Source organism: Stenella coeruleoalba (genome assembly GCF_951394435.1).
Source record: "Stenella coeruleoalba genome assembly, chromosome: 20".
NCBI lineage: Eukaryota > Metazoa > Chordata > Mammalia > Artiodactyla > Delphinidae > Stenella > Stenella coeruleoalba.
Window position 1 is genome coordinate 43,767,790 of NC_137166.1, and position 125,857 is coordinate 43,893,646.

Genomic DNA, 125,857 nt, shown 5'->3' on the forward strand with positions numbered 1-125,857 from the left:
CCCAACGATATCAGTATATATACATTAAATGCAAATGGTTTAAAGCCAGTATTAAGACATTGTCCAACTGGAATTTCTTAAAAACCCCAACTATATGTTGTCCGTCATAACGTGGCCTTAATATACATATATAATACACATATATATTGTGGGTTTGGCTCCAGACCACCACAGTAAAGCAAATATCACAATAAAGCGAGTCACATGCATTTTGTGGTTTCCCAGTATGTCATGTTTATACTATAAAAGTTATGTTTATACTATACTGTAGTCTACAGTAAGTGTGCAATAGCATTGTCTAAAAAAGCAATGTACATACCTTAATTTTAAAATACTTTATTGCTAAAAAATGCTAACCATCATCCTAGCCTTCAGTGAGTCAAAAATCTTTTTGCTGGTGGAGGGTTTTGCTTCCAACTCACTACATACTCAGGAAAAAGAGGTAGGCTTGCATCCTTGGTTGTGAATGCAGTTCTTTTGGTAGTCGTCATCGTTAGCATATATTTTTACTCATCTACAAACACAGATTTATACAAATGAAATAATTTCTAGGTTCTCATAACTCTGAATATAGATCCTGTAATCTTATTTGTTGTAGGTATTTTATTCTAATATGTTCATCCTGCCTACACACTAGAAAAAAAAACTCTAAACATAAATAATAACTATTAGTTAAGGCTATATTTCTCAAAGTTCTGTCCAGTCAGACATGGCATTTTATCTTTTATCGTACGTCCCTTTCAAGTCTAAATTTTTTTCATGTCTGATTTGCTTCATCACCCACTGTTCTTTTTCTGCTCTGAAATCATCTGCAAGACCTGGAATGACAAGCATGTTTCCATTTACAATCCACTGGCAGTTGGTGCCCCTTTCTATAGGCCAGATGGCCTGTTGTATGTACATTTTTAATGTAAGATACTTGAACTATCAATTATTTTCCTACTTACTTAGATACAGTTTACAGTTCTACTGAATTGGGGGGAAAAACAGTTTATTTAAATTTCTACTGAATTTTATTACAATAACTTCATGTATGGTTATGAATATTGGTTATGAATAATCCCCCTCAAGAAGGGCCTTTAGTAACACTGTTCAAATTGCTGTTGAGCTTACTATTTTCACAGAAAAGATGCTATAGATGGTATTATCTTAGATTTCCAACTCTCACACATCAAAATCTCCAGTGATTTTTCATTTGGGATTTTCGAGACCCACATTTCCTGTGAGATAAATCAAGGTATAAAAGGCTTACTTTACATAGGCTTATTATATTATACATAGGCTTACTTATATATATTTTTCATAATTCTATTAAAGGGAATAGACTCCTATACTCCCAAATTTTATTCATCTATGTTCCTTCTTAACCTTTCTTTAGTATAAATTCTTTGATGGTGAAAGACATAAGCTATTGCTAAAAGTACCCCTATAATCACGACAACTGTAGGATGCCCTCCAATATGAATTCTCTGATTTTGTGTAAGGTTTAAGCCACAGCTAAGGTCTTTCTACATTTATTACATTCATATATTCATGACTAACAGCCTTCTCACAATTATAACATTATAAGGATTTCTTTTTAGTAGGAATTCTCCAGTTGAATGACATTTCTCCACTTGAATTACAGAGCTGTTACTCTCCAAATTGAATCATCTCACATTGAGAAAGGTCTGAGAGATGTTTGGCAGTATCTAACATAACTGAAAAAACTTTACGTACACCCTGGGACTGAGTAATCCCAGTCTTCATATAAAATCAACAGAAATACACACACACACATATACAAGAATATTTATAGTAGTATTTTTATTACAACACAAAATTATAAAAAATACAAATATCCATCAAGAGGATAAATAGCAGTATATTCTTAAAATGGAAGAGTATACAGAATGAAAATACACTACTGCCACATGCAATAATGTATGAATCTTTAATATGTTGAGTGAAACAAGACAAAAAAATTGTAATGTATAATAAAATATAAAGTTTAAAGACATGCAAAAACTATTTCATGTTAAAAGCCAGGGAAGTGGTAATCTTTGGGGAAGTAACAACTAACTTTTATTCCGCAGAGTGCAATGAGAAATATACTTCATAATTTCTTCCTCTTATGGAGACTGATACTTAAAACCACTTTGTATCTTGCTTCTGCATGTATTATATAAGAATTAAAAAAAATAAACTGAGTCAGCAGGAGAACTTGAAAACGTAAAAAATTAGCTTCATTGCTGATAAGAGTTCAATATCAATGATCATATCCATTTCATATGCTAGTAAACAGTAGATAAATAGTTATGTGGTATAGTACATTAAGTTAATTATTATTACATTTGTGATTAAAATTACCTTATTCACATGTTAAGCATGCTTTTTTAAAAAACTAAAGTTTTACAATAACTTAGAAAGGCTTCACAAAGAAATCACATCATTTATTACTGCATTACCATGTTTTCTCCCTTGTGAGTTCTTTGATGGACAATAAGGTTTCTCTTATAACTGAAGGACTTACCACACTCATTACAAATATAAGGCTTCTCCCCTGTATGAGTTCTCTGATGTACAATGAGATTTGTCTTCTGGCGGAAGCACTTCCCACATTCATTACACTTGTATGGTTTCTCTCCTGTATGAGTTCTTTGATGATGAATGAGATATGACTTCCTGCTAAAGGCTTTCCCACACTGAGGGCATTCATAGGATTTCTGCCCTGTATGTATTTTCTGATGTACAGTGAGGGTTGCTTTCTGGCGAAAAGACTTCCCACACTCATTACAAATATAGGGCTTCTCTCCTGTATGAATTCTCTGATGTAGATTGAGATTTGTCTTCTGACTGAAGGATTTCCCACATTCATTACATTCATATGGTTTCTCTCCTGTGTGAGTTCTGTGATGATCAATGAGGTACGACTTCATTCTAAAAGCCTTCCCACAGTGAGGACATTCATAGGATTTTTCCCCTGTATGTGTTCTCTGATGTGCCACAAGGGTTGTCTTCTGGCGGAAGGATTTTCCACACTCATTACAAATATAAGGTTTCTCTTCATTATGAGTCTTCTCATGAAGAGCGAGGGTTGTCTTCTGAGAGAAGGATTTCCCACATTCATTACAAATATAGGGCTTTTCCCCTGTATGAGTTCTCTGATGTACAGTAAGATTTGCCTTCTGGTGAAAGGACTTCCCACATTCTTTACAAATATAGGGTTTCTCTCCTGTATGAATTCTCTGATGTAGGGAGAGTGTTGTCTTCTGGCGGAAAGACTTCCCACAGTCATTACACTCATATGGTTTCTCTCCTGTGTGAGTTCTCTGATGACGAATGAGGTGTGACTTCAATCTGAAGGCATTCCTACATTGTGGACATTCATATGATTTCTCCCCTGTATGTGTTCTCTGATGATCAGTGAGGGCTGTCTTTAGGCGGAAGGACTTACCACATTCATTACAAACAAAGGGTTTCTCTCCAGTGTGAGTTCTCTGATGATCAATGAGATATGATTTCCTTCTAAATGAATTTCCACATTGATGACATTGGTAGGGTTTTTCCTCTGTGTGAATTCCCTGATGCAGAATCAATACTGATTTCCTGCAGAAGGACTTCCCACATTCAGTGCATATATGCTTTTTTTCAATATTGGTTGTTCTTCTCCTTTTATTATATTCAGATGGTTTTTCCCTTCTGTAAGCTCTATTATGTGTAATTAGGCCTCCTTTTTTAAGGAAGGATTTCTCACAGTCATTATATCCAAATGACTGTGCTGAAGTTTCTATCTCATGATACTGCATAATCATTTCATTATGACTGACAGTCCTACCACAGTGATTATGGGATTTGCCTCCAGAGTGAGCTGTCTCTGGCTTAGTATTGAGGAGTGATTTCCCATATCCATTATGCTCACTAAGTCTCTTTCTTGTAGGACTTAGATTACTGATGATTAATTCTGAAACATTTTTAAAAATCTTTCCATGAGTGTCATATTCAGGAGGTAGGTTTTTTGAATTAATAGGGTTTTTGCTTAAAGTAAATGTCTTTTCATATGCACTACTGTTCTCCTTAATCAGTTTTTTGTGGTTGATTAATACAACTGATCTAGAAAATTTATCTTGTTGTTCCTTGAATTTCACTAAAAAGTCTTCAGCTTTCCACTTTTCTTCTAGGAAAGAATATAATTAATAACAACTTGTGAATCTTCACATATTTGCTATTGAAAGGAATTGTAATAGGGTCTAGTACATGAGGCCAAAAAAGACCAAGGACAAATTATTCCTTGCCTGGGAAAAGACATGGAACCTAAATTAAAAACTCTGCCTCAGTGTGGAAAAAGATGAAAAATAAGTAATGAACACTAGTAACATTTGCATTTTGCACCAGAACTTCATACAGAAAGTGAAACAAACACACGAAGCAGTAAGGAGAAGAGACAAAAGAATAGTGGAAGAGGAATTCATGCTTGGATAGGTGGATTCAGAGGCAATGAAGTGAACCTTTCAAGAGCATTAAGATTTAGGTAGGATGAACAAGAAAAATTAGCAGAAAAGTTTGTTCAGGGAAAATTTTAGAGGAAGGCATTTGGAGGACACAGATCAGAGCCTATACTTTTATTTCTTTATGCCGCACCACGTGGCATGTGGGATCTTAGTTCCCTGACCAGGGACTGAACCCATGCCCCCTGCAGCGGAAGTGTGGATTCCTAACCACTGGATCACCAGGGAATCCCCCTGAGCCTATACTTTTAAATATTCATCCCTAGACTGTAAGGTAAAATACTTCCAGTTGTTCCACCACCCTCTTTCCACACACCCACCAATGAATCTTTCTAAGCATCAACTATTTTCCTAGTGTTTATAATCCTCTATATAGCTGGGGATCATTTTTTCTTGTGAGGGAAATACTAGGAAAACACTTCCAACAGGAACTTTAAAACAGACTAGGGGTATGTTCACTAGTGTATTCAAGTTGCTGTTGTTATTATTTTCTTTCAGAATTGTTCAATAACAAAACTCTCATGATCATTAATTATAACTATTCTTCTTTTTAAGTGCTAACTTAGAGGTTTAAAGAAAGATTCAAGTCTTTCCCCAATACGGTAACATTCTTAACTCCAGTTTTCCATATGGGGGACCAGAAAGATTGTTCACTCTGGTTCTAAATCACTCATTAATCTTAACCTTTATTTCTCTTATAAATTTAGAACTATATTTGACTCTTTTGCTTTGCAATCATCCACATCTAGTGAAACAATGTTAAATCTAGGTTCAAAAATCTATTTCTTCCTTGAGTCCATTACCCACAATACTAACACACAAGGAATTTCTCCTGTAAACAAAACTTTACATTACCTAGACTTACTTTTTATATTCAAACAAGTTTTCAGGGTTGTCCACATATCTGGATAATTTCACCCGTAACAATCAAAGCCTAATATTTACTGCCCTATAAATATCTCCCTTATCCCTAATCACATGCTTTTGCTCATGTTCTTTTAATCAGTTGACTTGCCTTCCAGTCTTATTTCTAATCATATTTAGATAATCTTCAAGAAAATGTTACTACTCCATGATATCAAAACCCTTCACATATATCCCACCACCACTTTATTCATTACTTCTTTATAACTTGAAAATAATTATGGTCTAGAAAAAAAATTTTAACAAATCTTTTTACAAGCTTACACTGTGTCATAAATATTTCATGAAAAATGCAGACTTTGACAGTAATCCTTTCTCATAAAGGAATACTTTATTGGTTATCGCCTTTGTACTCTTCTGAGTTTACATTAACACTGCATATCATAGATAGGTAGTGTTTGTTAGAATCCAACCATTTGAATCAGAATGTACAGAACCATGGCCTGGGCAAGTACTTCTGAAAGGACTTATCAGTACATACTTTATGAATGGAGGAAAAAGAGATCTCCCCTGTACAGCTCCATAAACAGAAAATGAAGCAACTACTGACTACTTAAAATGTTGTATACTATGGCAAAGAAGATACAGAGGATATTATCTTTGAAAGAAAGAATCCTTAAGCATAAACAATGTACAATCAAGTATCAAATTATATAACATCCAAGAGCTGTGTGTGTTACAGTTAGTAAGCAGCATGGAAATTCAGGAAAAGGAAAGGTGGATATGTTGGGGAGTAGTCAAGGAATAGAAAGGAGAAAAAATCTCAAGACTTCAAAGATATACACTATACAGAAGGGTGAACACAATGAAAAGTACAGACATCATGACAGACCCTACATGTATAGAGAACATTTAGGAGACTAGATAAAGTGGAAATTAGCAAGCATTTTCCACAGAAGAGAGAAATAAAGTTGAAAAGACCAGATAAGGGCTTATTATAGTAGTCCTTGTATGAAGGAGAATTTCAATTTCCTATAATAATAAGTAGTGGGGAACAAGTGATGATATAGCTTGTCAGGAAAGTTAACAATATAAATTGAAAAAATTAGGACAAAAATTATAGCAAAAACAAATTGTAATTACCATATGCAAGACATTAAATAAGGTAGTCGTCATTTTGTATGATGTGAGTAAAAAATGAAAATATGGGAGGATGTAAATATATTTCATGGGCTGATAAACACAAATTGTGAAGAGATCCACAAGAGATTATGACAGAGACAATCAAGCTGGTATCAAGGCAGTAATAAAATAATTTGGAAAGAGTTAAATGGGAATGAATTTAAGAGCTAGGAAAGTTGGTGATTTTCATTTTCAACTTATTGTCACAAAAGGGGTGAGGCATCATAGTGCAGAACTTGTGAAGGACTGGAGTGAAGGTGGGAGGACTGTGCCGAGTATGTTTGTATTAGAGGTTCTCCACATAAAACAAGGAGCTTAAGTTCTGAGAGTGGATGAGACTAATATAATTGAAAGGTAGATCTCTTGAGGACAAATTAGAGAAATAAGACTGAGAGTCCAAAGAAAAAATATACCTTAAAAAAAAAAGTTCTGTGACTATTATGTATGAGGCACTGTTCCAGTCAATATGGCCAGAGTGGTAAAAAAAAACAGAGTAAGTTGGAAATAAATGATCACTTAGAGAATCAGGATAAGAATGATTCAGTGTTTTACCCAAACCAAGGGATGATTTCAGGAAAGATGATCAGCCATATAACAACGAACCATGAAAGTTTAATGGAAGAAAATGGTAACCATGGAATTATCAGTCTGGGCCAAGGTGAGTGAGCTTTAAAATTAATAGCTAGACTCTTGGTGAGAATGGGAACTTAGAGTTAGCATAGCAAACAAATCTGAAATACTATAAAAGAAAGGAAAAGAAAAAGCAACTAAGAAGAGAAATATTAGCCAAGAATTTTTTCTTTCTTAAAGATAGATTTAAAAATGCCTAAAAGAAATCTATTCAATGGCTAAAAGATAAGGGACCGAGAAAGCTAAAAAAGGATACAAATCAAGAAAAAAGATCTATAAGAAGGAAGGAAAAAGATCTAAAAGAAGGAAGGCTTAATTTTGATTAAGAGTGGCAACTATCTTTGATAACACCAAGCAAACTAAGGAAGTCTATTATATAGGGAGAGTGACATTTGAAAGTGATTTAATTTTTTTGCAGGCACAATAGTCATTTCAATGGTTAGGAACCTTTAAAAAGACACTACCAAAATATTTCAAAAGTGTCACCCAACACAAGACCACTTTAAATTTATTTTCCACAGATTTCATCTGCCTGCAAGTCAGAAACTCACCTAAACAGGTATGACCTGTAAATGATGTCCATGGCTCTTCTCCTCGTTCCAACTTGAGGATCACGTCAGGCTTGGTCATGTGACACCCTGATTAAGGGAAGATTTGGATTAAGTTGCTTAGGCGTTAATACCTTTGAAAAATCAATAAGGTGAATTTTCAGTACTGCAAATTAAGATACTCCTTTGTATAACAGTAAATTTAACACCTTGCACTATGCAAGTGAAGACACAATAATCCTTTCTGTCAACCAAAAAGAATGCATCACCTCTTATCCCTGAAATCAAGATCACACATATTTTAGGCATCTTGAAAGGAAATGCATGCTACTGAAAGTTTCAAAGAGAGTTTTTCTTACCCACAGAAACGAGGTGGCAATAGTTTTCCAACATCACATCCATGTATAGCATCTTCTGAGCAGGATCCAGGTGCTGCCACTCCTCCTGACTAAAGTCCACAGTCACATCTTTGAATGACACTGATCCCTGTAATGGTTTGGGACTGTGATCAGAACAAATTGACGAGAAATTGGAGACTAGTTTTGATCTTGTTCCTTTGTGGCATTCTTATGAAAACTTGTAAAGAATGCCTACCATTTTCCTTGTTTTGTGATTTAAATAGTAAGGGAAACAAAAATCAAGGTAGAAGTACTTGCCACCAAATTTATTTAATAACTCATTCTAAAAATGTTTATTGTGAAGTCACTTTGTAACCCCAAATTGGACTCGTTTACTAGGGTGCCAAGATATACAAAATGCTGTCCCTGTTCACAAGAAGTTACAACCTCAAAGCATGTAACACATACCTTCAAGAAAGTATGTATCAACACAAATCTACAAGAAGGTGTCATGGGTACTGTAACAGAAGTATGTACAAGATAACAATGTATTACAAGGGCAGAACAATTTTTCAGGCTTCACTGAGGAGGTAAATTTTTTCCTCTTCAAGATTAATGTGTTATGCAGGAAGAATATAGTTTTAAAATGCATGGGAGTGACTTTGGGCATCCAGTAATAATAGAGTGAATTGGTCAAGCAAAAATTGGAGGAGCGTTTATCCTTAAAAGGCATCAATGAGTAAGAATTGTTAGGTTTGTGGCTTTTTTTTTTTCTTTCTGCGTTACGTGGGCCTCTCACTGTTGTGGCCTCTCCTGTTGCAGAGCACAGGCTCCGGACGCGCAGGCTCAGTGGCCATGGCTCACGGGCCCAGCCACTCCGCGGCATGTGGGATCTTCCCGAATTGGGGCACGAACCCGTGTCCTCTGCATCAGCAGGTGGACTCTCAACCACTGCGCCACCAGGGAAGCCCGGTTTGTGGCTTTTTTGCATGAAGGTACCCCAAAGTCCATAGCTCTTCAGGTAAAGAGCTTCCTCAAAGGTGACAGGGGACAGAATTGAGGGCTGGCAGATGAGCTGGAGATTTAGTGATAAATTCTGGAAGTGAGAGAACTACAGGAAAAATGAGACCCCAAATCTGAGTATAAACTCTGCCATAACTCCAGGTTGATAGTTAAACTAAGCAATTGTTAGAGAGATAACAGGAGGCTTAGCAAAGAGCAAACAGAAAGACACCAGCAAAGAGTTTTGAAAAACAGAAGTGTACCTAGTGAGATTTGGAGATTTCTGCATTTTTGATTAACAGCATTCCACAACCTGCTCATAGCTTAAGCAGAAGAAAACTGAAGCCTTAATGGACTGAGGTGTCAGAAGCTGGAGTTAACAAAAAGCAGCAGGAAGTATAAGGGGTGAAACACTGAAAGAAAGAGAATGTAGAAAGTCAGGTCCCAAATTTAAGTATAAATATATACCAAATTCTTTGAGAGCTAAAGTACATGAACACAGTGGGAATCTACCTCCCATCATGGGACTAGGGTAAAAAGCAGCAGGTGGGAGCTTAAGGGACCTAGCTATCAGCTGCTTCATACTTGGGGTGGAGGTGGAGGGGCAGGGAGGGCAGAGTTTGAAGTTTGATTCCAAGCAAGTTAATCGTCTGCTAGAACAACAACAAAAAACAATAATCCTCAGAAAAACAGACATACAGAATTCAGATTACTATAATATATTACTCATGACGTTCTGGTTTCTAGCAAAAATTAGACATGTAAACAAAACAAAACAGAAAAAGAAGAGAGGGAATATGACCCATATTCAGAAAAAGTTCATGGAAACTAATTCCTAGTGGACCCAGGTATTGGATTTTGCCCCAAAGGCTTCAAAACAGCTGTTCTAAATGTATCTAAAGAAGTAATGAAAAACCTGGCATGGAATCTTGAAACATAAACTGCTAAAAAAGCACGAAGTGAAAATTCTAGAGTACAGTAACTGAAATGAAAATTTCACTATGTAGGTAGCAGACTAGAAATAGAAAAAGGAGCAATCAGTAACCTTGTAAATACAGGCATACCTTAGAGATATTGCAGATTCAGTTCTAGACCACTGTAATAAAACGATTATTGCAATAAAGTGAGTCACACGAATTTTTTGGTTACCCAGTGCATATAAAAGTTACATTTACATTCCACTGTAGTCTATTAAATGCAATGACATTATGTCTAAAAAACAATGAACATTCCTTAATTAAAAAATACTTTATGGCTAAAATGTGCTAATCATCACCAGAGCTTTTAGTGAGTTGTAATCTTTTTGCAATACTAACATCAAAGATCACTGATCACAGACGATAACAAATATAACGAAAAAGTTTGAAATACTGAAAAATAGCCAATGTGACAGAAATGAAGTGAGCAAATGCTGTTGGAAAAATGGCACCAATAGACTTGCGTTAAACTCAGCATTGCTACAAACCTTCAATTTGTAAAAGATGAAATATCTGCTAAGTGAAATAAAAGCATAATAAAATTAGGTATGCCTATATATAACTAGATCAACAGAAATTAATCAATCTGAATAGAAAAGGAAAGAAAAAGAAAAAATGAATAGACACACAGAGAGCAGTGGGTCAATTTCAAAGTAATCCAACAGAGGTGTAATTGGAGTCCCAGAAAAATAGGGGGAAAAAAAAGGGTCTGAATAATTTTTAAGGAAATAATGGCTTAACACATTCAAAGTAAGCAAAACTTAACTTACATATTGAAAAAGCTTAATGAACCCCAAAAGGATAAAAACAAAAGAAAACCACACTCAGTAAATCCTAATCAAACTGCTAAAAGCCAAAGAGAACATCAACCAAGAATCCTGTACTGAGCAAAATTACCTATTGAAAATAAAGTCAACATAAAGCTACTTTCAGAAGAAATCTGAGAGAATTCATCACTAGCAAAACTGTACTATCAAAAATGGTAAAGAAAGGTTTTCAGGCTGAAGGTAAAAATGACATCAGATGGTAAACAAGGTCTTTAGGAAAGAATGAAGAGGTTGAGAAAAATTGTATATAGAAGACTATAAATATTCATTTCCTTCCTTATTTAAAAAACATGAGTGTTTCAAGCAGGGGTTGGTGAACACTTTCTGCTGTTTTAGTATGAACGCAACCATGGACAGTATATAAAATGAATGAGCAAAGTTGTGTTTCAATAAAACTTCATGTATGGACACTGAGATTTAAATTTCATAAGTTATGTAGGTGAGAAATATATTGATTATGTAGGTCAGAAATATTTTGATTTTGCACTTTTTCAAACATTTAAAGTATAACTATTTTAAACTCACAATCTGTACAAAAACACATAGCAGACTGTTTTTAGCCTCTGGGCTGTAGACCCTTGGTTTAAAGTAGGCATTCTAACACCATTTATTACAAATATAAGTATCACACACACGGTGAACAAAAAAACAAACCATGGGGAAGACAATAAATGAAAATACAATGTTGCAAGTTGACATATTTTACCTTAAGTAATTCAGTACTATCTCTAAGTAAAACATGATTAAGTTAAAGATACACACTGTAATCCCTAAAGCAACAACAAAAAGAATAATGCAAACTGATATAACTACAAACTCAAAAGAGAAATAAAAATTAATCATGAAAATGTACTGCTTGACACAAAATAAAACAGGATATAGGAACAGATGCACAAAAACAGGTTAGGAGTAATCTTTTTTTTTTTTTTTTTTTGGTATGCGGGCCTCTCACTGTTGTGGCCTCTCCCATTGTGGAGCACAGCCTCCGGACGCACAGGCTCAGTGGCCATGGCTCACGGGCCCAGCTGCTCCATGGCATGTGGGATCTTCCCGGACCGGGACACGAACCCATGTCCCCTGCATCGGCAGGCGGACTCTCAACCACTGCGCCACCAGGGAAGCCCAGGAGTAATTTTAAATGCATATTATTAAATGTAAGAAGCCCAATCTGAAAAGGCTACATAATATATGATTTTAACTATATAACATTCTGGAAAAGGCAAAACTATGGAGATAGATCAGTGGTGGGACTTCCCTGGTGGTGCAGTGGTTAAGAATCCACCTGCCAATGCAGGGGACATGGGTTCGAGCCCTGGTCTAAGAAGATCGCACATGCCGTGCAGCAACTAAGCCCGTGCACCACAACTACTGAGCCTGCACACCACAACTACTGAGCCCGTGCACCACAACTACTGAAGCCCATGCACCTAGAGCCTGTGCTCTGCAACAAGAGAAGCCACCGCAATGAGAAACCCATGCACCGCAACAAAGAGTTGCCCCTGCTTGCTGTAACTAGAGAAAGCCTGAGCTCAGCAACGAAGACCCAATGCAGCCAAAAATTAAAATAAAATAAAAAAAAAATTTAAAAAAATCAGTGATTGCCATTGTCACGTATTATAGAGGAGAGGGAGAGATGAATAGGCAGAGCACAGAGGATTTTTAGAGCAGTGAAATTAGTCTGTATAATACTATAATGGTAGATACATGTCACTATATATTTGTCAAAATCCATAGAATATATAACACCAAGAATGAACCCTAATGTAAACTATGGACTTTGGATGATAATGATGTATCATTGTAGGTTCATTGATTTTAACAACATACCACTCTGGTGTAAGATATTGATAGTAGGGAAAGCTATGCATGTGTCAGGGGGTAAGGGCATAAATGGAAACTCTCTGTACTTTCTGCTTAATTTTGTCTGAACCTAAAACTGCACTAAAATATAAAGTATGGTTAAAAGATTAAAATAAAACAGGTTAGGTAATCAGAAAACAAAGAGTGAAATGGCAGCCCTAACTCCAACAAGACTAAACACTCCAACAAAAAGACTGAGATTATTAAAATGTGTAAAAAACCAAGACTCAAAATATATTCTGTCTTCAAGAGACATACTTTAAATACCATAGACACAAATAGGTTTAAAATAAACGGACAGGAAAAAAACATAAAAACATTAAACATGGGAAAGCTGATGGGGCTATAGTAAAAGAAGCTGAGGAGTATTACCACTACAGACAAAAAAGAACATTTCCTGATAATAAAAGAGTAAATACATGAGAAAAATATAGCAACTACAAATGTATATGTACTTAAATAACAGTTTCAAAACATGAGGCAAAAATTGACAAAAGTAAAATGAGATTTTAAAAAGTCTAAAATCATGGTTGGTGTTAATGTTTGTCAGTAACTGAGAGAACTAGACAAAAGGGGGAAAACCTGTAGAGATTTAGAATCTCTAAAGAATACTGACACCTAACGCATTTGATATTTATAGACCACCACTTTCAATAATTTCACAACACATTTTATTCAAGAGTAAATGGACTATGCACCAAGATAGAACACAAACAAGTCTCAACAGATTTAAGACAAATCATACAAAGTATGTTTTCTGACCACACATGAACTAAATTAGATATCAATAAAAATGGCATATCTAGAAAAGCCCCAAATGTTTGGAAATTAAACAATACACTTCCAAGTAACCAATTTAGGGTCAAAGAAAATTTAAAAATTGTTTTTCATAAAATATATTAAACTAAATACAAATAGATCAAATTTTGAAGATGTAATTAGAATAGGCTAAAAGAGAAAGTTATAAGTTTAAATGCTTGTATTAGAAAACAAGAAAGATTTAATATCAATAATTTAAACTTTTATCTTAAGAAGCTTTAAAAAAGAATAAGTTAAACTAACCCCAAAGCAAGTAAAGGAAATAGTTAGGAAAAAAGGAAAAATCAGTAAAATAGAAAATAAATAAGCAATAGGGGAAAATCAATGAAACCTAAAGCCAAATCCTTGAAAATATCAATAAACTGTAAAACCTCTAGTTAGATGGATTAAGAAATAAAGAGGGATGTTACACATGGCCATTATCAGATCCTACAGATATTAAATGGATAAGAGAATTATAAACAAATTAAAGGCAATAAATTAGACAATGTAGATGAAATGGACAAATATTTTAACTTAAAAAACATGTTACCAAAAGAAAAAAAATCTGAAAACCCTTAACTATTAAAGATACTGAGGGACTTCCCTGGTGGTCCAGTGAAGTCCACTTCCAATGCAGGGGGCATGAGTTTGATCCCTGATTGGGGAACTAAGATCCCACATGCTGCGGGGCAACGAAGCCTGTGTGTGCCACAACTATTGAGCTTGCGCACCTCAATGAGAGAGCCTGCGTGCTGCAAACTACAGAGCCTACATACTCTGGAGCCTGTGCACCACAACTAGAGAGCCCACACACCCTGGAGCCCATGCACCACAACAAAGAGCCCACATGCCACAACAACAACAAGAAAAGATCCCGCATGCCTCAAAGATCCCGCGTGCCACAACTAAGACCCAATGCAGCCAAAAAACAAACAAACAAAAGAAAAACAGGGACAACAATCAAAAAACAAATGGGAAAACAAAAAAATAGCAAGATGGTATATTTAAACAACTTATTGATAACTCATTAAATGAAAATGGACTAAAAACTCTAATTAAAAGGTACAGTATCAGGAGTTACCTGGTTAGGATCCTGGGCTTTCACTGCCATGGCCTGAGTTCAATCCCTGGTCGGGGAACTGAGATCCCACAAGCCATGCGGCACAGCCCCGCCCCCCCCACCCCAGAAAAGGGAGAGTATCAGACTGGAGACAAAAGTAATACCAAAATATATACTCTCTGTAACAGACTCATTATAAATATTAAAACATAGGTAGGTTAAAGTATAAAGAATGGAGAACAGGTATACTATGTAAATACTAATTGAAAGAGATCAGCCAATATGGCAGAATAGAAAGACCCTGATTGAGCTCACTTCCTCTCACAAGCACACCAAAATTACAACTATTTACAGAACAATGATCAGTGAAAATGACTGGCACCTACAAGAAAAGATCTACAGATAAAGAAGGTATGACAAGATGTGTAGGAGGTTGTGATGTAGTCAAGTTCCAGCCCCCCAGATAGGCAACCCATGAATGGGAGACTTATTATAATTGCAGAAGCTCTCCCCAAGGAGTGAGGGATCTGAGCCCCATTATCAGACTCCCCCACCCCAGTGGTCTTGTGCCAGGAAGACAAGCTCCTAGAACATTTGGGTTTGAAGGCCAGTGGGGCTCACTTTCAGGAGAACCAGAGGGCTAGGGGAAATAGAGACTCCACTCTTAAAGGCACAGACAAAAATCTCACATGCTCCAGGAACCAGGGCAGAAGTGGTAATTTGAAAGGAGCCTGGGTCAGACCTATCTTCTCATCTTGGAGAGTCTCCCAAAAATGCCAGAGGCAGTTACAGCTCACTCTAGGGACAAGACACTGGTGGCAGCCATTTTGAGGAGCTTGTTCTACAATGTAGACACTGTGCTAGCAACCTCCATTTTGGATTCCTCCCTCTAGCTTATCAGCCTCAGGACCCATCCTCCACCCAACAGCCCAAAGGTCCTAGTACATAGACGCCTTAAGACAAGCAACTAACTTGGTAGGGACAAAGCCCCACCCACTAGCAGACAGGCTGCCTCAAGACCTCCTAACCCCACAGTCGACCCTGAACATGGTCCTGCCCACCAGAGGTCCCAAGACCTGGCTCCACACACCAGTGTGTAGGCACTAGAATCAGGGCCCCCAGGGCCCTGCAACCAGACCCTGCTCCACTCACCAGTGGGCAGGAACCAGCCCCAGAATCCATGGTTCCACACACCAGCGAGCCTGTTCTAGAGTTGGGACCAGTCTCAACCACCAGCAGGTGGACACCAGTCAGACAACCACAGCCTGTAGCCTGTAGACTCAGCCCATCCACCAGCAGGCCAGCACCTACCCTGGGACTGGATGGGCTCTGACCCCACCCATTAGCAGGCCAACTCAAACTTTGGAACATGCCTCATGCTGCAGTGTCAGAAAATGGCCCCTCTCACCAGTGGTCAGACACCAGTTCTGGGACCCCTGGGCTCAGCTGCCAGACCCCAGGACCTGGCTTCACCCACCAATAGTGGACACCAGCCCCAGGGTCTCCTGGATTCTGCCCACCAGTGAGCTAGCACTAGCCCTGGGCTCGTCTGGGGTTTCCCAGACAGCTGCCTTAAGACCTGCCCAACCAACCAGCGGCCAGCAGTCTCTGCACAAGGCAAAGCCTAGCAACCAACCAAACCGGAGGCCAACCAAGTCTACAAGACCGCCCACAGTTGTCAACCTGTCATGATAGAAGGACCCATGCAACCCAATAGGGGGCACCCTAGAGCACACAGCTCTGGTGATAAGATGGGAGTGCACTGCTGGGACACAAAGGACATCTACAAAAGGCCACTTCTCCAAGGTTGGGAAAAGGTAACCAAACTACCAGATACACAGAAATAAAAACAGCAAGTTGGGTAAAATGAGGTGAGAGAGGAACATGTTCCAAATGAAGGAACAAGATAAAACCCCAGAAGAAGAATTAAGTGAAGGGGAGTCAGGCAATTTACCTGAGAAAGAGTTCAAAATACTGATCATAAAGATGATCAAGAACTTGGGAGAAGAATGGATGCATAAAGCGAGAAGTTAGAAGTCTTTAACAAAGTGCTAGAAAATATAAAGAACAACCCAACAGAGATGATGAATACGATAAATGAAATCTAAAATACAGTAGAACGAATCAACAGTAAACTAAATGATACAGAGGAACAGATCAGTGAGCTATAAGCAGAGTAGTGGCAATCAGTGCCACTGAACAGAAAAAAGAAAAAAGAATGAAAAGAAATGAGGAAAGTTTAAGAGGCCCCTGAGACAACATCAGGACACTAATATTCACATTACAGGCATCCCAGAAGGAGAATAGAGAAAGGAACTAACAACATATTTGAAGATATAATAGCTGAAAATTACCCTAACTTGGGAAAGGAAATAGACATCCAAATCAAGGAAGCACAGAGATTCCCAAACAGGATCAACCAAAAGAGGAACACACCAAGACATACTGTAATGAAAATGGCAAAAATTAAAGATAAAGAGAGAATATTAAAAGCAGCAAGGGAAAAGCAACAAGTTACACACAAGGGAACTCCCATAAGGCTATCAGCTGACTTTTCAGCAGAAACTCTACAGGCCAGAAGGGAGTGGCACGATATATTTAAACTGATGAAAAGGAAAAAGCTAGAAAAAAACCCAAGAATACTCTACCTGGCAAGGCTCTTGTTCAAATTTAGTGAAAAGAGCAAAAGTTTTACAGACAAAGAAAAGATAAAAGAGTTCAGTACCACCAAAACAGCTTTACAAGAAATTTTAAAGGGACTTCTCTAAGCAAAAAAGAAAAGACCACAACTAGAAACGTGAAAATTACGAAAGGAAAACTCTCATACAGTAAAGGTATTAAATCATCCATGCACAAAGCTAATAGATTAAAACAAAAGTAGTAAAATCATCTATATCCACAATAAACAGTTAAGGGATATCCAAAACAAAAAAAAATGTAAAAGATAATGTCAAAACCAGTAATTGTGAGGGGAGAAGAGAACAAATGCAAGGTTGTTAAAATGCATTTGAAATTAAGAGATCAGCAACTTAAAACAATCAATATACATATATACATATACATATACACACACATGTACATATATTGCTATACAGAAACCTCATGGTAACCACGAACAAAAATCCATAATAGATACACACACAAAAAAGAGGAAGGAATCCAAACATAACATTAAAGATAGTCACCAAGTCACAAGAGAAGATAACAAAAGAAGAAGGAACAAAAAAGAAGTACAGGGCTTCCCTGGTGGTGCAGTGGTTGAGAGTCCGCCTGCCGATGCAGGGGACATGGGTTCATGCCCCAGTCTGGGAAGATCCCACATGCTGTGGAGCAGCTGGGCCCATGAGCCATGGCCACTGAGCCTGCGTGTCCGGAGCCTGTGCTCCACAATGGGAGAGGCCACAACAGTGAGAGGCCCGCGTACCACACACACACAAAAAAAGAACTACAAAAGCAACCCCAAAACAATTAACAAAATGGCAATGAGAACATATATTGAATATATCAATAATTAGTTCAAATTTAAATGGATTAAATACTCCAATCAAAAGATAGAGTGGCTGAATGGATACAAAACAAGACCTGTGTATATGCTGCCTACAAGAGACTCACTTCAGATATAAAGACACAGACTGAACATGAGATGGAAAAAGGCATTCATGGAAATGGAAATCAAAAGAAAGCTGAGGTGGCAATACTTATATCAGACAAAATAGACTTTTAAACAACGGGTGTTATAAGAGACAAAACATAATAATCAAGGGATCAATCCAAGAAGATGTAATAATTGTAAAAATACATGCACCCAAATAGGAAGACCTAAATATATAAACCAAATATTAAGATATAAAGGGAGACACTGACAGTAACAAAATAATAGTAGGGTACTTTAACATACATCAATGTGTCTATACAAAGAAAGAAAATCAATATGAAAACAAGGGCTTTAAATGACACATTAGTCCACATGGACTTAATAGATATACACAGAACATTCCATCCAAAAGCAGCAGAATACACATTCTTTTCAAATGCACGTGGAACATTTCTCCAGGGTAGACCACATCATAGGACAGAAAACAAGTTATGGTAACTTTAAGAAAACTGAAATCATGTCAAGCATCTTTTCTGACCACAATGCTATGAGATTAGGAATCAACTACAAGGAAAAAAACTGCAAAAAACACAAAAACGTGGAGACTAAATAATATACTACTAAACAACCAATGGATTAGTGAAAAAAATCAAAGAGGAAATAAAAAAAATAACTGGAGACAAATTAAAACACAATGATCCAAAGTCTATGGGACACAGCAAAACAGTTCTAAGTGGGAAGTATATAGCAATACAGGCTTATCTCAGGAAACAAGAAAAATCTCAAATAAAAAACCTAAACTTACACCTAAAGGAACTAAAAAAGAACAAACAAAACCCAAAGTTAGTAGAAGGAAAAAAACCATAAAGATCAGAGCAGAAATAAATGAAATAGACACTAAAAACAAACAAAGAAAAACAATAGAAAAGATCAATGAAACTAAGATCTGGTTCTTTGAAAAGATAAACAAAATTGATAAACCTTTAGACAGACTCATCAAGAAAAAAGAGGGGGTCTAAATCAATAAAACCAGAAATGAAAAAGAAGTTACAATTGACATCACAGAAATACAAAGAATCATAAGAGAATACTACAAAAAACTCTATGCCAATAAAATGGACAACCTAAAAGAAATGGAAAAATTCTTAGAAATGCACAATCTCCCAAGACTGAACCAGGAAATATAAAATATGAACAGACCAATTACCAGTAATGAAACTGAATCAATAATAAGAAAATTCCCAACAAACAAAATTCCAAGACTAGATGGCTTCACAACTGAATTCTAATGAACATTTAAAGAAAAGTTAACACATATCCTCCACAAACTATTCAAAAAATTGCAAAGGAATGAACACTTCCAAATTGATTCTATAAGGCAGTGTCACCCCGATACCAAAACTATACAAAGACATCACAAAAAAAATTACAAGCCAATAACACTGATGAACACAGATACAAAGATCCTCAACAAAATAATAGCAAACTGAATTCAACAATACATTAAAAGCATCATACACCATAATCAAGTAGGATTTAACTCAGGGATGCCAGGATGGTTCAATATTCGTAAATCAATCAATGTGATATACTACATTAACAAACTGAAGAATAAAAACCATATGATCATTTCAATAGATGCAAAAAAAGCTTTTGACAAAATTCAATATCCATTTATGATAAAAAAACTCTCAAGAAAGTGGATATAAAGGGAACATGCCTCAACATAATAAAGTCATATATGATAAGCCCACAGCAAACATCATTCGCAATGGTGAAAAGTTGAAAGCATTTCCTCTAAGATCAGAAACAAGAAAAGGGTGTCCACTCTCTCCACTTTTATTCAACATAGTATTGAAAGTCCTAGTCACAGCAATCAGACAAAAAAAGAAATAAAAGAAATCCAAATTGGAAAGGAAGAAGTAAAACTGTCACTGCTGATGACATGATAACTATACATAGAAAATCCTGAAGACGCTACCAAAAAACTACTAGAATTAATCAATGAATTTGGTAAAGTTGCAGGATATAAAATTAATATACAGAAATCTGTTCCATTTTTATAGACTAACAATGAACTACCAGAAAGAGAAATTAAGGAAACAATTCCACTTACAATCACATCAAAAAGAATGAAATACCTAGGAATAAACTTACCTGAGGTAAAAGACCTGTATTTGAAAAAGTATTAAGACACTGATGAAAGAAATCGAAGATAACAGAAACAGGTTGAAAGGCGTACCAGGTTCATGGACTGGGAGAATTAATATTGTTAAAATGACCATACTACCCAAGGCAATCTACATATTCAATGCAATCCCCTATCAAAATATCAATGGTGGGACTTCTCTGGTGGTCCAGTGGTTAAGACTCTGTGCTTCCAATGCAGGGGGGTGCAGGTTTGATCCCTGGTCAGGGAAATAAGATCCCACATGCTGTGTGGTGCAGCCAAAAGAAAACAAAAAAAATACCAATGACATTTTTCACAGAACTAGAATAAATAATTTAAAAACTGTATGGAAACACAAATACCTCGAATAGCCAAAAGAATCTTGAGAAAGAAGAACAGATCTGGAGATATCACACTCCCTGACCTCAGACTATACTAAAAACACAGTAAGCAAAACAGTATGCTACAGGCATAAGAACAGACACACAGATCAATGGAACAGAATAGAGAGCCTAGAAATAAACCCATGCACTTATGGTCAATTAATCTATGACAAAGGAGGCAAGAATATACAATGGAGAAAAGACAGTCTCTTCAATAAGGGTTGCTGGGACAATTGGATGTGTAAAAGAATAAAATTAGAATATTTTCTAATACCATATATAAAAATAAACTCAAAATAGATTAAAGACCTACATGTAAGACTAAAACCATAAAACTCCTGGAAGAAAACATAGGCAGAAAAACACTCTGACATAATTTGTAGAAATATTAGTTTGGATCTGTCTTCTAAGTCAAAGGAAACAAAAGTAAAAATAAACAAATAGGACGTAATTAAACTTTAAAAGCTTTTGCACAGCAAAGGAAACCATCAACAAAATGAAAAGGCAACCTATAGAATGGGAGAAAATATTTGCAAATGATATGACCAATAAGGGGTTAATATCCAAAATATAAGCAGCTCATACAACTCAATATCAAAAAAACCCAAAAACAAAACCAATTAAACAATGGGCATTAGATTAAATGGACATTTTTCCAAAGAAAACACAGAAATGGCCAACAGGCACATGAAAAGATACTCACCATCACTAACATCAGAGAAATGCAAATCAAAACCACAATAAGGTATCACCTCACATCTGTAAGAATGGCTATCATCAAAATGACCACAGACAACAAATGTTGACAAGGATGTGGAGAAAAGGGAACCCTTATACACTGTTGGTGGGAATGTAAATTGGTGCAGCCACTAGGAAAAACAAAAACTAAAACTATCAATAGAACTACCACATGACCCAGCAATTCCACTCCTCAGTATGTATCTGAAAAAAATAAAAATGGTAATTTGAAAAGATACATGCACCCCAATGTTCACAGCAACATTACTTACAATAACCAAGATATGGAAGCAACCTAGGTGCCCATCAGCAGATGAATGGATAAGGAAGATGTGGTGTGTACACACACACACACACACACACACACACAGACACACACACACACAGAAAGAGGAATATTACTCAGCCATAAAAAATAATGAAAATTTTCCATTTGCAACAATATGGATGGACTTGGAGAGTATTATGTTCAGTGAAGCAAGTCAGACTGAGAAAGACAAACACTGTACATTATCATGTATACGTGGAATCTAAAAAATAAAATGAATGTATACAACAAAACAGAAACAAGACTCACAGACATAGAAAACAAACTAGTGGATACCAGTGGGGAGATGGAAGGAGGGAGGAACAAGCTAGGGGTAGGGGATTAAGAGGTACAAACTACTAGGTATAAAATAAATAAGCTATAAGGATATATTGTATAGCACACAGAATATAGCCAATACTTGTAATAACTATAAATGGAGTTTAACCTTTTAAAACTGTGAATCACCACGTTGTACACCTGAAATGTATGTAATGTTGTAAAATCAACTACACTGCAACTAAAAAAAACCAAGAAAGAAACGGAGGGAGATGCTCTAGATTAAAAGACATTTAAGACATTTTTTGGAAATTAATTAATTAAAATGAATTCATTTTATATTAATTAAAATTAAAAATTAAAAATAAGGACTTCTCTGGTGGCACAGTGGTTTAGAATCCATCTGCCTGCCAATGCAGGGGACACAGGTTCAATCCCTGGTCTGGGAAGATCCCACGTCATGGAGCAACTAAGCCCGTGTGCCACAACTATTGAGCCTGAGCTCTAGAGCCTGTGTGCTGCAACTAGTGAGCCCATGTTCTGCAACTACTGAAGCATGCACACTTAAAGTCTGTGCTCTGCAACAAGCAAAGCCACTTCAATAAGAAGCCCACACACTGCAATGAAGAGTAGCCCCTGCTGGCCGCGACTAGAGAAAGCCCACACGCAGCAACAAAGACCCAACACAGCGAACAAAAAAATAAAAATAAACACTAATCATAAGAACGCCAGAATGGTTACAATAGTATCAAACAAAATAGATTTCAGAACAAAGAATATTATCAGGGATTACGCAAGGTATTTTATTTTATTTATATTTACTTATTTATTTTTGTCCGCACTGTGCAGGGTGTGGGAATCTTAGTTCCCCAATCAGGGATCAAACCCATGTCTCCTGCACTGGAAGCGTGGAGTCTTAGCCACCGGACCATCAAGGAAGTCCCAAGTAAGGTATTTTATAATGATAGAGGGGGTCAATTCATGAGAAGATATAACAATCCTAAATATGAATACACCTAAAAACAGAACCTCAAAATATATTAAGTAAAAACTGATAGAACTGAAAAGGAAAAATAGACAAATCCACAATTATAATGTAAGATTTTGACTTTCTTCTCTGTCACTGCTATAACAAATAGACTGAAAGATCAATAAGGATACAGAAGACTTTACCATCCTAATCAACCAATTTGACCTGATTATTTAGAGAATACTCTATCCAATAACACTAGAATATACATCCTCTACAAGTGCACACAGAACATCCATCAGATGGTACAAAAAAAGTCTCCATAAATTTAAGAAGAATGAAATCATATACAGCATGTTCCCTGATTGTAACAAAATTAAACTAGAAATCAATGACAGAAAGCTATCTGGAAAATCCCCAAATATTTGAAAATTAAACACACTTCCTCTAAACAACAAATGGGTCAAAAAGGAAATCGTGAGAGAAATTAGAAAATATTTTCAACTGAATGAAAATGAAAATACAACATGTCTAAATTTGTTAGAGGGAAATTTATAGCACTAAATGTTCTACCGGAAAAAATAAGTCTCATATCAATGATATAAGCTCCCATATACAAAATAAGAAGAGTTAATTAAACCCAAAGTAATGAAAAGGAAAGTAAATAAAAATGTAAGAGGAGAAATGAAGAAACAGGAAACAGAAAAATAATGGAGGAAATCAATGAAACCAAAAGTTGGTACTTTGAAAAATCAGAGAAATTGATAAACCTCTAGCCAACTGACCAAGGAAAAAGATGAGTCACAAATTACCAATAACAGGAATGAATCAATGGCATTGCTACAAACTGTACAAACACCAAGAGGATAAAAAGAGTAGATTTTTGAACAACTTTGTGACAATAAATTTTATAACTTGGATGAAATGGACAATTCCTTGAAAGACACAAATTATAAAAGCTCACTGAAGAGAAAAAAAATTGATAACATGAATAGCCATAATTGTATTAAGGAAATTGAAATGCTAGTTAAACACCTTCCCACAAAGAAATCTCCAGGCTCAGATGGCTTCACTGGTGAATTCTAACAAACATTGAAGGAAGAAATAATAGCAGCTCTACAAAAATTCTTTCCGAAAATAAGATATTACTTCCCAACTCATTCTGTAAGACAGCATTACCTTGATACCGAAACTAGACAAAGATATTGCAAGAAAAACTTGTAAATTCATCAAGCAATATATGAAAAAAGAATCTATCATGACCAAGTGGGGTTTATCCTAGGGATAAGCTGGTTTAGCGCTTCAAAATCAATCAATATAACTCACCATGTTAATTTAAAAAGGGTAAAAACCATATAATGCAGGAAAACCAACAGACACAAAAAGTCTTTTGACAAAATTCAACAGCCATTTGTGATAAGAATGATCCGCAAACTAGAACTTCTTCAACCTGATAAATCTGATAAAGAGCATCTAAGTAAAAATTGTCACTAATGTTACACTTTGTCAAAGACTAAATGCTTTTCCCCTCAATCAGGAATAAAGCATAAATGTTTGTTCTCACCGCTTATATTCAACATTGCACTGAAGGTTCTAGACAATGTAGTAAATAAAGCAAGACAGAAATAAAAGGAATACATATTGGAAAGCAAGAAGGAAAACAGTAACTATTCACATATGACATGATTATCTATGTAGAAAATCCTAAAGAATCTACCAAAAAATTACTAGAATAAGTTGAGAATGCAGGTTAATATAAAAAAATCAATTGCATTTTCATATACTAGCAATGAACAATGGGAATTTGAAATAAAAATGAATAGTATTTACAATAGCATAAAACCTAGGTATTAATATAACAAACATTTGCAAGATTGGTACACTGATAACAAAAAAACATTACTCAGAGAATTTAAAGATCTAAATAAAAGGAGATGTGCCTCATATTCATGAATTAGAAAACTATATTATCATTATTGATTACTATTCTTGAATTAAACTATTAATGCATATTTTAATATTTTCCTCTCCCCTAATAGATTGTCTTAAACATTCTTCAAATGTGCTTCGGGTCTAATTCTATGAAAACTGTAAGATAAGAGTTAATTGTTTAATGTCATTGGTACAGAGTTTCTGTTTGGGATGTGAAAAAGTTCTGGAAATAGATACTGGTGATGGCTATACAACATTGTGAATGTACTTAATGGAACTACATTATATACTTAATGATGGTTAAAATGATAAAATTTTATGTCATGTATATTTTAGCTCTCACAATTTTTTTTTTTTTTCAGTATGCGGGCCTCTCACTGCTGTGGCCTCTCCTGTTGTGGAGCATAGGCTCCGGACGCGCAGGCTCAGTGGCCATGGCTCACGGACTCAGCTGCTCTGTGGCATGTGGGATCTTCCCAGACTGGGGCACGAACCCGTGTCCCCTGCATTGGCAGGCGGACTCTCAACCACTGCGCCACCAGGGAAGCCCTATTTCATGTATATTTTAAAACACACACACACACACACACACACACACACACAGAGTTAAACAGAAAAGTGTAAGCAACACAAACATCCATAAGGGAGCACTGGGGTGAGCACTTGGAGGATGGGAAAAGGAGCAAAGGTGTTAAATGGGAAGATAAGTTACCAGTATGAGAGAGACACCCATGATGATATCAGTGGAGATAAAGGGAACTGAAATATAAGGAATAAGATTCACCACTAAATGGTCGTGCAGTGGAAAAGAGATACTTAACTCAAGTTAGCTGTGTTAGCAGGTGGGTAGGGGCTGGGCCCATAAGCAGGTTGAGGGGAAGATAAAGAAGACAAAAATGGTAGGAGATAATGAGGTAAATCTTGGGCATGTGCCTGAAGTATCTGTGGAAGACACAGGAGGTGGTATCTAGTTGGAGGTTGGATACAGTTTTGACACCCACAACAGAGATTTAGCATTAAAATTATTTGAGCATCATTAGAATAACAGTGGTAGATTGTGAATAAGAACAGGAGACTATACAGTGAAGAGAACCAATACAGAATCTGGAGAACACCAGTATTTAAGAGGTCCAATATATACAGTGGAATATTACTCAGCCATAAAAAAGAACAAAATAATGCCATTTGCAGCAACATGGATGAACCTAAAGATTGTCACAATGAGAGAAGTCAGACACAGAAAGACAAGTATCATATGATATCGCTTACATGTGGAACCTAAAAAAAAGGGTACAAATGAACTTATTTACAAAACAGAAGTAGAGTCACAGATACAGAAAATAAACTTATGGTTACCAGGGGATAAAGCGGGGAGGGATAAATTGGGAGATTAGGACTGACATATACACACTACTATACATAAAATAACTAATAAGAACCTACTGGGGCTTCCCTGGTGGCGCACTGGTTGAGAGTCCGCCTGCCAATGCGGGGGACACAGGTTCGTGCCCCGGTCCAGAAGGATCCCACATGCCGCGGAGCGGCTGGGCCTGTGAGCCATGGTTGCTGAGCCTGCGCGTCCGGAGCCTGTGCTCCGCAATGGGAGAGGCCACAACAGTGAGAGGCCCGCGTACCGCAAAAAAAAAAAAAAAAAAAAAAAAAAGAACCTACTGTATAGAACAGGGAACTCTACTCAGTACTCTGTAATGGCCTATATGGGAAAAGAATCTAAAAAAAGAGTGGACATATATATGTATATGTATAACTGATTCACTTTGCTGTACACCTGAAACTAACACAACATTGTAAATCAACTATACTCCAATAAAAATTAAAAAAAAAAAAAGAGGTCCAGGCATAAAGATGAATTTTCTGAAAGAAAGAACCAGAATAATGTCTTTGAAATCAAGAGCAGACTATTTCATGAGTTACACTTTTAGTTCAGTATGGTGATCTAAGTATATTCATTTACTTCCTTGCATGTGAACATAAAATTAGAAGAAACTGAAAAATAGGAATAAATCTATAACACATACCACAGATTTTTAGGAATTATTAGCAGCTATGAGCAGAACTCAAGGATCCGGGAGGAGAAATACAGGATTCTTGGTTTTTGCATAATCTGCCAACGCATAGCTCTAGTCTCAAAGCCTCAAGACAGGACTTCTTGCCACTTAACTAATAGCAATCTATCAATTCCATTTCCATCTTGACTGTTTTTATCTTTTTTTTTTTTTTTTTTTTTGCGGTACGCGGGCCTCCCACCGCCATGACCCCTCCCGTTGCAGAGCACAGGCTCCGGACGCGCAGGCCCAGTGGCCATGGCCCACGGTCCCAGCCATTCCGAGCCATGTGGGATCCTCCCGGACCAGGGCACGAACCCGCGTCCCCTGCATCGGCAGGCGGACCCCCAACGACTGCACCACCAGGGAAGCCCCTGTTTTTATCTTTGCAAGACAGGTTCATGAAGTAATATATTCTCATTTAATTTGAGGAAATGCATTTTTGTTCTAGCACTGCTTCTGGAAGAACACTGAGAAAAGATGTTGAATGATTATACCCACTTAATGTGTGAACACTGCTTAAAATTAGAAGGAGCACTCGTGGAAGGTAAAGGCTTATCTGACCAATATGGGAACAAGTGGGGACTGCTTTCATGAAGGGGAAGATAAACAGGAGGATTTTAGTACAAGAAAGAGAAATGCTCAAATATTCTTAAAAACAACAACAAAAAACTATTTCAGAAAGGAGAAAGGAACCATCATCTCACCTGAGCCATGGTTCTGAGATCTGCAAGAGATGACCAGTCTTCCTTTGGGCTCCTCTTTAGAAAAGGGGCGCTTCCTAAGAAGGCAAAAGCAAGATGAAAAGAAGCCACATGCCACTACACATGCTTTTAAGCTCTCTTATGACTTACGACTCAAGATTGACTCCATTTCCCTTGCTTTGGTGCTTGTTCACTCTATATATTCCACACCAATATGGGGGGAGAATAAGCTAGACAAAAATTTTATCCCCAAAGCCAGAGATACAGGCTCCTGGGGTAATGGGTTAGATTTTGGGCAAGCCCTCACCTATCTAGAACTATCTTTTCTCTCCTAACCTGCCTATTATTATTAACTACTTCCAAGCTGTTCTCCATTAAGGCTCTACCATTTACATCATGACCAGCAATACGTGAAAATTCCTGTCACCCCATACCCTCATGAGTACCATGGATACAAACTTCCTGATGCTTACCAAGGTATACACTGTGATTCTAGTTCTTATTTTTCTTATTATGAGAGAAGATAAGCTTCTATTCACAATGTTTAAAAAGCACCTTAATTTTTGTTTGTTTTTTAAATAAAAGCCAGGCCATGCCAGGCAGCAAATTCCCCACGGCAGCCACCACCGCCATCCATCTTTAGTTTCTTGTCTGTGAAAGGTCTCAATTTTTTCACTTTTCTATTAACTTATTTTTATTTTCTGGATTGATATTAGATCTTTTTTAAAGGAAGGAAATTAATTCTATAATTACTTAAAATATTTTTTATAGTTTTTCTTTATCATACACTTTATTTCCTTTATATATTTGAGTGTATCTGGACTTTGTATTTAGTTCCACTGATCTGTTCATTTAATTGCCAGGATTACTCTGCAGTTATTACAGTTTTAAAACATATTTTAGGGGCTTCCCTGGTGGCGCAGTGGTTGAGAATCCGCCTGCCAATGCAGGGGACACGGGTTCATGCCCTGGTCTGGGAAGATCCCACATGCTGTGGAGTGGCTGGGCCCGTGAACCATGGCCGCTGAGCCTACACGTTTGGAGCCTGTGCTCCGCAACAGGACAGGCCAAAACAGTGAGAGGTCTGCGTACCGCAAACAAACAAACATGTTTTAGTATCAGGTGGGCTTACTTCCCCCTTCATTATTTTTCTTTAACAATTTTTGTCTTGTTCATTTTCTCCTAAGAACTTCAGAAAGTTTAAAAATTTTACTGAAATTTTAATGAAACTCCATGAAATGTTAGGGAGTTTTGACAATTTATCATGTGTCCCTGGTCCTTTTATTTAAGTCTTTAATTTTTGAGTCCCATCAAAAATTTTTTTATACATCACGCTGTCTTTTGTATCTTATATTTTGATGGCCACTGGCAACTTTCCATAGTTTTTCCATACACATATGCACAGACACATATATGAAACCTGTTGATTTGTTAATGTCTTTTCTAGCAAACCTCTGAGTTTTCTAACTGTTGTCATTGTTTTGAACAGGATGGTAACTTAGAAATTTTTCTGCCTCAGACTCAGCAGATGTCCCAAAGATAGGCAAAACAATCTTTCAATTGTCCCTCATTCTAAGATAAAGTCTTGTAAAGTAGCTGACTGTAACGTTTTGCTACCATTAATTTACCTCCTACTTCGAGAGGCTGAGAAAAGGGAATGTCTCTTTAAGAGAGCAAATTATTTTTAGAACATAGTTTTCTAGGGGGAAGAAAAGTAGGTGCTTCTCACTCCCTTATAATAAACAAGGGGCTCCTCAGACCCTGATGCCACTATAAATCAAAGTGGTGAGAGAATTTGGGGGGGAAACGTACATGTTTCCAGGATTTGGGCGGTGGTGGTGGGGAGCAGGGTGGTGGTGACTAAAGTGGCTAATTATCACCTGAGCTCCAGATGGAACCCACGGATGGAGCATGCCTAGGTTGGTTTGGATCCTGTCCAAGAGGACTGATGGGAGAGAACAAGACCTACCAGAGTAGGTGGGCCACTGCATGCCAAGAGGAGGCATCTAGAGAAGTGGCCATGCCCATGAAAAGGGAACTGTATTTGGAAGTTCCCAGTAGTGGGGTCTCTCAGAAGGTAAATATGACTTACACTAAATTATAACGGTACCAGTCATGTTAGCCTCTTCTTGTCCCTGACTTTTCTTTTCCAGCTCCCAATCCATTCCAGCTGCAGACTATCAATCTTAGAGGGAGTAAAGAGGGGACAAAATAGAGGTTGAGGAATTAGAGAAGAAACTGATCATGTTTTCTTTAGCGCAGCAGACTTCCAACAGGAGGGAGAGTTTTTGCTTTTAAAATAAGTTAGTGTGGGAGGGAGGGAGACGCAAGAGGGAAGAGATATGGGAACATATGCGTATGAATAACTGATTCACTTTGTTATAAAGCAGAAGCTAACACATCATTGTAAAGCAACTATACTCCAATAAAGATGTAAAAAAAACCAAAAAACAAAACAAGTTAGTGGGACTTCCGTGGTGGCACAGTGGTTAAGAATCCACCTGCCAATGCAGGGGACACAGGTTTGAGCCCTGGTCCAGGAAGATCCCACATGCCGCAGAGCTACTAAGCTCTAGCGCCACGACTGAGCCGGCGTGCCACAGCTACTGATGCCCGTGTGCCTAGAGCCCGTGCTCTGCAACAGAGAAGCCACAACAATGAGAAGCCCGCGCACCGCAACGAAGAGTAGCCCCCGCTCGCCGCAACTAGAGAAAGCCCACACACAGCGACGAAGACCCAATGCAGCCAAAAATAAATAAATAAATGTATTTTAAAAAAAAATTTTAGAAGTATTGATTTCTACAGTGAATACTTTATTCAGCTAAATGAGACTGATCTTGTGTTTAAATGTTCAAACAGATTTTTTATCTTCATAATGACTGAAGAAATTATTGAAACTTTACTGTCCAGGAATTCACCCAAATAGAAATTCTGAGTAGCAGTTATGGGAGAAAGTTTTTTGTGTTCTCCTAATGATGTTCTACTTATGTCAACATACTGGTCATTAGTCAATATGGGGTTTCACAATATACAATTGTTCCATCTGAAAATTATTTTAATTTTACCTCCTCCTCTCCATTTTTAAAATCTCCATTTTTTTTCTACTTGTCTAATTGCCAGAGTCAAATTCTACAGGCATATAAAATGGACAATATTCAGACAATATAAACAATACATAGTACTTAACTAGTCTTGCATCTACTTTCTCAAATGCTCAATCTCAAATGCTCCATCTCAGTCACACAACGAGCCTGACACATTCCTAGTCACCGTGAATTGTGCAATTACTTGTGTGCACAAATACTTCAAAATTTGACATATTCACAGTTATATCATCCACTACACAATCCCAATCCCATAGACACAATTCATGCATAATCTCTCAGAGCCCATTACATAATTCTACACAAAGCTGCAAAATTTTACTCACAAACCCCTTACTGTTGCCTCTCCAAAGTCGCATACAGTCTCAAACACAAATCTACTCGCACCTAATTTAAAAATTAGACACACGCAGAGACCCTCTCACTTTCATAAACAATAGGTTCCATAACGTTACACAGAGTAACACACGTTCCACACACACACACACACATACACACACACACACAAGACCAGGCACAAAAAGCTACACAAACAGAACGCCTGTGTGTGCCAGGCCGAGCTCACACCCGCCTCGGCGTTCCCAGCCCTGGCTCCCAGTTCCTTCCCCTGCCTAGGTTCTTTTTTCCCCCCTCGCTTTCCTCCCCGGCCTTTTCTCAGCCCAGGTTCTGTCTTCTTTCCTCGCTTTTCCCAGTCCTGGTTCCCACCTCCCTGCTCGGCAATCCCCACCGGGTACCACAATCACCAGCCTGCCCAGCGCCAGCAGGACCCACCAGGCTCACCTTCGCCTACTGGCCAGCCATCTGCGCTTGCGCACTCCAGCGCGGGCTCTACCTCCCAAGAGGCTCCGCGGCTCCTTCTTTGCCGCTGCGTCTCAGGCGCGCCTTCTCGACATCCGGGTTTTTGCGGCCTTGAACTACATTTCCCACAGCCCCTGGGCTGCTTTTGAAAAGAACTTTGATGTTTGGTTCATCTCTGATTCCCTTCTGAGGTCCTCTCAGTCGTCGCGCTCCGAGTGGTAACCTGAGTCTGGGCACGGCGGGCACTCACGGTGAGGAAGCCCCCACCCTCTGGCTCACACAGGGCGTGTGGAGCCTGGAGCTCAGGTCTGTGTAGGCGTGTATAAGAGTGTGTGAGCGTTTGTGGCAGTAACGAGGCGGGGTGTGTGTGCGGTGATGAGGCCGTGTCTGGTGCAAGATGCGGGACCCTTTGGGTGACCGTGATCGGCTGTGATGTTGAGGTAGGTGACACTGTGGGGCTTGACACCGCCCTTCAGAAGACGATGCTGTTGTTACCTAGTATGGTGGAAGAGGCTTTTAATTTTGTGACCGGGTGGGAGTTTGGTTGTGTCACGGGGTAGAGCTTCATTTCTGCAGTTCTGGTTTAACGTCGGGACTGAGGCGATCTGTTGAAGATCTCCCTGAGAGTGTATCTGTGCCTGTCAAGACGACGATGCCTGTATTAACCAGAGTTGCACTGAAGCACGGCCTGAGCTGCTTTTGTCAGCACCTCCACCTCCAGTGCCCAGGCTCCAGTGCTTAACGCAAAAGTGGATATCAGTGGAGTGAGTGTTGCCTGCCTAGGGGCCAATTTTAGGTTCTATTGTTTCTTAGTATCTGTATCCTTTTATCACTGCTTTCTCTTTTCTCCCACTTTATAGCCAGGACACCAGCTGCAGAGAAATAGTCACAAAAAGGGGAGTCAGATATTTGAGTGGTGGGGTAAAAGTTATATACAAGCAAGAAAGCACAAACCTGTTTTTGGAATGAGTTTTGGGGCTGGGAGTGTCCCTTAGGCAGAGTCCTAGGAAGACCTGTAGAGAGCCTAGGAGTAGGATTCCTTCCTCAGAGGATCTCTTTTGGGAGCTGAGGTCAAGTTCCATGTTTCAGAACCACATCATTTCCAAAGCTGTCTCCCCAGGAAACTTGCTGTGAACTTAGAGAAAGTTTCAGCTCTGGTTATCAGTGACCCTGGCCTTTCCCTTTGATACTAAAGAAAGGTTAGTAGTACTCCCATCTCCCCTTTACTTCCATCTGAGTATGTGTGTGGTAGATGACTGAGCTTGGGTGGTGTTGAAGAATTTCTTCCAGTTTAGCCAGTTCATGCTCTAAGAAAGGTCTGGTGTCTCATGAGTCCTTACTCCCCTTCTGTTCACCCTTCCCCTGCAGTGCAGCTCTCTGAAAGAAAAGCCCTGGGGAAAGGAAAACGTTACAGAGCATATCTGAAAACCAAGCTCAAGGTCAGGGATTTTGTTGTTGTTATTCTCTTTTAGTTTTTCAGAAAAGGGAAGTATTTGCTCTCCTTCTCCTGAAATGGTTAGGTTACAATTAGGCAGGGCCTTGTGATGTACTTTGACTAATAAAATGTGGTGGAAGTGAGACTTTCAAGATAAAGCCTTAGGAGGTCTTGCAGCTTTTGCTCTTTCCCTCTTCCTGCCTTGAGACCACCAGGTACTAAAGGCTAAGACTAGCTTGCTTGAAGACAAAAGATCACTTGGAGACAGAGGCCAAGCTAACAACAACAACTGCCAGATGTTTCATTGAGACCATTTGGTCCATCCAGCCCCCACCAAGCCACCAGCTGGCTGCTGTCACATGAGTGAGATCAGCAGAAGCACCACTCAGCCAAGCCAAGCCCGAATTGCCAACCCCCGGAATGATGAGCTAATTAATGGTTTTGTTTTAAGCCACAAACTTTTGGGGGTGGTTACATAGCAATAGATAACTGAAACTGCTGTTTAAACTTCTAGACATTTTCTATCACCCTATACTGATACAATTGTATTGGTCAACCTGCTTTGTTAAGTGATTTCTCTACTGATGTTATACCTTGAAAATATTCCATATCCTAAATTTTCTACAACTTTGCATTTGTGTATCTAAATGTTCTATTACATGGTTATTTTATAATTTATTTAACCAATAACTTTCCCGAGCAACTCCTTCTTCTTCCTGTCCAACTCCCACATCTTCACCAACTTTACATTCCCTTCCAGGACCTTAAGGGGAACATGGGTTCCTGTCATTTCAGGGGTATGTAGACTCAAGAATGTGGCATTGACTTCTGTTGAGTGTGTATAGGTGACTCACCGCACTCAGAAGAATTTGTTCAATATAGGTGTGATATAGGACCAATGTACATTTATTTAACTAATAAACAGGGTCTCCCTGATTACAATATCTCTTTTCCATTTTCCAATTCAGAATCTGCATTCTGGAGTCATCTTAACTTTCATCAGTATGACTCATTGGGGAATGTGACTCTTTAGGTTGCTTAGCTATTTGAAGGATTGGTATGATTCCTGGAGATGGAAATGGGCATCTCTGCTGTGTTGTTTCAAAAGTGTCATCCTCCTAATACTTCAGGTTACTTTTTCAACTTCCTTTTCTGCCTGATGATAAACGGAATGGTCTGAATTAACCACATCAGGCCTAAATCCCATTTCTTCTCCTATGTGCAGGTTTTATTATTAATTAATTAATTTATTTCCAAGGCAAATGTGGTTTCCTTGTTAGTTTCTAAGGCTAGTGGAGAGGTCGGCCAGCAAATCTGAGCCTAGTTGAGGGGCAACCAGTAAGAGGAATTCATTGTGTATAAAATCTTGGGAGTCAAGATTTAGGACCTTTAAGGTAGTATTTGAGTCACTCATTTGAAAGGCTTCATGTCTATGAAGAAAGTTCAGGCCTCTTAAGACAGAATTCAAACAACTACAACAATACACTCCATGTATTATATTCATATCTCCTATCATTTCTTTTGTTCTCAAAGAGGGAAGGATTAGCTCTATTATTTTTTTCTGATTATAAAATTAGATTCTTAATTCAGAAATTTGAAGAATACAGAAAAGCTTAAAGTAAAGCTCATCTAGAAACAGCTTATTTGTTCCAAATCATCTCACCTATTCCTCTGTGAATTAACACATGGATATAGCCATATAGGATTTTGAAATTCAAAACAGAATTATACTGTAATACTGTTTTGTCATCTATCTTCTTCATCTAATCTAATATAGTGAACAGCTTTTCATGTCATCAAATGACAAACTGTGTCATAATTTTTTGAGTATGCTGTTTGGATATACTATAACTTTTTAAACTGTTTCCCTATTGTAGGATATTTAAGTTCTTTCCAGCTTTTCCTCATTATTATACAGTGTTTTACTGCACACTCCTTTTTGTGCACATGTGTAATTATATCTTTTTGACAGTCTCAGAAATATTGACAATGAGGCTTTCGTAGTTAAAACCTGCTTATATATCTTTATTAATTGCCCTGCTTAAACTTTCACCAATATACAACACAGTATGAGAGTGTCTAGTCTACTAATATAGGGCATCGTCAGTCTTTTAAATCTACCAATCTAGTGGAAATTGTTTAAATAAATTATGCATGCTCAGATTTCACTCAATGTAATAAAATCTGGGCTTCTGGATAAAAGTCAGAATTGAAAGAGAACTGGTTTTGTAGTTAAAGAAATGTGGATTCAAAACATAGATCTGCCATTTATTGAACATGAATTTTTTTTTTAATTTAAAAAATGGTTAAATTTTTGGTTGTTTCAAGTCTTAGTTGTGGTCCGCGGGATCTTTTGTTGTGGTTCGTGGGCTCTTCGTTGCAGCGTGCAGTCTTCTCTCTAGTTGTGGCGCTCTGTAGTTGTGGTGCGCAGGCGCTCTAGTTGTGGTGCGTGGGCTCCAGAGCGTGTGGGCTCAGTAGTAGTGTGCGGGGTCTCTAGTTGTGGCAGGCGGGCTTAGTAGTTGTGGCACACAGGCTTAGTTGCCCCACCGCATGTGGGATTGACCAGGGATCCCCAACCAGGGATCGAACCTGCGTACCCTGCATTGGAAGGAGGATTCTTAACCACTGGACCACCAGGGTAGTCCCAGGAATGATTTCTTTTCCTCTCTTTTTAATAAGACTTTTGCACAATATAGAGCCCAGACCTTAAAATCCTAGCCTGGTGATTTATTTTATAAGCCCATACAACCACCATTTGATAAAGATAAAGAAACTTTTCAACATCCCAGAAGGCTCCCTTCATGTCTCTTCCCAATCAGTATACCTCAAAGTTAACATTATTTTGATGTCTATCACAGTAGATTCGTTTTGTCTGGTTTTTTTTTTTTTGCGGTATGTGGGCCTCTCACTGTTGTGGCCTCTCCCGTTGTGGAGCACAGGCTCCGGACGCGCTGGCTCAGCGGCCATGGCTCACGGGCCCAGCCGCTCCGCTGCATGTGGGATCCTCCTGGACCGGGGCACGAACCGGTGTCCCCTGCATTGGCAGGCGGACTCTCAACCACTGTGCCACCAGGGAAGCCCTGTTTTGTCTGGTTTTTGAACTTTGTATAAGTGGAATCATACAGTAGGTTCTTTTGTGTCTGGCCTCTTTTACTCAATATAGTGTCTATAATAGCATGACTCTACATATGTGATAAAATTGCATAGAACCAAATATACACAGAAACACAGATACAAACAAGTGCATGTAAAACTGGCAAAATGTGAAGAAGTACTGTATATTATATCAATATAAATATCCTGGTCATGATTTTTTTTTTTTTTTACAAGAAGTTTACATTGAGGGAAACTGGGTGAAGTTTATGTGGGATCTCTCTATATTATTTCTTACAACTACATATAAATCTACAATGATCTCAAAATAAAAGTTAAAATATAAGCACATAGCTGGGACAAGCAGTTTGCCATTTGGAAAAAAAATTATATCCATACCTCACATCCTGTCACAAGAATAAACTCTAAATAGATCAGGGAGGTAAACATAAAAATATGAAACAATATAGGTCCTAGAAGAAAGCATCGATGAATTCCAGTTTAACCTCCGGGTAAGGAAGAACTTTCTCATTATGACTCAGAAAATAAATGCAGTAAAAGAAAATATTGAGGGGCTTCCCTGGTGGTGCAGTGGTTGAGAGTCCGCCTGCCGATGCAGGGGACACGGGTTCGTGCCCCAGTCCGGGAAGATCCCACATGCCGTGGAGCGGCTGGGCCCGTGAGCCATGGCCACTGAGCCTGCATGCCCGGAGCCTGTGCTCCGCAACGGGAGAGGCCACAACAGTGAGAAGCCCGCATACCGCAAAAAAAAAAAAAAAGAAAATATTGAAAATTTTGAAATATTCAAAGATTTGACTATAATTAAAAACACATAAAATCAAAAGACAAATTACAAATAAATATCTTTATCACAGATAAAGGGCTAATACTCCTGTATTAGTTTAATAGGACTGCCATAAACAGAATACAACAGGCTGGGTGGCTTAAACAACGGAAATTAATTTTCTCACAGTTCTGGAGAATGGAGGGCCAAGATCAACAAGTTGGCAGCTCTGCTTTCTCCTGAGGTATCTTCTTGGGTTGCAGATGGCTACCTTCTCACTGTGTCCTCATATGGCCTTTTCTCCTACACACCCATCCATGGTACGTCTCTCCATATGTCCTAATCTCCTCTTATAAGGACACTAGTTAGATTGGATTAGGGCCTATCCTATCAGCCTCATTTTAACTTAATTACCTCCTTAAAGGCCCCATCTTCAAATACAGTCACTTTCTAAAGTACTGGGAATTAGGAATTCAACATTTGATTCAGCTTAAAGTTCTGATTCTTCACATCAGCTGAACTTTTACCTGCAATGGCATCTCTCTTTCTGGAGCTGGTTTACTCACTGCTTTCTCTACCATTCAGGGCTATCTCCTTTTTTCCAATGAGGAAATCACATCTGGCTTAGCGATATAAAGTGCTATTTATAGAAAAAGGTGTGGGACTTGGGTCTGTGGTGGTGATGTCAATCAAGGAAGAGGAAGAGAAAGGCCAGAGGAAGATAAGATCACCTTAGGTGTCAAGAAAATGAAGCCTCAGTAAAAACAAAACGCAGTTATTTCTTTCCAGTTATACAAACGTCAGATCAGTTCTTCAAAGGCTCTCCAGAGATTTCCTCCAAAAGGAAAATACTTCCAGCAGGCAGATTATAAACAATCAGGGGAAATACTCTAAACTGGCAAAACCAGACTCCAACATCACATCCTTGTGGTTACATCCCTCCGAGCAGAGTTCAGGCACTTACTTTCCACCTGGGAGAACTTGATGGACATCTTCAGAAGCAACAGTCCTGCAAATGACAAAAACACTCCAAATCTAAAAAGCCTAGTCCCACATGACCCTGGGAAAAAAGGGAGGTTGGATCAGACACAAGAGCTAGGCAGCATATACAAGGAATTTCTCTCCCATGGTTCAGCTTTCTGAGTCCAGCAAGGATATACTAGTTTAATAAATTCCAGAACTTCCTCACAATGAGATAACTTACAGAAATTTAAACTTAAGTATAATTTCTTTATAAGAACAATGTATTGATTTTAGAATATATGCTTTAAGGAATTTTGTTAAAAGGAACTTCTTCAAAAATAGGTGAAAAAAACTCACTGTTGTAAGTCTTTAGGTTAGATTTACAGCTCAGTGTATTCTAAACACAGTCGGATATGAATGATTTATGTTTCCTTCCAACAAACGTGGTTTCTAAGCATGCCTGTGGGTGTTCTGCCTAGAGGAGGAGAGCTAAGAGGCTCACAGCTTGGTCTTGCTGCTTTGTTTTTTGTTTTCTTGATGGGGGATTTATTTCACTTCTGAAATATTAGCCATAATTCCCTATATCCTGTGAGAAAATCACCTTGCTCCATTAGTTTCCTTTTGGACCCAATATCAAGAGATTCAAAACTATAAGCTTGACTAGAAAAAATTCATTTATACCCAGAATTCCTGTGAATTCACAATAATTAGGACATGGAATCAGGATACAGAGCAGAAGATATAGAGTTGGAAAATGGTAGAATCTAGTAGTTAAACAGTTAAAAGCTGAGGACTTTGGAATTTAAATTCTGCTTCTATCTCTCCGGAACTCTGACATTTCACAAGTTATTTCAGCTCTTGGTGCCTCACTTGAAAAATCGGTTTACTGGGAATGATAAGGATACCTCCCTCACAGGGTTCTCATGAGGATTAAATGAGACAATATATGTAAAATACTTAGACTAGTGTATTAGTTAGTGTTCTCCAGAGAAACCGAACCAATAAGATGTGTGTGTATGTGTGTGTGTGGGGGATTAAGAGAGATTTTAAGGAATTGGCTCATAAGGTTGTGAGAGAGAGAGATTTTAAGCAATCAGCTCATGAGATTGTGGAGGCTTGTTAAATCCAAAATCGGCAGGCCAGGCCAGCAGGTTGAACACCCAGGGAACAACTGCAGTTCAAATCTGAAAGCTCTCTGCTGGCAGAGTTCCTTCTTGCTTTGGGAGAGGTCAGTCTTTGTTCTGTTGAGACCTTTAACTAATTCGATGAGGCCCACCCACATTATGGAGGGTAATCTGCTCGACTCAAAGTTCACTGATTTAAATGTTAATCTCATCTAAAAAACATCTTCACAGAAATATCCAGAATGATGTTTGACCGAATATCTGGGCATTGTGCGCAGCCAAACTGATACATAAAATTAGCCATCATAAATCTACCCTGTGACAACCTGGCACGTATATGCATCTCCTTAAGCCATACCTTAATCTCCGAATAAAGACAATAACAAGGTCATACTTCCACCTAATATCATAGAAATATCTTGCAGATAACCAAAAAACACATTAATCCTCTGCCCAGAAGAGGTTGCAAAGTCCTTGGTTGATATTTACTCTTCTCTTTGATATCTCATAACTTAAATATTATGATGTAAAGTTAATAATACTTAAATACAATGATAAAAGGTCAGTACATCTTATGTTACAATGATAAAGGGATAAAAAAGGGAAGAAAAAGATATCTACTATACACACATACACAAATACAACAAAATAAGGAAGAAATGCTGATGAGAACTACAGTCCTCATTTCTGAAAGTGATCACACAGTTATAGTTGGCATTTTTATAACTACCTTCTTCCCTTACCCATTCCATATTCCCTTTGCCCTCAGCAAGCACCTCGGCCTGTCATGGTTCTTTACCTGGTGGAGTGACCCAAATATTCATTCTTGAAGAATGTGGCCCGTCAGTCGTCCTGCCTGAGTAGTGTTGTAGCTTTCCATTCACTTTAATCACAGGCCTGTTAATACTAAGAGATACTGGAAAGGCTCCCCTGTACTTGAGACATACTTTTCCTTACCTCCCTTGTGGAGTAGCAATCCAACTTCCTCTTGGTAGGCAAGATCAACCACCCCAGTCAACACAGTAACTCCCTTATTTGCCTGTTGATTCAGAGGGTTAAGGAGCCCAAAATGGCTGGGTAGCAGTCTTTAACTTCCAGTTCAATGGAATCATTGTGTCTCCTGGTGGAAGCATCCCTCCATTTGGAACTAAGACCTCTGGGCAGCAGAACAGAAGTTGTGGGGACAGAAAGCAAAAATTTTACTATTGGGTTACTAGGGATAATAGTGAGTGGTATCACTCCCATTACTTGATTCCTGGCCTTGTGAATACTGGCCATGGGAGAAACAGCACCAAATATTGGACACTGATCCAGAGCAAATACAGCCTTCAGGAGAACCTTGCCTCAGCCCTGCAAGATACTGCCACCAAGCTGGCATTGTAACTGAGTCTTCAAAACATCATTCCATTGTTCTTTCAAGCCAGCTGCTTCAAGATGGTGGGGAACATGGTAAGACCAGTGAATTCCATGGGAATGGTACCATTGCTGCACTTATTTGTTGTGACATGAGTTTCTTGACCAGAAGCAATGCTGTGTGGAATGCCATGACAGTGGATAAGGCATTCTGCAAGTCCACAGATGGTAGTTTTGGCAGAAGCATTATGTGCAATAAAGGCAAGTCTGTATCCAGAGTGTCTCTTCCAGTAAGAACAAAATGCTGCCCCTTCCACGATGGAAGCAGTCTAGTGTAATCAACCTGCCACCAGGGAATGGTGCCATATTGGGGACTCAGTGTTGGTTTCTTCTGCTGATTGGTCATTTGGCAGTGGCTATAGCCAGGTCAGCCTTGGTGAATGGAAGACCAGGTTGCTGTACCCATGCCTAACCTCCATCACTGCCACCATGGCCACTTTGTTCATGAGCCCATTGGGTGATGACAAGGATGACTGAGGAAAGAAACTGGTATCCACAAAATGGGTCATTCTATCCACTTCATTGAAATCCTCCTCTGCTGAGGTTACTCTCTGGTGAGCATTCACATGGGACACAAATATCTTCATTTTTACCCATTCAGAGAGGTCCATACCTCTTTCCCAGACTTCCTTGTCACCAATTTTCCAATCATGTTCCTTCCAAGTCCCTGACCATCCAGCCAAATCATTGGCCACAGCCCATGAATCCATATATAATTGTACACCCGGCCATTTCTTCTTCCAAGAAAAATAAGTAACCAGGTGCACTGCTTGAAATTCTGCCCAGTAGGAGGATTACATGTGCTGTCAGGGTGTGCTTGGCCTGATCAACATACCACTTTCATTTCATGATGGATTGCTGCTGTGCACACCCAACTTAATGCCTTGGTGGGTCAGATTACAACCAGTTCATGATCGGCAGCTCAGATCGCGTGTTAACTTGGTGGCCCATGGTTAAGTGTTCAGTCGCTACTAAGGCCCAGTAACAGGCCAAAAGCTGTTTCGCCAAAGGAGAGTAGTTAATTGCAGAGGATGGCAGGGCTTTGATTCAAAACCCTAAGGCCCTATGCTGTGATTCACCTATAGGGTCCTGCCAAAGACCCCAGACAGCATCCCTATCTGCTACTGATACCTCAAGCACCATTGGGTCTGCTGGGGTATATGGCCCAAATGGCAAAGCAACTTGCACAGTAGTCTGGACCTGTTGCAGAGTCACAGAGCCTTCTCTTGTTCTGGGACCTACTCAAAACTAGCAACTTTTCAGGTCACTCAGTAAAGGGATGGAAGTAACACATCCAAATGAGGAATATGTTGCCTCCAAAATCCAGAGGCTTCCTAGGCTTTGCGCCTCTTTTTTTGGTTATGGGAGGGGCCAGATAAGGATAAGAACAACTTATCCTTCTTCACCTTAGAAGGGGTATCTGACATGCCCCACACCACTGGGTCCCTAGGAATTTCACTGAGGTAGAAGGCCCCTGAGTTTTTGTTGGATTTATTTTCTACCCTCTGACACACAAATAAATGTCTTACCAGTAAGTCTGGAGTAGTTGCCACTTCTTGCTACTAGGTCCAATCAGCATATTGCCGTCAATGAAATGGACCAGCGTGACATCTTGTGGAAGGGAAAGGTAATCGAGATCCCTATGAACTAAATTACGACATAGGGTTGGAGAGTTGATATAGCCCTGAGGTAGAACACTGAAGATGTAATGCTGGCCTTGCCTGCTGAAAGCAAACTGCTTCTGGTTGTCTTTATTAACAGGGATGGAGAGGAAAAAAATTTGCCAGATCAATGGTTGCATACCAGGTACCAGGGAATGTGCTAATTCCCTCAAGGAATGAAACCGCATTTGGTACAGCGGCTACAATTGGATTCACTACCTGGTTTAGCTTATGATAATCCATTGTCATTCTCCAGTATCCATCTGTCTTCTGCATAGGCCAAATAAGCAAGTTTAATGTGGATGTGGTGGGAATCACCACCCTTGCATCTTTCAAGCCCTTAATAGTGGCACTAATCTCTGCAATGCAGTGTTTCTTTTGGTTTACTATTTTTCTAGGTAGAGGCAATTCTAGTGTCGTCCATTTGTCCTTTCCCACCATAATAGCCCTCACTCAACAGGGCAGAAAGCCAGTGAGGGGATTCTTACAGTTCCTGAGTATGTCTATCTCAATTATCCATTCCAGAACTTGGGGGAAAAACCACAGGATGGGTTCAGGGTCCACTGTGAGATGGACTTGAGCTAAAACTTCATTGATCACCTGATTTCCATAAACGCCTACTCTGACTGGTGGACAACAATGATGTTTTGGGTCTCCTGAAATTAGTGTCAATTCAGAGCCATCGTCCAGTAATCCCTGAAAGGTCTGATTATTTCCTTTTCCTCAACATACAGTTATCCTGGTAAAGCCTGTAGGTTCTTTTGGGAAAGCTTAGGGGAAAAATTAACAGTATACATTTTTGGCAATGGAGCAGCGTCTCTCATTAAAGGGGTTCTAAGTTTGCACACTGGGTCAAGTCTGGGAATTGAGCGGCCATGACTCTCTGTTTTTATTATTCAAGTTAAGCTTTTGTTCTCTTGACTTAGAACTCTTCCACTTATACAGATCAAGTTAAGAATTTAGTAGACTTCCCATCTATTTCACTTCCACCAAAGAATATCAACCATACTCCCAGTAACCACATAACAGAAATTAAAAAACAAACCAACTAAAAAACCTTTCATGGTCATTTTGTATTCTTCATCACAATAAATTATTTTATATTTTTAAAGTCATGTTTTAACTCTTCTTAGATTTAAAAGAATTTCCATTGGAAATTTAAATTTTCAAGTAACTCTGATGCTTCAGGAAGCTTAGCCATTATTATCTTTTTAGAGATATGTGAGGTTCAGAGTAGGTATCACCTCTGCTCAATCTCACACACATAATATTGCAGTCTCTCACAGTTTCTAAATTCAGATCACAACCACACACTGTCTTCCATCCAGATCTTAACTTGCATAAATTGCATTCTAACACACACAAAAACACCTCTACCAAATCTCTTGCATGACCTCCCACTCAATCATACTCAAAACATCAAAGTCACAACGTTATAATCACCAGCCCTTTTACTGCCATATGCAGAGACTTGGGTACAGTCACAAACCACTTTCACATACTTTATATATTTCACTCAACACCCCTCCCAGTGATAGGCTCAAGTGCAAACCATCTAAGGTACAGTCACAAACCACATGTTCTCACAGATACTATATCTCCTCACACTTAAGAGATGGAGCTTCTGGCCTCAGCAAGATTAAAAAGCTTTACCATAGATGTGTCCCTTATCGCAGATAATCGTACTAGTTTCCACCCCTCTGGATTAATTCCAGCCTGTCACACACACTTAGACACACAATGTCACCTCACACCCCCCCCCCCCCCCACCCACGAACGGCCCAGGACCAGCTCGCCTGCCCCAAGGATCTGTGATTCATCCACTGGGTCCCTCCTAGTTACAACAGACCAGCTTCCTCCCTTCGCTGGTGAAATTAACCCGCGGACACTCGCCACACCTAAACCCTCCCAGTAGTCATAGGTGGACCCAGCTCAGACAGCCTTCCACAGAACGTTGTGAGGTCACTGCCAGCATAGCCAGCCACGCCACCCGCAAGCATGCGTAATCAATCACACGGTCTCAAAGCACCACTCACAGGTAAGTCACATCACATTATGCCACCTCACAATCACTGCACGTGGCCGAGCTCACTGCTTGAACCTACACGAATATGTAGCACATCCACTTTCACATACAGATTTCCTCACGCATGACACCCTCACAGTCGGTGTCACATAATCATCTGCCTCTCGATGAGACGCACCCCCGCATACGTAACGGACTCACAGAATACATCTCGCATCGCAACCGCGGAGAGAACCATCCAGAGGTTGGATCTCTCCGCACCAGACAACAGTTCTCTTAAGCCCGCGAACGTGCACATTGGGAGGGTCGGGACAGCCACCGTGTCAGGTTTGAAATCCGTCCTCAGAGAAATCTGAGGTTCCGAATTCAGACCCCCAAACCCAGGTGTGAGCCACGCAAACTGGGTGGTTGTGTCGTCACTCCAAGCCCGAGTGAAACAGCGCAGGTGCGGCCGGAAGTCGGGCGGAAGACCTACCTCTTTAGCCTCCCGGGCTCCTTCCTCTAGGACTAAGTTTCCCAGAGGACGCGGCTTTCCAAAGCTACTTCCGGTCAGAACGTCGGTTGAATGGTCGGCCGCAGAGGCAGTTGAGGGCTTCCCTTTACGGGTAGAGTAGGCAGGGCTCGGCGTGCGGCTTCGCCGGGAAGTCCAATCAGAACTTGGACCAGAGCTCCTCCTGAGGATGCTGAAGGTGAGGAATCCTGTAGCCCCAGGACCGGGCAAGAGGAGTGTCTGGAGTGTTAGGCCTCTTAGTGCGGGAGCAGACCTAGGGAGAGTAGGTTAGTCTGTGCGTGCGTGACGGAAATCAGTCTCATGACTAAGGGTATTTGGCTGTTTGTTGTGACAGCAACTGGATTCGTGCTTTTGTGACCGTTGTAATTTTGTGCATTGGCCATGTGTGTAAATGGAGTTTGTATGTGTTTATGATCATGATTGCGGGTGACTATTTGTGTAAGCCCCATTTACTTATATAAAGAAAAGCACATTTACACAAACATTTAAACCCAGGCTCACCGTAATCAGGTAGTTAGGAAGACATTCCAGTAGGCACCTATAGATTCATACACACGTCATAAAGCCAAAGCCACATAATCCCACCATCCCCCCCGTGTTTATCATCATCATACAACCTCAAAGTGACTTATATAGTAAAAAAAAAAAAAAAGAAAAAGAAAGGAAACAACAACAAACAACTAACCGTATGCCCACTTAGTCGGTGTCCTCCACAGTTATCTGAAGAGCTCACACACATCACCAAGAATCAGAGAAACATAGTCTTCATGGTCACAGACAACATCTACTCCACACCACACTCAAGGTCACACAAAATTTGAGCTTCCAGAAAAACCTAGTATCTCATAATTTTTCTCTACCTCACTACTTCTGCCATTCCCCTTAGAAACACCTCTAATTGGAGGAAAGAATGGCACTGTTGCACATCCAAAAACAGTGTCTAAGATGATTAGGTGCTGCATCTTACCTGAAATTTTCACATTAACCTTCAAAATTCCTTTGTTATGTTACTTCATTTAAAGTAAAAGTTATCTATAACTCTTCAACCACTCTGAACATTTTATTGCAAATGTTTTCACCCTCTGTGTACATACATATATGCTTATGTTCATGAGTATTTTTTCCCCAAAGATTAGAACACAATACACATTGTTTTGTATTTCCTTATTAAAAGATATTTAGGTCTTTTTTGCCTGTATTTAGGGATGAATTTCAGAAGATTTTCCAGGATGTGGTTTTTTAAATTCTCACCGGTACTTCAGACTCAAGTATTTATTTTGCTCCGGACATCTTTGTTCTATTTCTTCTTTTCAGTGTTGCTTTAGTGTCTATTTTTGAAGTTCCTGTTACACAAGAATGTTAGATATAACCAAAGATCTGTTACATCTTTTGAGTCATTTTCTCTTTCCCTGACCTTTTCATAAGGTCCATTTCCTTTTCTTTTTCCTCTTAATTCAGTGAGAATCTGGTCAGGGTAGGTCTGAGCAGGCCAGTTGGCTTGATTTTATCATAGTGTTGGGACACTGATTTGCCTCTCTAGATCACTCCTGCTAAAGAGCCTGGGCCCAGTCTTTCTTGAATCCATAGCTGGATTCCCTCCTTGCTTTGAGTAAGGTTGGGATTGGTTCATCTTTTCTCTGATCTTTTATGTATGTGTGTATGGGGTCTGGGAGTAAGAGATGTGAAGTGGGGGAAATGTCATTCTAAGTTAGCACATTGGGAGCTCAGAGGCAAGATCATCTCATGTTTGTTTTTGTTTATTTTTAAACCCCTCTCATTCAGCAACACTTTCTTTGGACTGTGAATTTCTTCTAAAGTGGAACTAAGAAGACAACTAATAAATACATTGAATTCTAAAAAAAAAGCCATGGCCCATGTAAGTTGTTGTTTTCTTGTTCCTCATTGAAGTAGTCCTCTTTTTTTCCTATAGGTCATGTGAATATTTGCATTCTGCATCCTGATATTGTTACCTAACTGAATATCACACAGTAACTTGCCAGTGAGTGAGTAAGTGATTGTGCCAAAAATATAGGATCTTCCTTTTTTGCTCATCTCTCTAACCAGTTTATATACTCATTCAGTAAATCATTACTTATTTCCCATATGCTGAGTCTTCTGCCAGAATAAGGAAAGAACAGAAATAGTATCCTTTTGAGGGAAATATTGATGTTCTTCTTGTCAGAACTTTGGTTTGATGAACTGATTTAACAAATATTTATTGAATATCTACTATGTGATAGGCATTCTTTTAGAGAACTAGGAATAAATCAGTGGGGGGTAAAAATCAGACACATACAAATCATTCCTTGTGGAACTTGACTTGTAATGAAAGAGACAGAAAGTAAATAATCAGCTTATATAGTACAAGACTTAAGACACACATATATATGTGCATATGTATGTATGTATATACATTATATATATATATATATATATGGTCAACTCTCCATATCTGTGGGTCCCACATCTATGGATTCAACCAACTGTAGATTGAAAATCTTCAGGAAAAAAAATTCCAGAAAGTTCCATAAAGCAAAACTTGAATTTGCTTCATGCAAGCAACTATTTACATAGCATTTCCATTATATTAGGTATTATAAGTAATCTAGAGATGAGTTAAAGCATGTGGGAGGATGTGTGTAGGTTATACGCAAATACTATGCCATTTTACATGGGACTTGAGCATCTGCAGCTTTTGGTATCTGCGGGGGTCCTGGAACTAATCCCCTGTGGATACCAAGGGATGACTGTGTATATGTAGTGAACAAAATAATTGTATGGTAAAACTAAGACGAAAGAGCAAATATATGTCTTATCAATCAGTGACTGTATATGAGTTCTCTTTGTTTGTTTGTTTTGTTTTAATTTTAATTTTTGGGTGCGTTGGGTCTTTGTTGCTGCACTCAGGCTTTCTCTAGTTGCAGCAAGTGGCGCTAGTCTCCATTGCAGTGCACGGGCTTCTCACTGCAGTGGCTTCTCTTGTTGTGGAACATGGGCTCTAGGCACGTGGGCTTCAGTAGTTGTGGCACGTGAGCTCAGCAGTTGTGGCTCATGGGCTCTAGAGTGCAGGCTCAGTAGTTGTGGCTCATGGGCTTAGTTGCTCCATGGCATGTGGGATCTTCCCAGACCAGGGCTCAAACCCATGTCCCCTTCATTGGCAGGCGGATTCTTAACCACTGCACCACCAGGGAAGTCCCTGGATATGAGTTTTAACATACCTATTAAGAGAAAAAGTCTTTCAGATTGAGTCACAAAGAAAAATTCAACTCTCTGCATCAGATGCTTAAGTGATTCAGTGATTCAGAAGGTTTAATAAAAGGATGGACAAATTATACCAGGCAAATGAAAACTAAAGGAAAACATACTAAACTTTAGGCCACATCACACAATTAAACATGGCAAAGAGGGACTTCCCTGGTGGTCCAGTGGTTAAGAATCCGTCTTCCAATGCAGGGGATGCGCGTTCCATCCCTGGTTGGGGAACTAAGATCCCACATGCTGTGGGGCAACTAAGCCCATGCCACAACTAGAGAGCTCGTGTGCTGCAACTACAGAGCCCATGCTCTCTGCAGCCTGCACACCACAACTACAGAGCCCATGCACTCTGGAGCCCATCCGCTGCAAGGAAAGATCCCACGTGCTGCAACTAAGACCTGACACAGTTGAAAATAAATAAATAAATATATTTTTTTAAAAAACATGGCAAAGAAGGACACTACATAATTCTAAAGTGTAAATTTCAAAGTGAAGCTAAAATACTTATGAATTACCTACATATAAAATATTACAGCAGCAACTTTCCTAAAACAAATAGAAAAGCAGATAGAAGAAGAAATAGATACTTGCCAGCAGTAGGGGATATTAGTTAACCGTCTTAGTCAAAGTCAAGACAAGTGGACAAAATTTAGTTAAGGATATTGAAGTACTAAATCACATACTCCATCAAATCTATCTTATTGATATACATGAAATGCTAATAGTAGTGAATATGCATTTTTTAGGTATCCATGGACCATTCAGAAGAAAATGACAAAATATTAGGCTGTAGTAAAGCCCAAAAAGTACAAATGGTAGACAGTATTCTCTGAACACAGTGAAATACAACTAGAATTTAATTACAGAATCAGAAAAATTGTTATTCTTACCAGAAGTTTATAAAATCTGTCTTAGTAACTGCTGAATCAAAGAAGAAATATAATCTAAAAAGTGAAAAATTTCTCATGTCAGTGATAGCACTACATATTGGAACCCATGGAATTTAGTTAAAGCAGGACTCTAAGGGAAAAGTCATAGATTTAAATGCTTCTAACAAAAAATAATGAAAATTTGTAAGTTAAAAATAAGTAGAAAGAAATCTGGAAGGGATTTACAAAGATAAAAATTACATGTGTTACAAAACAGGAAAAAATTATAACTAATAAGATAAATCAATAAGTTAAATCACTAACCTTTGAATCATGAATGAAAAAGGAGAAAGCACAAATATACAAAATGAAAAGGGGAAAATCCACAGAAACAAAGGAAATTCAATAGACTCTTGAAAAAAATACTGTATTTGATTCTTTGCAAATCCATTTTATTTATTCACATATACACCATTTTCAATTGCTCTCTCTTCTTGAGATCTGAATTTCTGTTTGATATCATTTCTTTTTGGCCTGAAGACATTTCCTTAGCATTTCCTGTAGTTTGTATCTTCTAGTGACAAATCCTCTCAGCTTTCTTTATGTGAAAATGTCTTTATTCCTCCTTTATTTATAAGATAAGTCAGGACTTGCATCCTCCTCCTCTATTTTCTGGAAGAGTTTTTTTTATAGAATTAGTATTATTTATTCCTTAATTGTCTGATAGAGCTCACCAGCAAAAAGCATCTGTGGTAGGCAGAATAATGAGCCCCCCTCAAAAAGAAACTGTCTACGTGCTAATCCTAGAACCTGTGAATAGGTTACCTTACGTGGCAAAAGAGACTTTGCAAATATGATTAAATTAATGCTTTAAAAAATAAATTTATTTATTTATCTATTTATTTTTGGCTGTGTTGGGTCTTCGTTGCTGCATGCAGGCTTTCTCTAGTTGCAGCAAGTGAGCGGTGGCTGCTCTTCGTTGCGGTGCACGGGCTGCTCACTGCGGTGGCTTCTCTTGTTGCAGAGCACAGGCTCTAGGTACACAGGCTTCAGTAGTTGTGGCATGTGGGCTCAGTAGTTGTGGCTTGCGGGCTCTAGAGCACAGGTTCAGTAGTTGTGGCACACGGGCTTAGCTGTTCTGCGGCATGTGGGATCTTCCTGGACCAGGGATTGAACCTGTGTCCAGCATTGAATCCGGCAGGTGGATTCTTAACCACTGTGCCACCAGGGAAGTCCCCCAAATTAATGCTTTTGAGATGGGGAGATTATCTTGGGTTATCTGAAGATAACCCAAAGAGGATGTGCGTATGGAATATGCATACTTCGGTTAAAAAAATGCAACATTACTGGCTTTGAAGATGCAGGAAGTGGGCCATGAGCCAAGGAACATAAGTAACCTCTAGAAGCTAGAAAAGGTGAGGAAATGGACTCTTTCCTACAGCTACCAGAAAGGTGCACAGCCCTGCCAACACCTTGATTTAGTCTAGTAAAACCCTTGTTGGACTTCTAACCAACAGATCATAAATTTGTTGTTTTAAGCTACTGCATTTGTGGTGATACGTGCAGCATCAGTAGAAAACTAATACACCATCTGAGTTTAGAGTTTTCTTCATGGGGAGACTTTAATTTCTTTAATAGATAAAGGGCTTTGGTTTTTTTTTTTTTTTCTTGAATTAGTTTAGTAATTTGTGCCTTTCAGGGAATTAGTTTATTTCAACTTAGATGTCAAATTTATTGGCAGAAAGTTGTTCATAATATTCCCTTATTATCATTTTAATGCCTGTCAGATCTACAGTAATGCACACTTTTAAATTCCTGATATTGATAATTTATGTCTTCTTTTCTTGATCAGTATACTAGCAGCCTGTCAATTTTATTGGTCTTTTCGAAGAACCAGCTTTTAGTTTTACTGGTTTTTCTCTCTAGTTTGCCCTTGCTGTTTCACTGATTACTGATCTTATTTATTCTTTCCTTTGTTCTGTATATTTTAGATTTAATTTTCTCTTATTTTTCTAGCTTAAAATTCCCTTTCTTCTTTCACCCATGGGTTATTTAGAAGAGTGCTCTTTAACTTCCAAATATTTGGGAGCTTTTCCAGATCTTTCTGATAGTTCATTTTTAATTTAATTCTGTGATGGTCGAGGAACATACTCTGTAATTTCTATCCTTTTAAATTTATTGAGATTTGTCTTATGGTCCAAAATGTGGACAATTTGGTGAATGCTCAATGTGCAATTAAAAAAAAAGGGCATTATACTGTTGGGTAGAGTGTTTATCAGTTAGGTCAAATGTTTGTAGTGGTGATCAACATTTCTATATCTTTACTAATTTTTTTTTGTCACTTGGTCTATCAATTACTGAGAGAGGACAGTTGAAAGTTCCAGATACAATGGTAGATCTGTTACAGTTCTGTCAGTTTTTGCTTTATGGTATTGAAGCTGTGTTATTAGGTGCATACATATTTAGGATTGCTATATCCTCTTGACAAATTGACCCCTTGATCATGAAATGTTCCTTTTGGTAATATTCTTTGTCTTGAATTCTGTTCTCTTTATTAACATAACTGATTCAGCTTTCTTTTACCGTTTTCTTCATGGCATATCTTTTTTCCATCCTTTTATTTTTTTTAATTTTAATTTTAATTTTTTGCGGTACGCGGGCCTCTCACTGCTGTGGCCTCTTCCGTTGCAGAGCACAGGCTCTGGACGCGCAGCCCCAGTGCCCATGGCTCATGGGCCCAGCCGCTCCATGGCATGTGGGGTCCTCCCGGACCGGGGCACGAACCCGTGTCCCCTGCATCGGCAGGCGGACTCTCAACCACTGTGCCACCAGGGAAGCCCCATCCTTTTATTTTAACCTATTTTAAGTGTATCTCATATAACAGCATATACTTTGGTTCTACTTTTTTACCCAGTCTGACAGTCGCTGCCTTCAAGTGTCTACACAGGGTTTAGCAAGCTATGGCATGCTGGCTAAATCCAGCCCACAACCTGTTTTCCTCTGGCCCTCAACCTAAGAATGGTTTTGCATTTCAGAAGGGTTATAAATAAGTAAAGAAAAAAGAATATGTTATAGGGACTATATGTGATCCACAGAGCCTAAAATATTTACTACCTGACCCTATTCAGAAAAGTTTTGCTGACTTCTAGATAGACCATGTAAATTAAATGTAATGATTATGTTTTAATCTATCATCTTATCATCTATCCTTTCTTCCTTTTTTTTTTTTCCTATTTTCCTGCCTTCTCTTGGACTGATCCTGTATTTTTTTGTATTCCATTTATCTCCATTATAGGATTATTAGCTGTACCATTTTTGTTTTGTTTTGTTTATTGTTTTGGGGGTTGTTCTAAGATTTCCAATGTGATTTTAAAAACAAAAAAATCTTACTAGATCTTCCAATAATTTTATACAACTTCATACATAACTCAAAAATCTTAAAACTGGATATTTCCATTTCCCCTTCCCATCATTTTTACTACTGCTATCATATATTTTATTTCTAAATACTTTTAAACTACACATGCTTTTTTTCTTTTTTTCTTTCTTGCTTTTTTTTGTGGGGGTGTGGTGTGCCACTCAGCTTATAGGATCTCAGTTCCCTGACCAGGAATTGAACCTGGGCCATGGCAGTGAAAGCCCAGAATCCTAACCACTAGGCAACCAGGGAATTCCCAGTTTTTTTTTTCTTTAAATGGTCAATTATCTTTTAAAGAAATTATGAGATGAAAACAATATCTTTCTTATTTACCTCCGAATTTATCATTTCTGGCACTCTTCATTTCTCTGTGGATAGAAGGTTTTACTTAGTATAAATTTTTTCCACCTTGAAAAACTTCCTTTAACATTTTTTGTAGCAACGTTTGTTACTCTCAAAAAAACAAACCGGGCTTCCCTGGTGGCGCAGTGGTTGAGCGTCTGCCTGCCGATGCAAGGGACACGGGTTCGTGCCCCCGTCCGGGAAGATCCCACATACTGCGGAGCAGCTAGGCCTGTGAGCCATGGCTGCTGAGCCTGCGCGTCCGGAGCCTGTGCTCCTCAACGGGAGAGGCCACAACAGTGAAAGGCCCGCATACTGCAAAAACAACAACAACAACAAAACCCAACAGCAGCAAAAATAAAACTCCAAGCTTTATTTCACCTTCATTTTGAGGGATTTTAATTGGAAATAGAATTATAGCCTGACAGCTTTCTTTCAGCATTTTTTCTTCCAGTTTTATTGAGATATAATTTATATACAGCACTGTTTAAGGTGTACAACATAATGATTTGACATACATACATCATGAAATGATTATCACAATAGTTAGTAAAATCCTTCATCTCATGTAGATACAAAAATAAAGAAATAGAAAAAAATTCTTTTTCTTGTGGGAACTCTTAGGATTCACTCTCAACAACTTTCATAAATAACGTTCAGCAGTGCTAATTATATTTATCATGTTGTACATTACATCCCTAGTACTTATTTATCTTATAACTGGAAGTTTGTATCTTTTAACCACCTTTATCCAATCCCCCTCCCCACCCCCTGCCTCTGTTAACTGCAAATCTGATCTCTTTCTCTATGAATTTGTTTGTTTTTGAAGTATAACTGACCTAACATCACTGTTAGCTTCTGTTACACAATATAGTGACTTCATATTTTTATACATTTCAAAATGATCACCATGATAAGTCTAGTTATGGTATGTCACCATAGAAGAATATTACAGAGTTATCTACTATATTCCCCACACTGTACATAGCAGTCTTTCTTTCTTCCTCCATTTCTCTCTCTCTTTCTCTCATTATTTTAGGTTACTCATCTCTCAAGTTCAAATGCATTTTAACAACTCTGCATATTTTGCACCCTCCCCAACTTTTCCTGTTTTTATCATATTTTACATCTTTTTGTTTTGCATATATATCCCTTAACTACTTAATGCAGATATAGATTATTTTCCTACTTTTGTCTTTTAACCTTCCTACTAGCTTCATGGCTAATTTACTACCTTTACTGTATATTTGCCTTTACAGATGAGATTTTTCCTTCTGTAATTTTCATGTTTCTAGTTGTGGCCTTTTCTTTTTCACTTGGAGAAACATTTCTTGTAAAGCTGGTTTGGTGGTGCCGAACTCTTTTAGCTTTTGTTTGTAAAGCTTTTAATCTCTCCATCAAACTGAATGAAAGCCTTGCCAGGTAGAGTACTCTTGGTTAAGATTTTTCCTTTCATCACTTTAAATATATCATGCCACTCCCTTCTGGACTGCAGAGTTTCTGCTGAAAAGTCAGCTGATAGCCTTATGGGAGTTCCCTTGTATGTAACTTATTGCTTATCACTGTTTATCCAATCTTCTCCTGAATTCTTTGAACATCTTTACAATCGTTACCTTGAACTCTCTATAGGGTAGATTGCCTATCTCCACTTCACTTAGTTCCTCTTCTGGGGTTTTATCTTATTCCTTCATTTGGAAGATGTTTCTCTGTCACCTCATTTTGCCCAGTTGGCTGTTTTTATTTCTGTGTTTCTGATAGATTGGTTACCTTTCCCAACCTTGGAGAAGTGGCCTTTTGTAGGAGACGTCCTCTGTGTCCCAGCAGCACTCTCCCCTCTGCACACTAGAGCTATATAGTCTAGGGGTGCCCCATATTTGGGCTGCGTGGGTCCTTCTGTTGTGGTGGGCTGACTACTGTGGGCAGTCTGGTTGGTGTGGCTGGCTCCTGGTCCAGTTGTCTGCCAGGCCCTGTCTTATGCAGAGGCTGATGGGCACTGGTTGGCAGAGCTGGATCACGAGACTGCTGGCAGTGGGGTCCACTGGTGGGTGGAGCCAGGTTCTGGAGTGGGTGGTTGTGGGGCTGAGGGTCCCATATCTGGTGTCGGCATGCTGGTGGATGGGACCAGTTCCTGACATGGTTTGCTGCAGGGCTGAACGCTGCTACTGGCCTGCTAGTGAGTGGGCATATCAAGGTTATGAAAGGGAGATGTGCTCTGTCCATCTTTGGAAAATATAGTCTGCACTGGGTGTTTACTAAAGAATTTGCATTAAAAGTAAAAATGCTTAGTCATAATGAGGAAGAAAAATCATCAGGTCCTTTTTCTGAAGTTGGAGACTTTCATAAGATATTTTGGAAAAATTTACAACTATTTAACTTAGTTGGGAACCTCTATTTATTTTCTAAATTTCTAGATGAGTGATTAACAGAAGTTTTCCACCCTATGCTAGAGGATGTGTGTGCAGAAATTGAATTGTTTAAGAGTATGTGGGCACTCTGCTTTAGTCTCACTAAATTTATTTTTGACCCATACAAGCTTCCAGCCTTAGCCTATATACTCACTGTACCATCCCTTTCCTGCAGTGCCTTCTTTTAGCAGTGCTTCTTCCTTTTGAAAAATGTTTCTTATAATTTCAAAAACAGTACTGTGATTTGTCATTTTAGGGGTTGGTGATGTTCAAAGATGTGGCTATAGATGTCTCTCAGGAGGAATGGGAATGCCTGAACCCTGCACAGCGGAATTTGTACAAAGATGTGATGTTGGAGAACTATAGCAACTTGGTTTCACTGGGTAAAGTTATCTGCCTCTAATAATTCAGAATCTGTTTCTTGGAATTTCTGCTTTCTCCACTATGAATTTTAGGGCTACCTTTCAAATAACTAGATGGATTTTCTCTTTGTGTAGAAATGAGCACAGCCCAGTGGAGTTGCACCTTCATTTTCTCTATCCTCACATCTTACTCTGGTCCTTTCTTATAATTGACTTTCTTCCTTGAAAATTAAGGAGCAGAATTGAAATTCTGTACCATTAAAGCATAGCATAGTCAAAGAAACCAGGCTTTGTCTTTTGTTTCACTCGCACTGTGCTAAATGTGCAGATGCACTAGTGTAGATAAAACTAAGCACATGGGTCCTGGGTGCAAAGCTCTTTAGCCTTCCCAATTAGTGTAGTAATGGACTGAGACATTTACAGCTCAAATGAACACCGTTCTATTTACTGCAACAAATGTAAACAATTTGCATTTGGAAGTTACATTCTAAGAACTTTACCTTTAACATGGAAAAGTATCTGAGAATAAGTATTTCAGGAAATTCCTTTTTTTCTCAAAGGAAAATAAGGAGTGAAAGCTTATATAACTTAAATAGCATTTTACCATCTATTTGTTTGTTTTGTTTCTTATGATCCTGAGTTTACCTGTATATGAGAATTTCACTTTTCTTTCTTCTCTAGACCTTATCGAGTACCATCTTATCCTATAGGTTTTTTAAAATAAATTCTGAAACACAGTATTTGAATACATTCATTTCCACCTCATCTCCATTTCTTTTCTTATAACCAGGACTTTCTATTTCTAAGCCAGCTGTGATCTCCTCATTGGAGCAAGGGAAGGAGCCCTGGATGGTTATGAGGGAAGTGATAGGAGAACAGTTCCCAGGTGAGTGAGCTATAATCAGGAAGCAGAAAGTTGTTGTGAGGAGTAGGCCAACTGGTAAGAATGTTGGTTATATTAAGGTTATAAGGTTAATGTAAGGTTGTATTAGACTGAATAATTAGGGAAAATCTGAATTCAAAACTTATTGCAGTGTTACAGTAATCAAACAATGTGGTACTGGCATAAAGACAGACATATAGATGAGTGGAATAGAATAGAGAGTCTAGAAATAAACTCTCAGATATATGACAAAATGATTTTAGATAAGAGTGCCAAGACCATTCTATGGGGGAAAGGACTGTACTCTTAACAAATGGTGTTGGGGAAACTGGATACCCACATGCAAAGGAATAAAATTCCTTATGCCATATACAAAAATTAACTCAAAGTGGATCAAAGAACTAAATCTAAGACCCAAAACTATAAGATGCCTAGAAGAAAATATAGGGGAAAAACTTCATGACATTGGATTTGGCAGTAATTTCTGGGCTATGATACCAAGGCACAGCAAAAATAGACAAATAGGAGTACATCAAACTTTAAAAACTTCCGTTCATCAAAAGATGCAATCAGGGCTTCCCTGGTGGCGCAGTGGTTGAGAGTCCACCTGCAGGGGACACGGGTTCGTGCCCCAGTCTGGGAAGATCCCACATGCTGCGGAGCGGCTGGGCTCCTGAGCCATGGCCGCTGAGCCTGCGCGTCCGGAGCCTGTGCTCTGCAGCCGGAGAGGCCACAACAGTGAGAGGCCCGAGTACCGCAAAAAAAAAAAAAAAAAAAGATGCAGTCAACAGAGTGTTAATTTTTTTTTTTTTTTTTTTTTTTTTGCGGTACGCAGGCTTCTCACTACCTCCTGTTGAGGAGCACGGGCTCTGGACGCACAGGCTCAGCGGCCATGGCTCACGGGCCCAGCCGCTCTGCGGCGTGTGGGATCTTCCCGGACCGGGGCACGAACCTGTGTCCCCTGCATTGGCAGGCAGGCTCTCAACCACTGTGCCACCAGGGAAGCCCAGAGTATTAATTTTTAAAAAAAATTCATACAAGTTGCTTTGCTAGGTGATGAGAATACATTTTTTAAATGTTATAAAGACATTTTTAATCTAGTAGTGGATCGAGAACATATGAATATATTTTCTAATAAAATATTTAGGAAAAATTAATTGATTAGAAATTGTGAAAATTAAAGCAAATGACTACATTGAGGAGATGGAGATGGTAGAGGGATGATTAGAAAGGAAGGAGTAGGACCCTAGGAAAGTATAGGGTCCTGAAGGCTAAGAGCAGGTTCATTCCACAAGTTAGAGCAGGGATCCCCAACCCCTGGGCTGCGGGGGTTGAGCTCTGTTGATTGCATCTTTTGATGGACCGGTACTGGTCCACGGCCTGTTAGGAACCAGGCTGCACAGCAGGAGGTGAGCAGCGGGAGAGTGAGCAAAGCTTCATCTGCCGCTCCCCATTGCTTGCATTACTGCCTGAACCATCCCCCACCACCCCCGGGGAAAAATTGTCTTCCACAAAATCAGTCTCTGGTGCCAAGAAGTTTGGGGACCGCTGAATTAGAGGTCTTTGATGATGTCTGTAACTCATAGTACTCCAGAGCTATGAAAAGAGTATATTTCTGTTGTTTTAAGCTACCTAGTTTGTGGTACACTGTTACATTGACTCTAAGAAACTAATACAGAGGTGAAACATGGAAAAATGATATATACTTTCCTAAATGTTTTGCTTTCATGTAAGATGTTATTCTTTTTACTAATTTTTGATACCTGGCCAGGCCTTTCCTTTTGCATGTATGGTGTGGTGATTTCTTTTTAAAAGTCTTTTACCTTGAAATAGTTATAGATTCACAGGAGGTTGCAAAGAAATGTCCAGGGAAGTTCCATGTACCCTTCCTCCAGCCTCTCCCAGTGTTAACATCTTACACAACTATAGTACAATATCATACTGAAAAATTGACATTGGTATAATCCATAGAAGTTACTCAGATTTCACTACTTATATACACACTTATTTGTATGTGTGTTTCTGTGCGTATGTACAGCTCTGTGTAGTTTTATCACATATAGCCTTGTATCACCATTCCAACAATCGAAATAGATAGTACCATCACCACAAGACTCCCTCCTATTATCTCTTTATAGCTACACCCATCCCTTTCTCCCTTATTCCTAAATCTTGGTAACCATTAATCTATTCTACATCTATATAACTATGTTATTTCATGAAATTACATAAATGGAATCCTGAAGTATGTATCCTTTTGAGATTGGTTTTTTTCTTATATATATATATACATACATATATATATGTATAACATGAATGTAAGGAATATATATATATACACACATATGTGTGTATATATATATATGTGTGTGTGTGTGTGTGTGTGTTCCTTACATTCATGTAGAAGTTTGTACTTGAAAATAAGTCTGGGATAAAGCTCAAGTATGCAATTGCTGGATGTAAGGTAAGCTCATTTTTAGTTTTGAAAGGAACTGCCAAACACTAGCAGTGTATGAATGATGCATTTCACTGAATCCTAGTTAGCACTGGTGTTATCAGTTTTTCATTTTAACCATTCTGATAGGTGGGTAATGATATTTCATTATAGTTTTTATTTGAATTTCCTTAATAGAAAATCATGTTTATTTGCCATCTGTGTATCCTCTTCAGTGAATGTCTGTTCATGTCTTTTGCCCATTTTATGATTTGATTGTTTGGGTTTTTTTGCTGTTGAGTTTTCAAAGTTCTTTATGTATTCTTTTGGGTTGGCCAAACAGTTCGGTTTTTTCTGTAAGATGGTTCTAGTGCACTTAGTTGTCTTTAACTTCATTCAAAACAGTTTTGTTAGATTGTATTGTGATACCTGTCATATCAGAGTACATTTTTTAAAAAAATCAAAATTGGTGAATTTTTGTGTAGCTATTTTGATACTGAAGATGGAAGAAAAGAAGCAACATTTTTGGCATATTATGCCTTATTATTTCCAGAAAAGTAAAAACACAGCTGAAATGCAAAAATAGGTTTGTGCAGTGTATAGAGAAGGTGCTGTGACTGATCAAACATGACAAAAGTGGTTTGCGAAGTTTCGTGCTGGAGATTTCACACTGGATGATGCTCCACAGTCGGGTAGATCAGTTAAAATTGATAGCAATCAAATCGAGACATTAATTGAGAACAATCAATGTTACACCACATGGGAGATAGCCGACATATTCAAAATATCCAAATCAAGCGTTGCAAATCATTTGCACCAGCTTGGTATGTTAATCATTTTGATATTTGGGTTCCACATAGCGAAAAAAACCTTCTTGACCGTATTTCCGCATGCGATTCTCTACTTAAACGTAATGAAAACGTTCTGTTTTTAAAACAAATTGTGTCGGGCAATGGAAAATATATACTGTACAATAATGTGGAATGGAAGAGATCATGAGGCAAGCAGAGTGAACCACCAAAGGCCGGTCTTTATCCAAAAAGGTGATGTTGTGTATATGGTGGGATTGGAAGGGAGTCCTCTATTATGAGCTCCTTCCGGAAAACCAAACGATTAATTCCAACAAGTGCTGCTCCCAATTAGACCAACTGAAAGCATCACTCAATGAAAACCATCTGGAATTAGTCAACAGAAAACGTATAATCTTTCATCAGGATAACGCAAGACTACATGTTTCTTTTCTTTTTTTTTTTTTTGCGGTACGCGGGCCTCTCACTGCTGTGGCCTCTCCCGTTGCGGAGCACAGGCTCCAGACGCGCAGGCTCAGTGGCCATGGCTCACGGGCCCAGACGCTCCGCGGCATGTGGGATCTTCCCGGACCGGGGCATGAACCCGTGTCCCCTGCATCGGCAGGCGGACTCTCAACCACTGCGCCATCAGGGAAGCCCTGCACGTTTCTTTGATGACCAGACAAAAACTGTTACAGCTTGGCTGGGAAGTTCTGATTCATCCACCGTATTCACCAGACATTGCACCTTCGGATTTCCATTGATTTCAGTCTTTACAAAATTCCCTTAATGGAAAAAATTTCAATGCCTGGAAGACTGTAAAAGGTACTTGGAACAGTTCTTTGCTCAAAAAGATAAAAAGTTTTGGGAAGATGGAATTAGGAAGTTGCTTGAAAATGGCAGAAGGTAGTGGAACAAAACGGTGAATACGTTGTTCAATAAAGTTCTTGATGAAAATGAAAACTGTGTCTTTTATTTTTACTTAAAAACCTAAGGAACTTTTTGGCCAACCCAATAGATAGGCCTTTGTTGGATATGTGACTTAAAGAAATAATTTCTCCAAGTCTATAATTTGTGTTTTAATCCTTTTAACATTGTCTTTTGCAGAGAAAAGTTTAATTTTGATGAAGTCTAGCCTTTATTCATCTTTTAAATCTTATGAATTGTTAGGGGGTTTTGTTGTTGTTTTTTTGTTTGGTTTTGTTTTTTGGTGTTAAGTCTAAGAACACCACCTAGTCCTAGGTCCTAAAGGTTTTCTATGTTTTTTTCTAGAACTTTTATAGTTTTACATTTTCCATTTAAATCTGTAATCCGTTTTGAGTACCTTTTTGTAGAAGATGTGAGACTTCAGGTCAAGGTTTAACTTTTTACCTATGGATGTCTAGTTCTCCATCACCATTTTTTTCAACAAGTTATCCGTCCTCCATTGAGTTGCTTTTTCACCGTTATCAGAAATTAGTTGAGCACATTTGTGTGGCTCCATTTCTGAGATCTATGTTCTGTACCATTGATCTTTGTAACTACTCCTCTGCTAGTACCATACTTTTGATTACAGCAGTTATATAGTAAGCCTTAATATTGGAAAGAGTGATTCTTCCCACTATACTATTTTTCAAAAAAAAATTTTGGCTATCCTTGGGGCCTTTTTCTTTGCATATAAATTTTAGAATAAGCTTGTATCTATGTACAAAAAAACTTGCTGAGATTTAAATAGGAATTATGTTAAACCTATAGATGAAATTAGAGAATTAACATCTTTACTCTGTTGAGTCTTCCAATCCATGAACACACCATTTCTCCAAGATTTTTTCCTTTGATTTCTTTTATTAGCATTTTATAATTTTCATCATATATTTTCTGTACATGTTTTGTTAATTTTTTACCTAAGTATTTCTTTATTTTAATCTTGGAGCATTTGTAAGTGGTATTGCATTTTTATTTTGGTTTCTATTTGGTCATTGTCAGTGTACAGAAATTCGGCCAATTTTGTATGTTAATCTTGTATTCTATGACATTACTCAATGCACTTATTAGTACTAGTTAGTACTAATACTAACTAGTACTAATTTTTCCTTGTAGATTCATTCTTGTAGACAATCATATAATCTGCAGAGTCTTTTTTTTTTTCCTTTTCCAACCTATGCCCTTTCTTTTTCTTGCCTTTTTGTTAGCTAGAAATATGTTCTGTGTTGGATAAGAGTGGTAATAGTGGACATTCTTGCCTCTTTTCTTAATTTTAGAGGGAAAGCATTCAGGGGTAAGGTCTTTTGCCATTAAGTATGATGTTAGCAGTAGATTTTTTGTATATGATGTTTATGAGGTTGAGGAAGGTCCCCTCTCTTTTTAATGCCCTGAGTTTTTTTTTTAATGAATGTTAATATGATCATGTGATTTTTCTTCTTAGTTTTTGGTATGATGGATTACATTGATTTTTGAATGCAGAACCAGCCTTTCACACCTGTAAAAATTCCACTTAGTCATGATATATTATTCCTTTTATTCACTTCTGAATTTGATTGGTAAAATTTAATTCAGGATTTTTTCATCTAAGTTTATGGGAGATACTGGCCTGTAGTTTTCTCTTTGTGTGTGTGTGTGTGTGTGTGTGTGCGCGCGCGTGCGTGCGTGCACACATGTGCGTGTGCATGCTGCCTTTGCCTGCTTTTGGTATAAGAATAATAATGGCCTCATAAAGTAAGTTGGGAAGTGTTCCCTTTTCATCCTTTCGTGGAAGAAATTGAGGTGAATGTTTGGTAAAATTTACCAGTGAAACCATCTGGACCTGGATATTTCTTTTTCAGGATCTATTTTAAATTATAAATTCCATTTCTATAATAGTTATAGGACTATTCAGATTACCTACTTCATCTTGGCTGAGTTTTGGTAGTTTGTGATTTTCAAGGAATTGGTATATTTCTTCTAAGTCAAAGTTATGAGTGTAAAGTTATATGTGGTGTTCTTAGTATCATTATGATGGATTATCTATATATAATTATATATATATATATATATATCCATGTATATAAAGGATATACATGTCCTTATAATCCTTCAAAAATTTTTTTTCTTTGAGACTTGTAATTTCACCCATAGATTATTTAGAAGTGTGTTATTTGGAGGTGTTTGGAGATTTTCTTGTTGTCTTTCTTTTATAATTTGATTTTATTATGGTCTCATGTGAAAATTAGAGGGAGCTGTCTACAGGAGTCTTCCCTCACTTCTGACATCAATTGCAATTTCAATGGTTTCTGAGACCACCCTTGTGTTTGATAATTCACTAAAAGGACTCATAGAACTCACTGAAAGCTATCATCCTCACAGTTACAGTTTATTACAGCAAAAGGATACAGATTAAAATTAGCCAAAGGAAGAAGTACATAGGGCAGAGCCTAGGAGAGTGCCAAGTGTGGAGCTACCCATTGTCGTCTCCCAGTGGAGTCATGGACAGTGCTAACTTTTCCCATCAACTATGTGTAACAATATGCATTTGGGCATATTGCCAAATAGAGAAACTCACCTGAACCTTACTGTCCAGAATTTGTATTGGGGCTCCTTGTTGGCTACCCATGTGGCTGACCTTTAGTTTCCAGCCCCTCAGAAGGTAAAGCTGATACCTTTAGTCTCGATTCTTTTTGGAGGAAAATTGTTGCCATATATATCAAACCTTCCATTATAACCTTGTATCTCTTTTCCTCTTTATTTTTCTATAGCATTTTTTCCCATCTGACTTACTAATTCATTTACTAATCATTTATTAGATGTTATCCCAGTAGAATGTAACTCTATAAGAGGATACATTTGTTTGTAATGATATTTCCCTTTTCATTCCTAAGATTGGTTATTTGTACCTTTTCTCTCTTTTATGAAATAAAAATTTATTTTGGATTAATTTTAAACTTATGGAAGAGGTGCAAAATAACCTAAAAAAACTCCCATATGCTGTTCACCTAGATTCACCAGCTGGTAATATTTTTGTCATATTTTCCTTATTATTTCATTTAAGTCTCTTTACCCTAAATAGTTATCTTCCCTAAGAGCAAGGATATTCTCTTACATTTCATAAATTCAGGAAATTTTACATTTATCTAAATCTATTATCTCATTTATTGTCTGTATTATATTCCACTAATTTTCCAAATATTGTCCTTTTCACTTGACTCAGGATCTCACATTACATTTCTCTTTACTTTAATCTGAAAAGTTCCTCAGCCTTTCTTTGGATTTTATGGCTGGTATTTTTGAAGAATACTGGCCACTTTTATAGAATGTCCTTCAACTAGAGAATATTTGTAGGTTCTTCCAGATTAAACTCAGGCTATACATTTTTGGTAGGATTATTGCATTGGTGACCTATCTTTCTCAGTGTATTATTTACGGAGGCACATAATGTCATTCTGTCCCATTATTAGTGTTGTTACCTTTGATCACTTGGTTTGGGTGGTGTTTGCCAGGTTACTCCATTGTATTTTTTTCTTTGTAATTAACATTTAATCTGTAAGGTAGTCTATTTTTCTTGGCCAGTCTTGCCAGAAATCCTATTATATATTTGTTTCTGTTTTATTTATTCTGCCTATCTTTGTTTTTTACTTTATTCTACTTTTTGAGGTCTCAGTTTGCTATTCTTCTTCTAACTTCTTGAAATAGATGTTTAGGTGATTGACTTTAAGAATTTCTTTTTTCTATTTGCATTTAAGGCCATAGATTTTCCTCTAAATGTGGCTTTAGTTGCATCCTACACGTTTTGGTAAGAGGGGACCTTATAGAGCATTGTATTTTTTTCCTAAATGTGATGGGAAACTATTAGAGGCATTTGAGAGCAAAAGTTATGTGTTGTCACTAAGATATGATGTGTTTAGTGGAACAAGAAAGAGAGCAGGAGACCAATTTGAGAGTTACTGCAGTAGTATAACAATGGTAGCTTAGACTGTAATAGAAGTGGTGCTGATAAATGATTATGTCATTATATATATATATTAAAGAACAAGTTGACCATGCTTGCTAATAGACTGTAAGTTGAGTAAGAAGAAAAAAACTAGGCTTTTGGCTTAACCTATTGGTAAAAGATGGTTGCATTTACTAAGATGGGTTAAGCTGGAGTATGAATGAATCTAAAAAAGGGATTTGCAAGTTCTCTTTGGACATGTTATGGTTGAGGTACTTATTATATATTTACATGAAGATTTCAACTAGGCAATTAGGTGATAAATATGGAGCTTAGGGGTAAGATAAAAGCTAGAAGTATAGACATTAAAGGACACAATAAAGTGAAAATGCAACCTATGGAATAGGAAAAAATATTTTGTAAGTCACGTATCTGATAAGGGGTTAATATCCAGAATATATAAAGGACTCCTACCAAAAACAAGAAAAACAAACAACTCAATTTTAAAAATGAGAAAAGGATTTGAATAGATATTTCTTCAAAAAAGATATGTAAATGACCAGCAAACACATGAAACTATGCTCAACATCACTAGCCACTGGGGAAATGCAAATCCAAACCACAGTGAAATATCACCTCACACCCATTAGGATGGTTACAGTCAAAAAACAAGTATAACAAGTACTGGTGAGGCAGTGGAGAAACTGAAACCCTTGTGCTGGAGGGAGTGTAACATAGTTCAGCCACTGTGGGAAAAGAGTATGGTGGTTCCTCAAAAAATTATAACTAGAATTACCAACTTAAACAGATACTTGTACACACATGTTCTTAGCAACATTACATACAGTAGCCAAAAGGTGGAAGCAATCTAGGTTTCATCAACAAACAAATGAAGAAACAAAATGTGGTGTGGTGGTCGTGTGTGTGTGTGTGTGTGTGTGTGTGTGTAATCCTGACACAGGCTGCAACATGAATGAACCTTGAGGACATTATGCTAAGTGAAATAAGTCAGTCACATTCAGAAAAACAACAAATACTGTATGACTCCAGTGATATGAGGTATCTAGAGTAGTCAAATCCATAGAAACAGAAAGTAGAATGCTGGTTGCCAGGAACTGGAAGAGGGAAGAATGGGGAGTTATTAATGGGTACAGAGTTTCAGTTCTGCAAGGTGAAAAAGTTCTGGAGATTCGTTGCACAATAGTATGCACATAATTAACACTACTGCACTAAACACTTAAAAGTGGGTAAGATAGTAAATTTTATGTTATGTGTATTTTATCATAATTAAAAAAAATTTTTTAGAGGTATAAATTTAAGACTTAGCATTATATTATTGGTATTTAAGCCAGACTGCTATTAAGGGAAAGAGTGTAGATTGAGGGCTGGCCAGAGCCTGAGTTCTGGGACATTCCAACATTTAGAGGTCAGGAAGTGGAGGAGAATTCATTAAGGGGAACTGAATATAAGTAGAGAGGTAGGAGGATAACCAGGAGAATATGGTATACAGGAAGCAAAGGGATTGATCAGTTGTGTCAGATGCTACTAATGAGTCAAATAGAGTGTTGACTGGCATTTGAGCACTGATTTTGGTAAAGTAATTTTGTTAGTTACTTTAGCTAGAAATGTTTCAACAGAGCTATGGGAGTTGAAATATTTATTGGAGTGGATTACAGAGAAAATGACTAACATACAAAGTCATTTGATATAACACAGAGTCAGGGAAAGGATGGTCTTTTCAGTAAGTGGTGCTGATATCTATTGAAAAATAAGAGTCTTGATTTCTACCTCACTTGATTTCTACCTCATAGTGATTTCTATAATCCACTAGGTGGATTATAGATCTAAATATGAAAAGTAAAATAGTAAAAGCTTCTGGAAGATTATATGAGTATATTTTTATGAACTTGGGATTAGACTATCTTAAAATTAAGAATTTCTTTTTATCAAAACATAGTATTAGGAGAGAGAAAGGGCCAGCCCCAGAGTGGGAAAAGATATTCGCATTATGTAGTTGGTTATATCCAGAATAAATTAAGAATTCCTACAAATCAAAAAGAAAAATACAACCCAGAAACTACCCAGATGTCCCTCAACTGGAGAATGGATAAACAAAATATGGTTATCTGTACAATAAAATATAACTCAGCCATAAAAAGAAATGAAGTACTGATATGTGCTACAGCATCACTGAACCTTGAAAACATACTGAGTGAGAACAGACACAAAAGGTCACATATTGTATGATTTCGTGTTTATGAAATTTCTTGACAATTTCAGAGACATAAAGCAGATTGGTTGTTGCTGGGGGCAGGGCAGAGAGGAGAATAGAACATGATCATGGGTGTGAGGTTTCTTTCTGGCATGATGAAAATATTCTGGAATTAGGGATCGGATGGTTGCACAACAGTGGGAATGTACTATAAGTTACTGAATTGTATGCTTCAAAATGGTTAAAATGGTGGATTTTGTATGTATTTTATTGCCCCCAAAATTAATAAAAATGGACAAAACACCTGCATAGGCAATTTATTAAAGAAGATATCCAGTTGGCCAATAAACATATGGCAAAGTATTCAGCCTGCAAAATTACAAATTAAACCACAATCCAATATCACAACACATCTGCCAGGATGCTTAAAAGAAGATTGACAATTACAAGTGTTGCTGAGGATATGAAGAACAGGAACTCTTTTAGAGTGTGATGGAATTGTAAATTAGAAAACTGTTGCATAGTGTCAACTGAAGCTGAACAAATGCATATCATCTGATGCAGTAATTTCACACCTAGAAGAAAGGAGTCCTGTTTCCACCAAAAGAAATGTGCATGGATGTTGATAGCAGTACTAACCATAATAGCCAACAACTGGAAACAACCCAAATGATCATCATTAGGAAAATGGAAAAATAAATTGCGTTAGCATAGAATGCTTTATGTAGCTGTTGGTCTCAAACAGTTCAATGGAAGGCTGTATTAGTTTGGATATAGATTTGGCTGTATGTGACAGAGACCCCCAAATAATTGTAGTTTAAACTATTTAGAGGGTTAATTTTCTCTTTCATTAAAGTCCAGGCTGGAGTGGCAACTCTGTTCTGCAAAATCATCTGTGACAGACATGACATCAAATGCACATTGCAGCTGGCTTTGCTGAGGAATCAGAAGAATAACAGATACAGGGTGTGGGCAAGCTTACTCTTAAAGTTCTCAGGACTTCCCTGGTGGTGCAGTGGTTAAGAATCCACCTGCCGATGCAGGGTACACGGGTTCGATCCCTGGTCTGGGAAGATCCCACATGCCGCAGAGCAGCTAAGCCCGTGCGCCACAGCTACTGAGCCTGCGCTCTAGAGCCCGCGAGCCACAACTGCTGAGCCCGCATTCCACAACTACTGAAGCCCACACACCTAGAGCCTGTGCTCTGCAACAAGAGAAGCCACCGAAATGAGAAGTCTGTGCACTGCAACAAAGAGTAGGCCCTGCTCACCACAACTAGAAAAAGCCCATGGCAGTAACGAAGACCAAGGCAGTCAAAAATAAATAAATAAAATTTTTTAAAAATTAAAAAACTTCTCAGAAGCTACTACATAATACTTCTGCATTTCTTTTGGCAGAATCCAGTTACATGGCATATTCTGCTGCAAAGGGTCCTGGGAAGTGCAATGTTTATATTGGGCAGCCTGTTCTCAACTAAAAACCAAGGGTTCAATCAGTGTACAAAAGGGGAATAATAGATGTTTGGGGACAACTAGCAGATATCACATAATCCTTTGGCCTGGTGGAGAGTGTTAAAATATACAGACTCTCGTAGACTCTCGTAGACTCTGATTCAGGTGATCTAGAATGTTTTGTAAACATCCATAATTGCAACAAATTCCCAAGGCGATTCTGATGTGGATCAAAATTTCAGAACCACTGACTTGACTTGTTAATTAACTCCCTCACTTTTCTTTCATGAGCTTTCATTTCTTTGCATTCTCCTTACTCTATTTTCATTCAATTGCATGATGGTATTTATTTTCAATTCTCTCTCTTTTCTACCAGAGGTATTTCAATTCTCTTGTAACACAAAACTAGCAATTAAAATGTGTTTCTTATCTTTCAGACTTGGTGTCCAAGTGTGAGGCCAAGAAGTTATCTCCAAAAAGAAACATTTATGAGACAGAATCATCCCAATGGGCTATCATGGGACCATTTAAAAGCCATAGTCCTGAGAAATCCATTTTCAGAGATATTTGGGCATGCAAAAGTCAGTTTGAGAGACAACAGGGAAAACAGAAGGGCTATTTCAGGCAGTTTATTATCAACCATGAACGCATGCCCATTTTTAGCCAACATATTTTGTTCACTCAGGAATTTTATAATAGACAGAAAATCTTTGAATGTAAAGAATGTAGAAAAAACTTCAGTTACAATTTATTCTTTAGTCCTCACAAAACTCATTCTAAAGAAAAACTTTCTGAAGGTAAGGTATGTGCAGAAACTGTTGATACATCATACCTTACTAAACAACAGAGAATTCAAAATAGTAACAAGTGCAATGAATGTAAGGAATGTTGGAAGTCCTTTATTCATTGCTCACAACTTAAACAACATTTGAGAATTCATAAAGGTGAAAAACACTATGAATGTAAAGACTGTGGCAAGGCCTTTTATTATGGCTCAGAACTTATTCTACATCAGAGAATTCACACTGGTGAGAAACCCAATGAATGTAAGGAATGTGGGAAGGCCTTTATGCAGCTATCACAATTTACTCAACATCAGAGACTTCATACTGGTGAAAAACCCTATGAATATAAGCAATGTGGGAAGGCTTTTATTTGTGGCTTTCAATTTACTGAACATCTGCACCTCCATACTGGTGAGAAACCCTTTGAATATAAAGAATGTGGAAAGACTTTCAGGCATCAATCATCCCCTACCATAAGTCAGAGACTTCATAGTCATGAGAAACCCTATGACTGTAAAGAATGTGGGAAGACCTTTAATTATGGCTCAGAACTTATTCTACATCAGAGAATTCACACTGGTGAGAAACCTTATGAATGTAAGGAATGTGGGAAGGCATTTAGGCAGCGATCACAGCTTACTCAACATCAGAGACTTCATACTGGTGAAAAACCCTATGAATGTAAGCAATGTGGGAAGGCTTTTATTCGTGGCTTTCAACTTACTGAACATCTGCGACTCCATACTGGTGAGAAACCCTATGAATGTAAAGAATGTGGAAAGACTTTCAGACATCGATCACACCTTACAATACACCAGAGAATTCACACTGGTGAGAAACCCTATGAATGTAGAGAATGTGGAAAGGCCTTTAGCTATCACTCAAGCTTCTCTCACCATCAGAAAATTCATTCCGGCAAAAAACCTTATGAATGTAGTGAATGTGGGAAGGCCTTTTGTGATGGCTTACAACTTACTGTACATCGGAGGATTCATACTGGTGAGAAACCCTATGAGTGTAAGGAATGTGGGAAGGCTTTTAGGCAGTGCTCACACCTCAAAAGACATCAGAGGATTCACACTGGTGAGAAACCTCATGAATGTATATGTGGTAAGGCCTTTAGACTTCATTCACACCTTATTCAACATCAGAGAATTCATACTGGTGAGAAGCCGTTTGAATGTAAGGAATGTGGAAAGACCTTTAGCTATCATTCAAGCTTCTCACACCATCAGAGAATTCATTCTGGGAAGAAACCATATGAATGTGGGAAGGCCATTAACCATGGCTTACAATTTAATGTACATCAGACACTTCATACTGTTGAGACTTCAGTAAGTTTTCCTCTCTCCCCATCCTAGTCTAGTATCATGAAATTATTTTGGGGGATACACTTTTTTCTTCTTTAAGGAAAATGTTGGTAAAATACTGGGTTTCATTAATATTAATTTATTTTAGTAATCTTTGAACTCTTTTTTTTTTCAAGTGGGAAAATGGAAAAGTTATTAAAAGGAAAAAGTTGCTCTGGTATCAGTGCTATTTCTGAATTATTGTAATGATCAATACTGGAAATAAATTTTATAAAACTATTTGTTTTCACTGAAACCAGTGAAGTGGGGCAGAAATAAAATGAAAACAATTTCTTCCCCTCCCACAAATCCCTGAAATAACCAATATGTATGTGTGTTGCTTCTTTCTTCGTGCTCGAACATATCTGCACATATGAAGGCTTTATTGCATGTCTGTGAAAGGATTTACCCCCTATAGTGACATATTTCGTGGCATTTTGCCCTTTACACTTAAATAATCATGGACATTTTCCCAGGCCAATACTGTAAATCTGACTCATTCTTTCTAAAGTTTCAGAATATTTCTACTATGGGATGTATGCCAGTATTTTGAGCCATTCCCTACTGTAGACATTCAAATTGTTTCTACTTCTTTTTCACCAGAAATGATCGTGCAATAAACATTCTTAGATTGTCATTCTTATGTTTCTATTGGTAGATTCCCAACCATGATAGTGTGTGTCTGTTCTGTTGTTACATTAATTTTGTAGTTTAAAAAAATGGGAAATAAAAGCAGATACTATAAAAGTTCAAAAATTACCCAAAATAACGTGAAAATAAAATCTTCCCTAATATCTAGTCCTATAACCATCTGCTTTCCCTACACAGGGGTAACTATAGCTGTCACTTCTTTTGTATTCTTCCAGGAATTAAATTTTAAAAATTCTTTGGACAAAAGTGGATTAATCATAATCCATGATTCATGATGTTCTAATCAGTCCACATTTTAGCCTACTTTTATTTAATTTTAATGTATTAGAGGGATTTATAAATACTGTACCAACTATTTACTGCCTTTCTGCTCCAAATTCTTCATTGCCTGCTCTGCAATATTGGAACTCTTCTCTCTTGTTTATAACATTATTTATTTGAGTCCTATCTTTTTATTTATTTTTTTTTTTGCGGTATGCGGGCCTCTCATTGTTGTGGCCTCTCCCGTTGCGGAGCACAGGCTCAGTGGCCAAGGCTCACAGGCCCAGCCGCTCCGCAGCATGTGGGATCTTCCCGGACCTGGGCACGAACCCGTGTCCCCTGCATCAGCAGGCGGACACTCAACCACTGCGCCACCAGGGAAGCCCTATCTTTCTTTTTTTACTTGATTAGACTAGCTAAAAGATTTTCAACTTCATCTTTTCAAAGGAAAAGTTTTATTGATCTTTTCTATTGTCTTTCTAGTCTTTGTGTCATTTATATCTGCTCTAATGTTATGTTTTTTCCACCTGCAGATTTTGGCCTTCATTCTTCTTTTTTCTAGTTTCTTAAGGCATTAAGTTAGGTAGTTTACTTAAGATCTTTCTTTTTTTTAAAAAAAATATAGGCTTTTATCTCTATAAACTTCCCTTTTGAAACTGCATTTGCTTTAGCCCATCTGCTTTTGTATGTTTTGCTTCTATTTTCATTTTTCTCAAGATACTTTTTGATTTCCCTTTTGATTTCTGATCCATTGCTTGTTAAAGAGTGTGTTTAATTTTCATGTATTTGTGAATTTTCCAATTTTCCTCCTGTTAATGATTTTTATTTTCATAATATTGTGGTCAAAAGGATACTTGATATGATTTCAGTCTTCTTAAATGTGTTAAGACTTGTGCCATAACATATGATCTATCCTGGAGAATGTTCCGTGTGTGCTTGAGAAAAAATATGTATTCTGCTGCTGTTGGATGGAATGTTCTATGTATGTCCATTATATTCATTTGTTCTGTAGTGTTTTCTGTCTGGATGAACTATCCATTGTTGATAATGGGGTATTGAAGTTCCCTACTAATACTGTATTACTGTTTATTTCTCCGTTCAGTTCTGTTAATATTTGCCTTATATATTTAAGTGCCCAGATGTTTGGTGCATATATATTTACAATTATTATATCTTCTTTATGAATTGGCCACATCATAATAGTGACCTTTTTTATTCTCTGTGACAGATTCCAACTGAAAGTCTATTTTGTCTGATATAAGTATAGCCATCCCAGCTCTCTTTTGGTTACCATTTGCATAGGATATCTCTTTCCATCCTTTCATTTTCAGCCTTTGGATATCCTTAAAGTGAGTCTCTTGTTGGTAGCAAAAAGTTGGATCTCTTTTTCAATCCCTTCAACTACACTACTGATTGATTCAGCTACTCTACTATCTTTGGATTAAATAATTTATTTCATTTACATTTAAAGTAATTATTGATAGGTAAGGTCTTTTTATTGACATTTTGTTCATTGTTTTCGTTTTTTGTGTGTCCCTTTTTTCCTTTCTTTGCTATCTTCCTTTATAATTTGATGCTTTTTTTTTTAAACATCTTTATTGGGGTATAATTGCTTTACAATGGTGTGCCAGCCTCTGCTTTACAACAAAGTGAATCAGTCACACACAAACACATGTTCCCATATGTCCTCCCTCCTGCGTCTCCCTCCCTCCCACCCTCCCCATCCCACCCCTCCAGGCTGTCACAAAGCACCAAGCCAATATCCCTGTGCCATGCGGCTGCTTCCCACTAGCTATCTACCTTACTACGTTTGTTAGTGTGTACATGTCCATGACCCTCTCTCGCCCTGTCACAGCTCACCCTTCCCCCTCCCCATAACCTCAAGTCCGCTCTCTAGGAGGTCTGCACCTCTATTCCTGCCTTACCCCTAGGTTCCTCATGACATCCTTTTTTTCTTAAATTCCATATATATGTGTTAGCATACGGTATTTGTCTTTTTCTTTCTGACTTACTTCACTCTGTATGACAGACTCTAGTTCTATCCACCTCATTACAAATAGCTCAATTTCGTTTCTTTTTATGGCTGAGTAATATTCCATTGTATATATGTGCCACATCTTCTTTATCGATTCATCCGATGACGGGCACTTAGGTTGTTTCCATCTCCGGGCTATTGTAAATAGAGCTGCAGTGAACATTTTGGTACATGACTCTTTTTGAATTTTGGTTTTCTCAGGGTATATGCCCGGTAGTGGGATTGCTGGGTCATATGGTAGTTCTATTTTTAGTTTTTTAAGGAACCTCCATACAGTTCTCCATAGTGGCTGAACCAATTCACATTCCCACCAGCAGTGCAAGAGTGTTCCCTTTTCTCCACACCCTCTCCAGCATTTATTGTTTCTAGATTTTTTGATGATGGCCATTCTGACTGGTGTGAGATGATATCTCATTGTAGTTTTGATTTGCATTTCTCTAATGATTAATGATGTTGAGCATTCTTTCATGTGTTTGTTGTCAGTCTGTATATCTTCTTTGGAGAAATGTCTATTTAGGTCTTCTGCCCATTTTTGGATTGGGTTGTTTGTTTTTTTGTTATTGAGCTGCATGAGCTGCTTGTAAATTTTGGAGATTAATCCTTTGTCAGTTGCTTCATTTGCAAATATTTTCTCCCATTCTGAGGGTTGTCTTTTGGTCTTGTTTATGGTTTCCTTTGCTGTGCAAAAGCTTTGAAGTTTCATTAGGTCCCATTTGTTTATTTTTGTTTTTATTTCCATTACTCTAGGAGGTGGGTCAGAAAGGATCTTGCTGTGATTTATGTCATAGAGTGTTCTGCCTATGTTTTCCTCTAAGAGTTTGATAGTTTCTGGCCTTACATTTAGGTCTTTAATCCATTTTGAGCTTATTTTTGTGTATGGTGTTAGGGAGTGATCTAATCTCATACTTTTACATGTACCTGTCCAGTTTTCCCAGCACCACTTATTGAAGAGGCTGTCCTTTCTCCACTGTACATTCCTGCCACCTTTATCAAAGATAAGGTGTCCATATGTGCGTGGGTTTATCTCTGGGCTTTCTATCCTGTTTCATTGATCTATCTTTCTGTTTTTGTGCCAGTACCATACTGTCTTGATAACTGTAGCTTTGTAGTATAGTCTGAAGTCAGGGAGCCTGATTCTTCCAGTTCCTTTTTTCGTTCTCAAGATTGCTTTGGCTATTCGGCGTCTTTTGTGTTTCCATACAGATTGCAAAATTTTTTGTTCTAGTTCTGTGAAAAATGCCAGTGGTAGTTTGATAGGGATTGCATTGAATCTATAGATTGCTTTGGGTAGTAGAGTCATTTTCACAATGTTGATTCTTCCAATCCAAGAACATGGTATATCTCTCCATCTATTTGTATCATCTTTATTTCTTTCATCAGTGTCTTATAATTTTCTGCATACAGGTCTTTTGTCTCCTTAGGTAGGTTTATTCCTAGGTATTTTATTCTTTTTGTTGCAATGGTAAATGGGAGTGTTTTCTTAATTTCACTTTCAGATTTTTCATGATTAGTGTATAGGAATACAAGAGATTTCTGTGCATTAATTTTGTATCCTGCTACTTTACCAAATTCATTGATTAGTTCTAGTAGTTTTCTGGTAGCATCTTTAGGATTCTCTATGTATAGTATCATGTCATCTGCAAACAGTGACAGCTTTACTTCTTTTCCAATTTGGATTACTTTTATTTCTTTTTCTTCTCTGATTGCTGTGGCTAAAACTATGTTGAATAAGAGTGGTGAGAGTGGGCAACCTTGTCTTTTTCCTGATCTTAGTGGAAATGGTTTCAGTTTTTCACCATTGAGGATGCTGTTGGCTGTGGGTTTGTCATATATGGCTTTTATTATGTTGAGAAAAGTTCCCTCTGTGCCTACTTTCTGCAGGGTTTTTATCATAAATGGGTGTTGAATTTTGTCGAAAGCTTTCTCTGCATATATTCAGATGATCATATGGTTGTTCTCCTTCAACTTGTTAATATGGTGTATCACGTTGATTGATTTGCGTATATTGAAGAATCCTTACATTCCTGGAATAAACCCCATTTGATCATAGTGTATGGTCTGTTTAATGTGCTGTTGGATTCTGTTTGCTAGTATTTTGTTGAGGATTTTTGCATCTATGTTCATCAGTGATATTGGCCTGTAGTTTTCTTTCTTTGTGACATGTTTGTCTGGTTTTGGTATCAGAGTGATGGTGGCCTCGTAGAATGAGTTTGGGAGTGTTCCTCCCTCTGCTATATTTTGGAAGAGTTTGAGAGGATAGGTGTTAGCTCTTCTCTAAATGTTTGATAGAATTCACCTGTGAAGCCATCTGGTCCTGGGCTTTTGTTTGTTGGAAGATTTTTCATCACAGCTTCAATTTCAGTACTTGTGATTGGTCTGTTCATATTTTCTATTTCTTCCTGGTTCAGTCTCGGAAGTTGTGCATTTCTAAGAATTTGTCCATTTCTTCCAGGTTGTCCATTTTATTGGCATATAGTTGCTTGTAATAATCTCTCATGATCCTTTGTATTTCTGCAGTGTCAGTTGTTATTTCTCCTTTTTCATTTCTAATTCTATTGATTTGAGTCTTCTCCCTTTTTTTCTTGATATGTCTGGCTAATTGTTTGTCAATTTTGTTTATCTTCTCAAAGAACCAGCTTTTAGTTTTATTGATCTTTGCTATCATTTCCTTCATTACTTTCATTTACTTCTTTCTTTTTTACATCTTTATTGGAGTATCATGGCTTTACAATGGTGTGTTAGTTTCTGCTTTATAACAAACTTAATCAGTTATACATACACATATGTTCCCATATCTCTTCCCTCTTGCGTCTCCCTCCCTCCCACCCTCCCTATCCTACCTCTCTAGGTGGTCACAAAGCACGGAGCTGATCTCTCTGTGCTATGTGGCTGCTTCCCACTAGCTATCTATTTTACGTTTGATAGTGTATATATGTCCATGCCACTCTCTCACTTTGTCACAGCTTACCCTTCCCCCTCCCCATATCCTCAAGTCCATTCTCTAGTAGGTCTGTGTCTTTATTCCTGTTTTACCCCTAGGTTCTTCATGATATTTTTTTTTTCTTAGATTCCATATATGTGTGTTAGCATACGGTATTTGTCTTTCTCTTTCTGACTTACTTCACTCTGTATGACAGACTCTAGGTCCATCCACCTCACTACAAATAACTCAATTTCGTTTCTTTTTATGGATGAGTAATATTCCATTGTATATATGTGCCACATCTTCTTTATCCATTCATCCTATGATGGACCCTTAGGTTGCTTCCATCTCCTTATCTGATCTTTATGATTTCTTTCCTTCTGCTAACTTTGGATTTTTTTTCTTCTTTCTCTAATTGCTTTAGGTGTAAGGTTAGGTTGTTTATTTGAGATGTTTCTTGTTTCTTAAGATAGGCTTGTATAGGTGTAAACTTCCCTCTTAGAACTGCTTTTGCTGCATCCCATAGGTTTTGGGTCGTTGTGTTTTCATTGTCATTTGTTTCTAGGTATTTTTTGATTTCCTCTTTGATTTCTTCAGTGATCTCTTGGTTATTAAGTAGTGTGTTGTTTAGCCTCCATGTATTTGTATTTCTTACAGATTTTTTCCTGTAATTGATATCTAGTCTCATACCATTGTGGTCGGAAAAGGTACTTGATATGATTTCAGCTTTCTTAAATTTACCAAGGTTTGATTTGTGATGCAAGATATGATCTATGCTGTAGTATGTTCCATGAGCACTTGAGAAGAATGTGTATTCTGTTGTTTTTGGATGGAATGTCCTATAAATATCAATTAAGTCCATCTTGTTTAATGTATCAGTTAAAGCTTGTGTTTCCTTATTTATTTTCATTTTGGATGATCTGTCCATTGGTAAAAGTGGGGTGTTAAAGTCCCCTACTATGAATGTGTTACTGTCGATTTCCCCTTTTATGGCTGTTAGTATTTGCCTTATGTATTGAGGTGCTCCTATGTTGGGTGCATAAATATTTACAATTGTTATATCTTCGTCTTGGATCGATCCCTTGATCGTTATGTAGTGTCCTTCTTTGTCTCTTGTAATAGTCTTTATTTTAAAGTCTATTTTGTCTGATATGAGAATTGCTACTCCAGCTTTCTTTTGATTTCCATTTGCATGGAATATCTTTTTCCATCCCCTCACTTTCAGTTTGTATGTGTCCCTAGGTCTGAAGTGGGTCTCTTGTAGACAGCATATATATGGGTCTTGTTTTTGTATCCATTCAGCCAGTCTATGTCTTTTTTTTTTTTTTTTTGGCAGTACACGGGCCTCTCACTGTTGCGGCCTCTCCATTTGTGGAGCACAGGCTCCAGACGCGCAGGCTCAGCGGCCATGGCTCACGGGCCCAGCCGCTCCGTGGCATATGGGATCCTCCCAGACTGGGGCACAAACCCGTGTCCCCTGCATCGGCAGGCGGACTCTCAACCACTGCGCCACGAGGGAAGCCCCAGTCTATGTCTTTTGGTTGGAGTATTTAATCCATTTACATTTAAGGTAATTATCAATATGTATGTTCCTATTCCCATTTTCTTAATTGTTTTGGGTTTATTCTTGTAGGTCTTTTCCTTCTCTTGTGTTTCCTGCCTAGAGAAGTTCCTTTAGCATTTGTTGTAAAGCTGGTTTGGTGGTGCTGAATTCTCTTAGCGTTTGCTTATCTGTAATGCTTTTAATTTCTCCGTCAAATCTGAATGAGATCTTTGCTGGGTAGAGTAATCTTGGTTGTAGGTTTTTCTCTTTCATCACTTTAAATATGTCCTGGGTAGAGTAATCTTGGTTGTAGATTTTTCTCTTTCATCACTTTAAATATGTCCTGGGTAGAGGAATCTTGGTTGTAGGTTTTTCTCTTTCATCACTTTAAATATGTCCTGCCACTCCCTTCTGGCTTGCAGAGTTTCTGCTGAAAGATCAGTTGTTAACCTTATGGGGATTCCCTTATGTGTTACTTATTGTTTTTCCATTGCTGCTTTTAATATTTGTTCTTTGTATTTAATTTTTGATAGTTTGAGTAATGTGTGTCTTGGTGTGTTTCTCCTTGGATTTTTCCTGTATGGGACTCTCTGTGCTTCCTGGACTTGATTAACTATTTCCTTTCCCGTATTAGGGAAGTTTTCAACTATAATCTCTTCAAATATTTTCTCAGTCCCTTTCTTTTTCTCTTCTTCTTCTGGGACCCCTATAATTCGAATGTTGGTGCATTTAATGTTGTCCCAGAGGTCTCTGAGACTGTCCTCAATTCTTTTCATTCTTTTTTCTTTACTCTGCTCTGCAGTAGTTATTTCCTCTATTTTATCTTCCAGGTCACTTATCCGTTTTTCTGCTTCAGTTATTCTGCTATTGATCCCTTCTAGAGAATTTTTATTTTCATGTATTGTGCTGTTCATCTCTGTTTGTTTGTTCTTTAGTTCTTCTAGGTCCTTGTTAAACATTTCTTGTATTTTCTCCATTCTATATCCAAGAGTTTGGATCATCTTTACTGTCATTACTCTGAATTATTTTTCAGGTAGATTGCCTATTTCCTCTTCATTTGTTAGGTCTGGTGGGTTTTTGCCTTGCTCCTTCATCTGCTGTGTGTTTCTCTGTCTTCTCATTTTGCTTATCTTACTGTGTTTGGGGTCTCCTTTTTGCAGGCTGCAGGTTCGTAGTTCCTGTTGTTTTTGGTGTCTTTCCCCAGTGGCTAAGGTTGGTTCAGTGGGTTGTGTAGGCTTCCTGGTGGAGGGGACTAGTGCCTGTGTTCTGGTGGATGAGGCTGGATCTTGTCTTTCTGGTGGGCAGGTCCACGTCTGGTGGTGTGTTTTGGGGTGTCTGTGGCCTTATTATGATTTTAGGCAGCCTCCGTGCTAATGGATAGGGTTGTGTTCCTGTCTTGCTAGTTGTTTGGCATAGGTTGTCCTGCACTGTAGCTTGCTGGTCGTTGAGTGGAGCTGGGTCTTGGCGTTGAGATGGAGATCTCTGGGAGATTTTCTCTGTTTGATATTACTTGGAGCTAGGAGGTCTCTTGTGGACCAGTGTCCTGAACTTGGCTCTCCCACTTCAGTGGCACAGCCCTGACACCTGGCTGGAGCACCAAGAGCCTGTCCTCCACATGGCTCAGAATAAAAGGGAGAAAAGAAAGAAAAAAAGAAGAATATAAAATAAAATAAAATAAAATAAAATAAATTTATTAAAATAAAAATAATTAAGAAAAAAATTTTAAGTATTAAAAAAATGAAAAAAGAAAATAATGGACAGACAGAACCCTAGGACAAATGGTAAAAGCAAAGCTATACAGACAAAATCACACACAGAAGCATAAAAATACACACTCACAAAAAGAGAAAAAAGGAAAAAAATATATATAGTTCCTCCCAAAGTCCACCTCGTTAATTTGGGATGATTCGTTGTCTATTCACGTATTCCACAGATGCAGGGTACATCAAGTTGATTGTGGAGATTTAATCCGCTGCTCCTGAGTCTGTTGGGAGAGACTTCCCTTTCTCTTCTTTGTTTGCACAGCTCCCAGTGTTTCAGCTTTGGATTTGGACCCGCCTTTGCGTGTAGGTTGCCTGAGGCCGTCTGTTCTTCTCTCAGAAAGGACGGGGTTAAAGAAGAAGCTGCTTCGGGGGCTCTGGCTCACTCAGGCTGGGGGGAGGGAGGGGTACGGATGCGGGGCATGCCTACAGTGGCATAGGCTGGCATGATGTTGCACCAGCCTGAGGTGTGCCGTGCATTTTCCCAGGGAAGTTGTCCCTGGATCACGGGACCCTGGCAGTGGCGGGCTGCACGGGCTCCCAGGAGGGGTGGTGTGGATAGTGACCTGTGCTTGCACACAGGCTTCTTGGTGGCTGCAGCAGCAGCCTTAGCGTCTCACGCCCATCTCTGTGGTCCACGCTGATAGCCGCAGCTCACGCCTGTCTCTGGAGCTCCTTTAAGCGGCACTCTTAATGCCCTCTCCTCATGCACCAGGAAACAAAGAGGCAAGAAAAAGTCTCTTGTCTCTTCGGCAGCTCCAGACTTTTTCCCAGACTCCCCCCGACTAGCTGTGGCACACTAGCTCCCTTCATGCTGTGTTCACACAGCCAACCCCAGTCCTCTCCCTGGGATCCGACCGAAGCCCGAGCCTCAGTTCCCAGGCCCCACCCGTCCCAGCAGGTGAGCAGACAAGCCTCTCGGGCAGGTGAATGCTGGTCGGCAGCGATCCTCTGTGCGGGAATCTCTCTGCTTTGCCCGCCACACCCCTGTTGCTGTGCTCTCGTCAGTGACTCTGAAGCTCCCCCGCTCCGCCACCCGCAGTCTCCGCCCGCAAAGGGGCTTCTAGTGTGTGGAAACCTTTCCTCCTTCACAGCTCCCTCCCACTGGTGCAGGTCCCATCCCTATTCTTTGTCTCTGTTTTTTCTTTTTTCTTTTACCCTACCCAGCTACGTGGGGAGTTTCTTGCCTTTTGGGAGGTCTGAGGTCTTCTGCCAGGGTTCAGTAGGTGTTCTGTAGGAGTTGTTCCACATGTATATGTATTTCTGATGTATTTGTGGGGAGGAAGTGTCTTACTCTTCCGCCATCTTGAAGCTTCTCCCAGTATGTAACTTTTTGAGACTAGTTTTATCCATGATGTTGCATGTGTCAATGGTTCATTATTTTTATTGTTGAGTAATATTCCATTTTATGGATGTACCATGGTGTATCCATTTATCCATTGAAAAACATTTGGATTGTTTCAAGTTTTTAGTGATTATAAATAATAATACTATAGACATTCATGAATAGGTTTTTGTGTGAACATAAGTTTTCATTTCTCTAGGCTAAATATAAGTGGGATTGCTAGGTCACATGGGAAGTGTATGTTTAACTTTTTAAGAATGACCAAATTGTTTTCCATAGTGGTTTTACCACTTTGCATTCCCATTAGCAGTGTATGAGAGTTCCATTTGTTTCACATCCTCTTCACTGCTTGGGACTGTCACACATCTATGATTCTGAGAAGCCCCAGTTTATAGAGACCAGTGTTGATATCTGTGTTTTGGCTGTTGTATATTACTTATAAGGCAGGGCATGACAAGTCTGGCACTATTTCTGGACCACAAATTAAGTGAAGATATTCAAGTATTACCTGGCAAAAATGTTTCAGGTTTGAGATGCACTATGCACAATATGATACTGGGGACACAAGAAGTGAGGCGACATGCTTATTTGCATGCACAGATTATCAGAAAATACATAGGAGTTGTAGGAACCATGTTTATAGGATGGAATTGATTTATAGTTGGACTGGAAAATCTCTAACATTATCTCCATGATGCTTGAATGTCTGATGTTGACTTTGATTGAGATAAGGGCAGAGGGATATATAAGGTGCTGTTTAAAGTTGAAAACTTCCTCAGAGACAGCCCAGAGTCGATTTGTTTACTCACAAAAACGATTAGATAACCCGGCTTGACTGTGTGACCAGTGAACAGAGGGGCATAAAAGCCCTTGTGGGGAACTTCTGCCTTGAGCTCTCCCAGAGCCAAGATTCACACAGATCTTAGTGGTTCAGTCAGGAGGTAAGAGTGCAGTCTCTGTGTGAATAAGGACACTGGGGAGCTTGCAACTGGACTCCCCCCAACCAAATGCTTGCCTACCCTTTCTCTTGGTAAGCTGCATCCTTTGCTTTTATTATTTATTTATTGTTTTGCGATACGTGGGCCTCTCACTGTTGTGGCCTCTCCCATTGCAGAGCACAGGCTCCGGATGTACAGGCTCAGCGGCCATGGCTCATGGGCCTGGCCGCTTCACGGCATGTGGTATCTTCCCGGACCGGGGCACGAACCCGCGTCCCCTGTATCGGCAGGCGGACTCTCAACCATTGCGCCACCAGGGAAGCCCCATCCTTTGCTTTTAAAGGAAAGCATTACACGTATATACTCTGTGGAGTTTTGTTAGTTCTTTTGAACTGACGAAATCTTTGCCCATGTTAATTCTCTTGTGTCCTATGACCTTGCAGTTATGTCTACAAAATATGAATTTTCAAATTAATTTCTATCTTGTTGTATATATTTAGGAATAAGTGGACTTGGATTCCAAAACCATGTCCACTCCTCAGAGCTGCACAAACTTCACTGACCAAAAGATCAGTTAGATGAAAATCCTCATTTCATATATTTATCAATTCATAAAATAAGGACCCATAAAAATTAAAGAAAAAGAACATTTTCAACTTCTTCAAAATAAATCTTAACACAGGAGTCTGGAATATAGCCCAATCCTGTTTCATACCAAAATAAATCTATTGGACCTAATTTTCCTGAACGTTTGTTAGAAAGCAAAACTTCACTTAGGCTTTCTTCAAGGCATTCAAAGGTACCTCCTACAAGGATATGGCTGTACTTATGTCCATTGGATTCTATATCTTGATTTCTATCTTCACCTTAGTTCATGAAATGACTCTGCACAGGATCTTTCAAAGATAGACTTACTTCTCTCTGCACTGTCCACAGCTGGTATTTTGGGGCTATTTTAATTTTTTTCACAAAATTGGGAAGTATACATTTGCATTGGTAATCAAGTTGATGAGTGTAACTTACTACCAGAACAGGAGAAAAAAAAAAAAAGATAAGGATGAAAAAAAGATATGTATATGGACTCCTCACTGAATTGTTATTTAGATATGTAATTGTAAACAAAAATTACAGTCCAAACTTCAACTGTATTTCAGGGCCAGTTTTTGCTCATGCCTTGATCACCTCATAGTCACCACACTTTTGCTCATTGACCCTGGAATCCAAATATTCTTACCTTCATTTTTATAATACAGATACAAAGAGATTATTTTCCCCTTCTTTTAATCCATCAAATTTAATTTTAAAATGTGACCATTTAATTTTGAGGGTCAGAAATTTGAGGCAGCCTCAGCTGACCAGTTCCTGCTTGGGAAGAGGGGAGTGGATCTCTCATGTGGTTCCAGTTGGATGTCAGAGCAGCTACAGTCATCTAAAGACTTGACTTGCCCCAGATGGCCCATTCATATAGTTGGCAGATGATACTGGATAACGGCTTGGTGCTTAGCTGGGGCTATTGACTAGGGTGCCTACGCATAGGCTCTCTAGCATCATGATCTCGGTATGGTTGGACTTCTTTCATGGAAACAGCTTTCCCCAGAGTTAAGAGTTGAAGCCTCATCTGTTCCCTTGTCAACGTTCCTTTCTTTAGTATGAATTCTTTGCTGTTGTATAGAGTGAGTTATAACTAATCATTCTTACAGTCATTTCATTTGAAGTGTTCCCATCCATTGTGAATTCCCTGGTGTTGTAAGGATTTGAGCTATGGCTATAAGCTTTTCCATATTTATCATTTTTATATGACCAGTAAGATAGTATTTTATCCAGTTAGAATTCTCTAATGTTGAGCAAGGAAGATACTAGATGCCTCCCTTTCTCTAGTATGACTTTGATTTCAAATAGGCATTCTTATGGGTAAAGGCAGTCTCACATTTATTACATGTGTCTGGTATTTAGGATTTGAGCTGTGGCTAAAAGCCTTTGGACATGCATTATATTTGGATTCCCAGTTTTCACAACATTCATAGAGTTTCCCTGTAGTATGAATTCTTGGTTTGAACCATCACCATATTGATACTATTTACAGCTGTCTTCCTTCAGAGTGAATTATCTCATGTTATGAAAGTTATGAGTCATTTGATAGTATCAACATACATATACCCCAGGACCCAGCAATTCCACTCCTAAGTATATACACGAGAGAAATGAATATATGTACACCAAAATATAAATACATTCAACAAGCATTATTTATTATGACCCTAAGCTGTAAACAATAAAAAATAGTCCATAAACAGTAGATTGGATAAATTGAAATATAATCATATAATGGAATTTTATACAGAATGAAAATAAATAAGCTTCTGCCACATGCACTAATGATGAGTTTTAAAGACAGAGTGATGGATGAAACAAGCCATATATGAAAGAATACATGTATAATTTATATAAAAGTTTATTATATGCAAAAACTATAACGTTAGAAGTTAGAACTGTGGTTAACTCTGAGGAGGTAACAAATTTTATACCACATTTGCAATGAGAAATACAGTCACACCACCTTTCTTTTAAAGCAGTTCTGTTCACAGTGTGGTCCATGGACCACTGCCAGGCAGCCTACTGTTTATTACTGGGTCACAACAAGGTATATATTAAAATTTAAAATAAGCAATTTAAAATGTTTGTAGCAATTTGATAGAGGAATTTATGTCTGGTGAATCTAATAAAAATTTTAAGCTTGTATTTTCAATGACTTTTATCATTTAATTTGTCCAGTAATTCCTTTTGTGTGTTTTATAGGCTAGCAAATAGTAGGTAAATATGTGGTACAGTACCTTAAACTGTTTAATATTATTACACTTGCAAGCAACATCATGTACAGGGTTTACTATGACTTTAAAAGTTTTCACCAAAAAAGTCACAGATTTTAGTGAATTCCCATGGTTTCTATCTTGTGAGTTTTCTGATGGACAACGAGGTTTGACTTACAACTGAAGAACTTTCCACATTCTTTACATTCATATGGTTTCTCTCCTGTGTGAGTTTTCTGATGGCGAATGAGGTTTGATTTCCTACTAAAGGCTTTCCCACACTGAGGACATCCATTGGATTTCTCTCCTGTATGTATTCTCTGATGAACAGTGAGGATTGCCTTCTGGCGGAAGGACTTCCCACATTCATTACAAATATAGGGTTTTTCTCCTGTGTGAATTCTTTGATGGAGAGTGAGGGTTGTCTTTTGGCAGAAGGACTTCCCACATTCATTGCAAATATAGGGTTTCTCTCCTGTGTGAGTTCTCTGATGTACAGTGAGGGTTGTCTTCTGGATAAATGCCTTCCCACATTCATTACATTGATATGGTTTCTCTCCTGTGTGTGTTCTCTGATGATCAATGAGGTATGACTTCTTTCTAAAAGCACTTCCACATTGAGTACATTCATAGGCCTTCTCTCCTGTATGTGTTTTGTGATGTCTAGTAAGGGTTGCCTTCTGGCGGAAGGACTTCCCACAATCCATACAAATGTAGGGTTTCCCCTCTATATGTGTTTTCTCGTGAAGAGTGAGGGCTGTCTTTTGACGGAAGGCTTTTCCACATTGACTACAAACATAAGGTTTCTCACCTGTGTGGATTCGCTGATGTTCAATGAGATATGACTTCCTTCTAAAGCTATTCCCACAGTAAGGACACTGAAAGGGTTTATCTTCTATTTGAGATCTCTGATGCATGATAAAAATGGACTTCCTACAGAGGAACTTCCCATATTTGCTGTATGCGTGGGCCTTCTTCTCCATATTTTGTTGGTGAACATTGAGATTTGACTTTTCGATGAAGCCTGTTCCATCTTTATTGTATTCAAAGGGTCTTTCTCCTCTGTGAGCTCTAGTATGTGTAAATAACATTCCTTTTATAAGGAAGGATTTTTCACATTCATTATGTTCAAATGATTGCTCTGGAGTTTGAACCTTCTGTTGTTGAATAAGCTCTTGTTTACCACTCAGACTCCGCTCTGTTTGTTTATAGAGATTCACTGCAGTATGAATTTTCTCATGTTTAGTATTAAGGAGTGATTTCTCCCATCCATTACTCTCACCAAACTTCTCTCTTACAGGACTTATATTTCTAATGACTAATTCTGAAATATTTTTAAAAATCTTTCCATCAGGTTTATATTCATGTAGTGTTGTTTTTGAAATAATACGGTTCTTGACAACAGTAAATGTTTTCCCCAAAATATTAGTTCTCTCCTTCATTAGCCTTTTGTGGTTGATGGATACAACTGATCTAGAATGCCTGTCTTGGTATTCTTTGAACTTCACTAAAACATCTTCAGCTTTCCAATCTTCTAGAAAAAATACAATTAACACCAGTAAGTCTTCACATAAACGTTATGGATAAGATATATATACAAACAACCCATGGTGGGACTGTCTATCTCACTACTGTAGTCTACAGAAAGGCCAAAATAAATTACCTCTTGGAGGGAAAATGTATATAACATTAAAATGAGGAAAAATTGCCATAAGTAAATAACACATATCTTTGGGATGTTGTAAGTATAAGCTACATTGAGCAGGTGTAATAAACACAAGGGCAAGTAAGCAGAAGATAAAGGATGGTGAAAGTGGGATTGCTCTTGGAATGGGCAGATTCAGAGATAATGGAGGGAGTCTATCAAGGGTACTAAACAGTAAGCAATGAAAATGTTCAGGTGAAGATGAAAGACTATATATTTATTCCCTAATGACTAAATAAGTGTTATAAAATACTTCCATGTGTTTCTTCCTCAATTGTATTTAGCCCACCCATAGCAAATGAACTTTCTCAGGACTCATTTCCTAGTGCAAACAGACACACTAGTCTATTGTCTAGACCCTAACTCTGCATATCACTGTAATTTTTTTCTCTTGAAAGGGAAGAATTGAGAAAACATAATTCCATTAGGAATTGTGAAATAAACCAGAGGACAAAGTATATCTGCAACATGAATATAATCCCTGTTATGTTCTGACTGCTGCTACCATCAATGTATTCTTCCAGAAATGATCAATAACTAAATTCTCTTGACCGTAAATTACAACTTTTCCTCCTTTCAATTTGTTAAATTACTTTTTCAGTTTTAGGGAAGGATGGGTTCAAGTTTTCCTCCCAGTGGAGTAACATACCTTAACTCTGCTATTTCCTATTGGGGCTGTGAAAGATTGAATTCTTCAGTGTATATGTACAGCACTGATTGGCCTTAAAAACTATATCTTACTACTGTTGCCTTACCACCTCCCATATCTGGCGGGGCAATTTTAAAGATGGATTCATCTTACTCACGACTTGCATCTTATTTAAAACAGCCCTTTTATCCCATCAAACTAGACATCGAAAGGTAAACAGGTAATACTGTATATGTATTTATAAAATGGAATACTTCAGTGAAATTTATACAATGGAATACCATTCAGCAATAAAAAGGAAAAAGCCTACTGATACATAATGACAAAAGGGATGAATCTCAAACATTTTTCAGATTTAAAGCTTTACACAAAAGAGTACACGTCGTACAATTCCATTTATTTGTAGTTCTAGGACACACAAAACTAATCTGTATCAATAATTGTAATTATACTGCCTTCCTGAGAATTCAACCACCTGCAGGGATATGCTACAATCCAATTTATCCAAAAGCCTTCACATATTCTTTCTACCCTTCAATGTCTATTTTGTCTGAAATTAGTATATAATTATAGTCTGGACCATCCATTTCAAGCAATCTTTCAACAACCTGCTATTTTCATATAAAATTATACGTAAAATGCTCAATTTGATAATAATGCCTTCCCAACTAACACTTATGCTCTTGGACATCAACATTTTATTGACTATCTTTTCCGAAACCTTCTGAGTATACATTAACACACTTATCAGTGGTAAAGAGATATGATCTTGACATGTATATCTAAAAGGAACTTACCATTAAATGATTTTTGAATGGATGAGAAAGATGTTTTCTTTGCATGCTACCACAGGCCATCAATCAAGTAACTATTGAATATCTAGCCTCTGCTACAAGCCACAGTAAGGAAAAGTAAAAGAGAGGACCTTATTTTGAGGGAACTGTTAATCAGATGGGAAGAGAGGCCTCAGATAAAACAATGTTGAATCAGGTAGGAAATTACTAGATCATATCAGAGGATTTGTCTCTTTGCATGTTTATAGACACTAAGTATAATGTGAATGCAGAAAAAAAGGAACTGACATGCTTTGGAGTCATCAAGGAACATTTCATGGGGAAGTGAAATTTGATCTTTTAATCAAAGGATATGTAGTATTGTGTGGTAAAGAATATATAATCTTGCCCAAAGAGAAGTCTGACATTTGCCTTTGGATTCTGGGAGGTAATCTCTAAGTCCTTGGAATGTCATGCCTGAGAGGAGTATTAATTGCCTGGGAGCCTTTGGCCAACCAGAAAGTAACAATGTGATTTGGGGGGGGGTGGTCTTTGAGTCACACCAACAATGTGATTGAGAGCAGGGGGCTTTGGGTCACAGAATATTAGCTCAGTCTCTTAAGGGGCTAGAAACTTAGGTCAGCCACATGGGCAGTGAAGCATGCCTATGTGATGGAGCCCTAATATAAGCTTTGGATAATAGCCTTGGGTGAATCTTCCCTGGCTGGCAGTATTCTATATGTATTGTCACAGGGAAGTAATGCTGTCCGTGACTCCAGAGAGAGGACTACTAGAAGCTCTGTGTTTGGTACTTTCCTGGACTCTGCCTTATGTGCTTCTCCCCTTGGCTAATTTTAATCTGTATTCTTCTCTTACAAACCATAACTGTGAGTATTATAGCTTTCAGTAAGTTTTGTAAGTCCTTATAGAAAACTATTGATCCTAACAGTAGTCATGGGGACCCTTGAACTTACAGTTGGTATCAGAAGTGAGGGTGGCCTTGTGTGTACTACTGTACTCTCTTACTTTGTAGTTGGCTAACTTTGCAAGTATCCCTATGGTTATATGGCAGCTCTCACATAATGAAAGGTCCAGTTGTGAAGAATAAAATCAATTCTATTGAGTACATTTGGGAGACTCGAACAGACGTTAGCAGGAATTCTTCGTCAAAAAGAGAAATACACGTGGAATGACAAGATGGGATATTATTGTGTCAGCCCTTGAAATAGAAGGGATTTAAATTTCATATAATAAGTGATATCTTTTTTGCATATTGACTGAAAGAAAACTGAAAGAACTGGAAAATAAATCATGGCAAATTCAAATAGTAATTACAGCAGCCCACACCTGAAATAACATGAAATAACATGGCTCTCACTTTTGAAGATGTCAGTGGCAAACGAGAATATGAGAGGATGTAAGAATATTTCATGGAGTGAAATAAAACACAAATTGTGGAGAGATAATTTTTAAAATATTGCAGAGATGATGGAATCAACCTGATGTTACAAGAAACTGACTACAGGAACAAAGGAAATACAAAGATAAGATAAAGTTAATGACTATTATTTCTGAAATATCAATAACCAAAAGGATGAGACAAGTGACCCTATATTGCGGTAGGCAGATTAAAATATACCAGTAGAGGGCTTCCCTGGTGGCGCAGTTTTTGAGAGTCTGCCTGCTGATGCAGGGGACACGGGTTCATGGCCCGGTCCTGGAAGATCCCACATGCCGCGGAGCGGCTAGGCGTGTAAGCCATGGCCGCTGAGCCTGTGCGTCCGGAGCCTGTGCTCCGCAACGGGAGAGGCCGCAACAGTGAGAGGCCCGTGTACTGCAAAAAAAAAAAAAAAAAAAAAGAAAAAAAGAAAAACCAAATATATATATATATATATATATATATACCAGTAGAGTACAAGTGGGAGAAATGGGCTGAAAATGGCTATTTGAAAGCCATTCACATAAAATAAGGAAATCACAACTTGAGAATGGATCAGATTATTACAGTTTACATGGCTTTTATAAAGACAAGAACTGAGGATGAAGAAAGATTCTTTAAGGATACCGATGAGAGCCTACTGAAATAAAATCCATTTATTCAACAAATATTTATTTTTTCAGAGGGAAGAAAAGCAACCAAGATGAAAAAGGCACTCAGGAACGTAGGATAAGTTTTTCACCCAAATCAAGGTGGGTACGTATCAGGAATCTGAGCACTATGTTATGAAACACGGAGATATTGGGAAGAAATTTACTGAAAGAAGTGATACTGAAATTATCACTTTAGTCCAAGGCATATGGATTTTGAAATCCTACAGTTGGTCTCACAGTGAGAATGGGATGTGAGACTGAGTGCAGAAAACAAGTAGAAGAGGAAAGGAAATGAAAACTAAGAGGAAGATTAATATTATCAATGATTACCCTTTTATATTTTGGATAGATTTAAGAATGCATATAAATAGGAGACTATAATAAAAGAAGAAAGATAAAGAGCTGAAATGTTAAAGAAAGAGATGAAAAGCAAGAAGAAAGGCCTAAACTAACAGTTTCCAAGAGACCCTTATGGGAGGTGCAATAAGTCAAAAATATTTTTGTTAGTAATAACACTTCAGGGGGACTTCCCTGGTGGTCCAGTGGTTAGGACTTCACCTTCCAGTGCAGGGGGTGCAGGTTTAATACCTGGTCGGGGAGCTAAGATCCCACATGTCTTGTGGCCAAAAAACCAAAATATAACACAGAAGCAATATTGTAACAAATTCAATAAAGACTTTAAAAATGGTCCACATCAAAAAATCTTTAAAAAAAAAGATAATAATAACACTTCATTGGGGCTTCCCTGGCTGTCCAGTGGTTAAGACTCCGTGCTCCCAATGCAGGCGGCACAGGTTCAATCCCTGGTCAGGGAATTAAGATCCCGTATGCCGCATAGTGCTGTCAAAATAATAATAAAAATAACAACACTTCATTATTAACAAAAATAATAGTATTTTAAACTGTGTTCTTATTTGCATTAGTGGGGCAAAAGCACTGGTGAGTGTCTCATGAAATTTTAATTTATAGAGGTGACTGAGTGATGACACAGGGAGGCTAATGCTATTAAAAGAAAATTTTTTATTACTTACCTTTCCTGAGAGGAGGGGCCATGCCATGCCATGCAGGGTTACATGGGGAAGCACCAGCTTTGGTCAGGAGGCAGAAAGAAGCAAGGGGAAAGTGTAGGCCAGAGCCTTTACTCGGGCTTGCTTGCATGGGAAAGGCAAGGCAGGGCAGGGGAAACAGCTTAGGATTGGCTAGTTTGAAGAGTGTTGGCAGGTTATGGGTTATAGGGGAGCTCTCCAGTTGTCTGGTACCTGGTCCTGGGTGATTTAGGGCAGGGTAAATATTGGCTTGGTGTCTGTGAGTTAGATAAAGGAGGTGGTTGAGGATATGGAGTGGGGATTGGTTGATTTGTATATGAAAGATGGGCTCACCAACAAGTTGTTTGTTTACTATCTCTAGAAATTGGCTAGCTCTGGGAAGGGTAATCTCTCTTCAGCCAGTAGGGCTCCCCAAAGATGTCAAAACATAAAATATAGAAAATTTAAAAATGATTGATACGGTGGGTAAAATGCTGGCACATTAACATGTATCAAAGCACTGGCACCAATCTATAATAGTAATCGCTGCATTTCTAACTACCACACACTCGCAGGAAAAAAGTTTCACTTAAGACTTTTTGATAGAGCAGAAAAAATTCATTAATTTTATTAGATCTCCACCCTTGAGTACATATATTTTCAATATTCTGTGTGATTGTTAAAGAATTATGCATACAGCACTTCTTTTGCATATCAGAGTACAGTTGATCTTTAAATAACATGGGGAGTTAGTGGTGCCAACCCTCTGCACAGTCAAAAATCTGCATATAACTTCCAGTTGGCCCTCAGTTCCTCCATATCTACAGTTCCACATCTGTGGCTTTAACCAACTGTGGATCGTGTAGTATTGTAATATTTGATATTGAGAAAATTTGCATATAAGTGGACCTGCACAGTTCAAATGCATGTTGTTCAAGGGCCAATCATATAATGTATTTTGTGAGGAAAAGTGCTGGTGTAATTTGAGTTGAGAACTAAATATCTACATTTTGTGGAACAGCAGTTTTACTTGAAAAAACACTATTATTCAGATGTGGGTATCTGGTAAACATTTTCTTGAACAATGTGAACCTGTCTATTCAAAGAAAACATCTGCCAATACTTGTTACCTACGATAAAAGAAGTATAAGTCATTATGTTAGAAAGCTTGTATTTGCTACAGTGAGTTTGTCAACTTCCCAATACTTAAAAGACTTTTATAATGAGATTGCTGGTGATATTAACACATGTGGGTTTGGGTTTTTTAAAAAAATATTGATATGGAAATGTGTCAAAATTTGGCAGACCTGTATGCACCAGTGAATTGTTACTTTCCAAATGACCAATGCATATTACAAAACAATGCATGGGTAAAATATTTAAATAGACCATTGGATTTTATGTAATAGTCTACAAAAGTTCATTGTTATGATTTCAGATTTTATATTGCAACTAACTGTTTAGAAATAACCAATTGTTAAGTGGCAACTAAATACTTAGGAACTACCAATTGTTAAGTTTGGGTGTAGTATTAATGAAGAATATCCATGACAGTCTAAAAAGGCTTTTAAAATACTTCTCTTTCAAACTACATATACGCATGAAGGAAGATTTTCTCCATATATTTCAATTAAAACAACATATTGCAACAGATTAAATGTAGAATCAGATGTGAAAATCAGCTATCTTTTATTCAGCAAGACATTAAATAAACTTCAGTCATGTAACAATGCCCCTTTACTCACTTTTCTCTTTTGAAAAATAGTTTTTGTTGGTAAAAATATGATTTTTATGTCAACATGTAATGACTTTATTATGTTTGTATTGTTCTTTTTAAATGAAATAAATGAATATTTTTAAATGTGTTTTAATTTTGAATAGGATATATACACATTCACAAACTTCTTTTGATTCTTAATAATTTTAAGAGTATAAATAAGTCTTGCAGCTGCATGTGAATCAATGAAGTTAGAACACACCCTCACACCATGCACAAAAATAAACTCAAAGTGGCTTAAAGACTTAAACATAAAACAATACACCATAAAACTCCTAGAAGAGAGCATAGGCAAAACATTCTCTGACATAAATGATACCAATGTTTTCTTAGGTCAGTCTCCCAAGGCAATAGAAATAAAAACAAAAATAAACAAGTGGAACCTAATCAAACTTACAAGCTTTTGCACAGCAAAGGAAACCATTAAAAAAAAAAAAACAACGAAAAGACAACCTACGGAGTGGGATAAAATATTTGCAAATGATGCAACAGACAGTGGCTTAATTTCCAAAATATACAAACAACCCATGCAAATCAACAGCAAAAAAACAAACGACCCAATTGAAAAATGGGCAGAAGAACTTAATAGACATTTCTCCAAAGAAGGCATACAGATGGCCAGTAGGCACTTGAACAGATGTTCAACATCACTAATTATTAAGAGAAATGCAAATCAAAACTACAGTGAGGGGCCTCCCTGGTGGCGCAGTGGCTGAGAGTCCGCCTGCTGATGCGGGGGACGCGGGTTCGTGCCCCGGTCTGGGAGGATCCCACATGCCGCGGAGCGGCTGGGCCCATGAGCCATGGCCGCTGAGCCTGTGCGTCCGGAGCCTGTGCTCCACAACGGGAGAGGCCACAACAGTGAGAGGCCCGTGTACCACAAAAAAAAAAAAAAAAAAACTACAGTGAGGTACCACCTCACACCAGCCAAAATGGACATCATTATAAAGTCTACAAATAACAAATGCTGGAGAGGATGTAGAGAAAAGCGAACCCTCCTACACCATTGGTGTAAGTTGGTACAGCCACTATGGAAAACAGTATGAAGGTTCCTCAGAAAACTAAAAATAGAATTACCATATGATCCAGCAATCCCACTCCTGGGAATATACCTGGACAAAACTATAATTCAAAAAGATACATGCACCCCTATGTTCATAGCAGCACTGTTCACAATTGCCAAAACATGGAAACAACCTAAATGTCCATCGACAGATAAATGGATAAAGAAGATGTGGTACATGTATACAATGGAATATTACTCAGCCATAACAAAGAAAGAAATAATGCCATTTGCAACAACATGGATGCAACTAGAGATTATCATACTAAGTGAAATAAGTCAGAAAGAGAAAGACAAATATCATATGACATCACTTATATGTGGAATCTAAAATATGGCACAAATGAACCTGTCTACAAGATAGAAACAGACTCACAGACATAGAGAACAGACTTGCGGTTGCCAAGGGAGGAGGAGAAAGAGGGATGGAGTGGGAGTTTGGGGTTGGTAGATAAAAACTATTACATTGAGAATGGATAAGCAACAAGATCCTACTATATAGCACAGGGAACTATATTGAATATCCTGTGAAAAACCATAATGGAAAAGAATATAAAAAAAGAATGTCTGTAGGTGTATAACTGAGTCACTTTCCTGTACAGCAGAGATTGGCACAACATTATAAATCAACTATACTTAAATAAAAAAAATTTTTTTAAGTCCTGAGACTAAAAAGTTTGAGAACTGCTGATTTAGACATTCAAAATTCTGGTAATAGCAAAGAAGTTTGTATCAGAACAACCTTCCAACTGATAACAATGATAACTATGGACCAATTATAGAAGACCAACCTGTTTGAAGACACTGAAGAATGATCAAAAGCAGGCAGAAACTGGAATGGATACAACCTTTGAAAGAAAGAAACCATACTGCAATAAGATCTACTTTTATCCAGGTCTTCCAATGTGTGCCCTGGTAGTTCATGCAGCACACAGGGGATAGATCTCAAGGAGAAAGCAGGAGTCATCCTGTGCAGAAGAATCAGAGATCAGAGTTCAGGAGTACCAGAGTGGCTGTAAATTGAGGACAGAATCCAAGGATGAAGAAAGCATAGAAGGAAAGCCCCAACGTTAGCATAAACCCCTCCTCAAAACTTTGGTTAACTTCATTTCTACAGGGTAAGACTAGAAGGAGCATAAAGGGAAAAGAAAGCTGGAACACTGAAAGAACTCAGCAGAGATTTCAGCAGCTACTTAAATCTGCAAAAACAGTTTTTAGTTCCAGTCCTGTGCCAAGTTAGAAGAATCTGGTTAAAACTTTGGTCTTTCTACTGAAATCCCAGAAGGGGCATGTATTAGGAGTAAAGGCTGCATCCCAGGACTTAGAGGAATACCATAAAACTAAAGGCAAAACTGAAACCGAAATAGAAATAATCTGAACAACTTAAAAGCAACCTGACAAAAGAATCGACATGAACCTCCAGTAACTTAACCTCCTATAAGATTAAAACTCAGCAATCTTCAGAGGAAGAAAAAGGATCCAGCAACTTCACAACATGTTATATAAAGTCTTCCTGAGAAGAAACAGGAAAATGTGACCAATAGGGAAGATAAAAACCATTCAACAGAAACAGACTGATATATGTCCCTATGTTGAAATTAGAACTATGATAAATATGTTTACAAATCTACAAGAAAAGATGGAAATATGGGTGAAGAGATGGAGTAGTCAGGAGGCATAAAGAAATGCAAACTGAAAAAAAACCCAATAGCTGAAATATAAAATTCACTGGATGGGTTTAACAGCAAATAAACATAAGAGAATAAAGAATCAGTAAACTTGAAGTCAGGTTCACAGAAACTACCCAAACTAAAAGAACTTTTAAAATCCTTAGTGAACTACAGGGTGGGATGAAATGGTTTAAGATATAATTGAGAAAAGAGCAGGAAAAAAACTGTACAAGTACAGATGAAAATTTCCCCAAATTTTATCTAAAACAAGAACTCTGTGAACTTGCTAAATTCACTTATTAGTTCTAACAGTTCTTTTCTTTTAGATTCCTGAGGATTTGCTATGTACACAATCATGTCACTTACAAATGAAGATAGTTCCCTTTCTAATCTGAAGCCTTTTAACTTCTTTTTCTTGCCTTATTGTACTGACATATGTTCTGTATAATATTTAATAGAAGTGGTGATAATGGACATCCTTTCTTTGTTTTTGTTCTTAGAGGAAAAGCATTCAAGCTTTCACCACTGAATGTGATGGTGGCTATGTTTTTCAAAGATATTCTTTAGGAGGTTGAGGAAATTCCCCTGGATTGCTAATAAATAGATTTATAATAAATATAAGTTGAATTTAATTATTTTCCTGCATTTACCGAGATGATTGTGGTCTTCTCTCCTTTTTATTTTTCTATACTTTAAGTGGTAGCTTATATCCTTGAGTTTCGACCTCTTTTTATCTTTACATGGTGAATTATATAGCTTTTTATTTTTAATTTAATTAATTAATTTATTTATTTTGGCTGTGTTGGGTCTTTGTTGCTGCATACGGGCTTTCTCTAGTTGTGGTGAGCGGAGACTACTCTTTATTGCGGTGAGCGGGCTTCTCATTGCAGTGGCTTCTCTTTCTTGTTGCAGAGCAGGGGCTCTAGGCGTGCGGGCTTCAGCAGTTGCAGAATACAGGCTCAGTAGTTGTGGCACATGGGCTCTAGAGCACAGGCTCCATAGTTGCAGTGCGTGGGCTCTAGAGTACAGGCTCTAGAGCGCAGGCTCAGTAGTTGCAACACACAGGCTTAGTTGCTCCGCAGCGTGTAGGATCTTCCCAGACCAGGGCTCGAACCCATGTCCCCTGCATTGGCAGGCAGATTCCTAACCACTGTGCCACCAGGTAAGTCCCTATAGCTTGATTTTTTTTTTTTTTTAGCGGTACGCGGGCCTCTCACTGCTGTGGCCTCTCCCGTTGCGGAGCACAGGCTCCAGACGTGCAGGCTCAGCGGCCATGGCTCACGGGCCCAGCCTCTCCGCAGCATGTGGGATCTTCCCGGACCGGGGCGCGAACCCGTGTCGCCTGCATCGGCAGGCGGACTCTCAACCACTGCACCACCGGGGAAGCCCTAGCTTGATTTTTGAATTCCAAATCAACTTTGCTTTCCTGGGATAAACTCCTTTCGGCCATGTGGTATCATCCTTTTAAAATACTGCTAGATTCAGTTATTTTTTTAGATTCAGTTTTATAATATTTTATTAAGGATTTTTATATCTAGCTTCATGAAGGTTGTTGCTGTGTAGTTTTCTATTCTTATAGTGCCTTTGATTGTGGATAATGCTGGTCTTATAAAATGAGTTGGGAAGTGTTCTCTCCTACTCTTATTGGTTGGTATAAAATTGTTTGTATATTCGCTAATGGTCCTTTTAATATCTGTAGGATCTGTAGTGATGTAGCCTCTTTAATTTTTGATATTGGTGATGTGTCTTCTATTTTTTATTAGTAATATAGCTATGGTTAATTAATTTTATTATTTTAATGTATCAGCTTTTGGCTTCACTCATTTATTCTTCTTCTGTTATGTATTTCATTGATTTCTGCTTTAGTCAATTTTTCCTCTTACTAACTTTTGAGTTTAATTTACTTTTCTTTTTCTAGTTACTTAGGGTGACAGTTTAACCCCTGTTTTAGGCCCTGATTTAAAGAAATAAAGTTTTTTAATGCTGCTATGGTTGCATCCCACACATTTTGATATGTTGTCTTAATTATCATTCAGTTCAAAATACCTTCTAATTTACCTTAGGATTTCTTCCTTGCTTCATGGGTTATTTGGAAATGTGATTAATTTCCAAAAATTTGGGGAATTTAGAGATACGTTTTTGATTTCTAAATTAATTCTACTGTGGTCAGAAACTATACACTATGATTTCAATTCTTTTTAATTTATTGATACTTGTTTTTAATTTATTGATACATATGGCCCAGCCTATAGAGTCTATCTTGGTGAATGTTCCATGTAAAATAGTCTATAAAGATTAACTAGGTACAATTGATTGTGTTTCAACCCTTCCATAGCCTTATTGATTTTCTTTCTCTTTGTTCTCTCAATTACTGAGGGAAAAGTATTTATATCTTAAGCTATAATTATATTGTTTCTTTCAGGGAGCAAAATTGGTTCTGAAGAAAATGAAAAAAGAAAATCTTACATATTACTATCGTTTGTGGCCCTCCAAAGGGCAACAGAACATAGATTATTGTATTAAAATTTCATGGGGGGGCAATTAGAAAGAAAATCTCTAAAAAGACTTTTAGGGTAGTGAAAATGATAAAAAGCTGAGAAACACTGAAGTATTTTGAAGCTGTTACAGTTGTTATGACCTCTCAATGAACTGTCCCTCTTTATCACTGTAATATTCTATTTTCTGAAATCTACTTTGATATATGGCCACTCCCATTTTCTTCTTAGTGTTTCCATGTGTAATAGAGTCAGATTCTATTTTTGATGTCTTACTGCTGACACCTTCCTAGACCCACTCCCTTTTTTTCCTCTCTTGCCCCACACCTGGGCAAACCAATCAGAAACCTTGAATGTTCTCTCTGTTGGTGCTGGCAGGAAGTTTAAACCACGCAAGCCCTAGCCTATGTGTAGAGACCTGACCTTACCCCTCACCAAAACACAATAAACACCAAAGCCAGACACCCCTCCTTGCTCTCTCAAGCCATTTTAGGACTAGCTTGGGAATCTTCCCTGCTCTCCCTAGAAAGCCTCATTATGTGAGATTTCAGTCTTGACATCTGTCCCAAATTTTGGGTGAGTGGAGTGGGGGATGATCTCATCCCCACATAGGGCAATCACAAGACAGTATGGTACATATTTTTTCATCATTTTATGTTTCACCTACCTGTGTCTTTATATTTTAATACATAGGATATGGTTGGGTCTTTCTTTTCATTTCAGATACTGAATAGTCATCTTTAGAAGCTTCTTTTGGTTTTTTTTTCGATCTTTGCTATCTTGTCTCATTATGATCACTTTCAGTTTACATCCTTGATGATACTCAAGTCATTTATAATGGGTTTTAACATACTTGTGAGCGAATTCCATCACCTCTACCTTTTTTAGGTCTGTTTTTATTAACTGCATTTTTTCCTATTGAATGATTTTTTTCCTGTTTATGGGTCATATTTTCCTGCTTCTTCATATGTTTAATAATTTTTGACTGGACATCAGACATTATCAATTTAATGTTGAGTTTAAGATATGGTTGTATTTTCATAAAGAATATTAGTCTTTTTTTTTTTTTTTTTTGGCATTCTGTGGCAGCCAGAGTTGCACCACTAGGACCTCCCTTCAAAAAGAACTTACCATTCATGTGCAAGAACTGTTAGCATCTTCAGGATGCTCTTAAGATTTTGAACCAAGCCAGGGTCTCCCGAGGGAATCCCCACCAAATGACTGAACACTGAATGGGTACTAGAGGGTGGCCATTTCTGTCCATTAGGACTCCTCTGATGAACAGTCTTTGCTTCAGAGGAGTTAGGTTGGTTGAGACTTTGTCAGATATGCATAATGGTCTAAGGCTCTCCCTGCCCAATCCCCTTTTCTTCCACATATCTGTATCATGGTCTGATGGCTTTCTGATCTTACTTCTTCCTTTATCTTTCATAGATGTCACCTCTAAGAAATCTATTATACTCCCAACTCCAACTCAGCATCTCCTTGGAGGACCCAACAGGTACACAGAAGTTATTTTTGGATTAGTTTAATCCTTTTGATGCTTTAATTTAAGCCCTTTTATGACAAATCTTGCAGTCTTTAATCTATTGCCCCATTTATTAGGTATGACATTTCTAGGGTGTCTATCTAATGTCCTATGTATTAACAAGTTCTCTCCACTCTGGCTGAAGGGAAATAAAATGATTCCTGGTGCAGCAGGCTATGAGAATTGTTTGTCTCACAACACTGTTGTATTTTTCTTAGAACATGTCCTTGACTGGTCTCATGGGGTTTCACCTACCCACGTGCAGACTTATCTTTAGCCAAGACTCAAAGGGAACATTTTCAAGATTTGGGGAACTCTTTCTCTGCATAACTCCCTCTTTTGGAAAGTGTGACCTGCAAATTCTAGTCACCTCAATTTCCTTGAATGCCAGTGTTGGTCCCCTAAAGTCAGTAAAACTTCTTTCTGGATTCCTCTCTCTGCACTGCAGTCTGGAAGTTGCCTTCAAATGAAAGCCTGGAATGAGGTAGGGTGCATCTCATTTATTTCTCTTCTCTCAGGAATCCAGGCCTGTGCTGCCTGTTGTGCAATATCTGAAAATAGTTTTGTCCAGTTTTCTAGTTGTTTCCTGTAGTAGTATAATTCTAGACTCTGTTACTTCCTCAGGGCTGGAAGCAGAAGTTTTGAATTATAAAAATGCAGGCCCAAATGGCTTAATAATGATTTTCTTCAAACATTTAAGGAAGCAACAATGCCAATCTTACAGAAATTCCATAAGAAAGTAGATGAAAAGGAAACACCCCCAGTTCGATATGGCTGACACAATTCTGGATACAAAAATTTTTCAATGACATTACAAGAAAACTACAAACGACTATCCTTGGTAAAATCATGCATTTAGCTTACTAAAATATTAGCAAACCAATTTCATCAATCTATAAGAGAGATAGATAATGCATCTTGTCCAACTGGGGTTCATCCCAGGAGCCCAAGGTTGGTTTAAAATACAAATTAATCGGGCTTCCCTGGTGGCGTAGTGGTTGACAGTCCGCCTGCCGATGTAGGGGACACGGGTTCGTGCCCCAGTCCGGGAGGATCCCACATGCCACGGAGCGGCTGGGCCCGTGAGCCATGGCTGCTGGGCCTGCGCGTCCGGAGCCTGTGCTCCGCAACGGGAGAGGCCACGACAGTGAGAGGCCCGCGTACCGCAAAAAAAATTTAAAAAATAAAATAAAATAAAATAAATCAATGTAATACATACAGTAACAGATTAAAAAAGAAATATCATATGATCATCTCAACAGATGCTGAAAAAGCATTTAAGATCAACATCCATTCATAATTAAAATTGTCCAAAAACTAGGGAAAAAAGAGAATTTCCAGAATCTAACAAAGAGCACTTATGAAAAATCTACAGTCAATATTAAGCTAAAGAATGAAATATTAAATGTCTACCTTCTAAATTTAGTGAACTGCTAAGGATGCTCACTCTCACTACCTCTATTCAACGTTGTACTGTAGATCCTGGTCAGTATAACAGGATAAGAAAAAGAAATGAAAGCAATAAAGTATGCAAATGTAGACATGAAATATCTTATTTCAAGAAGGCCTGTTTTATGTATAGAAAATCTTAAAAAAATAACAAAACAAATAAAGAACAAGAGTAACAACAACAAAATTTAATACCATCAAAAGAAATATGCAAAGTCAATATCTAAAAGTCAATTGTGGCTACATATATTAAGAACAAGCTGGAAAAAGAAATTTTAAAAATCTCATTATTTACAATAGCATCAAAAATATTAAAAGCTTAGAGATAAACTTAATAAAATATTATAAGACCTCTATACTAAAAATAATAAAACACTGCTTATGGGAATTACAGAAGCTAACTAAAATGTTAAGATATAGTATAGCCATGGACCAAAAGACTCAATATTACTGAGATGTTATTTCTCACCAATAAAAATCCCAGCATATTTATTTAGAGAAACCAAGATGGTACTGGCACAAAAACAGAAATATAGATCAATGGAACAGGATAGAAAGCCCAAAGATAAACCCACACACATATGGTCACCTTATCTTTGATAAAGGAGGCAAGAATATACAGTGGAGAAAAGATAGCCTCTTCAATAAGTGGTGCTGGGAAAACTGGACAGCTACATGTAAAAGAATGAAATTAGAACACTCCCTAATACCATACACAAAAATAAACTCAAAATGGATTAAAGACCTAAATGTAAGGCCAGATACTATCAAACTCTTAGAGGAAAACATAGGCAGAACACTCTATGACATGAATCACAGCGAGATCCTTTTTGACACACCTCCTAGAGAAATGGAAGTAAAAACAAAAATAAACAAATGGGACCTAATGAAACTTACAAGCTTTTGCACAGCAAAGGAAACCATAAATAAGATGAAAAGACAACCCTCAGAATGGGAGAAAATATTTGCAAATGAAGCAACTGACAAAGGATTAATCTCCAAAATTTATAAGCAGCTCATGCACCTCAATGTCAGAAAAACAAACAACCCAATCCAAAAATGGGCAGAAGACCTAAATAGACATTTCTCCAAAGAAGATATACAGACTGCCAACAAACACATGAAAGAATGCTCAACATCATTAATCATTAGAGAAAAGCAAATCAAAACTACAATGAGATATCATCTCACACCGGTCAGAATGGCCATCATCAAAAAATCTACAAACAATAAATGCTGGAGAGGGTGTGGAGAAAAAGGAACCCTCTTGCACTGTTGGTGGGAATGTAAATTGATGCAGCCACTATGGAGAACAGTATGGAGGTTCCTTAAAAAACTAAAAATAAAACTACCATACGACCCAGCAATCCCACTACTGGGCATATACCCTGAGAAAACCATAATTCAAAAAGAGTCATGGGCGCTTCCCTGGTGGTGCAGTGGTGGAGAATCTGCCTGACAATGCAGGGGACATGGGTTCAATCCCTGGTCCAGGAATATCCCACATGCCACGGAGCAACTAAGCCCGTGCGCCACAGCTACTGAGCCTGTGCTCTAGAGCCTGCGAACCACAACTACTGAGCCTGCATGCCACAACTACTGAAGCCCGCATGCCTAGAGCCTGTGCTCCACAAGAAGAGAAGCCACTGCAATGAGGAGCCCGCACATCGCAGTGAAGAGTAGCCCCCTTGCGCCACAACTAGAGAAAGCCCGCGTGCAGCAACATAGACCCAACGCAGCCAAAAATAAATGAATTAAAAAAAAAAAAGAGTCATGTACCAAAGTGTTCATTGCAGCTGTATTTACAATAGCCAGGACATGGAAGCAACCTAAGTGTCCATCGACAGATGAATGGATAAAGAAACTGTGGCACATATATACAATGGAACATTACTCAGCCATAAAAAGAAACGAAATTGAGTTATCTGTAGTGAGGTGGATGGACCTAGAATCTGTCATACAGAGTGAAGTAAGTCAGAAAGAGAAAAACAAATACCGTATGTTAACACATATATATGGAATCTAAAAAAAAAAAAGTGGTCATGAAGAACCTAGGGGCAAGATGGGCATAAAGACACAGACCTACTAGAGAATGGACTTGAGGATACAGGGAGGGGGAAGGGTAAGCTGGGACGAAGTGAGAGAGTGGCACGGACATATATACACTACCAAACGTAAAATAGTTAGCTAGTGGGAAGCAGCCACATAGCACAGGGAGATCAGCTCGGTGCTTTGTAACCACCTAGAGGGGTGGGATAGGGAGGGTGGGAGGGAGGGAGACACAAGAGGGAAGAGATATGGGGACATATATATATATGTATAACTGATTCACTTTGTTATAAAGCAGAAACTAACACACCATTGTAAAGCAATTATACTCCAATAAAAGATGTTAAAAAATAAAATAAAATCAAGAAATCAAGAAGTTGATTCTAAAATGTATTCGAAAAAGAAAAAGAAAATGACCTGGAATAGCCAAAACAATTTTTTAAAAAGAAGAAAGTTAAGAGGACTTACTCTGGCATCAAGATTTATTATAAAGCCACAATAATCAAAGACCAGGTGGTATTAGTAATGGGACTTAAATTATATCAAAGGAAAGAATACTCTAGAAATAGACTGACACAAATACAATCAAACAATTTTCTTTTTTTTTTGCGGTACGCGGGCCTTTCACTGTTGTGGCCTCTCCCGTTGCGGAGCACAGGCTCTGGACGCGCAGGCTCAGCGGCCATGGCTCACGGGCCCAGCCGCTCCGTGGCATGTGGGATCTTCCCAGACCGGGGCATGAACCCGTGTCCCCTGCATCGGCAGGCGGACTCTCAACAACTGCGCCACCAGGGAAGCAATCAAACAATTTTTGATAAGATCATCAGAGCAATTTAATTCAATTCAACAAGTGATGGGACAAATTGATATCTATATGGATGAAAACAGACTCTTAACACTTACCTCATACCATAAATAAAACTTAACATGAGATGGATCATAGAACTAATTTTAAAAAAGCAAAATATACATAACATTTTTAGAAAAAAATACAGGAAACTATCTTTACAACCTAAGGCAAATATTTGTTTGAGAGGTCAAAGAAATAATGATAAAAGATAAAAATGATAAACTGGACTTCAAAAACTTGTGATTTTTTAAAGACACCATTAAAACGAGTAGGCAAGCCACAGACTAGAGGAAATATATGCAATACCTATATCAAACAGAAGACTTCTATTCAGAAAATGTAAGGAATTCCTACTATTCAAGGAAAAAAATATATTACCCAATAAAAAATAGGTAAAACATTTGAACAGATACCTCTGAAGAAGATATAAAAAGCACATGAAAAAGTTCTCAACATCATTAGTCATAAAAGAAATCTAAACTGAAACTGTTAAGATATGCTACCATTCTTCAGAATAGTACTTCACAATGACCAAAATGAAAATATTGATAACATCAAATGTGGAAGAGAATGTGGGAGGCAATCAAAATTCTCATACATTGCTTGTAAAAGTTTAAAATGCTATGGTAACTTTTAAAAACTGGCAGCTTCTAAAATGTGAACTATAAACCTGACTTATGAATGATGGAATACCTACCATCTGATAGGTATTTACTGAGGAGAAATAAAAACGTGTGTCCACAAAAAGATCTTTACAAGAATGTTCACCGCAGCTTTATTCATAATAGCCCCAGGGACTTCCCTGGCGGTCCAGTGGTTAAGACTCTGTGCTTCCACGGCAGGGGGCTTGGGTTTGATCCCTGGTCAGGGAACTAAGACCCCACATGCCGTGCAGTGTGGCCAAAATAATGATAATAGTAATAATAATAATAATAATAGCCCCAAACTGAAACATTTCAAATGTCTATCAATAGGAGATGCATAATAAACTGGTATCTCCATTCAATTGAATACTATTCTGTTTAATTAAAATAAACTATTTATATATGCAAAAACATGTATAAATCTCTCAGACGTTAAGCTGAGTGAAAGAAAGTAGACATGAAAAAGGTCCAGAATAGACAAAACTAATCTATGTTAGTAGAAATCACAGTGGTGATCGTCTTAGGGAGGGATTGACTTGGAAGAGGCCTGATGGAACTTAATGGGTTAATGGAAGTGTCCTTTATCTTGACTAGAGTGTGAGATACGTGGGTTTATACTTCTGTCAGAACTCAAAGAACTTTACACTTAAGATCTCTCTGGACGTTATACCTACAAAGCATGGAGTGGATTCTTGGTAAAGTAATAGCAGCCAATAGCTCTATAAGCATAAGGCACACAAGGAAAGGATTTATGTGGGGAGTGATATTCAAAATAAAATTTAGATTTTAGAGGTATTTAAATCAGTCATGTATAGACACTTCAAAGATCTCAGGCCTTTAAAAATATATCCCTAATAAGACAGTTACTGTCTGAAAAAAAAGAAGAAAAAAAGAAAATAACAGTTGTTGGTAAGGATGTGGAGAAACTGGAACCCTTGTGCATTGTTGGTGAGAATGTAAAATGGTGTAGCCACTATGGAAAACAGTATAGCAGTTCCTCAAAACATTAAACATAGAATTACTATATGATCCAGCAATTCTACTTTTGGGTATATACCCAAAAGAAAGCAATGACTCAGATATGTATTTGTACACCCATATTCATAGTAGCATTATTCACAGTAGCCAAAAGGTGGAAGCAACCAAAGTGTCCACTGAGAGATGAATGGGTAAGCAAAATGTGGCATGGACATATAATGGAATATTATTCAGCCTTCAAAAGGAAGAAAATTTTGATACATACTACAACATGGGTAAAACTTGAAGACATTATGTTAAGTGAAATAAACCAGTCACAAAAAGGACAAATACCATATGATTCCACTTATATGAGGTACCTACCAGTAGTCATATTCATAGAGACAGAAAGTAGAATACTGGTTGCCAGGGGATAGTTGGAGGTGGTAATGGGGAGTTATTGTTTAATGGGTACAGAGTTTTACTTCTGACAGATGAAGGGTTCTGGAGATGGATGGTGGTGATAGTGGCACAACTATGTAAAAATACTTAATGCCATGGAACTATATGCTTAAAAATGGTTAAGATGATAAATTTTATGTTTATTTTACCAAAATTAAAAAAATAGATCTCTGAAAATATTCAAAGACATCAACTACCTGAGCCCACAGGACTTTATCTATACAGACTCACCGAGGTAACTCTGACTTGGAAAAATTTTCTCTGTTGTCCATAGTTCTTTTCCTTGTTCCAACTTGTGGATCATATCAGGCTTAGTCATGTGAAATCCTGATAATAAAAAATGAGACTTGATCTAAGCTGTTGGGCTTCAAAACTATTGAAGGAAGAGAAAGATACAGCTTCAAGACGGCAGACAAGATACACATTAACGTCCTACCAAAGTTAATACCTTGCACTAGGCCAAGTGCGGACACAATCACGCTTTCTACTAACAGAAAGGGATTCATCACCTCTGATCTTTGAAAGTCAAAGTTCCATATGTTTCAGAAATTCTTGAAAGGAGATGCATGACACTGAAAGATTCAAGGAATTTTCCTTACCTACAGAGATGAGGTGAAAATAGTTTTCCAACATGACATCCCTGTAGAGGGCCTTCTGAGCAGGATCCAGTTGCTGCCACTCCTCCTGGGTGAAGTCCACAGTCACATCCTTGAATGACACTGATCCCTGTAAGGGCATAGTCTAGTTCATCCTAAAGTAATTGAAACTAGTGAGAACTAGACATTGGAGACCATGTTCAGTGGTCAAACTGGTTTTCTTACTTTGTGTTTTATCCTGTAGAAAATTCTCTCTGAAAATACATTCATCAGTATTTACTTATTATCTCATGCTAAAAATACATGAGATCATACTCTTTGCCTTGAATGTGATTGGTTGCTTGGTGCACGAAAACAGATAAAACCCTGACCTTGCTCATAAGAAGTTACGGGCTAAAAGAAGGGCATATGTGTAAATACATACACTCAATAGATATTGCAGATGCAATGAAAGAAATATGTACAAGGGAACATACTACAAAGTAAAGAAAATTTCATTTTGTATTCTAAGACTTCATTGAGGACATAAAAATTTTGTACTCACAATGAATATTTTTTGTAGAACTACATGTCAATGGCTTTTGAGATTCATGGGGAGAGTAAAACCAGTCAGTAAATTCAGGAAATAGCAAAAGGTACAGTATGTTAGGAAAGAGTCTTTGAGCTGTAAGAAGAAAAAGGTATATGGAGGTAGGCAGTAGGCATATTTATGTAATAATACTGGATTTTTTAATACTCTGTTTGTTTTTTTTTTAACTTTTTTTTTTTTTTTTTTTTTGCGGTACGCGGGCCTCTAACTGTTGTGGCCTCTCCCATTGCGGGGCACAGGCTCCGGACGCGCAGGCTCAGCGGCCATGGCCCAGCCTCTCCACGGCATGTGGGATCTTCCCGGGCTGGGGCACGAACCCGTGTCCTCTGCATCGGCAGGCGGACTCTCAACCACTGCGCCACCAGGGAAGCCCCTAATACTCTGTTTTAAGACAGAGCAATGGTCTTAAAAATGTACTGAGCACACTCCCAACATATTTGTATTTATTTATAAATCATCAGTTGGCATTAATAGCAATCCACATTGTTAACGATTACTGTTCTGGAATATAAACTATTAGTATTTTCCTCCTTTTCAGTATACTGTCTTGTACATTCCATTGTAATGCATACCCCACTTTGGGTGTGCTGCTTTATGGAGTATAAAAAAACATGAAGAAATGTTAAGTCATCACATATGTGAAAAAATTTGTACTTTAGAGGCAATACTCTTGAACACTAGAGAAGGCTTGAGGTGTGTTAGGTGGGAAAAACAATTAAGTAACCACTGTTAGAGATGTGTCCAAGATTAAAATGGTATTAGTGGTCTGGACAGGAGACAGTTGGTTGCTTCATGATGAGTTTCAACAGAACTGGTCATAAATTGGTTGTAGAGTGGAAAAAAGAGAGGCACAGCTCTTAGGTCATCTGCACAGCAAGTGGGTGGGTGCTGAGACTAGAAAATGGAAATGGGAAGCAGGAGAAATAATAAGCTGGACCAAAGGAGGTAATGAGGTAAACCTTGGACATGTACTTGAAATGTCTATGAAATATACAGGTAGTGTGATAGCTGTTGGAGGTTGGATATATGGTTCTGACACTCTGGTTAGAGGTCTAGGATGGAGAGAGGTATCTGAGAGTCACTAGAATCAGATCAGTATAACCTCTGGAGTGAATATGGTTGTGCATACAGAAAAAGAGACAGAGAGGAGAAGAGAACCAATTACCATTTGGGGAAAAACCAGATTGGTATTTCAAAGATTGGTAGATGAAGAGGAATTTTCTGAAAGAAAGATATGGAAACAGGAGTAAGTACCACCTTTGATTCAAGAATAGAATATCTCAAGAGTGGATTAGCAAATGCATCTCCTTCTCTTTCATGCTCATATAAAGATTAGAAGAAACTAAAAATATAAGAATAAATCTATAATAGCACTGAAACACTGGAAAGGTTTTCACTGGTGGGCCACAGTTTATAGGAATTGCTGGCAGATATGGATAAAATATATCAGAGAGCAATGTAAAATTTCAGTTTTCTGTACAAGCTTGCAAGCAAATCTCTATCCTAAAAACCTCACAAAACAGGAAATCTAATCCAAAATAATAATGTGATCTACCAATTTCTACCTCCCACTAAGCCTAGGTCAGTGGAGATGATCAAGGTTTTTCCATGTCTGCTCCCTGACTCCTCACAAATTTAGGTCTCTAATCAGTGTCTAGACAAGATAGATTCATTCAAGTAATATATTCCTATTTAAATGAAGATAATACATTTCTGTTCCAGCAGTACTTTTATGAGAGGACTGAGAAAGGAGATGATGAATGATACACCCAATCAATATGCAAACATTGGCTACAACTAGAAGGTGCATTTGGGGAAGACTTAAGTTTATTCGGTTGGAATGAGAGAAACTGGGAACAGGACTGCCGCTAGGGTGAGGCAGGTAAGACACATAGGGTACAAAAGTTAGAGCTGGACAGCCCTGAGGGTCCTTCTCAAATTTTGTACCTAGGCCACTTGCTTGCCCTACTGGAGACCAGTTTGATGGAAGCAAATCCCAATATACAGAAAATTTAAGGATAGGGAAGCAAATGTTCATATAACCTAAAAACAAGTTACTTCAGAAAGAGAGGAAACATCATCTCACCTGAGGCATGGCTTTGATATTTGCAAGAGATGAAACTTCTCTTATGAGCTCTTCTTTTGGAAAAGGGAAGAGTCCTGAGAAGGCAGAGATGGGAAGATACAAGGAGCCATGTGAAACCATATTTGACTGAGATCACCCAGAATAACTCAGTTAAATCTACATCTATTTTCAGTTTCAGCACTTGCCCACTCTGTGTACCCCACACAAATCCATGACAGAGATTAGTAGGGAAATGGACAAATCCTGTTGCCTTATCAATGCCAGAAACCTAATCTTCTGGTGAGGTAGAATAGATTCTGGGGAATCTGTTGTAGCTTGGAGAGAGGGAACATTGTGTGTTTCCCTCTGCAGCTCTACCTTCCATCTGCCATGGAAGACAGATTTATCATACATTTCCAAATCGTTCTTCATGGATTTCCTACCAATTTACACTGTCTCCAGCAGTGCATGAGAATACCTCCCCACATCCTAATGAATGCAGTTGAAAATAACTTTAATCTCTGCCTACCAGATATATATATGTTCTAATTTACACATTTCTTATTATGAGGATAAGTTTTTATTTCTTTTCTGTGATGACATCTTATAGTATGTCTGTTTTTCTCATAGGTGTTTATTTTCTAATTGGTTGACATTATCTTCTTTTTCAATTTAATAAATTAAACCTTTATTTTAAGTTGAAAGTAATTTTTCTTAGCTGTTCATGTAACTATTAAAGTGTTTATGCCTTGTGAAGATTTTTTTCCCTGCATGTTTTATTGTTTAGCAATACTATGTTCTCAGTTGATGTGAAATGCCATCTCTATCATCATTACACATCACTATATACTTGAGAATATTTGGACTTTCTATTTAATTTCTCTACTTCATCTCTTTATTGATTCACCTGTGCGTACTACTAATTAGCATAGTTAATTATTGAAAATTAACCATTATTCATTATTAATTTATTAATAGTAATTTAAGTATTAACTACTGAACAACTCTTTTTAGTAGTACAGGTATGGAAATAGAAAAGAAATTGATCTTTCCACACTGTAGGCTTTCAGGCAGAGAGAATAGTTTGCTAAATGAAGTCTGAAGTATTGACTGCTACAGTGAATATTTTAAATAGCAAAATAATATTTTAATTACTAAAATGAGACTGGTCTTATGATTAAAAGTATACCTAATACTTTTATATCATGGAATGCCTGAAGAGGCTATTGACCCTGCCATAGATTTCATCCAGAAGCAGGAAAACTTACTCATATATCAGTGTTGAAAGTGCTAGTTATGGGTAAAAATTGTTTTTTTCCTGCATGCTACCCATGGAACACTAATTATTTTAACACATTGGTTTTAGTTCATATAATACTTCCCTGTAATGAACCTTACCATCTGGGAATTATGAAATCTTACCTCTTCCTTTCCAATACTCATACCTCTATTTTATTTGCTAAATAGCTACTGAGTTACAATTCTGCAGGCAGGCTTAATGACCACTATTCAGATAATCAAATCTTAAGTACCTAACTAGTGGTCATACAGAGTCTCTCAATCACAAATAGTAACAGTAGGTTACAAACACATGCAAAGTTACATTCGATCACTTACTTCAGAAAAGCACCGTCTCACAGCACCCCCATTGTCATTCACAATCTCAGACAGCACATTACTAATTCCAGGCAAAGTCACAAAATCACATCACAAATCATTTCGCTTCTCCATAGTCACCTGCGGTCTCAAACACGACTCACACCTAATCCGAAGAGAGACATATGCAGAGGAGTCCCCACGCAACAAGACTCATCCAGTTTCGCACACAGTCAGCCGCAACATCCCACAGAGCAGCACGCATCCAAAACGCAGCAGGTTGGACACAGGAGGCCGCTTCCATTTGGTACACACACACACACACACACACACACACACACACACACACACACACACACACACACAGCATCCTCTGTGTGAGGCCCTGCTCCCTGCGATGGAGATTCCTCGGGGTCAAAACAGACAAAATCTCTCCTCGCAAAACTCGCTCCAGGTCACACTCGATTGTCACCTTCAGGGTCACGCCCACGGACCACGCCCGAGGCCCCGGTAGCACAGATCTGAGTGTCTGGTTACCACTGCCCGGTTCCGGTTCCCTCCTCATAATTACCAGGCCGGGTTTGGGCTCCCGGTTTCCTCCCCAGACTGCCCACCAGGTCCCGCTTCCCTAGTCTGCCCTCCGGGACCGGAGCTCCCAATTCCCGCCTCCTCCTCAGAGGCCCTAGGACCTACCAACCTCACCCCCGCCAAGGCTCAGTTCTCTGCGCCTGCGCACTCCCGCGCGGGCAGGCGCTCCCAGGAGTCTGCGGGGCGGCGGGTTAGGAACCGCAAGGTCTCAGCTACGGACGCTTGGGTGTGTTAGTGTCGGCGTCCGCACTTTTCCGGGTTGGAGTCCGTTTCTCACAGGCCTTGGGGGGATTCATGAACTTCGGCCTCTGGTTCTTTTTCCGCTAGCCTTGTGGTCATCGATTTCCGTGCGGTGAGTTGAGGTGACCCGGGTCTGGGTGAGGGAGGAGCTCACTGCAGGAGTCCCAGAGTTTCCCAGACACGGATGCGGTAGGTGGAGGCAGGAGCCTCGGGCCTTTGTGAGTCAGCTGCTGAGGAAGGTGATTGTGGGTGGGCATGTGTGATTGTGTGACTGCATCAGTGTAAGATACACACATATGAGTGTATGTGTGTATCAGGAAGGGCGAGAGCGAGCAAGCGAGAGCGTGTGTGTGAGTATGGGGTCGGGGTTGTGTGCGTGGTGGGAAGGCTCTGACTGGCCCAGATCAGCTTCCTAGGACTGAGAGGGGGCGGGGCCTTATTAATGACCGTGGTCGGCGGCGACTGTGAGGTGTTACACTGTGACCAAGTGATCCTGTGACAGCACTATTGTGACCGACTAGCGACAGATCAAAACTGGCCTAGTGTGACTTTTTTTACTTTTAGGAGGGTGGTTTCATTTTTGCAGTTCTAGCATTGAGGAATCAGTGGACAAGATCCCTGTGTGACTCAGCCTGTGCCTGTCAAAGGCTGCGAGCCCCTTGTTAACCACAGAGGTCCCCAGTTCTAAAGCATGGCCCCGGTTGCCTTCATCATTGCACCCTGTATCTATTGTCTAGCCTAGTGCTTAATACACAGGCATGCAGTACATTAAGTGTTACCTGTTTGGGAGCTAATTGTGAATTCCATGGTTTCTTGGAATTTGTTGCACTGGGCTTTCTTTCACTGCCTCTATGTTTTCACCTGTTATAGCCACACTGCGCAGAAATGCTAGCTGCACAAAAATGGCTAGCATTCTAGGTCTCAAATATTCAAAGGGAAGTTGAATATTTGAGACCTAGAATGAAGGTTCCAACGAAAAAAATCAGAGCTCCGTGTTTATTACAGGGATTTTAGAGCTGGAATTGCCCTCGACGCAGGGTCCTGGGAAGACATGATATTAAGGCACCAAGAGTAGGAGTCCTTCCTCCAAAGATTCCTCTTGGAAGCTCTGTGGGGGCAAGCTGCATATTGCAGATCTACAGCATTTTCATAGCTTTGTTGACAGGAAACTGCTGTGAACACAGAAACTGATTCTGCTCCTAGGCTTCAATCAACCTGACTTTTTTTTTATGATACAGGGAAGGGTCAAGAGTATTCCAGTCTTTCTCTTACTTTCATTGGGTGTATTTAACATGGATGATGGAGGCTTGCTAGTGATGAAGAATGTGTTCTTATTTAGCCTGTCTTGGTATGAAAGGCCTAGTATGTCATGATCCCCTTTTCCTTCCAAGTTTTGCCGTATCCCAAAAGAAGGGCCATGAAAGGAGTGTTGCAGCTGCACATCTCAAAGCCAAGCTAGAGTCATTTTTTTTTTAACATCTTTATTGGAGTATAGTTGCTTTACAATGTTGTGTTAGTTTCTACTGTATAACCAAGTGAATCAGCTATATGTATACATATATCCCCATATCCCCTCCCTCTTCCATCTCCCTCCCACCCTCCCTATCCCACCCCTCTAGGTGGTCACAAAGCACCGAGCTGATCTCCCTGTGCTACGCAGCTGCTTTCCACTAGCTACCTATTTTACATTTGGTTGTGTATATATGTCCATGCTCCTCTCTCACTTCGTCCCAGATTACCCTTCCCCCTCCCCATGTCCTCAAGTCCATTCTCTATGTCTGCGTCTATTCCTGTCCCACCGCTGGGTTCATCAGAACCATTTTTTTATTTTTTAAGATTTCATATATATGTGTTAGCATACAGTATTTGTTTTTCTCTTTCTGACTTACTTCACAATGTATGACAGACTCTAGGTCCATCCACCTCACTACAAATAACTCAGTTTCATTTCTTTTTATGGCTGAGTAATATTCCATTGTATATATGTGCCACATCTTCTTTAGCCATTCATCTGTCAATGGACACTTAGGTTGCTTCCATGTCCTGGCTATTGTAAATAGAGCTGCAATGAACACTGGGGTACATGACTCTTTCTGAATTATGGTTTTCTCAGTGTATATGCCCAGTAGTGGGATTGCTGGGTCATATGGTAGTTCTATTTTTAGTTTTTTAAGGAACCTCCATACTGTTCTCCATAGTGGCTGTATCAATTTACATTCCCACCAACAGTGCAAGAGGGCTCCCCTTTCCTAGAAGTCATTTTGAGGTTTTTGTTTCATGGAATGAATTTTTGTTTCTCAGGATATAGAATAACTTCATCTTAAATGCCCTGCCAAATAGTGACTAATCCATTTACCTGGCCAAGCCTTCTATTCCCAGTTAATGATAGTACCATTAGGATGGATCCCCTTCTTTCCCAGTTCCTTATCAAATGCCCTTCCTACAGTTAATTTTTGTATAACCACTTGGCAACACTTTCCCCTTGTGCTGTTTTTGTCTAAGCAGTCCCATGACACAGAAACAGTCCTCCTTTACATGGTGATTTGTTAATGCTTAGGTAGAATTACACATTAGATACTTTAGATTTTCTTCAAAGACATGAGTGGGAAAATGGCAAGGTAGGATAAGGTTTGATTGATTTCAGTAACAGTCTTCAGTAAAAACGGTCTTCTGTTTTGGAGACCTTTAAGAATATCATTAGGGGTATGTACAGAGACATCTCTTTCAAGAAGGGCAGAAATTTTTTCCCAAGGAATTAGGAGATTTATATGGTACCAACCAGTTATTGAATAAGATTAGGCAGCATCAGTTTTTTTCAAGTCACATAATTGTGTAGACTGAGTCAGCAATGTATAATGGTCTCTGAGTCTTGAGCAGAGGTCAGCAAACCATGACCCTGCAGGCCGAATCCAGCTTGTAGCCAATTTTTTTTATGGCCTGTGAACTAAGACTGGTTTTAACATTTTTCTACAATTGACAGCATATCAAAAGGAGAACAATATTTCATGATGTGAAAATTATATGAAATTCAAATTTCAGTATTCATAAATAAAGTTTTGAATTTTGTCAAAAACTTCTATGGAAATTTGTTTTCTCTCTTGTTATATTAGCACCTGCATAATATCCTTGATTTTCTCTTTTGCCCACAAAGCCCAACATATTTATACCTGGTCCTTTACAGAAAAATTAACTGACCCCTAATCTAGAGTATCTGGATTAAAATCTTGGTCTTGTAAGTATTGGTGAATCTGGGCAATATATTCAGTGTCTTTCTGTTCCAGAGTTTATTGTTTGTAAAACACAAATAATAGTACCAATTTCAAACAGTTTTTATGAGGATTAGGAGAGTTAATATTAACAGCACTAGAACAGTGGCTAGCAATAATAAGTGCTTAAATTAAAACCTGTTATTCGGGGACTTCCCTGGTGGCAGAGTGGTTAAGAATCCGCCTGCCAGTGCAGGGGACACGGGTTCGAGCCCTGGTCTGTGAAGATCCCACATGCCACGGAGCAGCTAAGCCCGTGCGCCACAACTACTGAGCCTGCATTCTAGAGCCCGCGAGCCACAACTACTGAAGCCTGTGCACCTAGAGCCTGTGCTCTGCAACAGGAGAAGCCACCGCAATGAGAAGCCTGTGCACCACAACAAAGAGTAACCCCTGCTCGTCACAACTAGAGAAAAGCCCGTGCACAGCAACAAAGACCCAGTGCAGCCAAAAATAAAATAAAGAAATACATAAATGCATACATTTATGGAAAAAAAGGGAAAAGAAACCTAAAAACCTGTTATTGGGACTTCCCTGGTGGTCCAGTGGGTAAGACTCTGCGCTCCCAATGCAGTGGACCCAGGTTCAATCCCTGGTCGGGGAACTAGATCCTCCATGCCGCAACTAAAGAGTTCACATGCTGCAACTAAGAAGTATGTGTGCCGCAACTAAGACCCCACACAGCCAAAATAAATAAATAAGTTAAAAATATTAAAATTAAAAAGAACCCAGTTGTTATTATGTGGATATCCTAAGTCATCCCACATTCATGAATGAGGAGCAATGAAAATATAAAGTTAATTGTAATGGGCATTTTTAAGAAAACAAGGTATATGCTTAGATGGTCTATAACAGGTATCCTTCACCTTAAATGATTTGCCCTTAAATGGTACACCTTAAATGATACAATTTGGAATTGTATACCAAATTATTGTATATTTATTTTATTAATGTGTATTTTTCTTGGGGAAAAAGTCTATAATTTGGAGACTGTCAAAGGTGTACAGGAACCAAACAGGGTTTGAATCACTGACCTGGAACCAATAATTTACACCTGGAAGTGAACTTTAAGAGGAGTTTGTCCCAAAATAATTTCCTGTATCATGTAAATATAAGGTTAATCACATTACATTCAAGTGATTAATATTATATAGATACAAAAAGAGATTCTAGTATGAAAAATACAAAGTGTAATGCTATGCAGTATTCATGTTTATGAACAAAATTACTCAAATTGCTAAATTATAAATCAGTTTATTATAATGGCATTCCTTACCAATTTTTCAAGGATTGTATCCAATATGGTACATTAACTGGTCGTTCAGTAGAGAAAGGCAATGATAAAGCCACATTTATTAATCCTCTACTATGAACCAAATATTGAAAGTGTCACTTACCTGAATTTTGCACATTCACAGGTGAATCTTTTTTTTTTAGGACTGAAGATTTTTCTTTTAATTTTTATTTTATATTGGAACATAGTTGATTAACAATGTTGTGTTAGTTTCAGGTGTACAGCAAAGTGATTCAGTTATACATATACATGTATCTATTCTTTTTCAAATTATTTTCCCATTTAGGTTATTACAGAATACTGAGCAGCATTCACAGGTGAATCTTAACATAGAAAGTGTCTCACTATGTTTATGAAATACAGTAAGAGAAGATACAATACTTGGTAGGTTTACTTATTTTTGTCACACTGGTTTTTTAGTGCTTTTACCTGTCATTTTGCCAGTCTGTTTGCTCACAGTTTTCATAAGAAGTAGAAGATACCCCTCCCTACAACGCTTTTTAGAAAAATGCTTTATATGGAAATAGGTGTTAATTCCTGATGATCAAAATGAATGTAGTCTTGTTGAAAAAAATTAGTAATCCAAATTGCACTTATAAAATCTAAAGTACTTATAATTTTAGCATCTAGAAATAATCACTATTAACATTTTGGTGTACATTCTAAATTTTTCCTTATGCTTATGTTTATATGATTTTGGTTTTTTCAGAGAAAAAAGTCACGTGAATTAATCATTTAAATGAATAAAGACCTCTCTAGCTCTTAGTTTGAAAAAGGAATTCAACCCAATCAATGGTTTGTTATACTTCCTTGTATGTAGTGTTAAATGACAAAAACTAAAACAATTTGGCAACGAGTTTGATATCTTTAATTCAAGGGAAACAATCCATGGATTGGGGGAGTACAGTGCCTCACAAGGAGTAGAGCACTCTCCCAAGGGGTTTTGGGCAAGAGAGAATTTTATAGACTGTTAGAAGAGGCAACAGGGAAATGGCATAATTGGCTAGGAGGTCAGGGATTTTCTTATAAGGCTAGCTGGTCCAGTTTTCTAGGGTAAGGTAAGCTAGCCAAAGCTGAGTTGGAAGATTGGATTGGTGTAACGTTAGATTTCCTTAATAGGTGTTTCCTGTAAATGTAAGCTGACTTAAGTTTACATTTGTGACGTGGGCTGGACCACTGGGGTGGCCCCCATTGTGTGGATCCTGATACACAAATTAACTTTATCAGTGGGGATAAGGAAGTAACAATGACCTCCAACTGATTTAACAGACCTTTTGCAATTTTACAGATAACAATTTATGCATAATTCCAGGGGAACAAATTATCAAGTAAAGCTACTCAATTAAGTATTTAATTTTCTTTTTTTGCGTAGTTACTTTCAGAAAATAGCGCTAATATCTCAAGACCAAATATCTTAGGAGACTCCATTATATAAATTATGCTGGCAAGGATGAGTTTATAATTTCAGATAACAGAACTAGATGTTAGTAGTTATAAATATGCATAGTTATAAATAACCCAGCATAAAAGCCTGGGTTAGGCAGCGAACAAGATTGATTTTTTGTTAGTATTTTCAATTTGTTACTTAAGTGGGTCAGATTCTCTTAGCTAGCTTTATGAGACAGAATGGTGTCTACCTGTAGCTGCTGTCCTCTTCTTTCTCCCATTCTTTGTGAGTAATGTTGCTGGTGAAAACAAATTATATTTGTAAGCTGTGCTCTGCAATATATTAGCATTATAAGGAAGAGCAGGCCTAAGAAGCTCAAATTTCACTTTCAGAAAAAATGGTAAGCAAAGAAGAGAATTTCCTTTAATGGTAATTACAGGATATGAAATAGTCTCTTCGTCATCAATAAAAAATAGATAATTTTTTTTGGTTTTTTATTTTCACTTAATCCTGACAACTCTTTGAGGTACTAGGTACTATTGTTTTTCTCACTTTATTGATAAGGAAATCTAGGCAGTACAGATAAGATACTTATGAACACACACAATAACTTTTAGAGCTAAGGTTGACATACTGAAAGTTTAACCACAGAGCTTGTTCTTATTTACAACTGCACATAATCTCTCGATAAGTTTTTAAGCTGCCTGTCTTACTTATTAATTCATTACAAATGTCTTTCCTCAACATTTACTATGAATTAGAGTAATCACCTTTAAAAACTAATGTACATATTAATAATAGCTACCAATAATTTTTTTTTGGCTGCCCCATGTGGCTTGTGGGATCTCAGTTCCCTGACCAGGGATTGAACCCAGACCAAGCAGTGAAAGTGCCAAATCCTAACCACTAGACCACCAGGGAACTCCCATCAATAATTTATTTAACCTCTTTTCTACCCTGAGATATTTATGATTATCAAAACTGTGATGAATATCCTTAAGATATATCTTCATCTACTTTTATATGTTTCCTGCTCACAATATGCCAGAACTTATTCTAGTACTTGACGGGACACCAGCACTAAAAAGAGGTAAGTTGCTCATTATTAAGCAAAAGTCAAATATATGTGGGAATAAATATAAGGTAGGCTGTGATAAAGGCTCTTAAGTCAGATGACACGTGTTGGGAATGCATATGGAAGAGACATTCTGATGACAGCATTCTTAGGTTATGACCAGTTATACTGGAAGACATAAAAGCTCTGGGGAGGTAAATAGGTTTTATTCAAGAAAATTTTCGTGAGATTAGATGTAAAAATGAGACTAACAGAACAAGATTAAACAGGTGTTTGGTTGTCATCAGGGCTAAAAGGAATGAATTAGAAGTGAATTAAACCCATACATCAGGAAGACATGAAGGCAGCATTTAGAACATCAAAACTTATGAGACTTCTCTCAGGGACCTTTAACCGTTCTTTTCTAGGCAAAACTCCAACTTCCTTTGCCATATGTAAAAATCAAAGTGTTAAATCAGGTGTTGGGAGCAGAAAGAAACAAAAGCCATTCAGAGTTGGCATCTATTTATCCTGAGCATCTTCTCAAAGTTCAGGGAAGACTGTTTAAGACTACTTCTTAATTTAAGAGTGGCCATGTATTAATATAAATATGCACTTTAAAAGTCTTTAAAAAGAAAGCTATTCTTCAAAAATATATTAATATTAATACATGGCCACTCTTAAGAAGTAGTTTTAAATAAAAAAATCACAGACAGCATAGAGAAGCAATGCTAACATAAGGTTTCATAACTTTCCAGATATTTTTCTTTCTGTTTATATATATACATTTTACAGGCAAAATGACATTACATTTATGTATTTATTTTAAAGAAACTATTGAATATGTTTTGAATATTTTCATACTTTTTCCAACCTTTATTGAGATATGATTGAACATGTTAACTACAAATTTTTTTATAACCATGCATTTAATGACCACCTTAGTAGTCATGAATGGATGTTCTATAATTTATTTTAAACCAATCAGTTATTGCTAAAGCTGAATCTTACCTGGGCATTTGCTTCTACTTGCTCTGCAGCTCCCATGTCTTGGCCAACTTTACCTCCCCATCTAGGACCCTCTGGGAATATTTGTGTCATTTCAAGTGTAGACATGTTCTGCAGTGTCACATTGGCTCCTGCTGGGTGGAATGCAGATGACAGTAACTTGCTCAGGTGTAGTTTTTCAGGGGAATAATATAGGAACTGAATAGTTTACCCTTTTATCTGGGTCTCACTGAATACAAATATCTATGTACCTCCCCAATCAAAATCTACTGGTTTTGAACTTCACATAATGATAGACCTTTTTTAAAAATAATTAATTAATTTATATTTTTGGCTGTGTTGGGTCTTCGTTGCTGCACACGGGCTTTCTCTAGTTGCGGCAAACGGGGGCTACTCTTCGTTGCAAGGCGCGGGCTTCTCATTGCAGTGGCTTCTCGTTGCAGATCACGGGCTAGGCACACAGGATTCAGTAGTTGCAGCACACAGGCTCAGTAGTTGTGGCTCACAGGCTCTAGAGTGCAGGCTCAGTAATTGTGGTGCACAGGCTTAGCTGCTCCGCGGCATGTGGGATCTTCCCGGGCCAGGGCTCAAACCCATGTCCCTTGCATTGGCAGGCGGATTCTTAACCACTGCACCACTAGAGAAGCCCAAAGATAGATCTTTTTCTTTTTCAACATCTTTGTGTGATTCATCCATGTTGCTGCATATAGCAGGCACCTTTTCTTTTGCTATGTATTCCATTATAGGATGTTGTACAGATTATTTTTCTGTTATTCCATTGTTGGAAATTTGAGTTGTTTCTAATTTTTCTTGAAGAGATACTACTGCTATGAACATTATTGTACATGTGTTTTGTGGACTTAAGCATTCATTTTTGCTGTGGAGATGCACAGGGAAAGGATTGCTGGGTTATGTAATACATCTATGTTTAGTTTTGTAGACACCAATGAACATATTTCCAGTATGCTATGCTCTAACAGCCACTGCATGAGAGTTCTAGTTGTAATAAGCATAATACTGCAATCTTTATGATAACCACTAAGAATAATGTATGACAGTATAAATTAATGGGGAAAACTAGAATAATAAAAGTATTTGACTAATACAACAGAAGGTAAGAATGGTGGAATAGAAGAACAAAGAAACAGAGGGGACACATAAAAGCAAACGTTGGTGTACCCAACATTATTAGTAATTAAATTTCATGAAAGTGGATTAAACACTCCAATAAAAAGAAAATTGTTGAACAAAATCAACCATATGCTTTTAGCAGCTGACACATATTAAGTATAATGACAGAAAACGAAATCTGAAAGAGGTATAATACGAATACTAAAGGAAAATTGGTGTCTCTCTATTAAGATCAGAAAAAAAAAAGGACTTACGAGAGATAACGGGGACGTTTCATAATGATAAAAGTTTAAACCTAAAAAGAAGATATAGTGGTCATGAATTTGAATATACCTAATAACAGCTTCAGGATATACAAATCAAAGATTAACAAAAATAGGGGCTTCCCTGGTGGCACAGTGTTTGAGAGTCCGCCTGCCAATGCAGGGGATGCGGGTTCGTGCCCCGGTCCGGGAAGATCCCATATGCCATGGAGTGGCTGGGCCCGTGAGCCATGGCCGCTGAGCCTGCGCGTCCGGAGCCTGTGCTCTGCAGCGGGAGAGGCCACAACAGTGAGAGGCCTGTGTACCACAAAAAAAAAAAAAAAAGAAAGAAAGAAAGAAATGGGAAGTGCTAAGCTGTTGGATTCTGGGACTTGTGTTGGCTTGGGGGTAGGACTCCATGTGAGCCAATGTTGTTTTGCAATGGCACTGTTTTCTGTTTTTGTGTGTGGGGTGATCAGGCATTCCCAGTTTCTACCTAAAAAACCATCCCCAAATTAGTGGCTTAGAACAATGATATCATTTGTTTTAATCATTAATTTGTTCATTGGGCAGAACTTTGTGGAGACAGCTAGTCTCTGCTCTACTTGGCTTCAGCTGGGGTGGTTTTAAGATTGGGGACTGGAATCATCAGAAGGCTTGCTCACTTACGTATTTGGTGGTTGATGCTGGCAGTCAGCTGGAACCTCAGTTGGACTGTGGTTGGAATATCTAGCTGTGGCCTTCTTGTGTAGCTGCTTGGATTCCTCACAGCAAAATGGGTGGGTTTCAGGGTGAGCGTCTTGAGAGTGAGTTAGTAGGAAGCTCTATTGCCTTTCCTAATCTAGCCACGGAAAATAGACAGTGTCATTTCCACTGCACTCTATTCATCAAGAGAATCACAAAGGCCTGTTCTGTTTCAAAGGAAGGGAAATAAACTCCACTTTAAAAAAATTAATTTATTTTTGGGTGCGTTGGGTCTTCGTTGCTGCGTGTGGTCTTTCTCTAGTTGCAGTGAGTGGGGGCTACTCTTTGTTGTGGTGCGCAGGCTTCTCATTGCGGTGGCTTCTCTTGTGGAGCATAGGCTCTAGGGTGCCCGGGGTTCAGTAGTTGTGGCTCGTGGGCTCTACAGCGCAGGCTCAGTAATTGTGGTGCACGGGCTTAGTTGCTCCACGGCATGTGGGATCTTCCTGGACCAGGGCTCAAACCCGTGTCCACTGCATTGACAGACAGATTCTTAACCACTGCGCCACCAGGGAAGCCCCTAAACCCCACTTCTTGATGACGTAGGTGAATGGCAAAATTCTGGAAGGACATGCAGGACCTGAAATATTGTTGTGGACCTTACTGGAATTTACAGTATGTGTCAATCTCTGAGGCCAAAGATGAGGTTTAGGTGTGGATGGTGTCTTCCCTTTGCAGCCCTGTAAAGTAGAATAGCGGGAGGAGTATCTGCTCGAGATGTGCCCAATCTCAGGCCCAGGCCAGTATTAGCAGAGTGGAGGACGAGCCAGAACCCTCCTGCTGAAGTGTCTGGATCTTACTTTCAGACAGGAGGACCTCTGCTTGATATCTGTGCCTGTTTACTGGATTCTTTGTGTGTGGACTGTTTAGATTTGTCCAGAACCCATCTTACCTTTTATTTTCTATGTATGTTGATAAGGTACTGTTTACAGGCAGGAAGACAAAAGAAAAAAGCACATATTAATGTGTATCATTTGGGGAGATGAGAAGTACATGTGATGTCAGAGCAACTTTTCTTTTCCCAGTTCTCACCTCTGTAGTCTCTGTGCTTCTCCAGGAGGGAAACCCCGAAGAGTACTGACAGGTTCTCAACCATTTTAAACCATGGCTTTGGTAAGTTTCTGTTTCTCCCTAGTTCTTGAACATAGTTATATATTAGATCATGTGAACATTTCTTTATTTAGAAATGTCCTGTGTAACAGAGATCTCTAAGAAGCTGTCCCCAGTTCCTACCATACCAGTGAAGTATGATGCCAACCAGCCCAGGGTCCTACTGATGGCTCTCCCTGTTCTTCCATTAATGTGTAGCATCTCCTATAAGTTCAGCCTTATTTCAAGAAGAATTATGGAGTAAAATTAAATCGCTTGAGGAGGAGGTATTTCACCATCCAAAGAATGGTGGAGAGATGATTAAGAGAAGTTGGTCCCATTTGATTACTCATGGAAAAACTTAGAAATTCTTTGCATTTCTAGGAAAATATATGATTGGCAGTTGATTGGCCCCAGTGTTGGTATGTGTTGAGATTACATGTTTTATGAGGCTTTTAGGATTGGGTAGGAGTAAAATTGGGACTTGCATACAGAGAGATCAGGGATCTACCTTGGGAATCAGTCATGGAAAGATGATTATCAGGAGGAAGATTTATTGTGTACTTGAAAAGTTTGTGCTGGTTTAAGATGATTTTCTATGTGATTATGGACCATTCTGTGTTTTATATCCACTAACTCAGGATCAAGGAAAGTATTCAGTAAGGGATGGTGGCTCAGCTGGATTTAAAAGAAGTAGCTAACTACAGACTCCCATCAGTAGAAAAGATGTTAGAGATTTTTTTCCCCACCCTAAACTTGGTAGTATAAAAGAATAATTAAGAGTGATATATCTACTAGATTAACTGTAGCTGTTAAAAAATTTACTAAATACTTTGGCATAAGAAAGTTTAGTGCTTATTACATATTTTTAAATAATGGTCTTACACCCAAACTGAAACAAGTTAGAGAACAATTTAGTGTGAAATATGAAACCATTAAAAAAATGACAACTAGAAAAAAAAAGGTATATAACATAATGATGAACCTGAGGCTTGAAGAAATTCTTTAATTTTATGCAAACTATTATCTCTCTATCTATATAGAGATTTAATACTATGTTGGAAAAGAAATTCCATGAATTATATTTTCTTAGTCTATAATGAAAAAAGAGAATGTAAAAATTAACATTTATTAATAACTTATGAGGTAGGCATATGGCATGCAGTATGCTCATATTCACTATTTCAGTTAATTGGTAAATTGTGATTCTTTTATTCATTTCTAGCCATGTTTCTAGACATGTTTTTATCTGAGGAATAAATAGGCATGAACTAAATCAACTAGATTACTTAAATATATGTGTATAATCTGTTTCTGAAACACTGATTTCCTTAACTTCTCTTACCATAGACTTCCAGCCACAGCCTATTTGCTTGCTATATAGCCCCCTTCTTGGACTTCAAACCTTTATCTACTCTCTTTCTATTTTGAAAATATTTCTTGAATTTCACCAGTAATGCATGGGTTTGTGCTTTTAGGAATGGGGAACATTCAGGAAAGCGGCCCTAGAGTTCACTCAGGAGGAGTGGAATATCTGGGGTTCTGCTCTGAGGGAACTGTACTGGGATGTGATGATGGAAAACAGCAACTTAGTCTTACTGGGTAAGCTGTCTGCCTCAAATAATTTAAATATTCTCTCTGGAACTTTTCATCTTGCAAAACTGAAACTGTATCCATTAAACAATATCTCTCCATTTCCTCTTCCCTAGCCCCTGGCAAACACCATCCTGCTATCTGTTTCTATATGTCTGACTACTCTAGATACTTCATATAAGTGGAGTAATACCGTATTTTTATTTTTTGCCCCCAATCCCCTAAAAAAGTCTCAGAGATTGCAAGTTCCCTCATCTCTTTGGGCCAGTGAGTAGTATTTTTCTAGAAATATTTTATAGGACTAAGCAGAGTCTTAGTTCCAGCTCTCTGCCCCCTGTTCCTGTGTAGAAATTAGAACCCCAGACCCCAGTTAGTACTCTAAAGCATTATATATGGGATCAAAGATCTCTATGAGGTGTCAGCTCAGTTACCTTTATATTTACTGTTGTGATTCATCTCTTTGTTTCTGGATGCAGAATTTTCCTTTTTCCTTTTCTTTTCTTTTGAACTTGACCATTTTTAAGACATTCTGTCATAGTTTAGATGGCATTTCTCTGTGTTTATAGGGGGAGTAGGGACAGGTATCCACTTGTTATGTCTCTCTTTAAAAAAAATTTCTGGGACTTCTCTGGTGGCACAGTGGTTAAGAATCCACCTGCCAATGCAGGGGACATGGGTTTGATCCCTGGTCCAGGAAGATCCCACATGCCGTGGAGCAACTAAGCCCATGTGCCACAACTACTGAGCCCATGTGCCACAACAACTGAAGCCTGTGCACCTAGAGCCCATGCTCTGCAACAAGAGAAGCCACTGCAATGAGAAGCCCGTGCACTGCAACTAAGAGTAGTCCCCATTCACTGCAACTAGAGAAAGCCTGTGCACATCAACAAAGACCCAACGCAGCCAAAAATAAATTTAAAAAAATAAATAAATAATTTTAAAAATTTCTACTATACTTTGTTCTTACCTCTTACCTAGAGGAGAGAAAAAAAATGGAATGATTTCCTCATTTTCAAAAAAATGTAAGGGAGGCATGGAGAAGAAAAAAGAGTGGGTAGTATTGAATTAATGACCAAAGGAAGGCTTAGGGCAGCTTTTCTAATTTTACTGAGGTTCAAAGCCTGCTCTATTCCTAGGCTCCTGTCACCAAGGACCTGCTTCTCTTGACCTTTCTCTTCTCCAGTGCTTTAGTGTGTATAGAAAGTAGGCTTTTATAGCTGCTCTTTCAACCATAGATTACTTCCATGCCTTTGGTGCTTGTTACAGAATGGAGACGTGTAAATAGGACAAAGCACTCCTGGGATATGACTACGAGGGAGAGATCGAGAAATATGATCCATAAGGGTGAGCTGGAGACGGAAGAAAGGACACAGTGTAACACGGGGACCTCCCTTCTTGCCATATAGTAATATTATAATCTATTGATTTTACGTCTATGTTTACTCACTAGAAAACCAAGGTCTGTGGACATAATAAAGTCTTCTTGTATGGGCTCTCCTAAGCACTCAATACTTAGACATCAAATCACTGTCTAGACAAGAAAGGTTCATTCAAGGAATATATGCTTATTTAATTCAAGAGAATGTATTTCCATTTGTGGGCATGAGAAAGGAGATGCTGAGCGAAACATGCAATTAGTAAGTGAACATTAGTTAAAATTAGAAGAAGATGTTGAATAAGGTACAGGTTTATCTGGAGAGAACAAAAGGAAATGTGGACCAGTTTCATGAAAGGGAATCCTATCTCCAGGAAGTTTCAAAATGGGAAACTGCTCATATATGCTAGGGGAAAAAGACTATTGCAGAAAGGAGAAAAGAAACATCATCTAATTGGAGCCATGGCTTTAAGGTTTGCAAGAGAGGAC

General features: G+C 38.3%; 2 protein-coding genes across 6 annotated transcripts; one reads left to right on the top strand and one right to left on the bottom strand.

Annotated features, from left to right (window-relative positions):
- Window positions 1-1,945: 1,945 nt before the first annotated feature.
- LOC307179410 (uncharacterized protein) lies at window positions 1,946-31,618 on the bottom strand. The gene is made up of 6 exons (XM_079908507.1): window positions 31,602-31,618; window positions 29,810-29,902; window positions 27,721-27,794; window positions 8,071-8,197; window positions 7,715-7,801; window positions 1,946-4,156 (listed from the first exon to the last, which is right to left on the bottom strand). Exons 3-6 carry the CDS (start codon window positions 27,727-27,729, stop codon window positions 2,436-2,438), a joined length of 1,944 nt encoding a protein of 647 aa, XP_079764633.1. The 5' UTR covers window positions 27,730-27,794; window positions 29,810-29,902; window positions 31,602-31,618; the 3' UTR covers window positions 1,946-2,435.
- A 174-nt stretch (window positions 31,619-31,792) lies between these two features.
- On the top strand, window positions 31,793-71,768 carry ZNF461 (zinc finger protein 461). 5 transcript variants are annotated; one of them, XM_079906280.1, is made up of 5 exons: window positions 31,793-31,870; window positions 46,412-46,505; window positions 55,175-55,301; window positions 56,071-56,166; window positions 68,368-71,768. In XM_079906280.1, the coding sequence occupies exons 2-5, from the start codon at window positions 46,497-46,499 to the stop codon at window positions 70,074-70,076; spliced, it is 1,941 nt and encodes a 646-aa protein (XP_079762406.1). In that variant the 5' UTR covers window positions 31,793-31,870; window positions 46,412-46,496; the 3' UTR covers window positions 70,077-71,768. The 5 variants fall into 5 exon arrangements, with proteins under 5 accessions (XP_079762406.1, XP_079762407.1, XP_079762409.1 ...); XM_079906281.1 differs by having other exon boundaries at window positions 31,862-31,925; XM_079906283.1 differs by lacking the exon at window positions 31,793-31,870 and adding an exon at window positions 44,674-44,807 and having other exon boundaries at window positions 55,154-55,301.
- Window positions 71,769-125,857: the final 54,089 nt, after the last annotated feature.

Excerpts from the sequence above, each read along its gene's own strand:
- LOC307179410 (XM_079908507.1), bottom strand. Across the intron at positions 7,802-8,070 it reads TTGCCACCTCGTTTCTGTGG|GGTGTCACATGACCAAGCCT; the intron begins GTAAGAAAAACT and ends TCCCTTAATCAG. Across the intron at positions 4,157-7,714 it reads TACAGGTCATACCTGTTTAG|AAGAAAAGTGGAAAGCTGAA; the intron begins GTGAGTTTCTGA and ends ATTCTTTCCTAG.
- ZNF461 (XM_079906280.1), top strand. Across the intron at positions 55,302-56,070 it reads TAGCAACTTGGTTTCACTGG|GACTTTCTATTTCTAAGCCA; the intron begins GTAAAGTTATCT and ends TCTTATAACCAG. Across the intron at positions 56,167-68,367 it reads GATAGGAGAACAGTTCCCAG|ACTTGGTGTCCAAGTGTGAG; the intron begins GTGAGTGAGCTA and ends CTTATCTTTCAG.